Raw genomic sequence first — 143,200 nt, 5'->3', positions numbered from 1 at the left:
AATAAATCAGAATTTCTGAAGCTCGTTTCTTCCCTCTTGCTGCAGACATGTTCTTTGCAATAGAACCGCTCACATATTTTGATTGTGCAGGGATGGGGATGAGGGGTAGATAAATTGTGTCGACCCGTGGGTGAGTCAACTATCTCAGTTGCAGGAAACGGGTGTTACGAAAAGGGCAGCTAAGGTTTGGATTCATGTAAACAGGGTATTTCTATTGGATCCTACAATGGCTGCATTCAGTCCAAAATGTATTTGGTTCTGATGGAGAAGGTAATTCAAATGCATCCCCCGCTACCAGCTTCTTCTCTGCAAGTTCTTTCGATAAGAGATCCCAATTGTTCAATGAAATCATCGTGGATGGAAAAGAATCATCACCACACTTCTGAAAACAACAACAGAAAACACCATTGGTGAGGAAAAGAATCATCACCTCACTTCTGCAATAGTGACTTTGTACTCAAAGAAAAGGTGACTATGAGTCTCTTTCCCTTTGTAGCAGAGAACACAGGATTGCTCAGAGATCACCCCATGAACCCAACCTGTTCTTAGTGGAAAACCTGCCATGAACGATACAAAAGACCACCAGGGAAACCACAAAAAGTGAGCGCAAGGAAGAGTCGGTTTCCATGAATAGCCCATTGCAGGAAGTTTAACATTCTTTTCAAAGCTTTAGAAGTCTCAAGGAATGGCGAACATGAAACTTGCAACAAGAAGGACCTATGTAATTTCATGAGATGCGCCAAGGGCGAAACTAAAATCAAATTAGAAAATAACGATGCGCCCGGGGGACAATTCCAGTGCGCCTGAGGTGCATTACCTTAAAAGAGAAAATTTCAATGCGCCGAGGCGCACTCTATTTGCGCCTGAGGCGCATGTGATGCAGCAACTGTTTCTAATTCATTTTTTTTACTGAGTTTCTTAGTCCTAATTGGTTGGCGATTGTAAAATTCAAACCCTTGAGCATTACAAGGATTTTTCAAGGACAATAGAGGCACAAGCAGCCAGTACGTTGTGATTCAACTAGAGTGCCATCCGCGAAGATTTTATTGAAAAATTCGGATCTCCGAGCAAATTATCACATTGAGGATTTTGATATAGATTGTAAAATTAGCCATCATCAAATTATACAAGTAAATTATACAAGCAATCTAATCCAACGTCAAGCCCATCCAAGAAAACAACTAGTGACTCTAGCTAGTCTCCTCTGCACCCCTTGAAATTCAAACCTAAAATTCTTGTTCCCTGCTTGTTGATAGAGGGTGTCATTTGTGATATATTAAATCGTTTCCAAAGCCAGTTGCATGAAGCTTAACATTCTTTTGGAAGCAATGGCAAAAGTGAAGTGTCAATAGGCAGAACCCGCAAGAAAAATGAGCCAGGCAATTTCACTAAATGCGCTCAGGGCGCAACTACAATGTGCCTGAGGTGTGCGCAATACATCAAAAGAGAAAATAGGATGTGCTCAGGGAGCAATTTAAACGCACCCTAGGTGCATTACAAAAATAGAAAAAATCAGTGCGCCTGAGGCACACTCTATATGCGCCTAAGGCACAATTCAAGTGTGCCTGAGACGCATAACATAAAGATAGAAAATGGTGCGCCAAGGCGAACTCTATATGCGCCTGAGGCACAATTCAAGTACTGCACCTGAGATGCATTACCTAAAGATAGAAAATGGTGCGCCCAGGGCAAACTCTATATGCGCCTGAGGCGCATTCGATGCGCCAGGGGTGCTTTCTATATGCGCCTGAAGAGCATGTGATGCAACAACTATTTCTAATTCCTTTTTTTTATTGAGATTTTAGTCCTAATTTGTTGGAGATTGTAAAATGTCCATGCCCATAACATTATAAGGATTATTCAAGGATAATAGAGCCACAATCTGCGAAGAATTCATTGAAAAATTCCAATCTCCGACACAAATTAAATTATCTCATTGAGTATTTCATATACATTTAAAATTAGCCATCATCAATTTAATTGGGCTCCCAAAAAATGGGCGATAGGATTGCGCCCTCAGGGTTAGTCGAGGTTCGTGTAAGTCAGCTCGGATACCTGAGTTATCAAAAAATTAGCCATCACCAAATTATATCTTGTCAATTTGCAGAAGCAGCGAACTGGAGTTCATCCTGGAGGACAAACTAATGGACCTACTACGTTGTGGTACATATTACTTGGTCAATAAAAAAAAAAAAGTTCAAAAAGAAGAAAACTTGGCTAAATTTGCTCTTTTGGAGGAAAAAATATGTTGAAAAAATCATCGTCAGCGCATGGGGTTCTATAGTTATCTAAACTTACAAAAAGAAGAAATGTGGTATGAAAAAATTGTGGACTTTGTTGTCTATCATATCGAATTTGACCTTAACAGATTGTGATACGTTGGAGCCATTATACTATACAAAGGATGGTGAAGGTCTTATGAAAGTTTCCATGGATTGTTACGATCATGGTATAAGGGCATACACTCATGAAAACAGCAGCAGAAACACCAACATGAGCACTATACTGGGGTTAGATTCACCACACTTCTGACCATTGCTGAGGAAAAGAACCATCACCTCACTTCTGCAATGGTGACCCCAAACTGCAATGGATCGAGACTTGGTACTCAAGGAACAGGCGACTATGAGTCTCTTAATTTCCCTTTGTAGGAGAGAACACAGGAGTCCAGATCACCGGCCCGATGAAGCCAAGCTGTTCTTAGTGGAAAACCTGCCATGAAGGATACAAAAGACCACCAGGGAAACCACAAAAAGTGAGCCCAAGGAAGAGTCGGTTTCCATGAATAGCCGATTTCAGGAAGTTTAGCATTCTTTTCGAAGCTTTAGAAGTCTCAAGGAATGGAGAACATCAACTCACAATAAGCAAAACTTGCAACAAGAAGGACCTATGTAATTTCATGAGATGTGCCTAGGGCGAAACTAAAATCAAATGAGAAAATAACGATGCGCCCGGGGCACAATTCCAGTGCGCCTGAGGCGCATTACCTCAAAAGAGAAATTTTCAGTGCGCCGGGACGCACTCTAGGCGCATGTGGTGCAGCAACTATTTCAAATTCATTTTTTTACTGAGTTTCTTAGTCCTAATTGGTTGGAGATTGTAAAATGCAAACTCTTAGACATTATAAGGATTGTTCAAGGGAGGCAGAAGCAGCCCGTACAAGCTATCTTACACACCTCCTTATCTTGAACAACTAATGGCCCTGAGTTCTCATTACTCGGGCTACTTACTCTTCATTTTCCCTGGTTCTTCTCTTGGTAATGGTACTTTGCAAGCCCAGGTACTTTGCAAGCCCAGGTAAACCAACTAAATGCGCCCGGGGCGCAACTGATCATTATGCTTGAGTTGCACCGGATACATCAAAAGAGAAAATAGGATGCGACCGGAGCGCAATTCAAATGAGGCTCATTACAAAAACTGAGAAAATAGGATACGCCTGGGGCGCAACTACATCAAAACAGACACCATTGACATGCCAAGGGCACACTCGAACTGCGCCTGAGACCTATGTGATGCGGCAACTATTTCTAATCCCTTATTTAGTGAGTTTCCTATTCCTAATTGGTTGGAGTCTGTAAAATGCAAACCTTTAAACATTACAAGAATTGTTGAAGCATAATAGAAGCACAAGAAGTCAGTACAACGGGATTCAAAGAATTCCATTAAACAATTTGGATCTCTGTTCATATTATCTCATTGAGGATTTCATCAAAGTATTTCTTGTCAATGTCTGTGTTATGACAACCAAGAAGTAGAGAAAAACAAACCAACAAGCAATCGAAAAGAAGGATAAAAAGATTTACGTGGTTTCGCCTAAGCACTAAGCTTAAACGTAAAAGAGCAAGATAGGATTTACTTTGAAAACAAAGAGCCAGCTATATTAGTAAGCTTCCATGCGCCCCAGGCGCAACTCAATGAGCCCCAGGCACATCCTTCAAATTTTAAAATCGACCGAACTTTGCAGTTTTGTCATGAACACTCCTAAACTCCGATTTTTACGTGGTTTGAAACATTGAAAAGCTTTTCAAACCAAATTATTTTGGCCCAAACACAAAGTTTTTCACTTCCTAAAAACTTCTACTGACATGTCACCACCCAAAAAGACCACCTGGGAAACCACACAAAGTGAGCCAAGGAAGAGTCGGTTTTCCATGAATAGCCGATTGAAGGAAATTTAACATTCTTTCGAAGCTTAGAAGTCTCAAGGAAATGGCGAACATGAACTCACAATAAGCAAAACTTGCAACAAGAAGGACCTACGTAATTTCATGAGATGCACCCGGGGCGAAACTAAAATCAAATGAGAAAATAACGATGCACCAGAGGGACAATTCTGGTGTGCCTGAGGCGCATTACCTCAAAAGAGAAAATTTAAATGCGCCTAGGGTGCACTCTATTTGCGCCTTAGGCGCATGTGATGCAGCAACTCTTTCCCAGGCATTCTATTTGCTCCTGAGGCGCATGTGATGCACCAACTGTTTCTAATTCTTTTTTTTTTTTTACTGAGTTTCTTAGTCCTAATTGGTTGGCTATTGTAAAATGCCAATCCTTGAGCATTATAAGAATTGTTCATGGACAATAGAGGCACAAGCAGCCAGTACGTTGGAACTCAACTAGAGTACCATCCGCGAAGATTTCATTGAAAATTTCTTATCTCCGAGCAAATTATCTCATTGAGGATTTCATAGTAGATTGTAAAATTAGCCATCATCAAATTATACAAGGAAATTATACTAGCAATCAAATCCAACGTCAAGCCCATCCAAGAAAACAACCAATGACTCTAGTCTCCTCTGCACCACTTGAACTTCAAACATGTGTATCTAAGGTAGCACATCATATTAACGGACCAGCCAAACGGACCTATTTTGTATATCTAACAAGAATCACCTACAAAGTTTCATTAGATGCGCCCGGAGAGCAAATGAAATGCGCAATATATCAAAAGAGAAAATCAAGATGCGCCCAGGGCACAATTCAAGTGCGCCTGAGGCGTACAACGTAACAAGAGAACATCAGGATGCGCCCGGGGCGCAACTTAAATGTGCCTGAGGCGCACTACATCAGAAGAAAAAATTCCGATGCGCCCAGGGCGAGATCCATTTGCGCCTAAGGTGCATGTGATGCAGCAACTTTTTCTAATTCATTTTTTACTGAATTTCTTAGTCCTAATTGGTACGAAGGGATTCAAGAGTTCCTGATCCGAGAAGATTTCATTGAAAATTTTGGATCTCATTGAGGATTTCATATTTATTTTTCATTTCAACTTCAAACCTAAATTTCAGCACTATCCCACCTCATTCTACGTCTTCTTTCATTTCTCAAAAGAATGAAATTCCCACTGGAACGGTTTTGAAAACTTAGGAAATTTACCGACATCAAAGAGGTAGGCAGGGAAAACATTCATGCTCGAAAAAACAATGACAGTGACATTGCTTATTTCTCTTAGCTCTATGTCTAATGGTCCAAGTGAAACCAATTTGAATAGTTTCTGCTTCTAATGGTCTTCTTCTTCTTTTTTCATTTTGATCCGCTGCTCCTAATGGTCAGATTACTGGAATTAATGATAGTTTCCACTTCCTTACCTGTGCAAACTCCTCCTCAATTAGCAGAAGCAGAGCAATGGAGTGTATCCTACAGGAAGAACTAATGGACCTAAGACCATGCTGATAAGCATCGGAATGCACACATCTAGAACATCCAAAATGCATTTGTTTTGTCTCTAACCATTGTTATTTATGATACATTAAGTCATTTTCCATAGTTGTACGTTTGCAAAGCCAGATGCACGAAGTTGAGAAGTCTCTAGCAATGGCAAAAATGAAGTGTCAATAAGCAAAACTTGCAAGAAAAATGAGCTAGGTAATTCCCTAAATGCGCCCAGGGAGCAACTACCATGCGCCTGAGGTGTGCGCAATACATCAAAAGAGAAAATAAGATGCAATCGGGAGCAATTTATAAAAATGTGCCGTAGGCGCATGACATAAAGAGAGAATATCATAATGGGCCGGGACAGCAACTTAAATGTACCTGAGGCAGAGGCGCAGTACATAAAGAGAAAAATCAAGATGCGCCCGGGGCGCACTATATTTGCGCCTGAGGCGCATATGGTGCAACAAATATTTCTAATTCATTTTTTTACTAAGTTTTTTAGTCCCAATTGGTTGGAGATTGTAAAATGCAAACCCTTAAACATTATAAGGACTGGTCAAGGATAATAGAGGCACAAGAAGCCAGTGTGAAACGGATTCAAAAGTTCCATCCACATAGAATTCCTTGAAAATTCCGATCTCAGAGCAAAATTATCTCATTGAGGATTTCATATATATTGTCAAATTAGCCATCATCAATCTAATTGGGCTCTCAATAGGTGGGTAGTGGGATTGAACCCCCAGAATTAATCGATGGAGGTTCGTGTAAGCTAGCCCGAATACGTGAGTTATCAAAAAAATTAGCCACCACCAAATTATTTCTAGTCAATTAGTAGAAGCAGAGAAGTGGAGTTCATCCTAGAGGACAAACTAATGGACATACCACGTTGTGGTACAACCTTACGGGTGAGGGTGAGGTGACCCTTACCATTGGTATTTGTGATATATTAAGTTGTTTCCATAGTTGTAGGTTTCCAAAACCGATTGCAGGAAGTTTAACATTTTTTTCAAAGTTAGAAGTCTCTAGGAATGGCGAACATGAACTCATAATAAGCAGAACTTCCAAAAAGAATGACCTACGTAATTTCATTAGTTGCCTCCGAGCCACAACTATATGCGCCTGAGATGCAATACATCAAGAGAGAATATTCTGGATGCAATAAGCAGTAGTGAAGTGTTTGTGCTCAAGGCGGTGGCGACAGATCTAGTGCAACGAGGGTAATCAAACGGTGGTAGTGGTAGTGTGGTTGATGTCCTTGTCAAGTGATAGTGGTCGTGTAGAAACCCAAATTTGCTCAATGTATAAGCCCAGCCTTGATCACCTTGGACGAATCCCGTTGGTGAAACAGTTTTTGTGTGCTTTGAAAAAGTGTGGAAAGCCTTTTGAATTTTGTCGACCTCTTAAGGAATGAGTGAATCCCCTAGAACTAATTTTGATTCAATCCACTTGATTTATAAAGTATACTCAACAAGCTTTTCAATAATAATAAAAAAAGCCAATACAAATTGAACAGTGATAACGGAGTGAAAGGAGAGTTACTAATTATTATGAGATACAGGATACAAGGTACGTCGTAACAATTTAAGCTAAATGATTATGATCATTGTGGTAGGCTTGAGGTGGGGCGTAAGGCTAGAACATGGTTTGGAGGGATATGGAAAGATGGGTTGAATATAAATAAACCATTTTTATTGAACAAACCATATTTAGAGTGGCTTGAATATAAATAGGATCTGTTCATAATGGTTGTAAGTTGTAACCTAAAGGTAGACAAGGATGTGATACTCTTTTCAAACTTGGGCACTAATTAATCACTTCATTTGATTGCCGGACAAAGTTCATTTTCTGATTCCATAGCTGCAAAAGTGATACTGTATGAAGGGGTGCAGCTAGAGCCTTCCGACGAGAAAGAAACTCTTGAGACAAGCGTAGCATCGTTGGTCTAGACCTGGGCTCAGGACGTAAACATGCGAATGCTATCGTAGCAACTAGAACAATGTTCCCGGCAACCATTGGATTTGTTGGAGGTGGAAGGCGCGGATCTAAGACATCTGTTATCATCATGTTTTGGATTGGAGGTGACCCCAAGGATGTTATGAGGTCGCCTGGATGCCTTCCCATGATTGTTTCGAGCGCCACCACTCCAAAGCTATAAACATCGCACTTTTCTGTCACAACCATTGTATAGGCAAGTTCTGAAGAAAACAAAAAGAGGACTTAAGATAAATAAATAACAATAGATGTTGCTTCAATTACAAAAGTATTATTGCTACCTGGTGCAATATATCCGTAAGTGCCTGCAATAACAGTTTGATTTGATGAGTGAGGATGCAACAGTCTAGCAATGCCAAAGTCAGAGACAAAAGCCTCCAACCAAGAGTTCAACAAAATGTTTTTGCTCGATATGTCTCGGTGAACAATAGGTAGTGCGCAATCATGATGCAAGTAGGATAAAGCATGTGCTATTGCTTCAACGATGTTTGCCCTATGAATCCATCCTATTTCAACAGCTCTGGCGTTACTTTTGAGGGCACGAAATAAGTTTCCCCTTTTCATGTACTAGTCTACCAGGAACATGCACCTATTGTGCACACAAAACCCGTAAAGCTTCACGATGTTCCTATGTCGTACATTAGTTAAAATTTGGATCTCATTCCTGAAAGACTTGTCGAAAGCTGGCTCCCCTGCTTCCAAACGATGAAGTTTCTTCAAGGCAACAACTTTCCCACTTGGCAACTGGGCTTTGTACACTCTTCCGTATCCACCAGTTCCGACACAGTACTTGATGTTGAAGTCGTTGGTTGCTTTGATGATGTCTTCATATGCAATTCTCCCATTGTAATTCCATATGGAACAAAAATCCCCATTGCTCGTTGCTCTTGCCTCAGGTTCGATTTTTTTGGTCTTACAACAACAAAAACATGCAATTGCAAGGATTATGGAAATGAAAACTGTGATGAGAAAAGAAATGATGGGAGTAAGCAACGCCAAAACGGGTGTCATGTTTCACATAATTCTAAGTCAAGTTCTGCTATTAAAGATTGCCATACTGATTATTTAACCCCAAAAACACCGAGTCAAGCCAGAGTCATCGGTCTTTTTTTCTTTGTACTGATTCTTTAACCCAAAAACACCGAGTCAAGCCAGAGTCTACCCTTCTTTATAATTGTAATCAAATGACTAAGTCATCTCAATACAAGTCTCTCTCTTTAAATAATGTGTACTGGGGTACAATACGTAATCCAACTCAATAATTTTTTGCACATATTCACAGTCCACCGGCATGCCATCTAGGGAGGGCAGTCAGTGGTGATACAATAAACAGTCATTCAAAACGCGTCTACAAAAACAACTTGTTTACGCACCTATCTTTGTCCCGGTCAAAATAATTTTCTGAAGACATATTCTTCTCTTCGGGTTCTACTGAACGTTATCATGATTGTAGGCTCCCATTGATCGATTCCTAATCGTAATTCACTATTTGTCAAATAATAGCCACATGGTGGCCATTTTTCCAGATCACTTTTGAGCTAATTACCGTCTTAACCCATCAAAATAAATCAAAGACAAGCCTAAACTGGTAAGATAAGTTGAAAGCCTCATTGTAGTAACATAATCTGTTCGATTCCAACATATGTTACTCGCTGTCGAATTCCATCATCGATTATCAGTGCTCGCAAAGGTTTTGAGCGCAAAACTTCAGCATGTTTCAGAAAAGAAAAAAAAAAACCAACAATGCTAGATATGAATTACAAATGCAGAACCAAAAATACTTATAGTTAGGGGTGTGCAAAAACCCGCGGACCCGACCCGACCCGACGGGTCTCGGGCGGTGTCGAACATGTGGTTCGGACGGGTGCGGGTTTACTTTCTGTTAAAAATTAGATTTTGGTTCAGGGTTCGGATTGGTGCGTTAATCCTTACCCGTGGGGTTGGACCCGACCCGACCTGAAGTAAAGAATCGGGCTCATGGACGGTTCTTACCACCTGTGTTGTTCGGTTTGTGGGCCTAAATATTATTACCCGACATGGTCGGGTCGGGTTTTGGGTCAAAACCAACCCGCCCGACCCGTGCACACCCCTACTTATAGTCATGGAAAGATCCTGGCGGAGATCCCTGCTGCAAAACAGAAAGATTCATTTGTAAAAGAAATTGATTTGAAGAATATGCAAAGTATAGCCGAGATGATTGGGCCTGTAACAGAGAGTTCATTGCAAAGTTTAATCCGATTTTCCCTAGTCTTGGATTTGGTCAGGTTTTGATCGGAAAGAGTCAAGTTGAAGATCAAATCTAGACCAAAAAGGTTGTCAATAGGATGGGCAATGGTTCCAACTATGCACCAAGTTAATAACTTAATATAATCAAACAGTTCAGATCATCGAAATGAGACCAGTAGCGGCCCAACAAAATGTTCATCCAGCAGAAAACCAAACTAGAGAGGAGCAAGATCCCTCCTAAAATGTCTAGCTTCTTTTAAAACAGAAGAATAACTTCTCAAAAGGACGAGTACTACCGTAAGATATAGACCGATAAGCACTAAACATTTCCTTACGTAAATGTAAGGTATACCATCATACCCGAGGAGAATCGATCAAATGAATGCTCGCATACATTGTGTTGAACATTCCTCTTTTACATAATAGGATGAAATGGAACGTCCGCTAAACAGTAAAAGAAAAAATCCTCGATTAGTTTAGAATAAGACATCCCTTGAATACAATCATGCTAGTGTACATCACAATATCATTGTTCCAAAATTTACGTCTTTCTTGTCTTGGGAATCCCTCATAATAAGTCATAACATAAGAACTACTTCGGTTCTTGGATACAGATAAATTCAAGTAAAGATATGAAAGCAAAAAAAGTAAGAAGCGAAACAACGTACCTATCAAAAGCGAAAACCCTACGTGATTGTGTCACTCCTCAGTATGTCAAGTACCTCCTCATTCGATATATTTTTTGTCAAATGAAACCAAGCTTCATTTTTGTAGTCCCCTTGGGCAATCGGTCTTCCCGAGGAAGTCTCCCCCAAGGACACAGAGGCCAAGGACCATGCGTCCTAGCTCCATAATGCAAGTTTCTGGTTTTACACCCACTTTAGCTTGCTCCAAACCCTCTGAGAATCATCACATGGAAAACTCACCACAAAAGATGGCTCAACTCTGCAAGGACTCCCACATTTAGATGAATGTGGGACGAAAGCCAACCACAAAGCAATTAAATTAGACATTATCCCTGGGAAGAAATAAAGGGACACCTTTAAGAAGAGCAATAGTGCAGAGAAAACTAAATAAGGTTCCCTCATCAAGATCTCCTTTGCGCAGATCCCTTTCCGAGGGTGAAGTAATACAAGCCTAGTGTATTCAGAGGAAAACAAATGAAGAGCCAAAAGTGAACATCCAACTGAAAATGAGACCATAATTATATTCTTTGTCCTGTCGTTGCCTCGACCAACAAAAATTGCCCCCGATAACATAAGCAAAACAGATACAAAGAAGAACGTGATTTGAACCATTATAATTCACGAGAAGATTTGTTGATGTTTTGATACTAACAAGTTCAACAACATAGCTCAAAAAGTACTACTTCTGATGAGGATTAATCGCCTCTTTTTTAGAAGTACAATATCCAACATATTGAGATTTCGTATTGAGGAAACTATGCAAGTGCAAGAAAAGGAAGTGCAAAATATTCAATACCCTCACAAATTACGTGGAATTCAGATTCAGCAGCTGTAATTAAGCAAGTAATGGTGATAAGTAAACCCAAGTGAAGCATCTCATCATTTCACTAAGGAAAGGTATAAAACAAGAAATCAGAACACTATTGAAAGCATGACAGGACAGCTGTAACAAAAAAGAACAATAGCGAAAAGCCATAATTGGGGGATGGTTATCTATCGACACAAGATAAGTATACTTTTTCCTGTCGACAAGGTAGTTGCAATGGGTGTTCCATAATAATTCTGACGTATTGGAAGTAACAAAGAAATTAGTTGCGTACTAATCGAACGAATGATAAACTCGAGTCTACGAGAGAAAAAGACAATGTCTGAATATTATTGATAAAAAGTTGCATAAACATTAGGTTACAACCCCTTTTATAGGAAAAATGCGTAACTCTAGCAAAACTCTAACTCAAAAACGAAAAATTCCCAAAATTTGAGGAAAATAATAAAATTGATAAAAAGAAAGAAAAACATGACTTTCTCAAAAAGAATCAACTTTTATGAAATTATATGCTAAAAGTTATTAATGAAACAAATATTTTCTAAAATGGCAAAAACGTCCAATTGGAGGCCTAATCGAAGGAATTAGGCCGAAAACCACCATTGATCATCAACCTAGGGTAGTGTGCCAAATCGGAGCTCGTCCAAAATGTGCTAAATCGGGTAATTTGCAATTAAACAACGTTTGGGCTTCCGAGGTTTCGACCGGTCCAATTGATCATGAAATTGGGCCTCCACATGTTCTACATCAAATTCTCAAACCAAAAAGGTTGATCTGTTATCATGGTTTACAAAGTTTATATGACAATCAGTTCTCATATATTTGCCTTAACATACACTTGCCGCAGATTAGAGAATAGAAAGGAAACATGTTTAAATAACATGTTGAGGCAAATGATGGAAAGGAAACATGTTTAAACATGTTGAGGCAAATGACGTACTTAATGATTTTGATACTTCTGACTGGGGTCACTGAACCAGGTTGGCCCCATACCGATGCATGTGTCTTAATGATTTTGATTTAAGTGCCTTACAAATACAAACTGAGAGTGTTATTCTATTCAATCAATGGTGCAAAAAAATAAGATACGTACATAATTAACAGTCATAACAACCAAGGCCTCAAAAAGAATCGAGACTCTTTTCAAACTTGGGCACTGATCACTTCATTCAATAGTTGGACGTAGTTCATGTTCCGATTCCAAAGCTGTAGTAGTGAAACTGTACGAAGGGGTGAAGCTAGAGCCTTCCTATGAGAAAGAAACTCTTGAGACAGGCGTAGCATTGTTGGTCGAGATTTGGGCTCAGGACGTATACATGCAAGTGCCATTGTAGCAATTAGAACAATGTCCCCGGCAACCATAGGGTTTGTAGGCACCGGAAGGCGTGGATCCAAGACATCAATTATATATTTTCGCTAGGAGGCGACGTCAAGGACGATAGGAGGTCTCCTGGATGCCTTCCCATGATTGTTTCTAGTGCCACCACTCCAAAACTATAAACATTGCACTTTTCAGTCACAACCATGGTATATGCTAGTTCTGCACAGACACAAAGATGGATTTAAAAATAAACAGACATTTGCTTCGATAAAACGAAGGTGATAATTAAACTGTACCTGGTGCAATATATCCGTAAGTCCCTGCAATAACGATTTGATTGGATGAATTGGGATACAACAATCTTGCAGTTCCGAAGTCAGAGACAAAAGCCTGCAGTTTAGAGTTCAATAGAATGTTGTTGCTCTATATGTCTCGATGAACAATTGGCAGTGTGCAATCATGATGCAAGTAGGATAAAGCATGTGCCATATCTCCAACTATGTTTACCCTTTGAGTCCATCCAATTTCAGAAGCTTTGGCATCGAATCTCAGGGCGCAAAATAAGCTTCCTTTTTCCATGTACTTGTACACCAAGAACATGCATCTCTTGTGCAAACAAAATCCATAAAGCTTCACGATGTTCTTGTGTCGTACATAAGTCAACATTTGGACCTCATTCCTGAAAGAATGGTCGAATGTAGTGTCCTATGCTTCCAACTGATGAAGTTTCTTCAAGGCAACTACTTTGCCGCTTGGCAATTGAGCTTTGTACACGCTGCCATATCCACCTGTGCCAATGCAATATCTAATGTCGAAGTCATTTGTTGCTTTGATAATGTCCTCATATGCAATTCTTCCATGGTAATTCCATATGGTGCAAATGTTCCCATGATTCATTACTCTTGCCTCACTTTGGATATTTTGGTTCTTACGGAAACAAAAGCACGCAACGAACCCTAGGAAGGAAAGGAAAACTGTGCTTAGCATAGAAACTACAAGAGTAAATATCATTGTTCTCTTTCCTTTATTGTCCATGGAGGGAAAACTACAAGAGTAATATTTGGCTTGATAGCAAACCTCATAACACTCATTTCGAGATCTATGTCGGATCTGACCCTCAAGATGATTGTATGTGAAGTTGAGAGTTACTAGTAAAAAAAGATAATTTGGGACTTTCCCAAACAGATTATTGTTAGAGTTACTAGCAAATATGGAAGTCCGCTGTGTATGGTTCGAATTGAGTGATTTCCAACCAACCCCAAATACTCCAAATTGTAGAGTAATCCAACTTCAAGTTCTTCCATTAGCAAATACTATATGGGATACAAAAAGAGAGAATTATTAAGGTTCAAGTTAGTCAAACATGCCAAATTCCCTTTTTCTTGACTCTCGAGGAGTTAGACCACGAAGGTTGGTATGGCCCCCATCACATCCACCTCAACCATAGTCTTTAGCTTACCTATTTCACGAGGGAATGGGCCGTTGAGTTTTTCCCCTTTCTAAATTTTTTCTTTTAAAATCAAATGATAGGATCAGATTATATAAATAATAGCAATGAAAAACCTCAGAATGGGCATCCGTCCCCATGGAAGGGAGATAGAAGCCACAAAGAGGACTACACTCCCAAGTCCTATAAAAGCCACTCCTCTTCACAAAATCCACCTCGACCGCATCAAACCCTCCAATAGAACAGAGGAATAGAGACCAGTCTAAGAAATGGTAGAAGATATCCTAAGGAGAAACAACAGCCAACACCCACAAGGGATGAGAGAGTCCCATGCAAGGGATAGAGTCACACAAAAGGGAAAAACGAAAAGCAAAAGAAATCAAATTACATAAATGGGTTCACTATTTTTGGAGAGATGTAGCCACTGGGTTTATTTGGAATGAAGAGACAAATAGGCAAGAGCAGTTGAATTTATAATAGATGGAGGGATTGGACCATCAAGGTTGTTGAAATTCATATCCACCTTAACCAAATTCTTTAGCTTACCTACTTAATGAGGGATGGAACCTTTGAGTTGATTCGAATGGAGAGACAAATGGGTAAGAGCACTTCGATTTTCAATAGACGGAGAGATTGGATCATCAAGGGTGTTGAGATACAAATTCAACTCAACCAAATTCTTTAGCTTACCTATTTCATGAGGGATGGGGACGTTGAGTAGATTTGTATAAATATACTTTCTTTTTTTTGGCAAATGTGAGAAGTTGTATTCAACTGTGATGCAAAAACCTACACAATAGAGAGGAACCCCATGGGAACAAATGGGCATCCACAGACTGGATAAACCATTAGAGAGGACAATCAGAGCACATGCAGTATGTGCAGCCCTATTATAAACTTGCCTAGTGAGATCAGGAAAATAAAAAGAAAGAAAGTATGAACTGAGAATTGTAATTGACTTGGGCTTCACATTATGAACTAAGAATTGTGCAATCATCGCATTAAACTTCTATCACAAAATAAAAGAAATACAAGAAAGTAAGATCGAACAGTAATTGACTTGGGCTTCACATTTACTCTTATTGGAGCTTATTTGGACATGGCTAACAGCAGAGATGATGAAAAAACTTTTGCTTCTTGAATTTCTTCTCCTTTTTCTCTCCACGCTTTTTGTTCTTCCTTTTTTTCCTCTTCTCCCTTGGAGAATTCTTTTTTTCTTGTCTACATTCTCCTATGTTTTTGTATCCAATAGAGTAGTATATATAAGTACTTTTCCAACTTATTTTGCCAACTCCAATTTAAAAAAAAAAAAAAAAACTTATTTTGCCGACTTAAAACATCTAACTTGTTAGAACTGTTGTAACACCCCCCCACATCGGAAGTCTATATGGATGATCTTGGGCATATAACAAACCTTGTGGGCTACTACTAGTACCTTGTGCTTAAGCTTTTGAGCCATGTGGTGTGGCTTGTGGATCAAAATCAGGGTACTGAGCCAGTTGTCTACCTGGGGCGTTACAGGTGGTATCAGAGCCATCCATGTACACGACCATGTGGGCATTGGAGTTTGGTTTGATTTGGTTGTTGGTTTGATTTGTATTGGTGATTATAGTGCTCAACCCCTCGCGAGGGCGCGAGGCTATAAAATTGGGGAGATTGTAACACCCGCCCACATCGGAAGTCTACATGGATGATCTTGGGCATATAACAAACCTTGTGGGCTACTACTAGTACCTTGTGCTTAAGCTTTTGGGCTATGTGGTGTGGCTTGTGGATCAAAATCAGGGTACTGGGCCAGTTGTCTACCTGAGGCGTTACAACTGTGGCTCATACGTTAAGTATGAAGAAATACTAAAGAGTTCTAGAAAGAATGCTAAATGCCAGAGCGTAGCGGAGCGGAATGAGTGGAGCGAAGCGCAACGAATGGGGGTCAACGCCCCCCACTCGTAATTGGGGTGTGCGGGGTGTTGGGAAACCGAATCCCCAAGACCCAGTAATGACGCGTACAGATTAGACAACAATAATTGTAAAACCCTACAAGGTGAAATTATGGTTCTACCTCAACTCCCTGCGACATGAACGCTGGTTGAACTTGTTATAGCACGCTTTGCTATAAACCACAAATACTGTTCAACCGTACCTTATGATCTTCTATCGTATTCCCTGCACGTCTAGAACACGAACAGAGTGTGGACTCTTTCGTGATCTGTTTGCTCTCTCTAAGTCTGTCTCTATTTCATGAATAATAGAAAACGTGTCTATGACCTAAAGAGCATAACGTGTATATATAGGGCTACAATATAGGAACCTAAGCAGTAATAAGTCTGGGCTCCCAGTGTAAATCAGAAAACCTAATCCCGTCAGGATTCTATTTCTTATTTCACTAATTATAATTCACTCCACTACAGAATTATAATTGCACTCTCGTCTTTATCTCAATTATATTACGAGCTCTATGATATTAAATACTTATTAATCTCCCCACGTTAAGATTACAGATACCCGTTGATTAAAATAAATTACTAACACGTTGCCCCCCACGGTACGGTATGGTATCGTACAAGGGTATTTTTGGGATACAGGTCAAATTCGTTTAGGGTTAGAATAGAGTAGTTATAAATACTCTATGTTGTAAACCCTAATTCATACTGCTGTGATAATAAAGAACAATAGCCGCTCTTGCTCCCGTGGACGTATCCGGTTTTGGGAAACCACGTATATCTCTGTGTTGATTCTTTACTTTTTATATTCGTAAATCGTGTGCGTGTGTGTGACGATCCTAACATAACTTCTCTTAAATTTTGTCTCCCAATAATTCAAAGTTGACAAATCCAGTTAGTTTCACTCCTCCATTATCTTCTTCCAATGTTTACTCAAACACGAGACACCACATGATCATGATCTCTACTAAATGTTTAAAAAGTCTTTATTACCTACCAGATACAAATAATCTATAATAATATAGGTGTTGAAACTTTATGTCAAACTTAAAGCCTATTAGCAATGAGAGAAAAGGTTACAAAATTATATTAAGTGGCCTTCCAATCCCAAGCAACGTGTGACTATATTCCTTAACATCCCCCTTATGTACAGCCATATTTGAGGTCTGCCACGTGTAATCTTTTTGCTGGTCTGTCATTATGAGGTGTGGATTGTAAATTTTTTTTTTTTAGAAAATGTGGGATGGAATGAGCCTGGCTTTGATACCATGTGAAAACTTTATATCCAACTCAAAGTCAATTGGCAATGAGTACAAAGGACTCAACATTATATTAAGTGATCACATATTTCACTTCTAAGTAATGTGAGACTATATTTCTTTAACATCAAGAAATAGTAATATAAAATAAAGACTAATTGCATAAAAGAGTAATACAGATAAATAATATCATATTTACCATGAATGTTGGATCTCTCATCGACATAAGGGATCAAAAAATTTCCAACAGCGGCAGGAGCAAAACAGCCGATAGCCACCATAAGTACAATAAGGAAAATATCGAGAGTCTTTTTCGACTTTTGAGTTGGGCTCGGTATTGTGGGGTCCAGAAGATCCGTGTTTCGGGTTGCGTCAACCGAAACATATGGAGGGAAGACTGGAATCAATCCACAGAGCATATTATTGGAAGAGTAGTGCTATTGGTACCGACGGTACCATAGGGAAAATGTACCGACGGCCACCGGACGGCCGTCTCCAGCCACCGGACGGCCGATCCGAGCCGTCCAAAAATTTTAAAAAATAAAACCGAGTGGGCCTACGCGGGAATCAATGGCATCCGAGGTGTGTAGAGTACTTGATCCGAGCACCCCTTTTTCGTGTATATACACGTATAAACAAATATACACGAAAAATGGGTGCTCGGATCAAGTACCCTACACACCTCGGATGCCATTGATTCTCGCGTAGGCCCACTCGATTTTATTTTTTAAAATTTTTGGACGGCTCGGATCGGCCGTCCGGTGGCCGGAGACGGCCGTCCGGCGGCCGTCGGTACATTTTCCCTATGGTACCCGTCGGTACCAATAGGATTTCTGTTATTGGAAAGCATCAACAGTGCCAAGTTTCTCATATTAACAAGGGAGTCTGGAATTTTCCCAGAAAGTCTGTTGTTGGATAGATCCAGCACTTCCAATCCGTTCAACCGCGACAGAGTTTCTGGTATCAGGCCTTCAAATTGATTGCTGCTTAAATTTAGAGCAATCTGCAAACTCTGAGGCATCAAAGGAATTTCCCCGCCCAATTTGTTACTCCCCAATTGGAGTTCTATGAGAGAATTCAAATTACCAATGGACAATGGTATTGAACCACTGAGATTGTTTCCTCTTAAATCCAAGCTATTAAGACTCTGGAGCCTAGAAATTTGTGAAGGAATCGTACCGTTGAGCAAATTTCAGCTGATATTCAACTTCCTCAACCATTTGTTTACACCCATTTTTGGCCAAAAATCAGGAAATAGATTTACGGGTTAAAAGGTAGCCTCAAGGGTCGAGGCCCTAGCCTTGAAAGACCTTACGACTAGTTGCCCACGAATTAAAGCCGGTTCTTAAGAAATGATGGGCCTTCCATATAGGCCTAAATCAGTCAAAGGCCTAAGGCTTGAATCAGTCCACCAGGCCTGAGTATTTCGTCCAGGCCTAACCCAAATTCCTAGAAGTAACAAAGGCCTAAGAAATGGGCCCAAATTGGTAGAAGCCTTGGTTTTCTCACCAGGCTTGGGCTCAGAAGGCTTACATTGAGCAAAGGCCCATGATTTACCAACAAGTTCAGGCCCAATTGATGAAAGGCCCACTGCTTTAAAAGCATCGTTAAAGCCTTTAATGAGCAATTAGGGGGCCTTAAGCTACTCACAAGTAGCTCAAAGGCCTTAAGCTGCTCACAAGCAGCTCACAAGCAGCTCAAAGGCCTTACGCTGCTCACAAGCAGCTCAAAGGCCTTAAGCTGCTCACAAGCAGCTCAAGGTCTGAACTAGTGGGACCCCATTCTTCAGCATGAAGCAAGGCTAGAGACAGGTGGCGCACATGCAGCCCTTGGAGCTGTTGGTGACTGATTCATGCAGACCTAAGCAAGCTACTCACAAGCAGCTCATCCAGGTCTGGTTAGTCCTTTGTTTCTGGATCCTTCTTCCGTGAAAGATGAACCTCAGAGGATTTAGAGGGCCCACAAGTATGCAAGGTCCAATAAAATGATAAGAAAGGCCTGGTGAAGTATTGGTCTGCAGCTGTGGTAGGCCCGGAATGGCCTGGATACTGCAGAAACTGAAATTTTCTTTGCCCTTTTTCAAATTTATATGCAGAAAAGAAGGATTTTTCAGGCCTTTGCCCTTTTCTTGGAGTAAAAGGCACGTTTTGTTCAAAGAGTAGCCCCTCATTGGAGCATTTCGAAGCTGCTCAAGCTCAAGCCTCTGATAGAAGGCCATGTGGCAGCCATGCATTGGAGCATTTTGAAGCAGCTCAAGGCCTGTAGCTCCTATAAATCACAGTTCTGAAGGCCTTGGCCAAGGTCCACGACCATCAAAGCCCATGGCTTATCCAAATTACATTTCAATTATCTTTTAACTATTTTTATCTTTCGGTCCCCGATCAAACAAGCCCACGGCTTATCGTTCAATTACCTTTACTTTCTAGAATAGTTTGTTCTCAATCTAGCCAAGCCTAGATTTTATTTCATTTCCTTGTAATCAGACTTTGTTAAACCGTTAATAAAGTCCATTTATTTCTGTTTTAGGCCTTGCTTTACATTTCTTTCCATTTTTCACACGATTAGGAAATTTTAAGTCCTTAGCCCGCAAAGGCAAACCACGAACCTCCTCATGGTCTCCACCCTTAGGCCGTGCACTTTCGTCCAGTTAGAAGTCAGATTAAGGCTTCCAGGCCTTGATACGAATTTGGGCAGCAACCCTGCCCTGGCACGCCCGCATCAGGCCTAGAACTGCCCTACTCGCTGTTCCTAGGCCAATTGTTACTTTTTCGGAAACAATCACCATTGCAATTGGGTAATTTCATTTGGGATTTCCCCAACCAAATTGTTGGCTTGAAGTTTCAGTTCCTGAAGTTTGGTGAGATTACCCAATTCAACTGGGAAAACACCAGTGAGTTGATTCTTAGCGAGATTCAACAGTGCTAAATTCTTACAGAAACCCAATTCAGGAGGTATTGAACCTCTCAAACTATTGTTGTCCAATTCCAAATAGGTCAACTTTTGAAGGCTCACAAAAGATGAAGATGGTATAGTCCCATTCAAACGGTTGTTTCCCAATCTGAGTCTTACCGAACTTGATGATATGTTTTCGGGTAGTGACCCTTCTACTGAATTATCTGACAAATCCACGATCTGCAAATTTGATTGGGACAAAAGGTCACTAGGAATGGATTCATTTAATTGGTTATAACTGATGTCAAGATTCTCGACAAAATTTGTAATCCCAGTTGGAATGCACCAGAAATGGAATTCTGGTTTGCAGCAAAGCGTGATAGTGTATGGAAACTTGAAAGGAATTGTGGGATTCCACCACTCAAACTATTAGAAGATAGAATTCAAACTTGCAGATTGGGAAGCTCTCTGAATCTATCAGGGATAGACCCAGAGAGACCATTAACACTAAGATCAATCGCAGTCAATTTTGAATAATTTGCGATTTCTTCTGGGATTTTACCTACAAATTGATTGCCACAAAGCCCAAGTTGTTCCAAAATCATGGATTTTCCCAAGTGGGTAGGAACAGAACCAGTGAATTTGTTGTACCCAAACTCAAATTTTTCAGACTAACCAACCCATCCATCTGTAAACTAATCGTTCCACTCAAAGAATTGAGACAAGTCCAAAAATTCCAATTTCAAGAACCCATCAAAATTAGGTAAAGAACCAGACAATCTGTTCCTACTGAAATCCAATGCTCTCAAACCACTAACATTTCCACAACTAGTCATGAATCCACTTGGGATTGAGCTCAAGCGATTGTTGGAGAGGTCAATAGACTCTAGTGTATCAATCTGGCAAAGAACAGGGTTCTTTTCGAAGCTTTAGAAGTCTCAAGGAATGGAGAACATCAACTCACAATAAGCAAAACTTCCAACAAAAAGGACCTATGTAATTTCATGAGATGTGCCTAGGGCGAAACTAAAATCAAATGAGAAAATAACGACGCGCCCGGGGCAAAATTCCAGTGCGCCTGAGGCGCATTACCTCAAAAGAGAAATTTTCAGTGCGCCGGGGCGCACTCTAGGCGCATGTGGTGCAGCAAGTATTTCAAATTCATTTTTTTACTGAGTTTCTTAGTCCTAATTGGTTGGAGATTGTAAAATGAAAACTCTTAGACATTATAAGGATTGTTCAAGGGAGGCAGAAGCAGCCCGTACAAGCTATCTTACACACCTCCTTATCTTGAACAACTAATGGCCCTGAGTTCTCATTACTCGGGCTACTTCCTCTTCATTTTCCCAGGTTCTTCTCTTGGTAATGGTACTTTGCAAGCCCAGGTAAACCAATTAATTTGAACCGTTTGGGCTCTTAAAGGTCCCATGAACCCAACCTGTTCTTAGTGGAAAACCTGCCATGAACGATACAAAAGACCACCAAGGAAACCACAAAAAGTGAGCGCAAGGAAGAGTCGGTTTCCATGAATAGCCCATTGCAGGAAGTTTAACATTCTTTTCGAAGCTTTAGAAGTCTCAAGGAATGGCGAACATGAAACTTGCAACAAGAAGGACCTATGTAATTTCATGAGATGCGCCAGGGGTGAAACTAAAATCAAATTAGAAAATAACGATGCGCCCGGGGGACAATTCCAGTGCGCCTGAGGTGCATAACCTTAAAAGAGAAAATTTCAATGCGCCGAGGCGCACTCTATTTGCTCCTGAGGCGCATGTGATGCAGCAACTGTTTCTAATTCATTTTTTTTACTGAGTTTCTTAGTCCTAGTTGGTTGGAGATTGTAAAATTCAAACCCTTGAGCATTACAAGGATTGTTCAAGGACAATAGAGGCACAAGCAGCCAGTACGTTGTGATTCAACCAGAGTGCCATCCGCGAAGATTTTATTGAAAAATTCGGATCTCCGAGCAAATTATCTCATTGAGGATTTTGATATAGATTGTAAAATTAGCCATCATCAAATTATACAAGTAAATTATACAAGCAATCTGATCCAACGTCAAGCCCATCCAAGAAAACAACCAGTGACTCTAGCTAGTCTCCTCTGCACCCCTTGAAATTCAAACCTAAAATTCTTGTTCCCTGCTTGTTGATAGAGGGTGTTATTTGTGATATATTAAATCGTTTCCAATGCTTGTTGATAGAGGGTGTTATTTGTGATATATTAAGTCATTTCCAAAGCCAGTTGCACAAAGTTTAACATTCTTTTGGAAGCAATGGCAAAAGTGAAGTGTCAATGGCAGAACCTGCAAGAAAAATGAGCCAGGCAATTTCACTAAATGCGCTCAGGGCGCAACTACAATGTGCCTGAGGTGCGCGCAATACATCAAAAGAGAAAATAGGATGTGCTCAGGGAGCAATTTAAACGCACCCTAGGCGCATTACAAAAATAGAAAAAATCAGTGCGCCCGGGGCACACTCTATATGCGCCAAAGGCACAATTCAAGTGTGCCTGAGATGCATAACATAAAGATAGAAAATGGTGCGCCAGGGTGAACTCTATATGCGCCTGAGGCACAATTCAAGTACTGCACCTGAGATGCATTACCTAAAGATAGAAAATGGTGCGCCCAGGGCAAACTCTATATGCGCCTGAGGCGCATTCGATGCGCCGGGGTCCTAATTTGCTGGAGATTGTAAAATGTCCGTGCCCATAACATTATAAGGATTATTCAAGGATAATAGAGCCACAATCTGCGAAGAATTCATTGAAAAATTCCAATCTCCGACACAAATTAAGTTATCTCATTGAGTATTTCATATACATTTAAAATTAGCCATCATCAATTTAATTGGGCTCCCAACAAATGGGCGATAAGATTGCGCCCCCAGGATTACTCGAGGTTCGTGTAAGTCAACCCGGATACCTGAGTTATCAAAAAATTAGCCATCACCAAATTATTTCTTGTCAATTAGCAGAAGCAGCGAACTGGAGTTCATCCTAGAGGACAAACTAATGGACCTACTACGTTGTGGTACATATTACTTGGTCGATAAAAAAAAAAAAGTTCAAAAAGAAGAAAACTTGGCTAAATTTGCTCTTTTGGAGGAAAAAATATGTTGAAAAAATCATCGTCAACGCACGGGGTTCTATAGTTATCTAAACTTACAAAAAGAAGGAATATGGTATGAAAAAATCGTGGACTTTGTTGTTTATCATATCGAATTTGACCTTAACAGATTGTGATACGTTGGAGCCATTATACTATACAAAGGATGGTGAAGCTCTTATGAAAGTTTCCATGGATTGTTACGGTCATGGTGTAAAGGCATACACTCCTGAAAACAGCAGCAGAAAACACCAACATGAGCACTATACTGGGGTTAGATTCACCACACTTCTGACCATTGCTGAGGAAAAGAACCATCACCTCACTTCTGCAATGGTGACCCCAAACTGCAATGGATCGAGACTTGGTACTCAAGGAACAGGCGACTATGAGTCTCTTAATTTCCCTTTGTAGGAGAGAACACAGGAGTCCTCAGAGATCACCCGATGAAGCCAAGCTGTTCTTAGTGGAAAACCTGCCATGAAGGATACAAAAGACCACCAGGGAAACCACAAAAAGTGAGCCCAAGGAAGAGTCGGTTTCCATGAATAGCCGATTGCAGGAAGTTTAACATTCTTTTCGAAGCTTTAGAAGTCTCAAGGAATGGAGAACATCAACTCACAATAAGCAAAACTTGCAACAAGAAGGACCTCTGTAATTTCATGAGATGTGCCTATGGCGAAACTAAAATCAAATGAGAAAATAACGATGCGCCCGGGGCACAATTCCAGTGCCCCTGAGGCGCATTACCTCAAAATAGAAATTTTCAGTGCGCCGGGGCGCACTCTAGGCGCATTTGGTGCAGCAACTATTTCAAATTCATTTTTTTACTGAGTTTATTAGTCCTAATTGGTTGGAGATTGTAAAATGCAAACTCTTAGACATTATAAGGATTGTTCAAGGGAGGCAGAAGCAGCCCGTACAAGCTATCTTACACACCTCCTTATCTTGAACAACTAATGGCTCTGAGTTCTCATTACTCGGGCTGCTTCCTCTTCATTTTCCCTGGTTCTTCTCTTGCTAATCGTACTTTGCAAGCCCAGGTAAACCAATTAATTTGAATCGTTTCGGCTCTTAAAGGTCCCCTTATCGGGATAAACTCCACCTTAATTTGCAGAAGCCAAGAAGTAATGGACATAAGAGCATGTTGATAAGTGTCGGAATGCACACATTTAGACATCCAAAATGCATTTGTTATGTTTCTTTCCCTTTTAATTCCTGATATATTAAGTCGTTTTCCATAGTTGCATAGGTTTCAAAACTTGATTGCACGAAGTTTAAATGTTCTTTTGGAAGCTTAAAAGTCTCAACCAATGGCTAAAATGAAGTCTCAATAAGCAAAACTTGCAAGAAAAATGACCTTGGTAATTTCACTAAATGCGACCGGGGCGCAACTGATCATTATGCTTGAGTTGCACCGGATACATCAAAAGAGAAAATAGGATGCGCCCAGAGGACAATTCAAATGAGGCTCATTACAAAAACTGAGAAAATAGGATATGCCTGGGGCGCAACTACATCAAAACAGACACCTTTGACGCGCCAAGGGCGCACTCAAACTGCGCCTGAGGCCTATGTGATGCGGCAACTATTTCTAATCCCTTATTTAGTGAGTTTCCTATTCCTAATTGGTAGGAGTCTGTAAAATGCAAACCTTTAAACATTACAAGAATTGTTGAAGCATAATAGAGGCACAAGAAGTCGGTACAACGGGATTCCAAGAATTCCATTGAACAATTTGGATCTCCGTTCATATTATTTCATGTCAATGTCTGTGTTATGACAACCAAGAAGTAGAGAAAAACAAACCAACAAGCAATCGAAAAGAAGGATAAAAAGATTTACATGGTTCCGCCAAAGCACAAAGCTTAAACGTACTCCACGAGCAAAGAGCGAGATAGGATTTACTATGAAAACAAAGAGCAAGCCATATCAGTAAGTTTCCATGCGCCCCGGGCACATCCTTCAAATTTTAAAATCAACCAAACTTTGCAGTCTTGTCATGAACACTCTTAAACTCCGATTTTTACGTGGTTTGAACCATTGAAAAGCATTTCAAACCAAATTATTTTGGCTCAAAATTTATTTACTCAAAGTTTTTCACTTCCTACAAACTTCTACTGACATGTCACCACCCAAAAAGACCACCTGGGAAACCACACAAAGTGAGCCCAAGGAAGAGTCGGTTTTCCATGAATAGCCGATTGAAGGAAATTTAACATTCCTTTCAAAGCTTAGAAGTCTCAAGGAAATGGCGAACATGAACTCACAATAAGCAAAACTTGCAACAAGAAGGACCAACGTAATTTCATGAGATGCGCCCGGGGCGAAACTAAAATCAAATGAGAAAATAACGATGCGCCAGGGGGACAATTCCAGTGCGCCTGAGGCGCATTACCTCAAAAGAGAAAATTTGAATGCGCCCGGGGCGCACTCTATTTGCGCCTGAGGGGCATGTGATGCAGCAACTATTTCCCGGACATTCTATTTGCGCCTGAGATGCATGTGATGCACCAACTGTTACTAATTCATTTTTTTTTTTTTACTGAGTTTCTTAGTCCTAATTGGTTGGCTATTGTAAAATGCAAACCCTTGAGCATTATAAGAATTGTTCAAGGACAATAGAGGCACAAGCAGCCAGTACGTTGGGATTCAACTGGAGTTCCATCAGCAAAGATTTCATTGAAAAATTCGGATCTCCAACCAAAATATCTCATTGAGGATTTCATACCAGATTGTAAAATTAGCCATCATCAAATTACACAAGGAAATTATACTAGCAATCTAATCCAACGTCAAGCCCATCCAAGAAAACAACCAATGACTCTAGTCTCCTCTGCAACACTTGAACTTCAAACGTGTGTATCTAAGGTAGCACATCATATTAACGGACCAGCCAAAAGGACCTATTTTGTATATCTAACAAGAATCACCTACAAAGTTTCATTAGATGCGTCGGGAAGCAAATGAAATACGCCGATAAGGCACAACATATCAAAAGAGAAAATCAAGATGCGCCCAGGGCACAATTCAAGTGCGCCTGAGGCGTATAACGTAACAAGAGAACATCAGGATGCACCCATGCCACAACTTAATTGTGCCTGAGGCGCTCTACGTCAGAATAAAAAATTCCGATGCACCCAGGGCGCAATCTATTTGCGCCTAAGGTGCATGTGATGCAGCAACTTTTTCTAATTCATTTTTTACTGAGTTTCTTAGTCCTAATTGATACAAAGGGATTCAAGAGTTCCTAATCCGAGAAAATTTTATTGAAAAATTTGGATCTCATTGAGGATTTCATATATATTGTTCATTTCAACTTCAAACCTAAATTTCGGCACCATCCCACCTCATTCTACGTCTTCTTTCCTTTCTCAGAAGAATGAAATTCCCACTGGAACGGTTTTGAAAACTTAGGAAATTTACCGACATCAAAGAGGTAGGCAGGGAAAACATTCATGCTCGAAAAAACAATGACAGTGACATTGCTTATTTCTCTTAGCTCTATGTCTAATGGTCCAAGTAAAACCAATTTGAATAGTTTCTGCTCCTAATGGTCTTCTTCTTTTTTTTCTTTTTGATCCGCTGCTCCTAATGGTCACATTACTGGAATTAATGATATAGTTTCCACTTCCTTACCTTGACAAACTCCTCCTCAATTAGCAGAAGCAGAGCAATGGAGTGTATCCTACAGGAAGAACTAATGGACCTAAGAGCATGCTGATAAGCGTCAGAATGCACACATCTAGAACATCCAAAATGCGTTTGTTTTGTCTCTAACCATTGTTATTTATGATACATTAAGTCGTTTTCCATAGTTGTACATTTGCAAAGCCAGATGCACGAAGTTGAGAAGTCTCTAGCAATGGCAAAAATGAAGTGTCAATGAGCAAAACTTGCAAGAAAAATGAGCTAGGTAATTCCCTAAATGCTCCCAGGGAGCAACTACCATGCGCCTGAGGTGTGCGCAATACATCAAAAGAGAAAATAAGATGCAATCGGGAAGCAATTTATAAAAATGTGCTGTAGGCGCATGACATATATAAAGAGAGAATATCATAATGCGCCGGGACAGCAACTTAAATGTACCTGAGGCAGAGGCAGAGTACATAAAGAGAAAAATCAAGATGCGCCCGGGGCGCACTATATTTGCGCCTGAGGCGCATATGGTGCAACAAATATTTCTAATTCATTTTTTTACTAAGTTTTTTAGTTCCAATTGGTTGGAGATTGTAAAATGCAAACCCTTAAACATTATAAGGACTGTTCAAGGATAATAGAGGCACAAGAAGCCAATGTGAAGGGATTCAAAAGTTCCATTCACATAGAATTCCTTGAAAAATTCCAATCTCAGAGCAAAATTATCTCATTGAGGATTTCATATATATTGTCAAATTAGACATCAATCTAATTGGGCTCCCAATAGGTGGGCAGTGAGATTGAACCCCCAGAATTAGTCGATGGAGGTTCGTGTAAGCTAGCCCGAATACGTGAGTTATCAAAAAAATTAGCCACCACCAAATTATTTCTAGTCAATTAGTAGAAGCAGAGAAGTGGAGTTCATCCTAGAGGACAAACTAATGGACCTACCACGTTGTGGTACAACCTTACGGGTGAGGGTGAGGTGGCCCTTACCATTGGTATTTGTGATATATTAAGTTGTTTCCATAGTTGTAGGTTTCCAAAACCGATTGCAGGAAGTTTAACATTTTTTTCAAAGTTAGAAGTCTCTAGGAATGGCGAACATGAACTCATAATAAGCAGAACTTCCAAAAAGAATGACCTACGTAATTTCATTAGTTGCCTCCGAGGCACAACTATATGCGCCTGAGATGCAATACGTCAAGAGAGAATATTCGGGATGCAATAAGCAGTAGTGAAGTGTTTGTGCTCAAGGTGGTGGCGACAGATCTAATCAAACGGTGGTAGTGGTAGTGTGGTTGATGTCCTTGTCAAGTGATAGTGTTGGTGTTGAAACCCAAATTTGCTCAATGTATAAGCCCGGCCTTGAGCACCTTGGACGAATCCCGTTGGTGAAACAGTTTTTGTGTGCTTTGAAAAAGTGTGGAAAGCCTTTTGAATGTTGTCGACCTCTTAAGGAATGAGCGAATCCCCTAGAACTAATTTTGATTCAATCCACTTGATTTATAAAGTATACTCAACAAGCTTTTCAACGGTACAAACCACGTGCAAATCTTAGTTTGGAGTGTTCGTGGCCAGTGCGGGAAGTTTGACTCGTTGTGTAGTTCGAATGCGCCTCAGGCGCAATGTTATGCGCCTCAGGTGCAGTTCAATTCTCCTCAGGCGCTTCTTTGAATTAATTCCATCACAAACCAAACTTTGCGAGCTTGCTCCATTCACTCCCGAACTCCAATTTTTGTGTGGTTTAAACCATTAAAAATCTTGTTGAATGTATTTTATAATCGAAGTTTTTTGAATTGAAAATTATTTTTACATAAAAAAAATGTGCCATTTTTATCCTCAGTGGGTCAAAAAAAAAATTTCGGTAAGATGCACGCTAACATCTCGCTCACTCATTTTAAACTGGATCAAGGTCTATTATATGTTGTCAAAAAGTTTTTTCCATGTACTAAAAAATTATGTAATCAAACTAAACAAATAACAGCGGATCAAAAAAAAAACTATACAAATAATAATATTTCGCTTATAAAAAGTGGGTAAAGAGCCATCATCAACAACAAAGATCTTCGGAGCACAACCACCCTTCCACCACCAACACTACCACCCTTCCACCACCAACACTACCTCCCCTCCACCACCATTACTTCACCCTATAGACATCTTTCGCATACCGGCAACTACCACCATATTTCAATTTTATCACCACCGAAGGGATTTAAGTACATAATGAAACTTACAATGAGTAAAAGGGCGCAGAAACGTATTTTAGTCTTAGTGATTTCGACAAAAAAAAAATTCTTTTATGGTTTGACTCCACAACATTTTGTTATGTTTAATATCCTCTTTATTTTGATCCAATTTAAAATGAGAGTGATGCGATAATTTTTCCTATTTTCCACCAGTTAAAGGCAAATTTGTCATGTCTTTTAATTGATAAATAAATTTGGATTTGAACCACCTGAGTTATAAAGTATACTCTACAAGTTTTTCAATGGTTCAAACCATGCGTAAATTGGAGTTGGGGAGTATTCGTGGCAAGCTCGCAAAATTTGGCTTGTTGTGTAGTTCAAATGCGCCTCAGTAGGTCAAAAAAAATTGTATGTAAATTAAAATAGATGCCATTTTTACCCTCAATAGGTCAAAAAAAATAATTTCCGGTAAGATGCTAACATCTCGCTCATGTTAAACTGGATCAAGGTCTATTATATGTTGTCAAAAAGGTTTTTCCAAGTACTAGATGATGGACTCTGAGTATACAAATAATAAAATTTCACTAATGAAAAGTGGGTAGAGAGCCGTCGTTAACCACAAAAATCTTCGGAGCACTACCATATATCCTTCCACCACCAACGCTACCACCGTAACACCTCCACTCCACCACCATTACTTCCCCCCGTGACATCTTTCGTTCACCCCACAACTAGCACCATATTTGAACTTTATCACCAACATAGGGATTTAAGTAAATAATGAAACGTACAATAAATAAAAGGGCACAAAAATGTATTTTTTTAGTCTTAGTGGTTCCAACGATATTTGAATTGGTTTGGTTTCAATCAACTTTTCAAAACGAAATTTTATTTATTTTATGGTTTGACTCCACAACATTTTGTTATGTTTGATACCCTCTTTATTTTTATCCGATTTAAAATGAGAGTGATGTGATGATTTTTCCAAAATGATTTTTTTTTCGACTTGTTAAAGGCCAAATTGTCATGTTTTTTAATTGATAAATAATTTATTCAAACCACTTGAGTTATAAAGTAGACTCAACAAGTTTTTCAATGATTCAAGCCATGTGCAAATCGGAGTTCACAGGTGTTCTTGGCAAGCCCGTGAAGTTTGAGTACTTGTTGTGTAGTTCAAATGCGCCTCAGGCGCAATGTTATGAGCCCCGGGCGCAGCTCAATGCTCCTTGGTGCATCGTAACCAAACATTGCGAACTTGCTTCAATTACTCCCGAACTCAAATTTTGTGTAAACTAGTAGCATTAATTAGGGATCCATACAAGCTTGTGAGGAATATGTCTACGAGGACGAAGATGGACAAAAGTGTTTTTGCCATTATATTTTGGGTTACTGATCGAATCCCTAAGCCTCAGAGGAAATGGTTCAATTTGAGATCTATTTTCCAGCCTTTGATGACAGATTGGTGGTAGGGCATGGCCAATCTGTGTGGTTAGGCTTGATATGATTGGCACGATTTGGGACCTTAATATTATAAGTTTCCATCCGCCAGGGGAGCATCTCAGTGAGAATTCAAGATAACTCCATGAATTCTGCCCTTGCTAATCAAAACCGCGGTCACATGGTGATCTTCAAGCTGATCTAGCAGCGGCAGTGATGCGATTTTTATTTGATGCTAAACTAGCGGGCAATTACTGTAGATTCCAACAAAATTAATTTTAGAGGGCAATTATTCAAATTGTATTGTGTGGTACAGGAGATTCGGTATAGGAGGTGGTAAAATCACAGTGGATGTTGGTGGAGTGATGGCGAGGTGGGTGTGGAGGCAATAGTTTGAAACGATGGGGGTGGTGGTGGAGGAGCAGTAGTGAAGTGTTTGTGCTCAAGGTGGTGGTGACAGAACTAGTGCAAGGAGGGTGATCAAACGGTGGTGGTGATGGTGGTGGTGTGGTTGATGTCCTTGTCAAGTGATAGTGTTGGTGTAGAAACCCAAATTTGCTCAATGTATAAGCCCCACCTTGAGCGCCTTGGACGAATCCCGATGGTGAAATAGTTTCTGTGTGCTTTGATGAAGTGTGGAAAGCCTTTTGAATTTTGTCGACCTCTTAAGGAATGAGTGAATCCCCTAGAACTAATTTTGATTCAAACCACTTGATCTATAAAGTATACTCAACAAGCTTTTCAACCGTTTAAACCACATGCAAATCGGTGTTTGGGCGTAGCTCAATGCTCCCCAGGTGCATCTTTTAAATTCCACCACAAACCAAACTTTGCGAGGTTGCTCCGATCACTACCAAACTCTAAATTGTTTGTTGTTTTAACCATTAAAAAACTTGTTGAATGTATTTTATAACCTAAGTTGTTTGGATTTAAAATTACACGCAAGTAAAAAAGATGCCATTTTTACTTTCAGTGGGTCAAAAAAAAAATTTCCCACTAAGATGCTAACATTTCGCTCATTTTAAACTGGATCAAATTCTATTATATGTTGTCAAAAAGGTTTTTCCAAGTACTACAAGATTGTGGACTCTGAGTACAAAAATAATAAAATTTCACTAATGAAAAGTGAGTAGAGCCACATTGTTAATTACAAAAATCTTCGGAGCACTACCATATATCCTTCCACCACCAACGCTACTACCGTGATACCTCAACTCCACCACTATTACTTCACCCCGTAGACATCTTTCGTTTACCCCGCAACTTGCACCATATTTCAACTTTATCACCAATGTAGGGATTTAAGTAAATAATGAAACATACAATGAGTAAGACCCTTGACTTGTTAAGGGCAAAATTGTCATGTTTTTTAATTGATAAATAATTTATTCAAACCACTTGAGTTATAAAGTAGACTCAACAAGTTTTTCAATGATTTAAACCACGTGCAAATCGGAGTTCACAAGTGTTCTTGGTAAGCCCGTGAAGTTTGAGTACTTGTTGTGTAGTTTGCATGCGCCTCAGGCGCAATGTTATGCGCCCCGGACGCAGCTCAATGCTCCTCAGGCGCATCTTAACCAAACATTGCGTGCTTGCTCCGATTACTCCCGGACTCCAATTTTGTGTAAACTAGTAGCATTAATTAGGGATCCATACAAGCTTGTGAGGAATACATCTACGAGGACGAAGATGGACAAAAGTGTTGGCCATATATATTTTGGGTTACTGATCGAATCCCTTGGCCTGTGAAGAAATGGTTCGATTTGAGATCTATTTTCCAGCCCTTGATGACAGATTGGTGGTAGGGCATGGCCAATCTGTGTGGTTAGGCTTGATGATTGGCATGATTTGGGACCTTAATATTATAAGTTTCCATGCGCCCGGGAAGCTTCTCTGTGCGCCAGGGCGCATACTCCAAAACTAGAACCTTGTGTGAGAATTCAAGACAACTCCATGAATTCCGCCCCTGCTAATCAAAACCGCGGTCACATGGTGATCTTCAAGCTGATCTAGCAGCAGCAGTGATGCGATTTTGATTTGTTGCTAAACTAGAAAGCAATTACAGTAGATTCCAACAAAATTAATTTTAGAGGCCAAATATTCAAATTGTATATATGGGAGATTTGGTGTGGGCAGTGGTAAAATCACGGTGGATGTTGGTGGAATGATGGCAAGGTGATTGTGGTGGCGATAGTTTGAAATGATGGGGGTGGTGATGGAGGAGCAATAGTGAAGTGTTTGTTCTCAAGGTAGTGGCGACAGAACTAGTGCAAGGAAGGTGATCAAACGGTGGTGGAGGTGGTGTGGTTGATGTCCTTGTCAAATGATAGTGTTGGTGAAAAAACCCAAATTTGCTCAATGTATAATCCCCGCCTTGAGCGCCTTCGACGAATCCCAATGTGAAACAGTTTTTGTGTGTTTTGATGAAGTGTGGAAAGCCTTTTGAATTTTGTCGACCACTTAAGGAATGAACAAATCCCATAGAACTAATTTTGATTCAAACCACAAGATTTATAAAGTATACTCAACAAACTTTTCAACGGTTCAAACCACATGCAAATCAATGTTTGGTGTTTGTGGCCAGTGCGGGAAGTTTGATTCGTTGTGTAGTTCGAATGCGCCTCAGGCGCAATGTTATGCGCCCTGGGTGCAGTTCAATGCTCCTCGGGCGCATCTTTGAATTAATTCCGTTAGAAACCAAACTTTGCGAGCTTGCTCCGTTCACTCCCGATTTTCAATTTGTGTGTGGTTTGAACCGTTAAAAATCTTGTTTAATGTATTTTATAATCTAAGATGTTTAAATTGAAAATTATTTTTACATAAAAAAATATACCATTTTTATCCTAAGTGGGTAAAAAAAAATATTTCGGTAAGATGCGCGCTAACATCTCGCTTGCTCATTTTAAACTGGATCAAGATCTATTATACGTTGTCGAAAACTTTTTTCCATGTACTACAAGATGTTGTAATCTAACTATAACGTTTAATACCCTCTTTATTTTTATCAGATTTAAAATGACAGAATGTGATGATTTTTCCAAAATTATTTGTTTTTCGACTTGTTAAGGGCAAAATTGTCATATTTTTTAATTGATAAATAATTTATTCAAACCACTTGAGTTATAAAGTAGACTCAACAAGTTTTTCAATGATTCAAACCACGTGCAAATCGGAGTTCGCAAGTGTTCTTGGCAAGCCCGTGAAGTTTGAGTACTTGTTGTGTAGTTCGAATGCGCCCCAGGCGCAATGTTATGCGCCCTGGGCGCAGCTCATTGCTCCTCGGGCGCATCTTAACCAAACATTGCGAGCGTGCTCCGATTACTCCCGAACTCCATTTTTGTGTAAACTAGTAGCATTAATTAGGGATCCATACAAGCTTGTGAGGAATATGTCTGCGTGTACGAAGATGGACAAAAGTGTTGGCCATTATATTTTGGGTTACTGATCGAATCCCTTGGCCTGTGAGGAAATGGTTCAATTTGAGATCTATTTTCCAGCCTTCGATGACAGATGGGTGGTAGTGAAGTGTTTGTGCTCAAGGTGGTGGCAACAGAACTAGTGCAAGGAGGGGGATCAAACGGTGGTGGTGGTGGTGTGGTCGATGTCCTTGTCAAGTGATAGTGTTGGTGTGGAAACCCAAATTTGCTCAATGTATAAGCCCCACCTTGAGCGCCTTGCACGAATCCCGATGGTGAAACAGTTTTTGTGTGCTTTGATGAAGTGTGGAAAGCCTTTTACTCAATTATGATGATCACGTTTGTGGTTTTATGATTTGGTCGATATCTCCTATTACAAAGGGTATATATTTTGGATAGATATTTTACTCGTAGTGTTCCACGTCGTTTTGTTTTATTTTTATCACTACTAATCCATTTTTTCTTATCCAATTCACGGTGTTAGTTAGTTCATTTCATTACAGATTGTCGTTAAGAAGAGTTTTAGATCGAAGAGTACTTTACAAATGGAGAAATATTTTTGGCTAGGGTCTCATTTCTATAGGAAAAAGACATTTTATGAATGGAGCGTGGCAAAGATGAAGTTGCAAAGGCTGAAGGAATTCCCGAGGAGAAGTCGGTTGAGGGGGACACATTGGAATTGCCGCCTCCACCAGAACCAGACACAACATTTTGGACAGAATGCGACCATTGCAAAGTACAGTATGAATACACAACTATTTTCATGAACCGGGGCCTTCGTTGCATGTAAGTGTTCATCTACTCCTAGTCCCTCATCCTTGCAAAAGCAAAATGTAAGTGTTTCTATTGCAAACAACATGTTTGCTGCTAGACGAGGAAGAAAACTGAGGACTTCAGGAGTTCAAATCTTGGAGAAAAGTTGTGAGGAATCAATGTCACAAGGGACTACAAAGATTTGACATCTCAAGTCTTGAAGGAGTCAAATTAGTTTCAAGGATTTTTCCACACCAAATTGAAAGCGGATGTACCACCCTTGTGGCTGTGACTCTTCATACCATTTCTCCAAAATAAATCAGAATTTCTGAAGCTCATTTCTTCCCTCTTGCTGCAGACATGTTCTTTGCAATAGAACCGCTCACATATTTTGATTGTGCAGGGATGGGGATGAGGGGTAGATAAATTGTGTCGACCCGTGGGTGAGTCAACTATCTCAGTTGCATGAAACGGGTGTTTATGAAAAGAGCAGCTAAGGTTTGGATTCATGTAAACAGGGTATTTCTATTGGATCCTACAATGGCTGCATTCAGTCCAAAATGTATTTGGTTCTGATGGAGAAGGTAATTCAAATGCATCCCCCTCTACCAGCTTCTTCTCTGCAAGTTCTTTCGATAAGAGATCCCAATCGTTCAATGAAATCATCGTGGATGGAAAAGAATCATCACCACACTTCTGAAAACAACAACAGAAAACACCATTGGTGATGAAAAGAATCATCACCTCACTTCTGCAATAGTGACTTTGTACTCAAAGAACAGGTGACTATGAGTCTCTTTCCCTTTATAGCAGAGAACACAGGATTGCTCAGAGATCACCCCATGAACCCAACCTGTTCTTAGTGGAAAACCTGCCATGAACGATACAAAAGACCACCAGGGAAACCACAAAAAGTGAGCGCAAGGAAGAGTTGGTTTCCATGAATAGCCCATTGCAGGAAGTTAACGTTTAACATTCTTTTCAAAGCTTTAGAAGTCTCAAGGAATGGCGAACATGAAACTTGCAACAAGAAGGACCTATGTAATTTCATGAGATGCGCCAGGGGCGAAACTAAAATCAAATGAGAAAATAACGATGCGCCCGGGGGACAATTCCAGTGCGCCTGAGGTGCATTACCTCAAAAGAAAAAATTTCAATGCGCCGTGGCGCACTCTATTTGCGCCCGAGGTGCATGTGATGCAGCAACTGTTTCTAATTCATTTTTTTTACTGAGTTTCTTAGTCCTAATTGGTTGGAGATTGTAAAATGCAAACCCTTGAGCATTACAAGGATTGTTCAAGGACAATAGAGGCACAAGCAGCCAGTACGTTGTGATTCAACTAGAGTACCATCCACGAAGATTTTATTGAAAAATTTGGATCTCCGAGCAAATTATCTCATTGAGGATTTTGATATAGATTGTAAAATTAGCCATCATCAAATTATACAAGGAAATTATACAAAGCAATCTATTCCAACGTCAAGCCCATCCAAGAAAACAACCAGTGACTCTAGCTAGTCTCCTCTGCATCCCTTGAAATTCAAACCTAAAATTCTTGTTCCCTGCTTGTTGATAGAGGGTGTTATTTGTGATATATTAAATCGTTTCCAATGCTTGTTGATAGAGGGTGTTATTTGTGATATATTAAGTCGCTTCCAAAGCCAGTTGCACGAAGTTTAACATTCTTTTGGAAGCAATGGCAAAAGTGAAGTGTCAATGGGCAGAACTTGCAAGAAAAATGAGCTAGGCAATTTCACTAAATGCGCAACTACAATGTGCCTGAGGTGCACGCAATACATCAAAAGAGAAAATAGGATGTGCTCAAGGAGCAATTTAAACACACCCTAGGCGCATTACAAAAATAGAAAAAATCAGTGCGCCCGGGGCACACTCTATATGCACCTATGGCACAATTCAAGTGTGCCTAAGACGCATAACATAAAGATAGAAAATGGTGCGCCCAGGGCGAACTCTAAATGTGCGTGAGGCACAATTCAAGTACTGCACCTGAGATGCATTACCTAAAGATAGAAAATGGTGCGCCCAGGGCAAACTCTATATGCGCCTGAGGCGCATTCGATGCGCCAGGGGTGCTTTCTATATGCGCCTGAAGAGCATGTGATGCAACAACTATTTCTAGTTCCTTTTTTTTATTGAGATTTTAGTCCTAATTTGTTGGAGATTGTAAAATGCGTGCCCATAACATTATAAGGATTATTCAAGGATAATAGAGCCACAATCCGCGAAGAATTCATTGAAAAATTCCAATCTCCGACACAAATTAAATTATCTCATTGAGTATTTCATATACATTTAAAATTAGCCATCATCAATTTAATTGGGCTCCCAACAAATGGGCGATAGGATTGCATCCCCAGGATTAGTCGAGGTTCGTGTAAGTCAGCCCGGATACCTGAGTTATCAAAAAATTAGCCATCACCAAATTATTTCTTGTCAATTAGCAAAAGCAGCGAACTGAAGTTCATCCTAGGGACAAACTAATGGACCTACTACGTTGTGGTACATATTACTTGGTCGATAAAAAAAAAAGTTCAAAAAGAAGAAAACTTGGCTAAATTTGCTCTTTTAGAGGAAAAAATATGTTGAAAAAATCATCATCAGCGCACAAGGTTCTATAGTTATGTAAACTTACAAAAAGAAGGAATACGGTATGAAAAAATCGTGGACTTTGTTGTTTATCATATCGAATTTGACCTTAACAGATTGTGATACGTTGGAGCCATTATACTATACAAAGGATGGTGAAGCTCTTATGAAAGTTTCCGCGGATCGTTACGATCATGGTATAAGGGCATACACTCCTGAAAACAGCAGCAGAAAACACCAACATGAGCACTATACTGGGGTTAGATTCACCACACTTCTGACCATTGCTGAGGAAAAGAACCATCACCTCACTTCTGCAATGGTGACCCCAAACTGCAATGGATTGAGACTTGGTACTCAAGGAATAGGCGACTATGAGTCTCTTAATTTCCCTTTGTAGGGGAGAACACAGGAGTCCTCAGAGATCACCCGATGAAGCCAAGCTGTTCTTAGTGGAAAACCTGCCATGAACGATACAAAAGACCACCAGGGAAACCACAAAAAGTGAGCCCAAGGAAGAGTCGGTTTCCATGAATAGCCGATTGCAGGAAGTTTAACATTCTTTTTGAAGCTTTAGAAGTCTCAAGGAATGGAGAACATCAACTCACAATAAGCAAAACTTGCAACAAGAAGGACCTATGTAATTTCATGAGATGTGCCTAGGGCGAAACTAAAATCAAATGAGAAAATAACGACGCGCCTCGGGCACAATTCCAGTGCGCCTGAGGCGCATTACCTCAAAAGAGAAATTTTTAGTGCGCCGGGGCGCACTCTAGGCGCATGTGGTGCAGCAACTATTTCAAATTCATTTTTTTACTGAGTTTCTTAGTCCTAATTGGTTGGAGATTGTAAAATGCAAACTCTTAGACATTATAAGGATTGTTCAAGGGAGGCAGAAGCAGCCCGTACAAGCTATCTTACACACCTCCTTATCTCGAAAAACTAATGGCCCTGAGTTCTCATTACTCGGGCTACTTCCTCTTCATTTTCCCTGGTTCTTCTCTTGCTAATCGTACTTTACAAGCCCAGGTAAACCAATTAATTTGAATCGTTTCAGCTCTTAAAGGTCCCCTTATCGTGATAAACTCCTCCTTAATTTGCAGAAGCCAAGAAGTAATGGACATAAGAGCATGTTGATAAGTGTCGGAATGCGCACATTTAGACATCCAAAATGCATTTGTTATGTTTCTTTCCCTTTTAATTCCTGATATATTAAGTCGTTTTCCATAGTTGCATAGGTTTCAAAACTTGATTGCACGAAGTTTAAATGTTCTTTTGGAAGCTTAAAAGTCTCAACCAATGGCTAAAATGAAGTCTCAATAAGCAGAACTTCCAAGAAAAATGACCTTGGTAATTTCACTAAATGCGCCCGGGGCGCAACTGATCATTATGCTTGAGTTGCACCGGATACATCAAAAGAGTAAATAGGATGGGCCCGGAGCGCAATTCAAATGAGGCTCATTACAAAAACTGAGAAAATAGGATACGCCTGGGGCGCAACTACATCAAAACAGACACCTTTGACGCGCCAAGGGCGCACGCAAACTGCGCCTGAGGCCTATGTGATGCGGCAACTTTTTCTAATCCCTTATTTAGTGAGTTTCCTATTCCTAATTGGTAGGAGTCTGTAAAATGCAAACCTTTAAACATTACAAGAATTGTTGAAGCATAATAGAGGCACAAGAAGTCAGTACAACGGGATTCCAAGAATTCCATTGAACAATTTGGATCTCCGTTCATATTATTTCTTGTCAAAGTCTGGGTTATGACAACCAAGAAGTAGAGAAAAACAAACCAACAAGCAATCGAAAAGAAGGATAAAAAGATTTACGTGGTTCCGCCAAAGCACAAAGCTTAAACGTACTCCACGAGCAAAGAGTGAGATAGGATTTACTATGAAAACAAAGAGCTAGCTATATCAGTAAGTTTCCATGCGCCCCAGGTGCAATTCAATGCGCCCCGGGCACATCCTTCAAATTTTAAAATCGACCAAACTTTGCAGTCTTATCATGAACACTCCTATACTCCGATTTTTACGTGGTTTGAACCATTGAAAAGCATTTCAAACCAAATTATTTTGGCCCAAAATTTATTTACACAAAGTTTTTCACTTCCTACAAACTTCTACTGACATGTCATCACCCAAAAAGACCACCTGGGAAACCACACAAAGTGAGCCCAAGGAAGAGTCCGTTTTCCATGAATAGCCGATTGAAGGAAATTTAACATTCCTTTCAAAGCTTAGAAGTCTCAAGGAAATGGCGAACATGAACTCACAATAAGCAAAACTTGCAACAAGAAGGACCTACGTAATTTCATGAGATGCGCCCGGGGCGAAACTAAAATCAAATGAGAAAATAACAATGCGCCAAGGGGACAATTCCAGTGCGCCTGAGGCGCATTACCTCAAAAGAGAAAATTTGAATGCGCCCGGGGCGCACTCTATTTGCGCCTGAGGCGAATGTGATGCAACTATTTCCCGGACATTCTATTTGCGCCTGAGATGCATGTGATGCACCAACTGTTTCTAATTCTTTTTTTTTTTTTTTACTGAGTTTCTTAGTTCTAATTGGTTGGCTATTGTAAAATGCGAACCCTTGAGCATTATAAGAATTGTTCAAGGACAATAGAGCACAAGCAGCCAGTACGTTGGGATTCAACTGGAGTTCCATCAGCAAAGATTTCATTGAAAAATTCGGATCTCCGACCAAAATATCTCATTGAGGATTTCATAGCAGATTGTAAAATTAGCCATCATCAAATTACCCAAGGAAATTATACTAGCAATCTAATCCAACGTCAAGCCCATCCAAGAAAACAACCAATGACTCTAGTCTCCTCTGCACCACTTGAACTTCAAACGTGTGTATCTAAGGTAGCACATCATATTAACGGACCACCAAACGGACCTATTTTGTATATCTAACAAGAATCACCTACAAAGTTTCATTAGATGCGTCGGGGAGCAAATGAAATGCGCCTATAAGGCACAATATATCAAAAGAGAAAATCAGGATGCGCCCAGGGCACAATTCAAGTGCGCCTGAGGCGTATAACGTAACAAGAGAACATCAGGATGCGCCCAGGGCGCAACATAAATGTGCCTGAGGCGCACTACATCAGAAGGAAAAATTCCGATGCGCCCAGGGCGCAATCTATTTGCGCCTAAGGTGCATGTGATGCAGCAACTTTTTCTAATTCATTTTTTACTGAGTTCCTGATCGGAGAAAATTTTATTGAAAAATTTGGATCTCATTGAGGATTTCATATATATTGTTCATTTCAACTTCAAACCTAAATTTCAGCACTATCCCACCTCATTCTACGTCTTCTTTCCTTTCTCAGAAGAATGAAATTCCCACTGGAACGGTTTTGAAAACTTAGGAAATTTACCGACATCAAAGAGGTAGGCAGGGAAAACATTCATGCTTGAAAAAACAATGACAGTGACATTGCTTATTTCTCTTAGCTCTATGTCTAATGGTCCAAGTGAAACCAATTTGAATAGTTTCTGCTCCTAATGGTCTTTTTTTTTTTTCTTTTTGATCCGCTGCTCCTAATGGTCACATTACTGGAATTAATGATAGTTTCCACTTCCTTACCTTGACAAACTCCACCTCAATTAGCAGAAGCAGAGCAATGGAGTGTATCCTGCAGGAAGAACTAATGGACCTAAGAGCATGCTGATAAGCGTCGGAATGCACACATCTAGAACATCCAAAATGCTTTTGTTTTGTCTCTAACCATTGTTATTTATGATACATTAAGTCGTTTTCCATAGTTGTACATTTGCAAAGCCAGATGCACGAAGTTGAGAAGTCTAGCTGAGAAGTCTCTAGCAATGGCAAAAATGAAGTGTCAATGAGCAAAACTTGCAAGAAAAATGAGCTAGGTAATTTCCCTAAATGCGCCCAGGGAGCAACTACCATGCGCCTGAGGTGTGCGCAATACATCAAAAGAGAAAATAAGATGCGATCGGGAAGCAATTTATAAAAATATGCCCTAGGCGCATGACATAAAGAGAGAATATCAGAATGCGCCAGGACAGCAACTTAAACGTACTTGAGGTAGAGGCGCAGTACATAAAGAGAAAAATCAAACTATATTTGCGCCTGGGGCGCATATGATGCAACAAATATTTCTAATTCATTTTTTACTAAGTTTTTTAGTCCCAATTGGTTGGAGATTGTAAAATGCAAACCCTTAAACATTATAAGGACTGTTCAAGGATAATAGAGGCACAAGAAGCCAGTGTGAAGGGATTCAAAAGTTCCATCCACATAGAATTCCTTGAAAAATTCCGATCTTAGAGCAAAATTATCTCATTGAGGATTTCATAAATATTGTCAAATTAGCCATCATCAATCTAATTGGGCTCCCAATAGATGGGCAGTGGAATTGAACCCCCAGAATTAGTCGATGGAGGTTCGTGTAAGCTAGCCCAAATACGTGAATTATCAAAAAAATTAGCCACCACCAAATTATTTCTAGTCAATTAGTAGAAGCAGAGAAGTGGAGTTCATCCTAGAGGACAAACTAATGGACCTACCACGTTGTGGTACAACCTTACGGGTGAGGGTGAGGTGGCCCTTACCATTGGTATTTGTGATATATTAAGTTGTTTCCATACGTTGTAGGTTTCCAAAACCGATTGCAGGAAGTTTAACATTTTTTTCAAAGTTAGAAGTCTCTAGGAATGGCGAACATGAACTCATAATAAGCAGAACTTCCAAAAAGAATGACCTAACTAATTTCATTAGTTGCCTCCGAGGCACAACTATATGAGCCTGAGATGCAATACATCAAGAGAGAATATTCGGGATGTGCCCGGGGCACAATCCAAGTGCGCCTGAGGCAGATTACATAAAGAGAAAATCAGGATGCGCCTGGGGCACAACTTAAGTGCGCCTCTACATGAAAATGGTAAAACTTCGATGCGCCTGGGGCGCACTCTATTTGCGCTTGAGGATGCAACAACTATTTTTAATACCTTTTTTACTGAGTTTTTTTAGTCCTAATCGGTTCCAGATTGGACTAAAGGAAAAAGACATTTTATGAATGGAGCGCGGTAAAATGAAGTTGAGAAGGCTGAGGGGGACACATCGGAATTACCTCCCCCATCAGAACCAGACACAACATTTTGGATAGAATGCGACCATTGCAAAGTACAGTATGGATACGCAACTATTTTCATGAACCAGAACCTTCGTTGCATGTTTTGTAAAGACCCGTTTCATTCAGTTCCGATAACCGACTCACCCACGAGTCAACAGAATATATCTTCTCCTAGTCCCTCATCCTTGCAGAAGCAAAATGTAAGTGTTTCTATTGCAAACAACATGTTTGCTGCTGGACGAGGAAGAAAACGGAGGACTTCAGGAGTTCAAATCTTGGAGAAAAGTTGTGAGGAATCAGTGTCACAAGGCGCTGCAGAGGGAAAGGATGTTGGGTTAGCTTCCAATGTGAAGTCCAGTTCCGGAAAGGGAAAGCGGCCTCTGAAAATGAGCCGGCTCAAGGCGAATGTTACTTCAAGAGAGGCGCGTAGTCAATTGGAGAGGGGAAGTGGGGGCATTGCGCATGGAAATCAGGGTGGGAGCTCGAGTACAGAAAGGGTTGTTAGATTTTCTCAAACTGTCAGGGGGAATAGGGGAAGGGAGTTGTCAAGGTTGGAAATACCAATCTGCTGGCCAACAGGTCTCGGATGGAAATCCGGGCCAAGTTTGAAATGGAAAAGCAGAAAGATGGAAATGCAAATGCTGCTGGTGGAAACTGAGAACTCAGCCCAGCCCAGGAAAAAAGTCCTTCCTTTTCCAATGTTGATTCTAGAAATCTTTAAGAGATTCAGTTGCGGGCGAAAATATTGATGAATTGATTTGCTGAAAGAAAAGATTGCAAAAATCTAAGTGAGATTATAAGATATGTTTGGACCATCTCCACATGCATTGAACTGTCATATTAGTTGAATAGAACTTAAGGAAGGAAATAAATTTCTATACTGTTCACAATTGCAAATCCAGATAGGACCCATTTCAGCAATCCATGCCAACAGTGACAGGAAATTTATACTAATAAATTTAGCATGGATTTTTCTCTGCTGTCTTTTTAAAGATTTAGGCAAATACAGACAAAATGGGAAACAAAATCTTAGAAAATCAGCTTTATACTATGCATTTATTAGTTCTTCCCCCTAAATTACAAAAGAAATTCATTGATGTAGGCTACACAAAGTTTAAGTCATTGTGAGAATTAAGATTAAATCAAGGGGAGTGATTTTGCCACTCCCCTTTTCTGTAATGACACTCCCCTTTGGGTCTCTATTAGGTGATTTGTTTTGTGAAAGAAGAAGGGGAGTGCCGTTAGAGAAAAGGGGAGTGGCAAAATCAATCATCTCCAAAAAAAAAGATTGACAGATGGTAATACTTAGCTTTCATACCCAAGATTTGAAAACCAAGCATCTGATAATTCAACATAAGGATTTCTTAGAAATAAGAAAACTAATTAATATTCAAAATTGATTTTGATTTCCAGGAGTGTTATTTATTTTTCCAACACTGACAAGAATATTAATGGTATTAAACTGGAAGATTTTCACCCTAACTCATTGCCCATATTTAGACAATGTGGTTCTTTAACTAGAGTAGAAAAGTTGACCATGCATGATTAGTCTCAACCCAACGCCAAGAAGGTTGATTCTGGGTAACAGTCTGCTATAAATACAAGGAGTCCATCCTACATTTTGTTCATGCTTGTGTTGAACAATTTTTTAGAACTAGTTTAGGCAAAACAATTTCAATAGTTGTGTTTTCTAAAAGATCCGAATTTGGCAATATTTCGAATCTTTGATATGGCTAGTCAGTAACGTTCCAAACAAATTTGGTTGAATTTCATCAATGGCCTCTGCTATTCGCACTTCCGAGACTTGGTAAGCAATCATATCTTTACATTTTTATACTATTAGCATCTTGTAAATGCATCTGTGATTATGTATCTATTGTGTACTGATGATAAGAGCTTTCTTTCTAGGATTTGGTGGGATCTACAGAATTTGGTAGCCAAAGATTTGACATCTCAAGTCTTGAAGGAGTCAAATTAGTTTCAAGGATTTTTCCACACCAAATTGGAAGCTGATCTACCACCCTTGTGGCTATGACTCTTCATACCTTTTCTCCAAAATAAATCAGAATTTCTGAAGCTCATTTTTTCCCTCTTGCAGCAGACATGTTCTCTGCAATAGAACCACTCACATATTTTGATTCTGCAGGGATGGGGATGAGGGGTTGATACATTGTGTCGACCCGTGGGTGAGTCAATTATCTCAGCTGCATGAAACGGGGGTTTACGAAAAGGATAGCTAAGGTTTTGATTCAAGTAAACAATGTATAGGGTATTTCTATTGGATTCTACAATGGCTGCATTTGGTCCAAAATGTATTTGGTTCTAATGGAGAAGGTAATTCAAATGTGTCCCCCTCTACCAACTTCTTCTCTGCAATTTCTTTTGCCTTAGCAGCCTCCCCTTTGCCGCACTCCATTTGTAAAATGTCTTTTTCCTTTCCGATGTGAGTCTAGCCTACTCTGGTGCCAAAATGAACTCAACTTACCTCCATCTGGACAGGCCCTAATTAACCAGAGGATGAACGAGAGTTCAAAAATTTAACTCAACTTCAGATGAAGGGAAATGAGTTCTTTTTGACACCGGAGTGGGCTGGAGTCGCACGGGAAGAGGAGAAAGACATTTTAGAAATGGAGTGCAACAAAGGTGAGGTTGTCAAGGCTAAAGGAATTACAGAGAATAAGTTGATAGAGGAGGACACATTGGAATCACCTCCTCCATCAAAACCAAACACATTTTGCACAAATGCAGCTCTTGAAGAATTCATTTTCAAAACTCTACTGTTTACATGAATCAAAACTTTCACTATCTGTTTCGTGAACACCCGTTTCATGCAGTTGAGATAGTTGACTCACCCACTCCCTCGTCCCTGCAGAATGAAACCGTGAGTGGTTCTATTGTAAACATGTGTGTTGCAAGAGGAAAAATGGGCTTCAGGAATTCAGATTTGGAGAAAAGGTGTGAGGAGTCACAAGGTGCGTCTGGTAAAGGAAGCCGAGCTGTGAAAATAAGCTGCATTGAGGTGGATGCTCCTGAAAGAGAGGCGCATAGTCAATGGGAGGGCGTTGTGTCTGGAAATCAAGGGGGAGTTTGGGGTACGGAAAGGTTAAGAGTTTCTCCTACCCAGCAAATCAGTGGAATGGAGTTGTCACCGACGTTAAATCCCTATTTGCTAGTGGACAAGTCCCAAATACAAATCTAGAAGAAGTTAATTGGAAGTGGCAAAACTGAAAGACGGAAACAGAAATGCTGCTTGTGGAATTGTTGATACTAAGGATTTAGTCCAGCCCAGAACAAAGTCCTTCCTTTTGGATTCTAATGTTGATTCCAATGAAAAGCTGTTGGAACATGTAGAAAAAGTGAAGACTTTGTTCCAACACCTTTTCATCGGAATCAATAATAGAATAGGAAGGACTTTGTTCTGGGCTGGACTGAATTCTTAGTATCAACAATTCCACAAGCAGCATTTATGTTTCCATCTTTCAGTTTCGCCACTTTCAACTTCTTCTAGATTTATATTATACATGTAGGAAAAGAGAAGACGATTCAATAAATGGAAATGTTTCGATTTTCTCATCAAGTTCCTTCTCACTGTTTTACTTGTCAAGAAGGTCAAAATGTTCCAAGGTTTGCTGGCAACTTGAAGCCGTTGAACTGGCTGAAACTGATCGAGCAGTTTTTTTTTGCTTTCGTTGTTTAGTTTTTCAGTCTTCACATTGAAATTCTTTCTGCTGGAGTATGTAAGATATGCTTTTACTTTTCTTCTGTATACTCAGGAAGAGTCAAAGGAATGACTTTTTTGAGTTGCTGATCTTTCCATATGCCTCATATTATTTTCCCATTGAGAGTTATATGTATAACCTTTAATTCTGCATATTATTATTTGTACCACATTTGAAGAACAGATTTTCGAAAAGAACATTTGAGATTGGCATAATTCGCACCGACAAAATATTTATGCACATTTCCACCTATTTTCCGCAGTTGTTGAGTGATTGGCTCACAGTTGTTGAGTGGTTGGCTCCATTTGGTGATCCTTCAGATGAGATGATAAGGGGAAATGACAATCGCAGCATTTTTGTTTCCATATTGCAGACTCCTAACACCATCTGAAATTATCAATTATCTAGAGGAGGTCGGATAATTTGAAGTCGAATATTCTTCGTCGTAAAAGATGCACTCTGAGAGGCAGATAATAGTTGTCTGAGACCAAACTGTTATACCATGAACATTTTTATTTCTTGAACGGCATTGTGCCATAAACTTAAGTTCTGCTATTAATTGTTAGAAAGTTCAGGTATTGGACACCATTCACAGACCATTCTCTCCTGTACCATGAACATTGTTAGGAAGGTCGCAGACTCGCAATTTATGCTTTTCGTTTTCCAACATCTTCGTTGGAATACTCTGGGGTTACTGGAGATTTACCCGGTCATTAAATTCAGTATTCCCAGGTTTCTATAGATTTGAGTAAGCTGGTCGGTACACTTGAGGTGGCAGGCCATTATTTACGCCGTTTATTTTGTGATCTCCAACATAACTTCGTTGATCGAGCTAATCACAAAATCAATCTCGAGTAACTTGAGATTTTTAACATTATAAGCCGAACGAGCAAATAAGTAGTTTGTTCGAGCTGGGTTCGAAAACTTAACGACCTTCAAGAAAATGTTCATGCTTGGTTTGCTTACATAATAAATCAATCTCAAACAAACTTTTAACAAGTGATCACGAGTTCGAACTCAAGCAATTTGTTTCGTACGTTCATCAGCCATATTTCCATGCACCAAACTCCTCAACCAACTAATCCTAAATAAACCAACACAGTTTGTCACCATCACCATCTACACAGACTACACTTCATACCGAACCACCACCACCTTTCTGGAACACCGCATACACCGTGAACCACCAAGCTCCTCCACTGAGCTCCACTATCATCAGCTGTTTAGATCCCGGAGGACCCCTGATGCAAAATGAAAAGATTATATATTATTTAAATATATATATATAAAGTTCCTTATTTTTGTTTTTATTTATTTTGTTAGGAATCTTGCAATTATAGAAATAAGTGTTTACATTATTTAGTTTTTCAATTTAGTTTATTTAGTTTCCTTTTAAGAATTATTTGATTAAGAAGACTCAATTCTAACTTTGGTAGTTTCCTTTTTCTTTATTTCCTAGTGTGTAGGGTTTCTCCTACTATAAATTAAGTTGTAAGCCTTAGGGCTATTCAGTTTTTTGATGATTAATAAAATTATAAAGAGTGTTCTCTTTTATGCCAAATTCTTTGGTATTCTACGGAATCAACAAAGTGTTTGATGCCTTTATTCTTGGGTATTCTTTGACTAAACAGGTTTAGAGAAGGATTTCGATCTCCGGGTATTCGTTACGAATCAACGGATTCGGACTCAATTTAGTAGTATTGTGTTTCAATTAGCTTCCGGCGAAGCTAATTGAAACACAATACTACTAAATTGAGTCCGAATCCGTTGATTCGTAACGAATACCCGGAGATCGAAATCCTTCTCTAAACCTGTTTAGTCAAAGAATACCCAAGAATAAAGGCATCAAACACTTTGTTGATTCCGTAGAATACCAAAGAATTTGGCATAAAAGAGAACACTCTTTATAATTTTATTAATCATCAAAAAACTGAATAGCCCTAAGGCTTACAACTTAATTTATAGTAGGAGAAACCCTACACACTAGGAAATAAAGAAAAAGGAAACTACCAAAGTTAGAATTGAGTCTTCTTAATCAAATAATTCTTAAAAGGAAACTAAATAAACTAAATTGAAAAACTAAATAATGTAAACACTTATTTCTATAATTGCAAGATTCCTAACAAAATAAATAAAAACAAAAATAAGGAACTTTATATATATATATTTAAATAATATATAATCTTTTCATTTTGCATCAACCCCCTTCGTCAGCCCGTACATCCACCGCCAGAGCTCCATAGCCACCGTTGCCATGCATCCCTCGCCATTTCTCCGACCAACTGCCGTTTGCACTTTGCACCGCTTAGTCTTCACGAGCAATGCCGGCCCAACCCAAGGTCGGGCATTCCAAAAATTTCAAATTTTAGGGGCATTCCAATAGTTTTACTACTTGGGTTTGAGTAGGACTGTTTTGATACTTTTACTTCTAAAAATACAATACGAGTAACATTTAAGTGATACTCATGCGCTCTTAAGATAATATGTATTTGCCTATTTAGAGACTTTATATTTTGTGTTCGTATGTAATGATTAGTAGATTTTATATTGGTTTTGTTTTTCTCGTATTATAATTGTTGATATTGTTGATGTAAAAATTGTTAAGTATTAACTATTTAGTACACACTTTTTTTATTAAGCCTCACGGGTGATGTAGCCACACCCCTATCCAGTCTCCTCCCTCTATTATACTATATGTTAGCATATTGATGGTTACGTGGTCGTTATATGCATGATTAATCGCGAAAAGAGAGTGGATCGTAGTGAAAACGAGCCAGAGAAGTCGAAACCCGGTGAGACCATGATGCCGCGAACATGAGCTCCATGGCTGCAAACTCGAATCATTTGGCCACAAACTTTGACACTCTGACCGCAAACTTCTACGTCATGGCTGCAAACTTTGACACAATAGCCGCGAACTTTTACGTCATGGCCGCAAACTTTGACACTAAGGTTCTGTTTGTTTTGATGTAAAATGTTTTTCTCGTTGTAAAATGTTTTTCCAGAAAACAAATTTCAAATTTTAATTTTATTTTCCAGTGTTTAGTTGGTATTTAAAAAATATTTTTTGAAATCGACGAAATAGTGTAGAGAGAGCGGCTTTAAACGATGGAGAGATCTAAGAATATTAAAATTTAACGTGGATCAGGACTAACGATCGAAGAAACTGAGCAGTTAGAATTGTAATGGAAGGCAGCGGATTCATTTCAGAAAATAACTTACGAAAGATTTAAAGGTATGTGATTTTCATCCAATTAATGAAAAATATTTCATATGTAAAATATTTTTCTTATTTTTTACACAATCAAACACTAAAAAATAGGTAAAATATTGTATACACAATCAAACGGAGCCTAAGGCTGTCATGGCCACAAACTTTGACACGGTAGGATGTAAACTTTTACTCCATGGCTGCAAACATTAACAGCATAGCCGCGACCTTAAACACCCTGGCCCCGCAAACTTTAACCATTTTTCCGTAAACTTAAACTCTATGGCCGCTAACTAGAACCATTTGACCGCGAACTTAGCCCCAACCAGGGAGTGCTCTCTATAGAACCAAGCAGTCCCACAACAAAGGCAGACACAAACCTAAAAACCATTTCCCTCACAAGATCGAAGTCCCGAAAATGGAACCCAACCCCCCACCACCCACGGCGGCGCCACCCCCGTACCCACCTCAACCGCCCTACCCCCACCAACTCCTCCAGCAACAACATCACCAACACCAACAAAACCAACTCAACACTTTCTGGACCCACCAACGCCAAGAGATCGAATCTGCCACCGACTTCAAGAACCACCAGCTCCCCCTAGCCCGGATCAAGAAAATCATGAAAGCCGACGAGGACGTCCGCATGATCTCCGCCGAGGCCCCCGTCCTCTTCGCCAAGGCCTGCGAGCTCTTCATCTTAGAGCTCACGATCCGTTCCTGGCTCCACGCCGAGGAGAACAAGCGCCGGACCCTCCAGAAGAACGACATCGCGGCCGCCATCACCCGGACTGATATCTTCGATTTCTTGGTGGATATTGTGCCTAGGGAGGAGATTATAGAGGAGGAGGGAGGCGGGTTTGGATTGGTGGGGGATAGTACAGTTGGTGGGGTGCCTTATTATTACCCGCCAATTGGGCAGCCGGCGGTGGGGCCGGGTATGTATATGCAGCCTCCGCCATCGCAGGCGTGGCAGTCGGTTTGGCAGACGGGGGCGGGGGATGATGGGGCGTACGGTGGTGGAGGGAGTGGTGGGCAGGGGAATCTTGATGGGCAAGGGTATGAATTTTGCACTCGCATTTCTTGTTAATTGCCATTGTTTGAATTTGCTTTCTTTACAGAAGCAGAAGAAACCGAAGCAGCAAAACACTGAAATGTACTCCAAAACTTTAGAAAACCTAAAAACTTGAATGGGAATGAGAGCAGTTACAGAAAACTTGACTGTGGAGGAAGTACTAAGAACGAGGTATTGTAATCCACCTAGAATCCAAAGTCCACTGGAGGTGGGGTTGGAGGAAATTTTGGGAGTTAGGTGGGCGGATCAGAGGTGGGCCTTGCTCCCAAATTTCCTCCAACCCCACCTCCAGTTGACCTCGATCTTAGTTCTTCCTCCACCGTCAAGTTTTCTGTTGCTGTTCTCATTCAAGTTTCTAGGTTTTTTCAAGTGTTGGAGTACATGTCAGTGTTTTGCTGCTTCGGTTTCTTCTACTTCTTATAGGTTTTGTGATTATGTGATGTTGATATGGTTTTTTCTTTAAAGGTCCTTTTTTTTTTTCAATTTTCTGTGGCTTATTTCGGTTCGTTGATATCTAAGGGTGTTATTGAACTGTGGTAGATTTCCTTCATGGGATTGGGTAGTGTAGAGAAAATGGTGTTCTTTGTGGCCTTTTTGCGTGAAGGATCAATTTTTCTTCAACTTGCGTAAAGGATCAATCTCCATTGTTCGTCTTTCTTGCTCTATATTATTTGCTGATTTTGGTTCTTATAGGTTTTGTGATTATGTGTTCTCCATATGGTCTTTTTCTTTAAAGATCTCTTTTTTCATTCTTCGGTGTTTTTATTTCGTTCTTTAATTCTAAGGGTATGAAGGACATGATTGATCTATTGAACTATGATGGTTATCCTTCACGGGATTGAGCAGTGTTGAGACTAACAACCCATTTGGATTGTGAGGAAGGGTGGGAAAAGAAAAGAGACAAATACTCCACTATCTTTTGTTTGGATATTTAAAAGATGTAAGAAATGTGACAAATGATGAGAATCAAAGGAAAGATGATATTTTTTATTCGTCTATATTTGTTCCTCACTAAATCTCTCCTTTTGGTTGGATTTGGTGAGATATCACTTGTTCTCTTCTCTCCCTTTCTCACAATCCAAAGGATCTGTAAAGTGTTATTTGTGTCCTTTTCGCTTAAAGCACGGTCTAGAATTTTGCTTAGGTCATCTTCAGATAGTTACTCGTGTTCTTGAAATCTCAAGTTGTTTTGATGTAATAGGTAAAACGTTGATTGTTAGAGGGGTTCTAGTTGCTCTTGGTTTTTGAAGTTGCTGTCTTTGAAGCATTTTCTACTGAAGATTGTTTTCATGTGTGCAATAATCAGTTTGCGGTCGATTGCAGTTTTGTTCTTATATGGCTGGCCAGTTATGTTAGTAGCGTAGAGATTGATGTGTTCTAATGAAGTTTTTGCTTAAAGGACCAAATTTGTAAACAGTTGGGTTTTTTCTTAAAAAATGGTTGTTTGGCCTACTTATGCACACCTCAACTAATCCCCGAAGCCTTGAAGTTAAAGACCACTCAAATCTCCAATGGCCCCAACACTTTTTTGCTAGTGATGGGAGTTGAACCTGCTAGCTTGGGATAAGCCCTTGTTGCCATGCTTCCGCTTGACCATGGGTTGCTCACACTTGGCCCTTGGATGCTTTTGGCTCCAGAATTTTCTTTGTTTGTTAGTGGGTTCTAGTGGAGCTCTTGGTTTTTTAGGTTTGTCATATTTCAAGTAGTTTCTGTTGAAGACTTTTTGCATGTGCAAACTAGGAATTGTGTAGTTGAGTGTATACAGGTATTGTGGCAGGCCATAAAGTTAGCATGATAGAGGCCTCAGACGATTTCAATAATTGGTCTTTAGTATTGAGTCAAATGAAAACTATGAATTTGATTACTACATGGTACTGGATCTCGGAAGGGACTTGTGGTTAGCAATGAGGGCTTTCCAATCACCCATTCCTATAGACAACAAGCTACTCTCCCCAAATCTCTTCCCTCTTCCTCCACCTTCAAGGGTTGTAATAGTTGTTTAGTTTGCAGCATCATTTGTTTCATGTTATTTTCTGCACCCTTCTACTTTAGTTTTGTGGTGAAGATTCTCGGTGCGACAGTTGTACAATTGGGACAAGGGATGTACTGAGTTTGTGATGGCTTGTGGTAGGCTGGTGTTTTGAGGCCAAAGTATGTTATTAATCTTGGTTGTAGGGTCATCTTCAATTGGTGTCATTGTAGATAGACACAATGTGGGCAAACTTGGGTATCGGCCTTGGTGGTAGGGTGGTGACTGGTTATCCAATTGGTTGTAGTTGTATATGTACTTTCTTTTCCTTCTTTTCAAAATTTTTCTCTTTCTTTCAACCATTTTCAGGATCTCTCTTGGTTAATCACCTAGCAGATGGAAAGTTTTGAAGCAAGTACCATAATTTAGCAAATTACATTATATCCCCTTCAACTATGACTGGTTTTCTCTTAACATCCCTAATGTTTAAAACTTAACACTTAACATTCATCTTATGAGTTATGACAATAAACTCCTTCCGTTAGCAAACCGTTAGGATTTTGAATGGAACTTGTCATGTGAGCAAAATATGACATGAGAAATAAGATTTTATGATGATCCGTAGAGTGTTGTTTGTGTCCGTTTTGCTTCAAGGATGGTCTAGAATTTTGATTCAGTATCTTTGAGATTGTTCCTCGTGTTCTTGAAATCTTAGGTTGTTTTCATGGGTTAGGTAAAAGGTTGATAGTGGGTTCTACTCGAGCTCCCAGCTTTTGAATTTTGCTGTGTTTGAAGCTTTTCCTAATTAGGAGATTGTTGGCCACTTTATACCAGCAAGCTTGAGATGCTTATTGATATTCCTAGCCATGTCCATGATACACTAGATTCACTGTTACGTTGGCTTATAACACCTATCCTCCCTTAACTTCTTCAATCTTCATAAGCTTTGGTCAATCATTGCCGAACGCTGACATGGATGAGATACTTGTTGATTTCTTGAATGCTGCAAGATTTTAATTAGCCAACATCTCTACGCCACATTGGTTTGCATTGAGCAAGGTATGCTCATTCTGTATGTGTCCAAACACATGCACTATGTGAGGAGCATGCTTTTCTTTCTATCTAATAGTTAAGTCAGTAATTTGGAGATAAGAAAAGGAAAAGAAAGGAAAAGCATGCTTGAGATATTGTTTCTTTCAATTACTTGTGACCATTCAAATGCATTTGTGTCACCTGAGGCCAACAAGCTTGAGATACCGAGTCATAGCCCTCGCTATTTGCATTTGGTAATAGATTGCCTAAAGTCCTTACAAGTAGTCCTATTACATCAATCTGCTCAGGAGTCATAGCCCTCGCTATTTGCTTTTTGGTAACAAATTGTAAAGTCCTAACTAGTAGTCCTATTACATCAATTTGTGTACATGCATTTTTGTTTCTTAGTCGACTTTGGTCAATTGCTGTCTACATGTGACGCCAAACGGCCGGTGTGCTTGAAACCACACTATAAAAGAAAGGAAGACAAAAGAAAAGAAAACCCTAATCTCAATAATCTTTATTCTCAATCTTTATTGTGCATACCGATGCTCTGGACTATCAATGAAGGAAGCATGGTAATGTGCACATAAATTGATTTGAGTCTCTAGGCCTGTCCTCTCTGATGTCATTTGGCTTTGATTTGGGGGCATGGTTTTACAACAAAACGCCCTTGTAGCTCCTCGGTTCTTGGAGGTTTAGGGGGGCCACTGTTTTAGTGGTATTCTGAGAGCAGCCACTTTGTGCATATATTGTCAAAGGTTAGGTCTGTCTCCAATCATCCTCCGCCCATACCCCCAACGACTGGGGACTAGATGGGTTATGTTATGTTGTTGTTGTTGTTGTTGTATTCAAAAGTATCTTATGAATGTAACAAGCCTAGTATTCATAGGCTAGTCACAATGTTTCCAAAGTTGAATTAAACATGTTCCAAAAATAATATAAGCAATGGAATCCTAAATAACATATTCATTTCCTAAAATGAAATAAATCAAAGACTAATAAATATTAATGTTTCCGTCCACGCCTCATGTAAGTGCGAGTGATCTTGGGCCTTATGTGATCCCCGTCAACATGCTTGCGATACCTGTTGATATTTTTGTGAATGCTATTATGCAACAAAAATATGTTTGCCAAACCTGCTATTACATTGGTTTAGTGTGGGCAAAGTATTAGTGTTCGCATGTTTCAACAGTCTGCATTTACACAAGGTGTGAGGAGTTTTTTTTGGTTTTTTTGTATGTAGTATTTGTGTATGAACTATGAAGTTACTGTTCTACTGTTAAGGTGCTATGCATACAGCTTGACTCCATCATCCCCTTCAAATACAGTAGTGAGAACTTGAGATAACACAAAAGTATGCCTTACGAACCTGGGCCTAGCTCAAGTGATAAAGAGCACTAATGTCTTAGGTTCATTTCGGGAGTTCGACTCCCTTTAACCCCCTAATTCCCACTAGGCCACTAGTATATATCATGGGATGTTCTTGCCTTTTCAAAGGAAAAAAGGTATGCATTACTAGACACGATAGCAATGTGTTGTTTTTTCATGAATGCTGCTGCTGCATTTTCTGTGATCAGATGGCTTCTTTACTTCACCATATTTCTCTCGTGTTGCGTTCCTGTTCATTTTTTTGTGTCTTGCAGTGCCTCGCACTCCCTTATTGTGGTTTATTCCAATGTTTCCAGAGTTTTCATTGCGATTTCAATGTTTTGGGCCTTTTGGCAGATATTGCTCCATGATTTTTGCTATGATTTGCACACAATATTAGGATTGTATCTCTGTGTTTTGTGGCCCTCTCGAAGTGGGTAATGCAAAATTGTTGCCAAGGGGCAAAAGTGTATCTGTATCTGTACCTCCCTTGTAATGCCTCAGTCAATAGTAGTAGAACATAAATAATTATCTGTTGTGTGTATCACTATTGTTGAGCCCGGAGTGCCCCCATGGATTGGGTTACACAATGCCACTCATTGCGATTGCTTTTAAAACATACTTGCATGTGCGACATTGAATGTCATGACAATACTTCATTGAAACCCTCCATAACACCAACTGGTTTTTAGCCTTTTAGGAGACATGGTGGAATAGCAGTCTGACAACTATTCAAAATTCCTTTGCAAATGTTCAAATCTGAAATATGTCTATCATAACCTAATGACCTTGTTTCTCTTTTCTTTTCGTTTTTTTTTTGTTTTTCAGGTAACTTCACTCAGTTGCAGGTAGTAGGATGCTAAGTGGCCACAATGGAAGACTGAAGACTCTACTTGATGATTTCTTGAATTTTCTTATTTTCCAATCATAAATTACTTGGATGCTATTTATGTTGCTGGCACAAGTAATGACCCAAGTACATGTTAGAAAACCTTTTTAACACTTCGATCATGTGCAGTTGGAGAAATGCTTCTGTGAAGCTTTCTAGTTATCTATGTGCAGGATACCGTGACTTCTGCTATCGTTTTCTTTACCAAAAAGTCTGTGCGCGCAACTTTAAACAAGACTCCAAACATAACAATGTCCGAAACCGTCCGATGCATGTGGACCCATGTGCATTGAGCGGTCCTGGACACAGTTGTTTCCAGAGTTGTGTTTTAAAATTGTGTGCGTAGCATTGCTCTTTCTTTACTTGCAATTATTTGTGTGAGAGATTTTACGGCCTATTTGGCTGGGGGATTTGCCCCCGGATTTGCTTCGTGCCCAAAGTTGTTCTCCGTCCTCTCCTCTTCTCCGGTGTTTGGAAGCGAAAAACTCCACCCCGATTTGCCCCCTTATTTGGAGACTTCGGACTTGTAATCCACCTGCGCCCGGATTTGTGAACGACAAGGGTACCCTTGTCGTTGGTTATGCGGGGTTGGGGAATTACTTTGTTGCCCTTGAAATCTCTCTACCTTGTCTTCTACTCTAGACCTCTTCTTCTGCCGTACACCGCCATTCGATGGTTGCATGATTTCTCAAAGGAAAATGAGAGGAAATAAATAACACAATTAATTGAAAAATACAAGTGGTACCTCAGGGTGTTCCTCGCAGAGATCATCAGCGTCGAAGAAGAAGGTCGCAAATCGTCGGCGTTGGAGTAATCAGATCGAGAGTGGGCACACAAGGACAGTATGGCCTGACAGATTAGGGTTTTGGCGAATGAAAGCTGGAGGTGGGGGTTGGGGGGAGAGAGGGAGGCGGTGGTGGAGGTATTGGATTATGTATCTGTGTTGGGCACTGTATCTCACATCTCTCTCCTTTCTATGTGCTAATCAAGGGTGAAGAATTACTCCTTTTTTTTCCCCCTTTTTCTTTCTAATGAAAAGCAGAAGGAATTATTACCCTAATGAAATGAAAAGGAGCACACTCATACATACAAGTATATGGGATGGGTTGTATATATCTCACAATGTCTCACTTTTCAATTATGTTTTCTTAATTTTTTTTCGAAAAATAATATTTTTATAGTAAATAATATGTTTTAATTATTTGTTTAGTAAATAAATTTATTTTATTCCACAATTAATGATAAATATGTATTTATTCTAATTATAATGAAATTGATCTAATTTGTCCATTAAAATAATAAACTAGGGGGCAATTAAGTCATTTGACAACTTATCTCCTTATATCCACCTTCCATATCCTCATTCTAAAAAAATCATCCAAACACAGGATTACAAATCTACCATTATTATGAAGTGGGTCTACCATTCTTACATATCACCCCTCATTCTATATCCATCCTCAAATTCACTCTCCTTCTATATCCACCCAAAATCAAATCTTCCATCCAAACGGGCCGTTAAGGTAAGTGTTTGGATGGCTGGAATGATAGCGGGAAGAATGAAATGTTTGTTCATTAGCGTTCCAAATGAAAGGGCCATATACCCAAATGTTCGTTCATTCTAGACAACCAGCCTAATGATCATTTAGTGCTGTTAAAAACAGGTGTACGGCAGTTTTTTTTTGCTTTTTAGTTACCATTTTGTTGTGTCATTATTTGTGAATTGTTTGCTTCCCTTTTGAAGCTTCAAGTTTGAAGTTTGAACACCTGAAAAGTTTGACAAGCAAACGCTGCCTAATTATTTTGTTGTGTCATTATGTTTTCAATTATTTATGAATTTTTCACTTTGTGATTTAAGCTAAAAAGGAATTACACTAAAGTGATGACGGACCTCAGGAAGAGGTAGAGGGGTCAAGGTCCAGTCCGGTACAGTTTTGAGCCATTGTGGGTTCCTTCCGGGCCCACAACAACGATCGTAATCGTTCATTTTGCAAAGTTCGTCAAGTATGTTATCCAAGCAAAAAAAAAAAAAATTAGCTTGATAAAAAACCAATAGATACGTGAACAAAATATATTCAGAATGCATTTTTGTCTTGAGATAAATGGATGTAATACTAGTTCCAAGTTTAGTATTATTCTCCAATGTGTTCCAAAATTTCCAAACAACTGCTCGTATTGTTCGTCTTACTAATCGGAGTACAATTAGTGTTTTCACAAACTCTAGAATACGGACGGTTTCAACCATCTAGACCGGGAGGGTTCACGAACGGACTAAGGGTTTGTTCAAGTACTTATGTTTTGAATTAATAGTGATATATTGTAATAGAATAATTTATCTCGTAAAATAAAAAATAAGTACTTACAAAATAAGAACTTCAGCGGAACAAAACATGATCATAGGAAAGAGAGGAGCTGCCACCTGTCGACTGTCTGAATAGTTGTAAAGACGGAATCAATCCGAGCAGTTGTTGAAAACTTTCTACTCATAATTCAATTCGGACGCGTTCTCTCTCTCCTTCACATCACCTTATAATAATAAGTACCCGAACCGAAAACAGTTGGAAAAAGAAAAAACCCTCCTCTGCAGAACAACTCTCCTCTCAATTTCTCCCTCCAGATCTCCGCCTCAACCATGGTAACCTCTGTCTCTCTCTCTCTCTCGATCTCGATATAGATGCATATACCTTCGTACAAGTTTCGTTCTTTTTCTTTGAGAAATTGGCCCTTGTTTCATATCAATTGCGTAGTAACAGCTGATGGGTGCTGTTGTGTCGTATTCTTTTACTTGTTTTTATGTTGATTGTCGGTGTAGAAATCAGATCCGGTTCTTTAGATCGTATTTCGGGCTTGATTAATTAGATCCGTGGAACCGTTTCGTTCTTTTTTTTTTTGATCCGCACTTAAATCGGTGGAATTGGTTGTTTTTGGACCGAGTTTTTGTTTGCATGTTGGAATAGTGATGAAAAATATAGCATAATGAGAAGCAATAATTGGGGGGATGTGGTAAAGAATTTTTCTGGGAGATTGACGTTTCATCTGTGAATCTTGGCTGGATATTGGTGATTTTCCCTTTGAATAAAAGAGGATATTATGATGTTTAAGCAAGTTTTCATGACGTGAAGAAGAACATTAGGTTCAATTCCAACTGGCCAAGTTTCCAAATGTTTCACAATCCGATTTTTGGAAACTTGAACTTGAAACCACTGAAAGTTGTATGTCGAATTTGTCTTTGTGCGAATATAGTTTTCCAGAATTTTAAGTACTCCTTTCCAAAAAAGATTGTTTGGTTTGCAAATCTAGAACTTAAAATAATTCATTTTGTCAAAGAACATTGAGCTTTTTTCCATAAATTGAAAGAAATCATGGTTATCTACTATCTAGTAATGTGCAGGAAAAAAATTTGGAATTTTTTTGGGCAAAAATGCTTCATTTTTTAGTTCTTGTTTTGCAGACTTGATAATCTTTTTGAGACAGAGGTAGTATCTCTTTGGTGCTCTTGTAAAAGTTTTGAAATTCATTGAGTTAAAAAATTTTCTACGAAACGGGTTGACATAATAAAGAAAGACATGTTGGCTAGGGGCTTAAATGGCAGAACATATAACCATCTGTGTATGATAGGTAACTATTCTTGAGATATCAGTGATTGAGGAGGGGTGAGGTTTTGGACTTTGTGATACACTCGGATTTTACGTTGTAAATGTTAATCCAAACCCGTTTGGAATTCTTCCATAGTTTTTAATTAGGTCAATTGATGCCGCTTTTCTTCTTTGTGATGAGTTTGTTTCCTGTCTTCCACTGCATTTCAGACTACCTCAAGGCGACTTGCTGATAGGAAGGTGGAGAAATTCGAAAAGAACATCAAGAAGAGAGGTGCTGTGCCTGAAACAGCAACGAAGAAAGGAAGTTCCTATCCAGTGGGGCCTATCTTGCTTGGTTTCTTCATTTTTGTTGTCATTGGATCCTGTGAGTTTCTTTCTTTCTACTCTACGGTTGTTTCTTTAATGTAACTTGCAATTTTCTAGCCTTTCTTTTGTGAAGTACTTTACAAACAAAGCACTTAGGAGGTGCCAGCCATTGGGGATGGAATGCAAACGAAGCACGTAAAATCCATTTGCATCTCTATATTCCTTGACACCGATGTACCAAAAATCTGGAAATTCCTTGATGAGGTTGTGTTTAGACCAAGGATTTGTGAAAGGCTTAGAAAATGAAAGGGAGTAGGGAAAACTTAGTTCTTTACTTCGTAAGCTTAGTTCTTCAGAGGTTTAGGGGTTCCTTTCTTTCAAATGCTCAAAAGAAAAATAAAAAGGGGAAGCATGGGCAGGCTCTTGAGGAAATTTTACTTGAGAGTAGTTATGATCTCCCACTATGTCAAACGAAGATTATTCTACATTTAACTTTGTAAGCACAGTTTATGTACTTGTGCCTCCAAGATGAATAGAGATTGACAGACTAGAAATTTCGCTATCAAGTTCTTGGTCAAGGGGACTGCTAGGAAAACTGGATTGGTTTACTACAGATTCTGCTTTATTTTGCATTCCACCTAATATCTCTTAAATAACATATTAAATTCGATCTGTGCATGGAATGTTCAATAATATCCGTCTGATTAGTTGATCTGAATGTGGAACTTTGTTCAACTAAATACACTGAGATTGCTTCATGTGGCAAGCATCTACAGTAGATTAATTTCAGTTTCCTTTGTGCCAGCTTTGTTTCAGATTATCCGTACAGCATCCAGCGGAGGCATGGCTTGAGTGATGACGAGTTTACGTTTCCCCCTTTTGAGTTCCGGCAGCTGTAGGGTTTTGTGATACTACTTACCTCTGTTGCCTTGGTTAGGATCAACTTTTCTTGTTACTTCGACTTGCCCTTACGGGCTGTATCTAGGGAATCGATCATGTACTCCGAGTATGGATGTGGTTTTTTTTTTTTTCTTTCTGTTCTGTAATTTAAGAAACCTAAAATGACTTTCTTTCTTTTTTTATCTGGGACCTAAAATAACTTGTCTCCCTTATTTCTGGTTCCCTTTTGAACTTTTTGCAATCTACACTATTTGTGTTCGCCCACTTCTGAATTGTGCTTACTCTCTCAGTAGAGAATGGACTGTTGCACTGATCTAGGATGGTTCGAGGATACCAATGAAAAAATCCAACCCGAACCAGACTGTCCTATTTTGTCAGGTGCGGTTATGGTTCCGGAAAAGTTGGAAGAACAAATAGTTTTGGTTTAATTACTACTAGTTCTCTACTTACAGAATCGCGGATAAAACCAGATTCTCCCTCCTGTTTTATTTTCTGTCATTTCTATTTGTTTGATACAAATTTACCTGCAACAGCTTAAAGATTTGGAAAAAAAGAAAAAACAATGATCCTAATTTTTTGTTTCCAAATCAAAAAATAAAATGTATATATTATTTGGAATTAAAAAAAAGGAGGTATTTTAGAATACCTCTTTGTTTGCTTCAACAGCAGAGCAGCACATCTCTCTCTCATCTCTCTCCCCACCAACTCTCGAACCTGAGACCTGAAGGTTGGAAATATGGTTCCAAACCAACAGGCAACAAGAAGAGTTGGTGACAATTTGAGAATTAGCAAATATTTTATAAGAAAGTCAACCACAAAGAATCTGATGATTTTAAAGGATTAATTCCTCAGCGTACCCATCGCAGATGAAAAAATTAAGTAGCTGAATTTAGAAGCCCACCATCCGCAACCCAGAATCTTCTTCCGGATTTACACTCCTTTCCCGCGAATTCTCCAAAGAACCACTCTCCGTTGCCTTCCTCACATCTTCCCAAGAAACCGACGGGGGGTCGATAGAGCATGTACATGTCAAACGCAAAAGACATGCCTCGAATTTTGAAACCAAGCATTCTACTCCAATAAAAAAAACATTCTATTTACCTGTGCCGATTGATATTTGTCAGACGCAAAAGACATGCCTCGAATTTTGTAACCAAGCATTCTACTCCAATAAAAAAGCATTCTTTCTACTGTGCCGATTGAAATTCCAAATGATATTCTCTTGATAAGCGGAAGGCCGAGCCAGTTTGTACCGTTGGATGCGCACCGACTACTGACGTTAACGAAACGAAATTAACGACCGGATAAACATCAAGTATTGTGAAATGTTTGACCTTTGAACTAGTGACCACTCCGACCTACTTGGCCAAACCCCTGAATAACTGAGTCGTAGTTCAAGAACTAATGAGAGATCCCACACGCCTTTAACACCTTTCCTTCACACACGAATCAGACCAACCAACTCAGCTTTTAAAAGGAATCAACAATTAGTGAATAACAGTAATGCTAACCACAGCTTTTAAAAGGAATCAACAATTCGATAGTGTAGTACTGTCTCCACCCAACCCAGTTGGGCTTGAGAGATTAATTTAAAAACCTGAAGTTACCGACCGGATAAATCTGTAATAATCTTGAGGGGAATCAAACAAGCCTGCAATCCTTTGAAACGCAAATTTAGGGCTTTTACCCGCTGAGCTACCTCAAGAACAGATGAGCCCCAAACAGCACAACTGACAAGAAAATTGACAAGGCTATATTAGCATTCAGCAAGTAAATTATTTATATCCGTGCTGAATTCATGCAGTTAGTAATCCATGATCCATAGTTAAAATCTAAAACAGTTACATTTGGCTGCATAACGTGTCTGTACAACAAGAGAGCCACCCCTAACCACCATCTGGAAAAATCATCCTTATCAGAAAACACCGATAAAAATAAAAATAAAAATGGAGGGAAAACCCTAGCTATTAAGTATGTTACAAAGCCACAGGAAGAGACCGGTCGCCACAAGAGTTGTTACTCTTGAGATGGTTTTCGAAAAGCCGATGCCCGTTATTGGAAAACAAAGCATGTATATAAGGAAGCCTGCAGGCATGTTATGTCCAAATCTTGCAAGCATACACTGCCGGCCGCTGCTCTGTCTCTCTTATGCCTATTAGCATATAGAATATTGTTGCTATGCTGATCTCTCAAATTAACTCTTGTTTTTGGATGGTGATCATCCCATTGAGAAGAAGCTCTGATCTGTAAACTAGAGTACTGTTGGCTAGCATGATCGATTTTAGTAGTCATAATAAATCATGATATATTATTTGTAAAATAAAGGACATAACTGGATTAAGAATGAACACATCGATCTACTGGGATTATTTCATTTGTCATTGCAGCTACCGTATTAATTATATTTATCGACTTCCTGGTACTTCCGGCCTATTGACAAGCTAGTTGGTTATTGCACGTTGGAACACTTTTGAACGAGGAAAGAAAGACTTTCAAATTTTTATTTTTATTTTTTAATTAATTACTCCTAGAAAGAACATGCATGGCCGGGGCTCTCTCTAGAGAATTGTGTTGGGCAGAAGACTTGTCAAACGGAACATGCATGGAGTGGTTGGTGTTGTTTTGACGGACCTACTACTCCTTGTCACGTAATTAAGATGCATGAATATATATGATCTCATACGGCATCCTAGCTAGCTTCTTTTGCCATGTTAACTGTTGATTTGTTTTCCGTTTGATCATCAACCCTGGCGAGCGGTTCGACATTCAAGAATTTGTCTTTATTTTCCGATCGGACCGATCGATTTATATTTGGATTAGTATTCTCATTATCCAATAAACAAATAAAAACTAAACAAGTAGAGATACTGTATATAGCTAGCTAGTAACGATCTCTATATCTAATTACGATTTTTTTTCCCTCAGTTGTGTTGATCTTATATATTTCAACCTTGAGTTTGTTATAATCCTATCTTATCTCTCTCTTTTTTTGTCCTATTTTTCGGATTCTCATACAATCTTAATTATTTAGCTTATTTGCTTTAAAAAAAAAAAAAAAGGTTAATGAAGGGTGTTTGTTACCCAATTATGAATAATCACTTAGTATTTGGCTATTCTAGCTTATTTGACCCAAAAAAGTTAGATTATTTTAAACTCCAATTGGGGGGGGGGGGGGGGGTGGGGTTTGTTTATTTTAAGTTGCTACAACATGAATGGACTTAAAAAAAAATGCTAAAATGGGTAAGTTGTTTTTACTCAAGTTTTAAAAACAATCTAGATATTTCGTTTATAAAAAGACAGTGTAGCAAACAAGCTATTTGTATAACTTATTTTAATTTGTTAAGCATATAGGTCGAAAAAATTATACTCTAAAAAGCTAAATTTAGTGTGAGCAAACGGAGCCACGTGAGGCATTCTCACTAATCATCTATTCACCCCACTTGTTTAATATATAGTATCTAGTATATAGATTAATCCTAGTCTGAGGAACAATTTTCATGTGTTAAGGTAGCCTTGTCTTTCTTTCTCAGCCAGTTCCAAGACCGGATAAAGGAGGAGGGTTGTGTGTTAGGTAGCTGACAGCCAACACATAAAAAGCCCGTCAGATCTTTATGACATGAATCCAAACATGATTACGCGAAATGCTAGGGCGTTTATGAGTCTAATGGGTTTGAGTGAACAAATAGCCATTGACATAACTCAATGGAGATAAAGAATTCATGTAACCAACTCCAATTGATTGGGAAACATAAAGCTCAGTTTGGTTTGATTTGGTACTTTGAAAAATCCGATGCAACTTTTTAGTTGTTATCCATTTATGATTTACCTCACTTAAGCCTATAAAAGGTGATCACAGACCTTCATTCTATCACCACAACTTAGAGCATTCTATCACCACAACTTAGAGAGAGAGAAAGATTTGAGTCAAGATGAAGGGAGGTTCAGCTACCATTGTTTTTATGTTAGTTTGCATTGGTATGTGCATGACCAATGCCTTAGCCACCGAGCAACCCAAGTCCCTGCCACTGACTTGGTCACCACCGGCCACTCCAAAGCAGCCATCAACTCCGTCGCTAGCACCGGTCGATCAAAAGCTGCCACCAACCGTACCGCCAGTACTGGCCCGTCAGAACCTGCCGTCTACTGCATACTTGGATCCAATGGAATGTGATGAACTTACTGACGGTGCGGTTGAGTGCATTAGGGAGTATTGGGTTCGTGACTTTGACAAGGAATACTGTTGCAGTATTTTCCAACAAGTGATCCAATGTCCTGGGGGTAGGTATTTGATTTTTGGTATATATCCCCAGCAATGTAGTACTGTTTAGAAGGAAAGGAGAAAAAAATAAAAAAAAATGGTATAAATAAGTCTCCGATACGAGGATCAAATTAAAGGAGGATCAAATTAAAGGTGTACGTTTTAGAATTATGGATGGATATACAAGGAAGTGAACCTTTTTTCATTGACATCCCAAAACATGCTTAAAACAAACAAACTTCATTGTGCACAAGGACAGGGCCGGCTCTGGGGTAAGCCCAACAAGCCCCCGGGCTAGCTGCCACTGCTCAAGGATGAAACCTTTTTATGCTGTTTAATTCTATATATCGTCATCCAAGTTGTTGCCGAACAAGACACGAACGAGTACATTTGCCATGTCTCCTCGGCGTCTCAGATCTTTTGATTTTTTTTTCCATAAAAATGGTAAGTCCTTCAATTGTAGACGACTTCTACGTACGAATCTTCAATACTTTCTTCCATTCTTTCCAGCAGCAGGAAGGAAAAAGGTCAAGATTATGTGGATTGAGCATTTTTTTTTTTTCTACTAATATATTCCACTCCAGCTCCAGCATATAGATAAAGAAAGGAAAAATTGATAGTTTTGGTGACAAAGACAGGCGAAGAATTGCCACAAAAAAAAAAAAAAAAAAGAACCATACAAGCACGGACAAATAAGATCGACCTGAATTAAATGATTGAATCCATATCCGAATTAAAAACCATCCGAGCTCAAGGAAGTGCTACGAGGCACCATTCACCTAAAGGAAGACAGGAAGAGAGCTAGGCGCGGCGCTACCAGCTCCAAGGTAGCAAATAGATTGGTGTCCATTGCTCCTGGATGAAGTGAATTTGCAAGTTATCTCCACACCATCGTCGTTTACAGGGACACTAGCATGCATTAATATTCTACTGTACTTGAGCACCAATTACCTCTACATTACAGCATCAGCAAAACACAGAAGTACTACTGCATCAAATATCTATACTTACAGCCAGTGAGGAATGAGGATGAGAGCACGTTATGCATTCATGTTTAGCAGGAAGGCAATAAAAAGGAAAACAAAATAGTAAAAGAACGTTGAATCGGATACGGGCATTGCACCATAGATGACTTGTGTAGAGAGAGAGAGAGAGAGAGAGAGAGAGATTACACTCTTGGGGAGGGGTGGGGGGTTCGATTTGGAGACGAGGACTGGCATCCAAACAAACTCGCGTGCAAAGCAAAGACGCAAGGTTTTACAAATCGATGTCGACTTGGTTTCATTGGCTCCTCGCATCTTAAACCCGGGAGGCCCAGGTTTCATTTATACTTCGCATTTTCAACAGGCAAAGTCATTTAAAACGACATCGTAATATTCCAAAGCACCGGCCATTGGTAAATTGTGAACTCATCCCGGGTTTATTTCTTGATCGTAACTTTTCAAATGGTAGAGCTTTTCAAGAATATGAATTGTATCAAAGATAACATTAATCGAATTCCGATCGGCACATAATCGGAGATGATATGAGTGAATTTATTTATATAAAAATAGATTTGGCCACACTGTATCAAACTCATTGGGACTTCGCATTAAAACGACATCGCAACCAATCGAAGCTCCAGCCTTCAAGTCTGCAACTTGTAATTGGCAAATTGTGAACTCATCCCGGGTTTGTTTCTTGATCGAAGCTGTTCAAATTGTAGATCTTGTCAAGAAGATAAATTTCGTGAAAATTTGTTTTAATCGAATGTTGATCAGTACATTATCGAAGATAATTGGAGTGCATTTACTTTTATGAAAAGAGATTCAGCCATACTGGATCAAACCCCTGTTTCTATCACTCACGGGTCATGAAATATCTGCTACATTGCCTGTTTAAGTTGAGGTACGTAATTAAGCTTTGTCACATGTAGTATTTTGTTTACCACTGTACACGAGCTGTTGCAGAGCTTAGTGACATAATCCTTCATTAGTACCCTTCGCACTAGCTCTCAATCCTCGCTTTATACTTGTCCTTACGCAATTTTATTTTATTTTTTTTGGTATCAAAGGAACAGTCCTACAACCAGGGCATTAAATGGACCTGACTGTGCAACCCAAACCTCCGGGAGAGTCACCGCGGCAACACCAGTCACGGCCCCCCACTTACTTCAGGATATTCACCCGGTGGAGAATCGAATCTCATACCTTAACGAGTACTCCCAAAGTCTGGGCATCCGCCCGAACCACTGGGACAACTCCTGGGTGTGTCGCTCTCACAAATTGTTATAGTTGGGAATGTTTTTTGAAAGACTCTTTCACGCTCATACTTTCGCTCACGCATGATGTGACTTGGGTAGCGAGCACTGGTTTTTCCTAGAGTTTCGGGATCTTAGAAAGCAAAAGATTGCTTTCAGATTCGAATGATTCCTAGGTTATACCTCTTGGTCTGACTTCCAGTTTTCCTTCAACATAATTGAGTAATATAGAACACTGCAGAAGGAAAAAGGGAGAGTAAGGCCTTCATGTGGTAAAATGCATGAACATTGAACCATTCAATATAGAATTATGTCTTGATTATGACTTACCAGAAAAAGGGAGGAATATCCTGATGTCTTGATTCAATATAGAATTATATGTCTATGCTCGCCTGCTCGGACTTGAGAAAATTTTCCTGTTCTCTCTCAATTAGCCAGAAGTATGCATTCATAAGTATATGATGGTACCTGAATTTCCAGCATACACAACATATGTACATAAATCGATTTGCAATCAACATCTTGTTTTTTGTGTACTATTCTCTTCCAGTGGTAGATGGGATAAGCAGGGAAACCTTGGGGAAGATTTGAACCCAGGTACCATCACACATCCAAAGGTCCTGTCATACTTTACTCAAGGATCTTGCTAACTTGGAAACTGTTACAGATATTGAATTATACGACTTGACACCTGCGGTTCATCATGAAGCAATTAACCAGAAAAGTATTTTGATTCCTTTTGAGAAAATAATAAGCCCTAAGAAACTCAAAATACTTGCATCTAATAATAATTATTATTATTATTATAATAAATCACAAACTAACCACTCTCTCATAACTTCTAAGGAAAAAACTATGTTCACACCTTAAGAACAACCAGCAACTTAACAAGCATTTAGCCCAATACAGTCTAAAATTGTTCCTAAACCAAATAAGAGGCATGGTTTTAATTTCTCATGATGTGTAATATGACATCACTAGAGAGACGTTTTATGAATCACACGAATTCTACCATTAGCGGTATTCAAACAAAAGAAAGGACACTGGTTCACCTGTATCAAATTTGCTACTTTTGTTCTTTTATTTTATTTAGTTGGTCCACAGGGATGATGCCTTACCTTAGCTTTCCAACATAGGCGTTACTTCCTTGGGAGAGGGCATCTGCATCAAAGGAAATAATGCACTCGGTATGAGCATTATGTCTACACCTTCGTGCAGCTAGGAGAAACTTTCCCTGGTCTGTAAATGCTGCAACAAATATGTCACAATCTTAGTAGTCGGGAGCTTCAGACGATCAAATGACTCGATATGCTGCAAATTTTTATTTTGCTAGCTAAATGCGGACCTCAAAGTTTGGAGTCTTCCGAGTCATATTTTGATGATCCAAACCGTTCAACTTGTTTAAAACATGCTTTTAAGGGTACCCGCGAGAAATTGGCTCATAATATAACCGGAAAGTGCTTGATCCAAACATTGTTTACATAGAACAGTTTCTGTCAAGCTTTATGAAAAATTGTTTGAATCAAGCATTTTCCGGTCAAGTTGAACGGTTTGAATCATCATACTATGACCCCGAAATGGGAAGTCCATATTTTAACAAAATGAGAGATCCCTTAATACACACACACGAGAAACTGCATCTCTGTACATGTCATAATGAAAGGCAGCCTATCAGCGTTACCAGAGGACATTTCCTATCAAAGATGCACTTCAAGCATAAACAAATCCATCCATTAATAACCACAAGAGGGTCTATATCATGTTTCCCAATTTGGTAAATATCAAAGAAAAATACACTTCATGACTGGAAAACAAAACAATTGGCACCTCAAATTTCGTAGGAGGTTTGTTCTTCGCAAAACACACCTTTCTAACAAATTCATACACCCTTGACCAAAAACTCTTAAATGTCTTGCATAAAAAACGTCAAAATAATATTTGGCTAATATGGAGGATCTCTAGAGGTTTTACACAGCAATAATGCTTAAAGAAAGTCTACAAACATGAAACAAACCAAACCTACCACATATCACTTCGAATTGTGAAACAGCCAACATTATCATGCAAGACATCGAAGTAGTAAATCCCATGTTAAACATGTAAATGAATCATTTTGCATACTCAGTCGGTAGACTGTCAAATTCAGATACTTCAACTAAGAAAACATCCATGGTTGTGTCCTCAAAGAAAATTAAGGATTTTGATTTGGGACCGTGGATGATCTGAACAGCAAATCGACTGCGGTGGAGAACAAAAAGTACTAAAGGAGTCCAGAACTATACTAGCAACAGTTTTAACAAAAACTACTGGCAAGTGCAGCCACTGAGTTGTGAGAGGGGTGAGTTTTTTTCCGGGGAACTAATCACACATGCAAGTTGTTGGTCGCAGTCTAGCATTCTGCCTACGCGGGTCGAACCATGATGTTTGGGACCTGCTACGCTTTAATATAAGGAAATAGAGTTGCACATTTACCACTACCTGCGGGTTTTGGTAAGATGGTAAGTGCTTAATCCTAACACAAGTAAAACTGTTCATGATAGAAATACGGGTAAAAGAATATGAACGAACTCCTATTTGCAATTTAGCAATACTCAACTTGCCAATGGAGACAAATAGCTATTCTAATGTAGATTGAGAGCACAAGTCATAATCTCGAAATCAAGCATTAGGAAAACGGTGAGAAATGGAATGCCATCGTGTAAATGTTGGTGCGTAACAGCATCCATTAGGTGCTGGAAAGAAGGAATTGGAGCCATCATTGATGCTATAAGTAATCAGAATAGTGCTGCTTTATGTTCTCTGCTGAAGGAAATGAAAAAAAAACTAGTACAAAACCCAAAACAGCCCATTACTGATGTTTAGAACATTATCGATCGAACTCTATCCGTACCAGCTATACTAACCAAGTCAAACAAATCCTACCCAATCAAGGTTTTCGCAAAAAAAAATGTTCACATATCTACATGGGAATCAAAATGTTCACCATCGCGGTTTGTATTTGAAAAATGCCACCGTCACACCAATCAGTCTGAATTTAGTGTATGCAAACTATGTACAATTGCCATTTTCCCCAAGTCATGACTCATGCTGGAAACACTCTCAAAATAAACCTTCAAATTTCTTCATACATTCCGAAAATGAATCAAATAAAACAATACTCAGAAATATAAAGAGGCAGAGACAACAAAGAGACTGTTCGTACCAAAAAGATGTACCACCATGCACAAATAAGAGAGACAACTAACTGTAGTGCCGAATGCAAAATTACCAGCCAGAGGCAATTGCTACTACTCGTATCGAAATTGACTAGCAGATACAGAACTGAGTGAGGAAGACTCCTTAATTGGCTAGCCCTCCGTTAGGCAGCCACCGACCTCTTCGCCATTAATTGTAATGGCCTTCCTGTCGGGTTATTGTCCCTGGTTGGCACCTGACGAAAAAATTCAAGTCAAATGATAAAACAAGCACATTGAAAAGGCATAATTGGGCTGTATAATGAACAAAATGAAAAGGAAAGGGAGAGTTTAATCCAATTTGATATAGCAGAACACGTTCCGATTTGAGCAGAAATATCGTTGAAAACTCGGGAAAGATCGAGAATGCAGGGGCAGGTGAAAATCAGAAGTCTAGTAATGTGGACGGTAGTTGAAGCAAACTCGATCTCCCTGACGAACAATAACCAAAATTCCTGATGTATGCACAGAAATCATTAGTAAGGTTATACTCTATAGTCTATTCCAATGTTTTTTTTTCAAGATCACCCAACTGAGAAAAACTATCCATAATCACATGTAACTGAACTGTTTCAACACAAAACAGTTTTTTTTTTAGGGGTTGACAGATTTTTGATGAGTTTTGGTTCCCAGAACTTAACCCACCATTAATCCAAGATATCCGGACCTAAGAGGGTATCATAAGGAGTTAAGGCCACGCTCATCTTGAATATCCAAAGGTCTTCTTTCCTTGAACAATTTATCACGTGCCTAACTTTTTGGATTTCACTCGTCCAAACCAATCAATAATTCACAAAAGTTTAGTGCGAAACTAATAAATGCGATTTTTTTTAAATATAAACAAAACTCAAAAAGCCCCTAAAGCTCTTAGAGGAACAAGACTGGCCGCAAAGAATTACTCTTGGCCGCCAAGAATTACTCTTGGCCGCAATTCAAAAGTAATTTTTGGCAGCCAAGAGTAAGTTTTTTGCGGCCAACAGTAATAATTTGCGGCCAAGGGTAATTCTTTGCGGCCAACAGTAATTCTTTCCAGCCAAGAGTAATTTTTCGCGGCCAAGAGTAATTCTTTGCAGCCAGCCTTGTTCCTCCAAGAGCTTTAGAGGCTTTTTGGACTTTTTTAGTTTTGTTTTTTATTCAATTTTTTTTCGCAATTATTAGTTTCACACTAAAACTTTTTTCTTGATTTTCATCGTAATTTTTTACTTTTAGTCTCATCGAGTTCCAACTTGAGTATAAAATGTTTTTTTTCTCCAACTGATGGCGAATTACGAAGCACAACAAGCCAAAGCCATGGGAAAACACAAGCATTGAAGCATCTATCACTTCATATATATAGCTTTCATTGTTCTTCCAATGTTGTCTGATAATTGCATGAGCTGTGGTTTGTTCTTGTAAAAGTCTGAGATAGAAATTTCCTAGGTCAATCAATTTTCTGTTTCAGGGAAGTTATCAAAGGGAAGCTCCGGTCTCAACATCGCCCTCATTCATCCTGATCTATCCTTACTTCTCTGGTGTCAGTGTGTGTGCGCGCTTGTCTGTCATGTTGGAAATCAGCCCATCTGTGAAAAGGAAACAAGTTGGCAGCCTTGTTTGACTCAAGAAGCCACGCCCAAATCTGGAAAATCTCAGGCATGATTACCCCATTAATGGCTGTCTTGTTTTTTCCTCTTTCATTTCGTGTATGTGTGTGTGAATGAATGGGAGAGGAAAATCAGTGTAGACTGTGTAGTGTAGAGATGGAGATTTAGAGAGATGGGGCAGCACCCTTTGGCGCTGTGGGGATACATTGTGAGGGTAAAGAAAAAATACCAATGAGCGGGTACCCTTGAGATTTGGGGCTCGTGGACACCGGGTGAGCGGGGAAGTGTGTATAACTTCAGGGCTCCGGTATTGGTGTTGCGAAGCTCTGTATTGTTCATATAGTGGAGTGTCTCTCTCCTGTGGAGTAGGCCGGTTTTGGGTCGAACCACGTAAATCTCTCGTGTTCACTCCTGTTTTTCTTTGTGATAATACTTATTAAGTAATGGATCTCAAGATGTGTGTAGTGTGGGTATCACCAAACTTCCGCGAAATCCCAACATGTCATTCTATTTTTGTTTCGGTCATATTGTATAAAGACTCAAGAGGATGAATCTATAATTCTTACAACAACATTCCGTGAAGATGGTTTTTTTTCATCTTTGAAGTAATGAATAAATTCAAGTGTTCTGAGAATTGGTTATTTCATTCACTTTTGAAGAGATTCATTATCGAAATGGTGTTAAGATGACAAACTATCTGTTTAAAATTCTAATTTTAGTTTAGAGATCAATCCTTTTGGATGCTGCATCTGTGAAGAATTTGTTTGTTTGGAGTTGAATCGGGGTTGATGGGGAAGATCTCCGGGGGTTTTGGAGTATAATTTCATACACATGGGTTGTTTTTTTGATGAGATTTTTTTCCCATTAATGCCATTCACTTTCTTGAGGTTTCTTGATTGTATTTTTCTGTCATTCTATTGTTGTTTCTGTTTGAATGTATCAAGACTCAAGAAGATGAATCTATAATTCTTACGATTCTGGGAAGATGGTTTTTTAAGAGGAATACATGAAATTCGCTTTTGAATTAATCATTACATTCCCTTTTGAAGAGTTTCATTGACAAAATGGTCTTAAGAAGACAAATTTTCTATTTAAAAAAGTCTGTTTTTAGTTTATAAATCAACCCACCTTTTGGAAGCTGCATTTGTGAAGAAATTGTTGAGTTGGATTTGAATAGGGGTTGATGGGGAAGATCTCCGGAGGTTTAGAGTTTAATTTTATTACATCGGTTGATCTTTGGATGAGACGTTTTTCGGGGGATTATTGCTTAATTCAATTTCATGAGGTTTCTTGATAATGGGTAGCACTGAGTTTTTAGACCTTATCAGTTAATGTGCAGCTATGAGTTTAGTACTTCGGATATAATAGACATTTTACTTTTCAATCTTTTTACTTGTATGATTTTGGCTCCAGAAATTGATGATGGAGGTGAAAGGTGATGGCTTCAGTCTAGGTGGAATGGAGTTATTTGGGCTGATGATAAGAGTGTACCCTCATAATTAACAACAAATTTTTCCACAAAACAAATTTCAGATAGAGATGAGGACTTACTGTGTCTTGCCTTTCAAGCAGGAAAAAAAAAGAAAAGAAAATGGATTCATGCAAAAATATTAGTACCTTGCAAGCGATGCAAAAATAAAAGGAAAATGCTACTGGGCTCTAAGATACGTAGGACTAAATGCAAATTTGCTAAAACCCCTGACTAAACCATGGCTGATGTTATGTATAGGGGGGAGCTGAAAGATTAATTGTTGATGCTGCCGCAGAACTTGCATCCCATGGTCACAAGGTTCATATTTTTACAGCTCACCACGACAGAACTTGATGTTTTGAGGAGACTCTTGCCGGTGAGGAATTCGTATTGTTTTTATCTAATATGTTGTTCGATGGGGCTGCTCTATCAATTAGTATTGTTTGGTTGAACTTGCGTGCGTTTTTCATATTAAAAAAACTGTCGTATGTTTTTTGAGATGTTTTTCTTGACTTGGTCTGGTTACATGTATAATGTTTATCTCACTTACATTTGTATCATATCTTGGAGAGTTGCATAAGGTTGCCACATTTCCCTGTCTAAGCCAAGGAAAAAAGGTTTCCCTTAAACTTGCTACTTTTGTTGATGGATTCTAAATCCCCCCCATAAAATTACTTCCATGTTTGGAAATGCCTTAGATTTTAACAGTGACATTTATAGACCAGGTTCTGGTTTATTTTACTTGCACTAGAACAATTTTAATTCCAGGTAATATAGGCCGTAACACAATCTGAAGAAAATTTGTGTAACCATGCTGTTTCACTGCATAAATGGTTAGTTAAAAGCATTTTCACATGAGGACATGGCAAAATAAAAGTGAGTTTTGGTGATGATTGGTAATTTCCAAGATGATGGACTGGTTGAATACTAAATTTAACGTTTGCCGTCCTTATGAAACAAAAGGAGAAGTGGCGACTTAGTAATTTGTGGAAGCCTTGAAAAAGAACTTCTTTGTACCTATGGATGTTTTTTTTTCTCCTTCAAACAATTTTGTTTTGGCACTCTGCATCTATTCTTCCTTCTAATATATCAATATGTGACATTAACGTAAACACAATGTGCAGGAACCTTTCGAGTAACTGTATATGGTGCTTTCCTACCCCGGCATATTTTCTACCGTCTACATGCTGTATGTGCCTATCTCAGGTGCATTTTTGTCACCGCCTGTGTCTTGTTCATGTTGCCATCATTTGATGTTGTGCTCGCTGATCAAGTCTCTGTAGTCATTCCTTTGATGAAACTAAAGAAATCAACTAAGGTGATTCTTTTCTTTATTTTAGAAAAAAAATTCATCGTAAGCGGTTTATGGATAGCTCACATTGTCTGCTTCCTGTCCAGGTTGAATTCTATTGCCACTTTCCGGATTTGTTTCTGGCTCAACACACAACCATTCTTCGGCAGATATATCGGAAATCCATAGACTTTATAGAAGAAGTAACGACTGGTACCTCTCTGGATCCTGGCTTTGTGATTGTCCATTAAATTGTCTTCCATATCTTTTCTTTTCCATCACATCACAGGAAATTCTACTCTAAAAATGAGCCAACAAGAAAGGAGGACACACGTCCACTTAAATAAAGTGCCAAGGAGAAGGTTACTCAGAGACAAACTACAAATCACACATTGCTCTCAAATTTCTGAGGGAAAAAGAAAGAAAGAGAGGACTCCCTAAATGGAAGAGAACATGAGGCCAAAGATGACAAACGGCACAATTTATGCTAATAATGAACGATGTTGTCGAACTTGTCCTCTAGCAGCCACTTCCAAACCAAATAGCCCAAGAAAGTGAAAATAAGATACAGTACTACAATCATTTCTCTTTTTTGTTGCAAAAAAATGATAGTATCTATCAAAAGCAATTTTGCAAAAGAAGGCTATGCCACCCAACAAATATCCTATGATCTGAATAGGTGATGCCAAATGACAATGTAAGAACAAGTAATCCAATCATCCTCCATACCTCTTTTTGAATTAATGTAATGTGCTTTTCACAAGCTTAATGGATTGACCTATATATTTACAGGTATGGCGGATTTGATTATGGTTAACAGCAGATTTACGGCATCTACTTTTGCGGGTACATTTAAGCATCTTCATGCGAGAGGAATCAAGCCAGCCATGCTTTACCCTGCAGTGAATGTAGAGCAGTTTGCTAAACCCCATGCTTTTAAGTAACAAACATCCTTATTCTTGGCATCTTTCTAGTTTTGGGCATGGTTTAAAATTTTTGTGTTTAAACATATGCTTGGCAGTTTTGATCCCTTGCCCTTTCCCGCACTGACGTTAAGAATTTATTTGGTGAATCTATTGCAAGTTTAATTTTCTCTCTGTCAACCATTTTGAAAGGAAAAAGAATGTTGAATTAGCAATATGTGCTTTTTCCTTGCTGCAAACCCTTGGAGGTGATGTCCAAGGTCTTAATGTTCCTGACGCTACGTTGACAGTCATAGGCAAGTCTATCTACTTCCAGCTTGAGTACAGACATACAGTCATGGATTCATCTTGGTTTTAGATATATCCTTTCTAGTTCTTAATTGTGTATCATTACCCCGTCTGTCACTTGTACAAAATGCATATTCCTTCATCAGTTGGGTGCCATATTTCTTGCATTGGCGTACAGTGTTAGCGTTGGAATCGTCTATTACACAAGTTCAAGGGACTCTAGGGTACAGATGGAAGTTCATTTTTCATCTATTTTTGTTTCTTTTTTCCTGGGATAAAAGACATTCATAAGCATCAATCTTGGAACTTACGAAAAAACAAGGAAAGAATCAAAAGCGTCAACGGTGGTGTTTTTTACATGTGCAATTATGTGGTAAATTTGGAGTACTAGACAGCTTGATGGTACTAGGCCAACTAGATATGTAGAGTGAATACACACACTTGACAGATTTAAAAGAGTCCATGCAACATAAATAGCAGTTTGATGAGCAATCAGGAGCATGCAGTATGCACTATTATCTTGGTTCAATTTGTATCCTGCATTGTTAGTGTGAATGGTGATTATTATTCTTCCTTTGACATTATTGTTTGATGCAGCATAAAAGGGCTGCTTGTGCCTCTTTTTTTAACTTTTCTAATTTGGGAGTAATTGCCATCTGCAAAGTATAATTTTGACTCTTTCTGCAAATTGTCTGTAGTTGGTGGATTTGGCAATCTGAGAAAGCATTTGCCCCCACCTATTTACACAAGGAACCAATGCTAGATGGTGCTTAATCACACTTTTCATAAATAATTCAGCTTATGTTTCAGAGCGATGGGGGAACAATTTTTGCTACACGTGCAAGATATGTTTTTGCCCATTCGGATGTAGAATTTGGTACATGTTTTCAGTAATTTGACCACCTTATGTATTTTCTTCAGGTGGCTTTGATAAACGACTAAGAGAGAATGTCGAATATTTGGAGGAATTGAAAAGCTTAGCAGACAGGAAAGGGGTATCTCACAAGGTTACTTAAGTTCATGAACTCTTGCTCAACAGCTGAAAGAAATATGCTACTTTCGCAATGCCTCTGCGTTCTTTATACACCAAAGGTGTGTGAAAGTCCAATATCATCCTCAGATCCATTCTGTACGACTGACAAGAAGTCTCCTACTTATCAAAATTGTAATTTTGAAACAAAGTCGCCTAATAATGCTTAATGATTGTAGGATGAACATTTCGGAATCGTTCCATTGGAGGCAATGGCAGCCTACAAACCTGTAATTGCATGCAACAGTGGGGGTCCTGTGGAGACAATTAAGAATGGTGTGACAGGGTTTCTTTGTGATCCTAGCCCTCAAGAGTTCTCTTCAGCGATGGAAAAGTTCACAAGGGACCCCCAATTGGCAGAAAGAATGGGTTATGAAGCTCGACAACATGTCGTTGAGTCATTTTCTACTAAGATTTTTGGCCAGCATCTGAACCAAATTCTTCTTGATATAGCCCGGGGAAAGGAGGATTGAGACATCGAAAACTACATGGAAAATATGTATTTTGTAGACATGGTTATGGCAAAACGGAATGTAAGGTTCTACTCTATTGCTAGTAGATTGTTGCAGTGGGCCTCTCTTCGACCGAGTGTCTAGCATTTTCTGGGTGGTAATGTTTGGATGAAAGTTTGGAACCAATTCAGCACTTAGGTTTAGAACGCTGAATTGCTCCTCATTTTCCTTGGTATCCTGAAATCTTCTTTATTAAGCTAGTGAACAGATAGAGAATTACCAACCTAACCACTTGAATCGAGAAGTGGCTTTGTGAACTCAAACTCAACTAGTCTACATGTAATTTCAAGTTCATATATCAGTTACGAACCTAACCACTTGAATCGAGAAGTGGCTTTGGGAACCCAACCAGTTTACATGTAATTTTAAGTTCATATATCAGTTATGAACCTAACCACTTGAATCGAGATTTAAGAAGTGGCTTTGTGAACTCAACTAGTTTACATGTAATTCCAAGTTCGTATATCAATTCTACCGGTTTCAGTTGCTCAAATCTAAAAAACATATTGCTTTTTCTCTCCTTTTTAACTCCACCAATGGCATATGTGCCCAACAACAGAAACATATTTCATGTTAAAGCAGAGAGAGTAAAAACTGTGTGATTGTAGAAGAGCTGCACAAACCATCACCAGCCAACCCAATACAAAGATCCCAGAACTTTTGGGGGAGAGAATACAACTAGTATATGAGAAAGAGGATCATCGTATAAATCAAAGGTGATGAAAATTATTCAGTTCAAAGGCTTCAATACGTGCCAACAGGTTGCAAAATAAATAAACAAGTAAAATGCCAGATATTTCTTCTACTGATACAACAAAAAATATACCTAGTTCATCATGTCTAATTTATATATTGGCTACATAAAATACAACATGGGCAGTAATTTTCATGTTCTCAATATAAAAATAAATCGTTTTGATGAGAATCCATTTTGGGCTCTACACCATGGCGGCATTCGTCCACCAGAGCTAATGTCAACATTTCTGTGCAGAACTGATCATTTGGTTTCAGTCATAAAGCCTGATAAATAGAAAGGATAACTGGACATCAACAAATAATAGGGTGCTTTGATGTTTGGATGTCTTTTGAGATTGGAAAGTAAGGAAAAGAAACCTTCATGCAAAATGCTAATGTGTTTGCTAATGCTGACTGCTGAGAAAACTTATTGCACTTTACAAACTTGAACTTTCCAAAAAGCCCTTCAATTCAAGTTGGATTTGTCAGTTCAATTGAAGGGTCAAGAGAGGAGGGGAAGATGGGAAAACCATATAATTCTTTTTTTCGAAAAAAGGACACAAAAATGGGACTGAGAGAATGTTGTAATATGTGATGTCTTTCATTCCAGCTCTCAAGTTAGGACTAACATACCTTGTGATGGTAGGTAATTGCTGCAGTAAAATTATCCTGCAGAAGCACAGAAATCATCAGCAAGATAAATTCATCCCAAAAGGCAAGCGGAGACAAAGCCGGGACTCTAATATAGAGGTGGCGGGCCATAATAGTTTGGTCGCTTTCTCACATGAAACCTTAGCATTCCCTTAAATGCTCGTTTACCCAACCATACAAGTTACTTAGAGCTGAATTATTCAATGCATTAAGAGACAGCAAACCAAGTTAGTCCAAGACTAAAAAGTCTGGGAATAACCTTTCTTTTTTTTTCATTTGGTAATTGAAACATCATATTTATTTCAGGCCATATGATTTTTATCACTTCACTCTGGTGCAGATTATCCTGGAAACAAACTAAGTATTATCCTCTTTGAGCACTGCAATATAAAATGCAGATTCACAACATGCCAAAAATAACATTTTGTTCTAGTTAACAACGAAACGGGTGATTCTCAGTTCCCATAGAAAGAAAAGGGTACTTTCCTGTTGAAAAACACTAGTTTCCTTGATGCAATTGATCAAGTTGATTGCAGAAGATCACAAGGATATATTTATGTAGAACTTCCTCTTCAGTATCATATTAACACCAGATGCGAAAAATAATTAAAATCTGCGCAAATAATATGTACCTGCAAATGGTAAGGTTAGGCAATACCTGCATAGGTGCTCAAACTTCTGGTTGATAGTGCAAGTGCTTTCTCATAGTATGTAATCGCCTCATGGTACCTCCTGAAATACAGTAGTACTATGTAAGCGAACTTGGAAGAAGACATCAAAAGCATGATCGTCGCGAAGAGGCCACGTTACAAAGAGAAGTCAAGGAATGATCTGAACATGGTGTTCTCAGCATCCTCAACATCTTCAGACTCCTACAAACTCCAAATTTTGAAACAATTTCGCTTGTAAGTACTTTTTTCTTTTTTCCTCAGCAAAGTAGAAAGTTCTTTGCCGATGCAATTTTGTCTCTCATTGTCACCAATGTAACCACCATCACACTAGAGTTTGCAGGCATTCAGTAAACTCCCTCCACTCTCACTACCTTTTCGGTTGTGAAACCAAGACGACAATGTGCACAACCATCACACATATTTGGACTTGGTCTAAAAAAAGCATGGCAAGGCAAATACTAAATAGGAACGGAGTTGCCAAAACCTAACCAGAATGTAATCTATAGCCAGCTAAACTTTTGATTATAAGATGCTACTACAAAACAAGTCGGGTGAATTGTGTCATGGACCAACATCACACAATAAAAGTTAAGGAGAAAATGCTGGCTGGTATTGCTACCAATCCAACACCCTATTAGTGTCAAAGAGTAAGCATAAGGAAACCACAATGGAATACTGTTTCTGATAAGTATTGGAAGCCAATTAAACGTACTTTAATTTTCTCAATGAATGGGCCAGATTAACCACAGTTGGTTCCCACATTTCCCTTAAAGATGACGGAATTTGAGCCAAAGTCTTCTCAAACCACCGCACGGCTTTTTTTATACCTGCAATAGCATTAAATGACAATTATGATAATGAAAGCAGCTGCTTAAATTTCGACAAAACAAATGTAGAGGAGATTTTGTGAAGAGCTACCCAAGATATGCATCACATTCCACGACAAAAACTAACAGAAGAAAAATGTTCATATTATACTAGCAATAGGAATATCTCCAGCAGTATAACAAGTTCAACTGAGAATGCTACTTAGATGCACATTGTATTTTGGTAACTAAAACACACTGATTGAAGCAGCACCAGCAGGTGTGAAAGGACAGAAACAGCAGAGAACCGAGAGAGAGAGAGAGGAGAGGAGAGTTTGATGATTTTATCTGATTCTCCCAGAACATTAGTGGTTAATCACACTTATCATTGCTGTATATTAGGATCTACTGACAAAACAAATGATGGAACATGAAAAAATACCAGTTCAGACCGCCTGAGTCATTTGTTTTGACAATACTTCAGCAACTATAAATGGCTCTTTTGATACATGCATCCGACCAACTATACTCCTTCATATGATGAGTAACAACTCCAAGTTTGTTATACACATGTGGATCCGAGGGACATATTGTCTTTGCCTGCATGAAAAACTGAAACAAAATACTATCACAAAACTGAACATACAAAAGGCCACCAGAACGTCAACGTAAAGCAGCGAAAAAGATAAGCACACAGAGAAAATGGAGTAATACAAGTAGTTTACGTAAAACAAAAATAGAATACATCTATTTCTGACAAATTTTCTGTCACTGTATAAACCAGCCTAGGTATAACATGAAATGCAAGAATAATAATTGAAAAAGACAGTGCCATTAATAATTTTATCCTCCGTTGACATGCTGACCCTATCATTTTGTACGCTATATGAGCTGCTAGTATAAAAATTTATTAATTTAATTTATTTATCAGAATAATGTGATGGAAGATGCCACAAGAAGGGTTCTAAAACTCCACCTATGAGAAGAAAATAGCATTTAGCTAAACTGACAGAACAAAAGAGTCAACAATTCATTGCACTCTTAACATTACTAGAATTGTGGTGATAAAATTGGTTAGCAAATTAATATAGTTTGGTAATTGGTCTGAGATGCTTTTCTAAAATGCTCATGAACTTTATACCATTCAATACAAAATAGCACTTCGCGATACCCTAAGAGCCCACTCGTTTTACTTCAGCTAAGATGGCCCATGCTTTTGCAGCGGGGCGACGTACCTCCAAGCTCCAAATCAGGATGTTTTTTATTTTTATCGGCAAAGTCAGGACGGTATGTTGTTTCATTTGTTTGTTATCAAAAAATGCAGAATGAAGTCATACAACTCTACACTCGAAAACAACCTAACAGGATGCTTAAACAATTATCAAGATTGTTTGGATGCGTGAGTGGGTGAGAAACCACAACCCTTTCTTCTCTTTTCTCACTAATAAGGGAGACCACTCCCCTCTCTTTTCTTTTCTCACCTCCATTGCCAAAGGGGTTGTAAATGTTTATGTTGGTTAGTCTCACCTAATAATTTCAGCAAACAATTAGGGTCATTCTAACCATAAGTAGCATCACAAGGCGGTCACCAAGCATAATTCCACAACTTCATCGCAAAATTTTTCACATTCAACCGCTTCCGTCATTCTCATTAGATTTACATTACCTAAACATCATCGAAACATTCAACGTTTGAAGTTACGCTTTTGTAGCATCACAAGGCAGTCACCAAGCAAAATTCCACAACTTCATTGCAAAATTCTTCACATTCAATCGCTTCCCTCATTCTCATTAGATTTACATTACCTAAACCTCATCGAAACATCCAAATGCACAAACTAACTTCCCCCGACCCTCATAAACATTTTGAAAATTTGAGCAAATATAAATACATATGCGCATTGAAAAGCCAGACTTTTTTTTTTTTTTTTTGATCAGTATAAATCACAAAAAAAAGTCAGCAGACTTTAGTTGCATTGGATCACGATGAAATGTCTACAAAAAAAACTACTAAGTATTTCAATCTCCAAATACAAATTTCTGCAGCAAAGAGGCCACTGAATCATCATGTATGAATTACTCACTGAGCTTTGATGGAACCCTAAAACACAAGACGATTGATTATCATTCGACTGCATTCTGTATCGCATTGGACCGCTTCTCCGGTAATTGAAAGGACTTCCGTTGAATATCTCTCCACTTGTTGATCGCCGCCGTGCATATGACTGAAACAAAATCGCCCAAAAGAGTTTCTAATTACAACAATGCTGAATTGATCGCTAGTAGAGGCATAAGGGAGAAGAAGAGGAAGAGATCATAACATCCAGCGCCGACGAAGTAGAGCAGGCGAACGTGCTTTGGGAGCGTGTCAAGAAGACAAGTTGCGAATTCATTCTGATTTATTTTCAAGATCTAAATTGTACAAGTTGTAGAGCGTGTCGAGAAGACAAACCATGTCAAACATCATATTAATCAAATGCTGATCAGTTCATAATCGGAGATGATTTGTGTGAAATTATTTTTACGAAAATAGATTTGGACACAGAGGATCAAACCCAATATTGTTATCCACGCGCCGCCGTCTCGCATCTTGGGAACACGACTTAACTACCGGTTCTTTTTTTTAAATTGGCCACAGCCACAGCCATAAACTGATTGATTGATCGTAGGAGAGAAAGAATTAAATACTCTTCTGAGAGAGAGAGAGAGAGAGAGAGAGAGAGAGAGAGAAGAGGCGACAAAGGGATGGAGAAGACGGGAAGCTCCGGTCTCAACATCGCCCTCATTCATCCTGATCTCGGAATCGGTAACTACTTTTTAATACTTACCTCTCTTGTGTCAGTGTGTGTGCGCTTGTCTGTCATGTTCGAAATCAGCCCATCTGTGAAAAGGAAAAAACTTGGCAGCCTTGTTTGTCCCAAGAAGCTACGCCCAAATCTGGAAAATCTCAGGCATGATTACCATTAATGGTTGTCTTGTTTTTTCCCCTTCCATTTCGTGTATTTGTAGTGTAGAGATGGATATTTAGAGAGATGGGGCAGCACCCTTTGGTACTGTGGGGATACACTGTGAGTCAAATGTTCTAAATAGCGCTTGGCGGTAGTTGGGCGGAGACCCACCTCCAAGCGCCAAGCCGCCTAGGCAGTGCCAAGCAATTCGGTGGATTTTTTTATTTTTTATGTTTTTTAACAAATTATTATCCAATCAAACTATATTCCATGTATGCATAATGCTAGTTCAAACTTCAAAATACAAACCCAAATGAAATTAAGTAGTAACAACTAGCAAATAAGTTGAATAAGACAATAAGTAGTAGGGCTTCGCTCACCTCCCTCGTATTATTTTTTATATATACTTTTTTTAGGACGCCGACGACACCGCCAAGACCACCAAGGCCGCCTAGGCGGCCGCCAAACCTCTCTGGGGGCCAAATCAAATGCCAAGGGCTATTGGCGTGGCGGCAGGATACCTCCAAGCACCTAGGCGGCCTGGGCGGCCGCCATTTAGAACACTATTATTACTGTGAGGGTAAAGAAATAATACTAATGAGCGGGTAACCCATGAGATTTGGGGCTCATGGACACTGGGTGAGCGGGGAAGTGTGTATAACTTCAGGGCTCCGGTATTGGTATTGTAAAGCTCTGTATTGTTCATATAGTGGAGTATCTATCTCTGGTGGAGCAGGCTGGTTTTGGGTCGAACCACTTAAATCTCTCGTGTCACTCTTGTTTTCCTTTGCGACAAAACTTATTAAGTATTGGATCTCAATATGAATGTGTTGTGGGCATCACCAAACTTCCGCGAAATCCCAACTTGTCATTCTATTTTTGTTTCGGTCATATTGTATCAAGACTCAAGAGGATGAATCTATGATTTTTACAACATTCCGTGAAGATGGTTTTTTTTTTTCCTTTGAAGGAATGAATAAAATTCAAGTGCTCTGAGAATTAGTTGTTGCATTCACTTTTGAAGAGTTTCATTGTCGAAATGGTGTTAAGATGACAAATTATTTGTTTAAAAGTCTAATTTTATTTTAGAGATCAACCCTTTTGGATTCTGCATCTGTGAAGAATTTGTTTGCTTGGATTCGAATCGGGGTTGATGGGGAAGATCTCCAAAGATTTGGAGTGTAATTTCGTACATATGGGTTGTTTTTTTGAAGAGATTTTTTTTCCATTAACGCCATTCACTTTCTTGAGGTTTCTTGATTGTACTTTTCCATCATTCTATTGTTGCTTTTGTTTGAATGTATCAAGACTCAAGATGGTGAATCTTACTACAATCCGAGAAGATGGTTTTTTATAAGGAATACATGAAATTCAAGTGCTCTGGAATTAATCATTACATTCGCTTTTGAAGAGTTTCATTGCACAAAATGGTCTTAAGAAGACAAGTTTTCTATTTTAAAAGAGTCTGCTTTTAGTTTAGAAATCAACCCACCTTTTGGAAGCTGCATTTGTGAAGAAATTGTTGAGTTGGATTTGAATAGGGGTTGATGGGGAAGATCTTTGGAGGTTTGGAGTGTAATTTTATACATCGGTTGATCTTTGAATGAGACATTTTTTGGGTGATTAGTGCATATTGAATTTCATGAGGTTTCTTGATAATGGGTGGCACTGAGTTTGTAAACCTTTTGTTAAACCATCCAACTCTAAATCAATTAGCAAAGAGTAGAGAGGCCTCCCAGGCTCATATACTAGTTTAAAACTCCAACACTTCCCCGGCACGTAAGGATCCGGAACACACAGATCACAACGAAAGATATTGCAACTATGGCACAAACAAAGGGGAAAAGCCTCCGAAACCTACCTTAGCGGTTTATGGATAGCTCATGTTGTCTGCTTCCTGTCCAGGTTGGATTCTATTGCCGCTTTCCGGATTTGTTGCTGGCTCAACACACAACCATTCTTCGGCAGATATTTTGGAAACCCATAGACTTAATAGAAGAAGTAACGACTGGTACCTCTCTGGATCCTGGCTTTGTGATTGTCCAATAAACTGTCTTCCATATCTTTTCTTTTCCATCACACCACAAGAAATTCTACTCTAAAAATGAGCCAAATATAAGAAAGGAGGACACTTGTCCACTTAAACAAAGTGCCAAGGAGAAGGTTAATCAAAGACAAACTACAAATCACACATTGCTCTCAAATTTATGAGGGAAAAAGAAAGAACGAGAGGACTCCCGAAACGGAAGAGAACGTGAGGCCCGAAGATGGCAAACGGCACACTTTATGCTAATAATGAGCGATGTTGTCAAACTTGTCCTCTAGCAGCCACTTCCAAACCAAGTAGCCCAACAAAGTAAAAATATGATACAGTACTATAATCGATTCTCTTTTTTGTTGCAAAAAAAATGATAGTATCAACCAAAAGCAATTTTGCGAAAGAAGGCAATGCCACGCAACAAATATCCTATGATCTGAATAGGTGATGCCAAACGACAATGTAAGAACATGTGATCCAATGATCCTCCATACCCCTTTTCAGGATAACAAAGAAGAAAATGGGACTACAAAACGGGATTGAAGGGAGAAACAGAGGGTGCAAATAAGAAACACAAAGGAGTTACTCAAAAGAAGACGTTTAAAAAGAACAATGTCGGCAGAGGAACAAAACAGAAATCGTCAGACAGTGAACAAGACGTTCCAGCTAATACGTCTCAGAGGGGAATGCAAAGATCATGTCGGAGGGAGAGAGAACATGGAAAGAGATGCTCTAGTGGGTCGTCACTCGAAAAAGGGATTGGATCCAGACAGCGAAGGCTTTGTAATATATGAACCATAGAAGGACTCAAGTATTGCTTGAGGACAGGATAACCAGAGATGGCATTCGATGCGACTGCTGCAAAGAAACTCTTGCTCTCGCAGAATTTGAGTCTCTCATGCTGGAAGTAAAGTCAACAAACATTTGAGAATATTTTTCTCGAGTCCGAAAGTTTCCTTTTCCAGTGTCTAGTAGACTCGTGGAGCAAACATAATGGGTCTGAATGTGCTCAAGCCCATCCTGTCGAAGTTGATGGCGGTGATCCAAATGATGACGCCGATCAAAAAAAGAAGAAGAAGATCCAAATGATGATACATGCAACAAATTCGTGTCTTTGTGTTCTACGCGGTATGGTTGGTGGGAATACATGTCAGAGTGGTTATGCAACTGGCTCTGTATTGCTAAGTTGCCGGTTGTGCAAGGAAAAATGTAGGTACTACACTTATCACAGTGCTATGATTTTTTTGGGATTTTTTCACTTCTGTATTTCACTATTTGATTCCAGGAGATGGCCAGTTTGTCTTAAATAGCGATTATGTTACCTTTTGCAGACCACCTACTCTGCATTCAGGCAAACGATGCTGGGCATGTTGTCATGTTGATTCGGATCGTCCGTCTTTTGGTTTTACTCGACACAAAACATCTTCTGTCTTATTTTATCTGCATCGCTTGCCCTTGCTGGAAATCTTCTCTTCTTTTTTCTTTTTTTTTGACCTTTGGATTCCATTTCTTTCATCTGTTTCTCCAAAGGTCTTCTTCTCATAGAGGTCTCCTTGTACTTGATTATTCAAAATTATAAGCAAAAAGCATCTAAATGGAGCACCTCGAAAATAAGCTTTTTCGGCTCTTTAAGTTGTTTCCTGTGTATAGACAGAAACCAAAAGTTGTTCTAGACCAAACGACAAAGAGGGAGTCATGAGTTGCGGCTTAATTCATCCATACATTTTATTCTTGGCATTGTGGTTTCAAATAGGTTCTCCCTTCCATTGCAATTTTGAGTAGCACCCAAATACGTCGATCAATTCTTTTTAGTTCGAGACCGAACATTCTGTATGAGGATGTGAAATCATTCTCATGTGAAAATGTGCAAGTGCTGTGGTCATTACTGGTGGAGTCGGGCGCAGCTTTGTTTTCAAAACAATGACGTCTCTTCATCTAGCTCCATGGAAATTACCCAAAGAGAGGAGGGATTTATGAAAAAAGGACTGCAAGTGTACATATTTACTCACATTGCACTCATGGGGAAGCCATTTTTCATGGTCTTGTCTTTCCTCTGGTATATGAAGCCATGTCTTAGTTGTATGGAAATCTCGTAATACTCGTATTTTTCTGCTCAATACATATATGTTCCTGGTATGCATTACATTCCCAAAGAATCTCTCTTTAATCCAGACTCGCATTTGAGAACGGCCAGCTAACCGTGCACGTTCACGCATGCTCACACAATCATGCACTACACTATACGTACACATTTAGGAGTCCACGTATAAAATTTTATATTGGCCCACAAGAACATAACTCTAGCACACATCATATCTACAAGGGCAACAGAAAAATGATCCATTTCCCTATTCAACCGAAAGGATATCAATCATCGCATGAACTAACTCAGGCACTTTCCCACCCGTGCCCAAAACATAGCTTTGGTGGGCTTCCCCAGAGTGACACCGGAGGTCTTGGAATCACTTCCACCTCAAACCTAAGTGACAAATGAGTCTAACCCAAGCTCCAGAAGAACAAAAGACCCTAGCGGAGAGCACATCTATGTTTGTTAGAATGATCAAGATTATGTAGTCTAAGGCTTGTTCTGATAAATGTGGATTTCAACTGAAGGGATTTGACATTATGAATAGCTCAAAATGACAATTAGAGATTGAGTTTTGGAGCTTTATCGCTCTGGAATTTGGATTTGAAATGACCACCAAATAGGAGCGAATTAAAAACGTTCATGCTAAGGATTGCAGTGATGTTGAGAACGAAACAAAAACAAGGATCGCAGTTACATAAGATTTCGATAAAATACGCCACTTCTACCTCCAGTCCATCTTCCCACTGTTTCTCACAAGCCACCTATAGGTCCACAATTCCACATCCATCCATGATCCATCAAAACGAAGCCTATATGTTTATTTTGGTTAGTCTCATCTAATAATTTCGCCAAATAATTAGGGTCATTCTAACCATAGGTAGCATTGCAAGGCGGTCACCAAGCATAATTCCACAACTTCGTTGCAAAATTCTTCACATTCAACCGCTTCCCTCGTTCTCATTAGATTTACATTACCTAAACATCATCGAAGCATTCAAAATCCAAATCCACACCAACTAAACTAACTTCCCCCCGACCCTCATCAACATTTTGAAAATTTGAGCAAATATATTTACATATGCGCATTGAAAAGGCCAGACTTTTTTTCTTTTCTTTTTTTGATAACTATAAATCACAAAAAAGGTCCAGACCTTTTTTTTTTTGATAAGTGCACAAAATTTTATTAGGCTCAAACCAAGAAACAAAGTACAAGGGATAGAATCTCCTTACAAGAAACAACAATACAAGCAGCCATACTTAACAACTCTAAACAAGAAAACAAAATCAAAGAACACACTGTAAAAAAAAAACTATACAGATTGCATGATCCTATGAGGCAGGACCCATATCTCACAAATACTCCGAATTACATTCCTTCTAGAGCTAAGGAAAGCACGAATCCCATTGGCTATATCTGTTGCCACCTATGTATGATCCTTCATCTTTGCACAGAAAATACGAGAGTTTCTTTCCTGCCAAAGACCATAAGCAATAGCTGCCAATGTACACTTCAAACTAACGAATCTGAAACTATCCCAAGATACATTGCCCTGCAACCAATCAAGGACATCTCCCATATTATTTGGAATGCCAACCACTCTATTCTTTGACACCATGTACTACCAAACACGTGTAAAATATGAACAATCAAAGAACAAGTGATGATGTGATTCCTCCTCATCTTGGCAAAGGCAACAAAGAGCATCCACAACCATACCCCAGTTTCTCAATCTGTCCTTAGTACTCAATCTACGAAGAGCTGCCAACCAAAGTATAAGACCATCTAGGGACATTATGACTACCGCAAATAACCTTGAACCGAGGCTGAATAGGGAATTTCTCCTGAATAGCTTCCCAAGCAGACTTTAATAGTGAAAATACCCCTACGATGAGGCACCCAAATTACTCAGGGTGTGTAACCAAATTCTGAGAAGTGTGAGAGATGATGGTCTGAATAAGGGGGTTTCTTAATCTGGGCCATCTCCAAGCCCCATTTTCCACTATTGAAGCCACCTTAGCCCTTAAAGATCTGCCAGCATTATGCACCACTCTATCCCCAAATCGATCATATAAGGGACCAAGAGGGTGCCAATTATCCCACCACAAGAAGGTCCTTTCTCCATTACCAATCTGATATTTAATGAGGGATTGACCGAACCTTCCAAGACCAAGCAGCTTTCTCATAGTCCAAGAGGCATCACACGGAACCTCCATAGCCCAAAGACACTGATCTTTAATGATGTATGTGTGCAAGGTCCAGACTTTAGTTGCATTGGATCACGAATTGTCTACAAAAAAAAGTACTGGGTATTTCAATCTCCAAATACAAATTTCTGCAGCAAAGAGGCCACTGAATCATCATGTATGAATTACTCACTGAGCTTTGATGGAACCCTAAAACACGAGGCGATTGATTATCCTTCGACTGCTTTCTGTACCGCATTGGACGGTTTCTCCGGTAATTGAACGGACTTACGTTGAATATATCTCCACTTGTTGATTGCCGCCGTGCATATGACTGAAACAAAATCGCCCAAAAGGGTTTCTAATTACAACAATGCTGAATACTATGAGCATAATCCAACCACACACACAAAAATCAATACGAATTGATCGATAGTAGTGGCTAAAGAAGAAGAAGATTATTACATCCGCCGCCGACGAAGTAGAGCAGGCGAACGACCTTTGGGCCAGCGAGGCCCACCACCTCTTCTCCGGTCATCTCTCTCTCTCTCCTCGCTATTTTTTGGGAAATGAAACAGAAGATAATTAAGGCCTGCATTTTTTGAAGGACAAGGAAGTCAACACGAGCTCGCGTTTATCAGACGCGAGGTCCTTCAAAAACGACGTCGCCCGGGTTAATTAAGACTTCTCAAGTTGAACATGAGAAGTATGTTGAAACTTTGTAATTAGTAAATTGTGAATTCAATCTGGTTTTTTTACATAATCGAACTGTTCAAATTGTAGATCTTGTCAATAAGATATATCTTGTTAAATATTACGTTAATCGAATATTGATTAGTTTACAATCGGAGATGATTTGTATGAATTTATTTTTAATAAAATAGATTTGGCCACACTAGAGCAAATCTAATATCACTATGTTTCTCTTGTAATGTGTAATTTGTAAATTGTGAACTCATTCCGGTTTATTTTTATGATCTAAATTGTTGAAGTTGTTGATCGTGTCAAGAAGATGTACCATGTTGATTATCATATTATTCAAATTCTGATTAGTTTGTAATCAGAGATGATTTGTGTGAAATTATTTTCACGAAAATAGATTTGATCACAGAGGATCAAACCCAATATTGTTACCCACGCGCCGCTGTCTCCCATCCTGGGACCACGACTTAACTCCCAGGTTTTGCTCCGCTTTTTCATAACTTCACATAAGAAAGGAATACCAGTGTAGACAGCCTTGTGTTTTCCCAAAACTTCTGTGATGCTCCCAAGTGGTATGGGAGCATCATACTCCCAATGAATTACAGCCTTTGGATTGAAAATAGATAAATCACAGCCCTTAGATCAAAACCAAAAACTAAAAATAGGGTGGTTTTGTTAAAAATGAGGCGGTTTTGATCTAAAAAACGGAAGATTACTTACCACAGAACAGACAATACTTACCATTCACTAAGGCAACACTTACCATTGTATAAGGCAGAACTTACCATACAATGGTAAGTGTTGCCTTAGTGAATGGTAAGTATTGCCTATAATTCATTGGGAGTATGATGCTCCCATACCACTTGGGAGCATCATAGCCTTTGCCGTGTTTTCCTCTTTCATTTCGTGTATGTATATGTGAACGAATGAGAGAGGAATACCAGTGTAGACAGTGTAGTATAGAGATGGAGATTTAGAGAGATGGGGCAGCACCCTTTGGTGCTGTGGTGATACACTGTGAGGGTAAAGAAAAAAGTAGGGCAAAGTCCACTTTCACTCTCTGTGATTATCGCCATGTGCGGATACCCCTCATGGTTCAAAACTGACCACATAGCCTACATGTGGTTTTGAAAATATGCAGCTAGACCCATGCCGTCATGTTTTCCATCCATATTAACAGAGGTGTATCTCACACGTCTCTAGAATGTAATCTGAGTCGTTCATAATGTATTAAATAAAGAATAGAGTATCACTGTAAAAAATCATCTCGATTAGGCATCAATAACCAAGTGATCTAACTTTTAGTAAATTCAAATTTGAAATTTTAATTTCATAACAAAATCGATTCGACCATGAGCTTTTCATTTTTTTATTTACTTAAATTTTGGCATAAATGTAGTACTCGTCAAAATTTACAATATCAACGGTTTGGATTCAATTTTTGGTATAGGGGATGGTGTGGTTAGATTTAAAAAAGAAGAAGAATCAAGGGACATGATGAGGGTGTATCGGTCTTTTAATATTGTGTCCGTTAATATGGATGGAAAACATGACGGCAGGAGGTCTATCCGCACATTTTTAAAACCACAGGTAGGTTATGTGGTCAGTTTTGAACCATGAGGGGATATCCGCACATGGCGATAACCACAGGTAGTCAAAGTGAACTTTGCCCTTATTTTTAACAGCAGCAATGAACCAAATGAGACTAGCCCTTTCGGGTAAGTTATTCAAAATCTTGGGCCAACTATACTATGTTCTGCACAAGTAGGTGCGCAAATGGCCAATGTTTGTTTATCTTTACAGTCATGGTTGTTACAATTCTCTGTGGCTTGATAAACTTTGTGTTCTGTTTGAAGAAAACCTGGCTTTAACCACCAAATGACATTGCCTTTAACTAGCCCTTTCAGGTAAGTTATCTGAAATCCTGGGCCAACTTTACTGTGTTCTGCAGTCTGCACAAGTAGGTGCACAAATGGCCAATGTTTGTTTATCTTTACCGTCATGGTTGTTACAATTCTCAGTGGATTGAGAAACTTTGTGTTCTGTTTGAAGAAAACCTGCATAGGCCAAAGATGGTCTAATCTCAAGTCAGTTTTGTGGTTCTATCAACTTGCAGGAAAGAGAATCAAGTACCACATTCATTACCATAGAAGATTTATGAACTTGTGACAGCAATTGATATTTCTGGCGATGCTATCAATCTGGGATTTTGGAAAGATTAACCGTTCAATGAGCTGTTTGAAATGACAGCCGTTCCCACTCTGAGCTTCATCGGGCAGAAGTGCATAAAATTTTCTCTACTATTTCACAGATCTTATAAGGTGAAAATGCTCAAAAAAGTCCACTCCAATAAGGTGAAAAAGTGCATTGGTATATGTGATGAAGGTATAGAACTACACATGGGGAAGTGCATTGAGGTTGTGAGATGTGTATTAAAATTCCATCACCTTATTTACAGTCCAGTGGGCTGCTTATAGCAAAATCTTATATAATAGCATACAAGCATGTTACTCATATCCCTGAGCTGAAACAGGTGTATCAAAGGATTTTCTTCTGACCAGAAGGCAGGTGATCGTTGAATGATCAGCACGATTATTATCAGGACTGCACAACACAAAGTCAGGCCGATGAAGCGCGAGGTTCAACCGGTCCTCTCCCACAACCAATGTGGTCGCATCAAGCAAAACATGCCATGAGTTCCTATGAGCTTCCGATACCCAATGCATCGAATAACGTGTCCCATTCACATCGACTGGGTAAGAAAACAGTCCTTTAGGACTATGCTTACATTTCCGCCTAAAATACTGACTGAGTTGCGATCCCTTGATCCTCAAATCCAGCCAAGTTTCTGGTGCTACAATCACTTTCGATTCCTTATAACTCGCAAACTCTCTTATGTAATCGGATTCTTCACCAATAACAGTCATGTAGAAGTTTCCCCTGAAAAAAGGGTAACTCTCCCCTACTAACATCATTGCATCTTTGTACGTTGAAGTAAAGAGAACAAGGTACTCTTCATCCGGTAATCCGCAGTGCTTCAAAACTTTGTTTCTCGCTTGGATTTCTGGAATGGAAATAAAACTCCCTGGAAATGAGGATTTCTTAGTTAGAATGTCAAGCAACCTTGATGCCTCCAACTGGGTTTTGTCTAAATCAGGGAGATTGCTTCCAAATGAGGGTGTCGACGATGAGTCTCTGGAACTAACACGTGGCGATTTCCGCTTGTCATCTAATGGGGAATCTGATGGCTCTTCTTTGATGCAGAGATTGTAGAGATCAGTCTTTTCTCCTCCTTCAACTAGCGCATTGGAGTATTCTGGGTATTTCGCAAGGACGTATTGTTCAACATATTGCCTTTCAGTTGGCGTGATCGGGCCTGACCATCTCAGATCAAGACCGTGGAGTGTTGATATGGCTTCGGCTATTATGTGAGCAGGTATCACCGTATTGGCTTTCTGTTTTTTCCACCAAGTTTTGTTTTCATTATCAGGTATCAAGACTTGATTAGGAATCCATGAATAACACAGATGAGTTGGGATTTCAGTTTTACCTTGATGACCATGCTGCTGCTTGGTCTGTTATGTTGGATTGGTGGCTTGGGAATAGAAGCAAACGCGCACTTCCTTAAATCACCTTCCACTGGTGCCTGATTTGTTGTCAATTATCATTAGAATTTAGGATTATTGCAAAGCTTTAGGCATGGAAACTTTTAAACTGTGTTTGGATCTTTCGTTTATGAAGGGAGTTATGGAATATAAGCACAAGCATAGGAAAATGAGATTAATTTTAGGCTCTTCAGTTCATTATCTTCGTAGGGTTTCCTTTACCTTCATGTATCCCTCCACAAATCCATGATCCAAACACAGCTTCAAGAACATTACTTAACTGGACAAAAACAGACTTTTGCCTTGAAATATGAGTTCTTACCTTAGAACTGGTATGCAAGGTGATATGTTCCTCACGGTTCCTCCCCATCATGTCTTTTTGCTCTTCTTCTAATCTGCGAACCAAGGAAGAACTAAGGGAAGAACGAAACAAAAGGAGGGATAAAGAATTAGGTGTATTTGAAATGGAAAGCTGTGGAAGATGAAGTGAATCGAATATATAGGATATCTGAAGGAGTCAACTAAGATGAAGGAAGAGAGACAGAATTAGAGAGCTAATTTCATTGAACTTTCGTGTTAAAGGGAAGACCGAGCCAAACTTCACAAGAACATTTCTTGGTGCAGAATGAATCTAAACTGTGACTTCACTCACATACTGTACTCAATTGTTTAAATTATGTTCCTTGAGTGTACTCTTGGGTCTTTGACTTTTGAATGGGCAAGGGAATATAAAGCTCACTAGTTTATTTTATTGAACCAGGCTTATCATGGCACGGCTCTGCCTCAGAAATCCATGTTCCCTTGTCCTAACTCACTCTCAGTTACCGATCATACCCTGATATTTGTGTTTGAAGATTCTGAGCATAGTATATGGTTCCAACTTCGAAGTATATTAAGAGAGTAGGAGAGGAATTTCTAAGGATCAAGGATTAGCGAAGAAGGTAAAGAAGGTAGGAGAATAAGCATTGGTAGACGGAGTCATCACTTGTACCGAAAACTACTTTTTTCTCATATCATGTGACAGAAAAATGCCACATCGGTCACGCGACTGAGCAATAGCTGAGATGACATAGGGTTCAAGGAGTTTCGAGGAACCTTGGCGGTTGATCCAATGAAATGTCAACTCTGTTATGTAGGTTCTTGATTCTTGAACGAATGAGTCAGCCCTTCAATTCAAGAAGTCACGCGCACACCTAGTCTCCTTTGGGATCGGGGGTTAAGCTAAACCGTTGACTATAAGCCTTAATATTTTGGGTTTTAAACGGACTATATAATATCGGTTAGAGACATATATGTTGTAGAGATCTGTGGGAAGAGTCTGTCAAATTATTGAATTTCCTTGAAACAAAGTGTAAGAATAAACCAGAAATGATAGTTTACTTGGAGATCAACACGATATTGTGAATATAAAACTTTTGATAGAAAATGACTCACAGGGAATCCAAGAAGGGAGTTGGATTGGGACCAATTGGAGGTGCTTGATACATGTGAGAAATTGGTTTGGTGGGTCTTAAAAGAGAACTAAGCTGGATTGGGACCTATTGGAGGTGCTTGATACATGTGAGAAATTGGTTTGGTGGGTCTTAAAAGAGAACTAAGCTTGGAGTGAATTTGATAAAATCTTGAATAAGGACTTTGTTATCATTGTTAAACGGCTGAGCACTCCAGAAGGCTAAGCACAGCTCTTATAGTTGTTGTCTATACAGTACGGACAATTCGCCGGGCATCATGTGCCAGTATCGGACACTTGGCGGAAACCGACACTCTTGGGACACGTGTTCCATACCATACTTAACAGTGTGTCAATGTCCTATACTTTTCTAGCTTTTCCATTTGGACACTTCAGAGGCACTTTAGGAGCGCGTTAGAGTTAGGACAATCATGGGGGTCTACTTTTTGTATGATAGATGGTCTAAGAAGCACGTGTACAAGTACGTCAATATGGCAAAACCTGAACAAAGTAAGGTAGGGGTACACCTGTAGTATGACAATAAAAGAATAATTTTTTGTAATTTAGAGCAATGTATTAAAAATAATAATTACATTTTAACTAAAAGAAATAACTAAATCACTTGGGCAATAAGAAATCCAACATCAAATAGCAGTTCAAAAACAAACTTAAGGTAAACATAAGTGTTGAATGCCGTTATACTAAAGAACATAGCGACCAAAATCTTTATTCTACAATCATGCTACACATTGAAAAAGGAAGTCTTATGAACTTAGATGAGTAGGGCATGACATATTAGGGTACTTTTGGGGTATGGAAAAAGTGGTGAAAATTTTCTGACACTACATATTTAGAGTACCATGCAAAGCACCCGTGCCCAGTACAACGTTACGGGTACGACATGATTTTAGAAGTACTCATACTTCGTAGATGATGGTTGGTTGAATATAAAGACACGTGCGGGTGATTAAAGGTTTGTGGTGAAACAGTTTTATGACACAGATAAACGTGAAGAACAATATAGTATATGGTATTATATCATAAAACACACATCACATATTTTTCCTGAGCGTATTGCCGTGTCCTGTGTCCCTTAATTTTCGGAGATTTGACTGCCAAATGGTTCCTGTCATCCCCTATCTTGTTGCGTCGCATGTCCACGTCAGTGCTGCCTTCTTATACTTGTTTTTTCTAAAGAGGTATTTAGACGAAATAAAAAACTTCATTGACGCAGTCCTTTTTTTCCTTCTCTTTTTCATTTTGTTTGTTTGAAGACGCAGTCCTAATAGTAATTAGTTTTTGAGGTATCATGGCTTTTAGAATCTGTGAGGAATGCGTATGAAGTCATTGTTGAGTTTAACCACTGAACAAGTTATTAATCTAGAATAAATCTTAATGTTCTTGCAAGTTTTTTAAAGTTTAGAGCAGCATCTAGGGAGAGAGGTGATCAGATAGTAGTCATTAATAATTCCTCTGTTGGATGTAGACGAGAGAGAGAGAGCGCTTATATATATTGGATTGAGCTCTGGTCCAGTTTTGACTTTTGAGTGATTATGAACTTGCTTGGGATCCAAACTAATCATTGGAACCCTTCATTTCCTAGCTTATGCATAAGCTTTTCCGCACTAAACGTTACGTTAATCGAACATCGATATTCATATATATGAAACTAAATCAAATTTGTGTAACAAACTAAACTAAACGATTTAATTAACCGTTAAAAGTAGTGCGTTTTGTGTTCCGCTAATGTGATGTTTAAGCAGTTATCGAAGTTTATAATTAAGCTAAGTTTTGGCGTGAATGAACTTTTCTGATACAATTCATCTTGGAATCTAGCAGATCTAAACTGAAACTGGACTGTAATCCTCAGAACTCAGAAGAGAGGTTAGATAAGGTCAAGGTTATGAGAAGTATACTTCTAATTTGAGCAAAGAGACGTTTAAAAAAATACAACTGGGAAATGTTGACCAACTGCTTGGTCGTCACTGTAAGCTTGTCAATACATCATTAGTGAATTCAATAACCCATATCAACCAATGGTATATATTTCATTCAATATGACTCGAATCAAAGAGTAGCTTGACTTTTTCGCCGACGAGTCCGAGACTGACCCACACAAAGCGCTCTCTCTCTCCCTCCTGCTGCTACTGTAACTTAGTTGGATGATCTCCTCATCAAGCAAAAGTATGGGCTTGGGAAAGCTTTGAGGTTCCATGATGTTTCGAATGAGAATGTTTTGGGGGTTCTGATGAATCCTCGTACCAAGTTGAGCAAATCTGTATCCCATAACGGATGAAGGGAAGGGTATGAGGGAGTATCCATATCCGGCACGAAATTAGAGGGTAACGGATTTGGACAATATCGGTACGTACCGGCTGATACAGTACGAGATTCATAACTTTGGTCTCATGTACTAGGCTGGACATAACTTATGCCATTGGAGGCTGTTGTCGAGCCATCCCGGAAAAGAGCATTGGGATGGTAGCTACAAAGAAACCAGTGGTGGAAGAGGTTAATATTGATAAAGGATGTTGATAATGGATATTGCCGATCAAAAAAATATATTGATAATGGATGAGATTAGTAATAGAGAAAATCGACAGCGCTAATAAAAATAATTGAGTAACTAAAACATGTGAGAGGGTATTAAGAAAAAAAAAAGTGAAATCATTATGGGAGCGACCAGCTATGGTTGTTAATAATGGAGTATTTGACAATTTCAATACGCGGAGATTTAACAAAATTGACAATTTCAATACGCGGAGATTTAACAATATTGACAATTTCAATACGCGGAGTTGGTGCATATCAACGACGATGATTTACGACCAATGGTAATTTACCACAGCATAGAAATTGCAGGCACTGTTATTATATACTGTAAATTATTTCTATCTTTATCTCTCTTCGGTATAAATGTCAATAATGAAAGCAACGATGGAGAGGATGACGGAAATTATGGTTATTATTACACATTCTTGTAATAATATTCTTTGCAGATGCTCTGGTGATAACGATGGAGATGACGACGAAAATTACAGTTATGATGACGAAAATTACAGTTATGATTACATAATCTCGTAATAATCTTCTTTCAACATGCTCGGGTGTAAAATATTTATCTCAAAACCACAAAAAAAAAAAAAAAAATTACTTACATTTAGGAGCATCTGATGACCGATAGGCACATTCCCAACATTAGTCAATTTCAAAACCACATGTATCAATAATTCTTGTCAAGCAGTTCCAGCAAGGTTCCATGGGGGTCTTCTTGTTGCATAGCTCAGGTCGGAGCAAGGTGCCTCGGACATCCAACAAGCAGTCTCATAATCGGGCATGAGCCCCTGGAAGTTGTCATTATATACTCCTGCGGGTAAAGTTGTCATCATACACTCCGGAGTGTCAGAAGGCAGCACAAAGTGGCAGAGGGCTTGTTAAGGAACGTGGCAAGGGCCATTTATGTTCTTTATATTTCCACCTGTTGAGCAATGCCTTGAGGAAATTCATTCTGCACCAAATGAGCCTTTTCATTTTCGGCATCCACAGGAAAATCCCAAAAGGCACCCAAAAACTGAAACAAGAGCAAACCATTGTACTTTCCTCACTCAGATTCCTTAGATTTGGGGAAAAAACAGAAAGGGATCTCAGCTTTTCTCAACTGCGCTAATTTCAAAGTCAGATGAACATATACACTCGTGTATCACCAAATGAACTCCATTGGCAATGACTAAAGGCAACCGAGTTGATGCATTCCAGGTGAATCCGTCCATTACCTTCCTATTCATAACAAAATCTTTGCCCCCACTGTATCTCCAATTCGAAGCTTGTCAAGTATCATTGCTCCACCTCTGTTCGCTGCAATAGGAGAAGGATTCATGTCAGCTTTACGCACTCCATTCACTCTGAAAAACAGTCTCTCACATGGAAAACATCCTTATTGTGAAGAAAATTGCACAATTGTACCACATTGATGTTTATCATACCATAACAGAAATTATGAATTCCCATTATCTAGCCTCAGAAAACAAAATGAAAGCCTTCAAAAGTAATCAGAGTTTTTTCAACAGTGACAGAAAAAATGCCAGTCTTACCTTTCGTTTGCTAACATAAGGCTGTATCTCGATCAATGTCTCTGACTGAGTTTCACCCTTTGGGGAGTTTTTGTTCTCCACCTGAAATTCTTTTCTAGATTCCTTTCGGCTACCAGATTGCCAAACTCGGCCGAAATTAGGTAGCCAGTTAACGTCAAAATTATCAGTGGCAATCTCCCCTCGCTTCTCCATCTCCAGCTCAATCTTTCTCTTTTCAGCCCAAGCAGCTCCCACTCGCTTTGGATTCAATTTCTGGGACTTCCCCGACTTTTTGAGAGAAGAAGCAAGGTTATTCTTTCCTAGTCCGTCTGTTAGTTTACTGTTTCTTAGATTTTCTTCAGTTGCATCAAACCAGGGAGGAGGTGCCCCAGAATGCACATTTCCTTTAGCTCCTTCTTGAACTGCCGCAGAGATCTGAGTGAGATTATGCAACCCTGTAGAGTTTAATGCAACAAGAGGAGAATTGAGCAATGCATGTAAAAAGAAACTCCACCACATCTATCTCCTTCTGCAAAAGGTGACCTACACGAGTTCTACTTCATACACTGTCCCACCCAGAAAATACAGAGCAGAATGATGCATAAGTATAGATTTTATTTTGAACTAAGCCTCAAAAAAAATACTAACCCTGAGAACTGCTCTCTCCATTAACCATTCTTTCATCTGGATGTGCCTGGTACATCTAAATCAACATCATCAAATGTTTGCCAATAGATTGATAACCCAAATATGAGAACTTCAGCACAAGCTTACTAAAAACCCCATGATCAGAAACAGGCAATCAACCATGAAAAAAGCAAGATCGAAAATACACATAAAGCAGTCCCAGGATCCAGGTATGCAGTGTGAAAATGTAAAGGAATTGAGTACTAAATGACAGGACATCAAAAAATCAACATAATCCACACATTTGTAATGGTAAATCTAAGTATATGAGGTCACATGGCTACAAGACCCCAAAAAAGAATACCAACAATACATTACATTATGATGTCCAATACTCTCTTTGATTCTGCCACAAACGAGTATTGCAAGTTCCAATTGAGGGAGGTTATGTCAATTCCCAACTATAAAAACCTGGATGGACAATTTCTTGATTGATTGGCAAATAATGGTGTGTACCGAAAAGTACATTAAAACAAACACAATGGCCTGTGTGAACTATTTCCAGTTAAAGGGGGGCATTCTGTTCTTCACCACCTGAGTTCATACAATAAAATATTAAATCAAAAGAGACAGATTTACCAAAAGTGTAGCAAACAGTGTCTATCACACGTAAACTAGTACCAATTCTGGATTCTACAATTAAATTCTTTCTGGTCATCTCCAGGTTCTCATGTCAATTTGGGTCGGGTTACTCTCAACGTCATAAAATAACCCCTCAACTATCCTCAATTGTGGCACCTCAAAGTTCTTCCAAACTTCATTTTTATTTCTCCCATGCTTTCCTTTCTGATAGTATCCCATCTAAACGTCCTCATTTCAAAAGTACGCGAATTGCACAATGACAACTTTCAGTATTCTCTTCTCATTTCCACCAACACTCTAGTTTTCATTTTCTGTTTTACTATTTCCCCTACTCTAAAAATAACAACATGCCATGTGCCTCATTTTAGAAGAACTGAACTTTTTGAAGTAGCTCACATTGGTGGAATTTTAACCAAAACAATCATCAACACCCCTAACATGTCTCACCTGTGGTAGGACAACCATTTTGGGGCTCATGAGGTGAGAATAAGGTAAGGAAGTACGTTCTCCTACCTCGTATATTAAACTTTATTCACTCGCCTCAAATGATAATTACAACTACAATAGCAGCAGCGGCGGTAGTAGTAGTAAATCTCTTATGTGGTGTGGGTAGGGGTAAGGGAAGAAAGGGGGCCAAATTCTAAGCTTCTTTTCTTTCTCTGTCTGGTTTGCATCATATGGACAGGATATCTACTGAAATTTTCCAACCAAGCCATCCACAAATGTGGGGAGACTCAGAAGGGAAGCTTTTCCAGTAAAATACAGAGAAGACAAGGTTAGTAAATCTGAAATCTGTGCCAGGAAATTAAAATTCCATCCACAACACAAAAAGTTCATAACTAAAACGCGGATAAGAGATACAGGATCCCTAGAGAGGGAGGAGAGGTTGTTACAATATCGACACCCATACTTACCCATTCACTACTGGGATAAAAATTGGCTGCGAAATTCCCGCCATTAAAAACCATAGGTTGTTGGCTATCCATGTAACCTGAGTCACAATAAAAGGACAAAGAAATAACCATTAGCATTCTCAGCCAACATGGGAGCACTGCTAGAGTCTTAAAACAGGTAACGATCAGATTGAATCGCATCAAATATCCGGAATTCAAACTACGGATACCTGTTAAATACTTCGGAGCCCATGAATGTGTATCATATTGTGTGCCCGCAGGCAAATATGCATTAGCATCATGGGGAAGAGGGCCAACCTTCTTGACATCAGATATTTCTGAATGGGAAACCTGACATCTCTCATTCGTATAGCTTTGTAAAGGCATAACACTATTTGAAAATTTTGATCCAAGAAAGTGGTTAGTATTTTCTTGAAAACTATCTATACATTCAGAGTTCAGTTCATTGTGGATATCATTTGAAGGCCCAATTAAAGGTGCACGCGATCCTTCACTAGCAGCTTCACTCAACAGTGACGTGCACTTTTTGTCCCACTGCAACAACATAAAGATCAGAAGTAATGATTACTGTGATGAAGCTAAAGAGAAAAAGCCATAGTTTTGTGGATGAAGTGGACAAAATCATCAGCTATCCTAGTTCCTATACTTTTTTTTTTTTAAATGTACAACAACGAAAAGCCAAGACAGAACCGAAACTAATATAATAAGACTACAATAGCATTATCAAACAGACAATCTCCTCGTGAGTATATTCATATAAGGAAACCACATATGTCGGAAGTTGGTAAGAAGAATCGCAACAAGCCTATCATATAATACTTCATATCTAGGACAACGTACAACTCTGACAAGCGAAGAGAAGGCATCGTCATGCAAAACAGTAGAAGGTGAACTGCCAACTTGTACTTTATGCAGGAATTTTGCTTTTGAGAAACAATAACGCAGGTCCGTAACAATCCAGATAACTCCCTTGCTCTAGTTTACAATAGTTATCAGCAAGTTATCCAACACAAAGACGTGAACTAAAACCTAAATACATCAACAGTTGCAGCTGACATGACTTAAGGAATAAGTTAGGTAATGAAGAATGATTATAAGAGAATGCAAACCCATGCCTGCAGTTTTTCTCCGAGATTCTTAGCATATAATCATAAATAAATAAAAACATCTACTTTGCCGTGGCTGCATCTAACAACCAGCCAGCCAAGAATAACACAATCATGGGATGTGGAACATGTAACAAACAAGTATACAGAACAAAACAAATCCCTAAACAGCAATTGACATTCTATAGGAAAATATGCACCTTTGCTAAATCTGTCTCAGAAAGCCTGAAGGAATCCAGTTTCTCCATCCCACCTCCGTGCTTCCACATAAAACTCTTTAACTTCTTCAAATGCTCGGCACTTGCCAGATGATTGATTGCATTACCACTAACAGCACAACAATCGAAAACAAATAAGAGAACATTAATGGATTGCAAACCCGATGCCCTATTGCATTACTTCACTCTTCATTCTAAAGTCATTCGTGATTAGAATTCTAAATCCCACATAAAACCTTCATTAAGAGCATCTCTAATAGTCAGCCATTTCTCTTGCCAAAGCCAATCTTTGGCTTTAGATTCGGCTTTGAAAATCTTCACTGGCTTGCCAAATCTTTAGACAAAAAAATGCTTTGCCAAGTATGGAACCAAGTTTGCACAACATTTAGAAAAGCTACGGCCTACGGAGTACATGTTTGCCACATTACCTAGGATGGTACTGATTGAAACATTAACGTTCATAATCAAACAGCTAAAATAGCAGATGTCACAAAAATTGTCTTAACAGGAGCAACATTGTCAAATACATGGCTAACACGACCGGAGATGCTCTAAAAGTATGTTAAATTGATGCTACGCAGGAACCAAATTGAGCTTCAACCCGTCTCTTGCACAGAAAAACAGCCCCAAACAAACACAATTTCTCCAAGTCTCAACAAAGAAAGCATTATAACTGCATTAATATCAAAATTCTCAATAATCGAGAATTCTTCTCTTCTCACTACGATTTCGAGCCACAAAATGGAAGGATTAGCGGAGAATGACGTACCATGCGAAAGAGCTGCCGGCCTCAACGACGTCGGAATCGCAGAACACGCACCAGAGACGGTTGCGGGAGGCGTGCTCGGGGCGGAGAGGGCTGGGGTTTTTTAGGAAGAAGCGGACGTCGGAGAGCTTTTCCTGGAAGCGAGAGAGGAGGGAGGAGAGAGACTTGGCGTGGTTGGGGAAGTACTTGTGGCGACGGCCTTGGTCGTGGTTCAGCCTGCAGACTCTGCAGAACTCGAACTGGCCGTCGGTTTTCTTCTTCTTCTTCTCCGGATTGTTGTTGACGTTGCTTCGATTCTCGGCTTCGTCTCTCATGGCGGGGTTAGGGTTTGGGTCCTTTGGGGGTTTCTTAATATAGGAAAGTTGGGAGTACTAATTTCGTTGGAGCGCTGTGCCATTTGTTGCGGGAAGAAGGAATAAGGAAAGCGTGAACGGCAAACACGGTTTCAACTTGAGTTGTGCCCGCGAACATTTGCTTATGGCCGCACGTTTTTTATCCTGGCCGTGGAATTTTTCTCATGGCCGCCAACGTTTGCAGTGTTCGGGTTTCCCAGTCACGCTTATACAGGAACGGGCCTACGTATCACGCTTTCTCCACGCGTCAAAGGAAAACGTGAACGGCAAACACGGTTTCTATAGTAGTTGTGCCCGCGGACATTTGCTCCAAGGCGCACGTTTTTGATAATGGACGCGTAATTTTGCTCATGGCCGCAACTTTTTGCAATGTTCGGGTTTCCCAGTCACGCTTACACGGGAAAGCGCCAACGTATCACGCTTTGTCTGCTTTCCCACCCACGCGTCACTTTATTGGAAACGTGATACTACCAGCCAATTTTTTTTATTGTACAAATATTTTTCATTCATGTATCTACTGATGTTCGATCAAGCTAATTTTTTGAGAGGATGAATTATTCAAGGACCTCTACAAAATGAACGATTCAGATCTTTGCTATAGTCTGGCAGGGGCACACGAAGACTCAAAATTGAAACAACTGGACACTGAAAAAAAATTGGACCGGACCTCAGTCCACATTTAATGGGCTTTTTAGCTTTGCTAGTGCCGCTGCCACCCCTACGGCCTGTTTGCAATTCAGGGGGAAAAAAGGAAAGGGACAAAAGTAATTAAAGTAAAGTTTCCGTTTGACCCAAAAAAAAATTTAATTAAAAGTCATTGCGAAAAATTCTGGGAGCAGATTTTGAATTTAAAAATTCTCGTAGTACTTTTTTTAAGTACACTATATATAATAGTACTGACATTAAATTGGGTCACGGCTGTGGGATTAGTTTTCCGGTTTAGTCAATTCGTTGGATTGAGTACACAGTTGTAAAAATTAGATATTACCGACAACTAACCGAAATGTCTGTGGACATGGCTCCCTACCATTCCTCGAGAAAATTTGATGAAGACATGAGATTTGTCCGTTATAAGAACAGATGATTGTGAAAAGTTTATCTTTTAAAAAGGATTCAAAATGTTTTTTTGGCCTAATTCATGTAAGTCTCTAGTAGTACACAAGAATTCAACATATCAACCTCATACTCTAATAATAATGAGAACCCTTTTTATCAAGATAATTCTCTACAGTACCGTGACATGAGGACAATGTGAAAGGACAAATGTTTAAGGATTTGTCAAAATGAATTCTGTTGATTATTGCAAGCCAAACAGGTCCTAGATTGCTACGTTTCAGTGCCGGGTGGGTGCCACGTGATTCCCACTCGACGCATCCATTTCTCGAGAAAATTTGATGAAGACATGAGATTTGTCCATTATATATAAGAACAGGTGACTGTGAAAAGTTTATCTTTTAAAAATGATTCAAAATGTTTTTTTGGCCTAATTCATGTAAGTCTCTAGTAGTATCCAAGAATTCAACATATCAACCTCATGAGACAATAATGAGAACCCTTTTTATCAAGATAATTCTCTACAGTACCATGACATGAGGACAAATGTTTAAGGATTTGTCAAAATGAATTCCGTTGATTATTGCACGCCAAACAGGTCCTAGATTGCTACGTTTCAGTTCTGGGTGGGTACCACGTGGGCCCCACTCGGCGCATCCGGGCCGTCCATTTCGGTTTCAGACGGCTCGGATTTGGAGAGAAAAAAGAGAGAGGGTTTCAATATGGGCCATCCAACACACTTTTGAACGGTTCGGATGGGCTGCTCGGGCACCAATGGGCACGGCCACGTGGTACCCACCCGGCACCCAAAAATATCTCCTATTCCACCGTCCACCTTTTGTAGAAATGATATAGCTCTCTTGTAGTACTTCTCTGAATGTATCCGAATGGATGAATCGATGATCAACAAGAAGGAATCTAGCCCCTTCACCCCGCTAATATTGGAACCTTGAAGTTAACAACGGTACTACAAACCTCAAGAACTCCAAGAGATTTTTGTTTGGCGATGGGAATCAAACATGCTGCGAGCTCGGAAGTGTAGACTCCTTAATTACTTTTTGTCATGCTCTCACTTGACTAGCTCCTTGGTGTTACACGAAAGGGACTCTTCTGTCGCACTCGATTGTCACACATTGGTCACCCCGGCCTTACCATTTTTGCCTTTCAAATATACAAGTAATACTGAACATATAAATAGTTTGAATTTTCGCTCTTATTAGTAAGCCTAGTTGAAGCTCGATCAATCGAAATTTTCCCAAATAAATGTTGTCCTAAGTATTAATTAATTTCCTCCGCAGTTCTTGATGGGGGCTTTGCAATTACCGTAACTTTCCAAGGACTTCATCTCTCATGGAGTACTTTTCTGATCCCTTGCAGCACCCCACTGGATTAGGTCATGACCTCCATGATTAAGAAGAACCTTATCAGTGCATTATTGAAGCCACCCTTTAATTAGTCAGATTATCTGTACATGATAACGTGTTCGGAGATTGTTGCCACACCGCTATGTCGCCGAAAGGACCTTGAGCTCGCGTGCGTCCACCTCGACTATTCTTTAGGTCCTGAAGCTAACAATTAAGCAGTACTCCAAGAACTTTAATTTTTACAACCTAGCAATAAGAGTTGAAGTTGCGAGCTTGGAAGAATGCTTCTTAATATTCCATCTTGAATGGAATTCAATTTTGAAAAAGTCCACAAACACAACCGCGTTCGGAGTTCTGTTTCACTGCTCTGACAAAAATGCTTTAAGAAAGGCTCGAACCTTTACGAAAATTGTTTCACCTTTTCTGTTGGATCCCAGACATGGCTAGTGGGAAGTTTAATTGGGTTTTTTGATGAACTAAATTTTAAGTTTAAAAGAAGTTTGGTGTACAAATTGTTTAGTTCCACCTCGTCTAGTTCTTGATGAATTGGCTTGCTTTTGTCCTGATTAATTCATCGTCTTTAATCTCAAGGCTATTGACTCGTTTCTACAGTCGTCACAGTTGTATAATACGTTTCAAACTTTGAGGCCACTAAAGTTTGTCCGGTCTTTAACTTCAAGCCTCTTAGAATTCGTCGATGTGCTCACAAGCTGTTATCAAAACAAAATCGTCAAGTTTGTACAGGACCTTGAATATTTTGTGAAGTGACATGAAACATCGAATGAAAAGAAAATTAAAAGTTAATCTCTTAGATCACCCGAGCTGATCAGGAGCTTATATCACAGCACGACTTATTAATAGATCGACGCCGTTTGAATTGATTTTCATCATTGTTATACACATTAGTATTGCAACGTACAGTTATATGGTGTTGTCGAGGACAGACTCCGTAACGGATACGGCCACGTCGAGTATCCATCTGATCTAGCTAGCTTTAATTTGCATCAAAATCAGTGAAGTGCTATCATGTTATTTCGATCTAGCTAGACACTTTTGCAGATAGATAGGAATATATACATACAATTGTGGGGATGGGAACTGTACGTACTCGAACCAGATGGACATGGATGTTTCATTTCTAAAGTTTGAACAGTACTAAACTGAGAAGATCTTCAGTTTTTTTATCCCATTGGAGTTTTGGTGAATGGTTTGTTTTCTTGTGCACATGATGAATGTTCTCAGATCAGATCGATGGACATGCATTTTTTAACTGTCAGATTTGGCTCGTGATAAAATTGCCATATATGCATGCCCCGACTAGCTAGTGTTGTTCTCAGGGAAAAGAAAAAAAAAAAGAGAGAGAGAGATAACATGAGATTAATTCCATATCAATCGAGAAATTTTGGGGTGTCAGTACCACACACGTGGTACCCGTCGGTGATCTAGACCGTACAAAAATGTTTTTGACGGTCCGAATTTTAGAGAAACACAAAGAGGAGAGAGAGTGGTGGGATGAGGAGAGACAGAGGAAATAGATCTGGGAAGAATAAGATCCATAAATTTACTTGAAAGTACACCGCAGACGATAGAATGATCTCACGCATGGATTCTGAATTTCGTACCACACACGCCGGTGCATATTGTGTCTGAGCAAATTCCCTAGAATTGTAACACCATTTTGACTCAAATACCGATCAGTACCGATTGCTACCAGACTATTGTTCAAATTTTTTTTTAAAATAGATGAAAAAATTTCGATGTAGGAACATTACAATGTCAACAATAAATCTAAAACAGTTAAACCTAATATATCACCAATACTAGTACATAACGTAGAAAAAAAAATCGGCAGTCTAGTCGGTACGATATATATTGACAACCTTAGTCTCAATTATTAGACTACTGAATTTTCACCAAAGTAGTGATGAAATTCTCTTGTCCACTCAAAATTAATTCCGATGATCATAACATAGTTTTTAGTTTCTCACCATCCATCTCGTTATTAATCTTCTGTTTTTTAATTGAAAATTCCACCACAAATGGATGATAACGATGCTAAAGCACCCATAATTCTTCCTTTCTCTTCCCATATATTTTGAAATAGAGAATTGATTTTTACACTTCACGTACATAGTTGTTTTTTTTATCTTTTAGGAAGTGAAGTTACATAAAAGTCCAATTTTTAATGCTTGCACTCTTTATCTAAGAGTTTTTTTGTAATTTATAAAAGATTAAGGTTTTGTTTGGAATATAGTATGAAAAAAGAAAAGAAAAGAAAAGAAAAGAAAAGAAAAGAAAAGAAAATTCTCTTCTAATGTTTGATTTGGAGAGAAAAATAGAGAAATATTAAATTCAAATTTGGCGTACAATAAAAAAATCCCCATGTTTTTGTCCATTTTCTTTTCCTTTCTTGTTTCGCAGTTTCCTCAAATTTCAAACACAGCGTTAAAAAAAAAAAAAAAAGAGCATTCGCTAAATAGTTGGGTGTGAAAATTATTTCCTTCGAGATTTCCTGATTAATTCCAAATCAGTCCCTAACTTACACATTTCATCAACTCAAACGCTATGAACATTAATTATTCATTTAATTAGGACGAAACTTTTGGCTACAAGAGTGGCAAGTGATCTCCATGCACGTTGAAGAACCATCCACCCTTTGAATCGCCCTCTCCTTCATCCTCTCAGCCCTTTCAACTTCCTCTCGGGCACTCTCCCAAACGTGCCTTGCACGCGCGAACTCCGACTGAGCCAGCTCCATCTCCCTCCTCGTCATCTCCCTCACTCGCTCCGCGTACGCCTTCTCCACCCCCGCCATCCGGATCTGCTCTGCCGCCTGCCACCTCGTCGCCTCCACACCACTGTCACACTCCGCCGCTTGGTACCTCGATTGACCGCGATCCGATGGTGGCCTAATTGGCCTCGAACTCATTGACAATTGAAGGTCTACTGGTGGTGGCCGATCGAACGAGCGACTTCGATGGGCCCCGGTAGATCTGGATTTGAGAGATGATGAAGATGTGGGAAGTAGTTGCAATTCCTTCTGATCATTTTCCATTGAAGGGGGAAAAATATTGGTGGTGACTGGTGAGGGGAGGGATATTGGGGTGGCAGAACTTTGGCTCTTTTATACACAGAATCCATCGAAAGCCCAAGAGCCCCAAAAAATACCTTCCAATGGACAAAACCCAAAAATACCCATCGTTTCATGCAAAACGAAGGCTGTGTTTGGCTTTTCCGCTTAGACCATCCCAAGAAAAGTTACTCCGTTGTTTGTCTACTAGTAAGTTCAACCTCCTGTTAAATGACCAATAGACCCACATGTGAGTTCAACCTATACTTGTACGCTAGGTATATATCTTTGTCGTGCGAAGGAGTGTTTACTGTGTTTTGGTCAAGAGGACAATTCCATTCCAGGGGACTTCGGGTTGGTACTGTGCAGTGGTGTACGCAGCATCGTGTTGCACACCTCTGAGCTGTCGGATTGTGCATTTGACGGCTCAGATCTTATCTCGGCAACCAACGATCAAGAGCCGTTCATTGCCGAGATGAGATCCGAGTCATCGAATGTACGATCCGACGTCTCGGAGGTACACAGCACCATCCGAGATTGTAGACCCAAATATAGGAGAGGAAAAGAAAATAATCCAGTTACTAATTGATAACGAAAGGGAGGAATTCTGGAAAAGATAGAAACACATCTATCTTTGAGACTGTTTCCATTGATAAGAAAACAAATCAAGTTCTAAGTCTTAGACATTGAGGTCGACTAAATGAATACGTTTTTTTCATTGAGCTTTGTTGTCGGGAGAAGTTATTATATATCCATCGGTGCTTACGGTGATCTTTGCTTTAAATTTATGCCTTCCCTGGCTAGCTAGGAGACTTGGGTGTTTTTATCTCAGCCTCCACTATTGCCGAACTTGTTTTGATCTAAATTTTTACAACATGAGAAGAGAGTTCGAGACTCTTGTTTACATATTAGACATAAGTTTTTTTTTTTTGTATGCAATTTGTTTATCTTTCGTTTGATGGATGTGTCATGATTTCGTAGCCTCTTAATTTCGGATGAAAATCACTGCAAGTGCCGGCAGACTTTTCATGAAAGCCACTTGGCTTAATTCTCTTATATTAAAAAATTAAAACAAAACAAAACACGAAAGTATGGGAGACATATATAATTACATTGACACGTGTGTTGGGAGGTGTTTGGGGTGGGCTTTTTATGGTAGGCCCATGCTGTCGGCCCTCCATTATCACTATAGAGAATTATCTCAAACTTTCTCTGTCTAAAGCCCACGCTGCGGGCCAGGCAACTCACCATGTGGGACAGGTATGAGTTAGGCTAAGTTCTACTAAGGGCTTTTTCGGAAATTTTTGCTTTTTTTTGTTTTGTTCTTATATAATTTTTTTTGAGTTTATTAGTTTTGCGCCTAAATTTTTTAGATTATTGATTCCTCTCGTCAAGATAAATCGAAAAAGTAAGAAATTTTGGCTTTTACATGAACATTTTTTGAAATATCTATGTAAAAATTATGGCGTATCATTTTCATAATGGCATAACATTTATCACTAAAAAGCATAACATTTTTTATTTTTTTTATGTTCATTTTTTTTTATCAGACAATGGGGCATTACTGTCTCTCCCTAGACAATGGGTAATATCTTAGTCATTCCCGTGATTTTAAGACTTGAGATGGAATGAAAACATTTGAACCAGAAACTCTCTTGAAATTTAGAATAAAATATAATGGTCCGCAGCCATAGAACTAAGGGGATCATGATCTTTTAGTAAGTCTAAACATTAATACTAAGTACCCAAAAAAATTTACTCATAAAGTATCTTGAAAAGGAAAATCTCTTTTTAAGGGTTCAGATCATCTTTTAAGTGAATTTGAACTCTTAATTATGAGACCGTAGCACTGCTATGAAAGAGTACACTCACTAAGACTAAAAACGATGATATAAATAATTTAATCTCTCGACTAGAGATAGAAATGCACTTTTAACTTACCGAAAGGGGTGATGTGTTGGGTTGGCAAAGTTCAACCTTAGACCACTGTCGTACGGTTGAATGATGAGTTTAGCATTATGGGTTTTGGTTACTCCACATGTCTGGTGTTGATTAACTAAATTGAGCCAAATCATTTGAAGGGTTGTGTGTTCAGGTTGAATGATGAGTACTTCTTTAGGGACTTCCACCAATTTTGACTCTTCGTATCATGTCCTGTACTATTAAAGCCCAGGTACACAACTTCGGACACAATTCAATTTGAAGTCTCACGATGCTGAAAAGGGAAAGTCTACAATACATACCCTTTAAAAGGATGTACCATATGCACCTATTTTATGGTTCATTCATAACATTTTAGCATGTTTCGTAACTTTTGTTCTAGAATTCATAACTTTTTAGCAATACGATTCGTAACATTTTCATTATGATTCATAACATTTTGGTGTATATTGTAACCTTTATACGATTCATAACTTTTTAACAATACGATTCGTAACATTTTCTCTATAATTCATAACATTTTGGGGGGTGCATATGATACACACCCAAATAAGGGGTGTGTATTGTAGTCATTCCCGACTGAAAATATCTTTAGTGGGTATTAATTATCGGAGCTATCATTTTCCCTCTCAAAAATGCCAAATTTTAAGGGCACTCTACTAATTTTTTTATTTGGATTTGAGTAGAAGTCTTTTTTAGCCCGATAGAAAGGAAAAAAATAGCTCATTCCAAGTTAAAATAAGGCCCACACGAATCCTATGAAAGAATGGCCCAAAAAAAACTTGGTGGCACTTTTGTAAATAGGAAATCTAGATGGTCCATTTAATTTTCGGAACAAACAAAATCATCTCTCAGTCTCTCACGTTTTTGCCCAAAATGTGGAAAAAAAATTGAATGAAGAACAAAGAAGGGTTTTCTACGAAGGGCCCTGGAATTGAACGAAACTAAGAAGGGTTTTCTTCTCTTTTCCTAAATCGGCTCACCATCACCGCACCGAACACCACAGGCCACTGGCCACTGGCCACGCCACCAGTGCACCAGCAGAACCACCAGTCGCCCAATCCATGTTCACCATTGGAAGAACAAGGGTTTACTTTGTTGTATTGGTTTTTTGAGAGATTAGGTCATTGGTCTTAAGAACAACCTCCGGCCAGATTGTGTAACTGACTAACCGCACCGAACACCACAGGCCACTGGCCACTGGCCACGCCACCAGTGCACCAGCAGAACCACCAGTCGCCCAATCCATGTTCACCATTGGAAGAACAAGGGTTTACTTTGTTGTATTGGTTTTTTGAGAGATTAGGTCATTGGTCTTAAGAACAACCTCCGGCCAGATTGTGTAACTGACTAACTGTGCAAGTCTCTCTTCATTTTTAATTTTTTAAGCTTCTGAGATTTTTATTTTTTATTTTTATCGGAGCTTCCGAATTCTTAAACTTCCATTTTTTTTTCTAAGGGCACACTTTTTTTATTAGGCCTTGGGCACTAAAAACCCTTGGGCCGGCCTTAGTTGTGATCGGTATTGTGTTTTAAAATTGTACTCCTAGCATTGCTCTATGACTTTCGCTTTTTGTTTTCTATTCCACGTGCTCAAATAATTCAGGAAAATTGCCAACGCATAAAAAAAACTATCATAATGCATAAAATTTGTTCGGTGAACGCTTTTCTAAACCTGTTTGGCTGTTTCCCGAAGAGAAATTAAGAAGGTGATTTTAAATTCTTGAACTAATTTCAGCTTATATAAGTAGATAATAAATATGACCAGGAAAAGTATTTTTTCCTCTTTTCTAGAAAAGTATTCTCCAACACAAAATTGTTTTTCGTAGACTAAAAGCATGATGAATCTTTGGGTGTTTTAGGGAAATTGCCACGAAATTCTGTTATTGTAAGTTGTGACTTATCTAAATAAACAAGAGGCAAAATCAAATTAAAGAATATTCTACCTTTCATAATACTCTACATAACTCCATACATAAACGCGAAGGAGATTCTAGCATTTAAGCCGATTCAATGGCAATGGAAGTAGTAACTGACATCACATAAAGTGGCCATGGAAGATAAGTCTTGTGATCAGTTAGATGTGGCATCCTGTTCTGTAATGTCTTTTCTTAAATTTTTTTTTAATTTGTCTTCATAGTAATATATCACGGATTCAATGTCCAATAAAGAAATTACGTGCCAAGTTGCACCCAAGTGGAGCATGAGATTTTCTGCTGGAATGTTTCGCAAAAATAAAATTCCTGCTATATATTTTTGCTCGAGCTAACGTTGAAGAACTAGGTAAAAAAAGGAACTGTTGACAGTGGGATTTGAACCCACGCCCTTTCGGACCAGAACCTTAATCTGGCGCCTTAGACCAACTCGGCCATATCAACGTTTGATGCAATGTTTTGCCTAATTAAAACTTTGTCTTTACAGAATCACATGTCCAACCGTGATCATTCCATAGTTCGCAAGAACATTCTTCTCAGAATTTATACTCCCTTCGTCCCAATTTAATTGTCAATCTTGGAAATTTATATTACTTTTTAATTAATTATATCTTGTAATTTATAATGTTTTAAGTAATTTCGAAAACATTGAATTATAGAATAAATTAAAATTTATCAAACAAAATCCATATTGAATATAAAATTCATTATCACTTTAAAGATATAACTAATTTTTTAATTCAATTATAATAAAATTGAGACAAGTAAATTGGGACGAAAGGGATATCTCGGATAATTTACGAACCAGTTCAAAAACTGTTCCTTAGAGCATCTCCATTCTTGATCTGAATTTGGGTCAATTTATTTGGATTAGACCCACTCCAATAACAAAATAATCCCTTACCCATATATATATTATATGCTTTTAAGACTATTTCCCAACATTTTTGTTTCCCTCTGTTTTTTTCCCAACATCTTCTATTTTATTTCCCTCTAATTTTTCCCCTTTGGCAAACAAATCTCCCTCTCAATTTTTTCTTATTCTAAGCAAATCTAGATAGAAAAGTATGAGCCTCTCTTTAATAGTAATACATTTTTAAATTGGGTTGGAGGGACTAACCCATAATTTATCTAATTAACCAATAGATTGGTATAAAAACATATTTACCAGTTCTTATGTCTTCTTTTTTTCTCTCTATTTAAAGGGCCAACACACTTTTAAAGCACCCGGATAAACTGCTCAAACAACACGTGGTACTCACCGAATACCTAAAAATTTATCAAAGCAAACATAGTAAATAGAAATAGAGGAATCTTATCTCAGCCATGACTACCCTTGCAAATTCCCTTGTGGATCTACAGATGAAAAACAAGACAGGAAATCAAAGGCCACACATTCTGAATCCTAAAAATTTTCTTTTCCATTACCATTATACCACATGAAAGTAAACCCCTCATCAAACAACATGAATTACACACATAAAAAAACCCTAAATTTGAAAGAAAGAAAAACAAAAAGAACAGGATTAGTAGAACAAAGAGGAGGATTTAGAAATCCTCATCAAGCTTAAACACATGAATCCCACCACCATTCCCATTCAAGCTGTTCATAACCGAAGCCTTCTGGTACTCCCCAACCCTCTTCTCAAAGAAATTCGTCTTCCCCTGCAAACTAATCAGCTCCATCCAATCGAACGGGTTCTTCGCGTCGTACATCTTCCCATACCCGAGCGCGGCCAGCAGCCGATCCGCCACGAACTCGATGTACTCGCTCATCAAGTCCCCGTTCATCCCCACCAGCGCGCACGGCAGCGCGTCGCACACGAACTCCCGCTCAATCTCCACCGCGTCCGCCACGATCCCCCTCACCCGCTCCTCGCTCAGCTTGTTGTTCAGCAACTCGTACAGCAGGCAAGCGAAATCGCAGTGCAAGCCCTCGTCCCGCGATATCAGTTCGTTGGAGAAAGTCAGCCCGGGCATCAGCCCGCGCTTCTTGAGCCAGAATATCGCGCAGAAGCTTCCGGAGAAGAAGATCCCCTCGACGCAGGCAAAGGCGACTATTCGCTCGGCAAAGGACTCGCCGCCGTCGATCCACTTGAGGGCCCAGTTGGCCTTCTTCTCCACGCAGGGGATCGTCTCGATCGCGTGGAAGAGCCGGTCCTTCTCGTTGGAATCCTTGATGTAAGATTCGAGCAGCAGAGAGTACATTTCGGAATGGATGTTCTCGATGGCGATCTGGAAGCCGTAGAAGGCGCGGGCCTCGGCGACCTGGACCTCCTTCATGAAGCGGCCGGCGAGGTTCTCCAGGACGATCCCGTCGGAGGCGGCGAAGAAGGCGAGGACGTGGGTGATGAAGTGCTTCTCGTCGGCGGTGAGGGCTTCGTCCCAGTGGCGGATGTCGTCAGAGAGGTCGACTTCCTCGGCCGTCCAGAAGGAGGCCTCGGCCTTCTTGTACATCTCCCATATTTGTGGGTACTTGATTGGGAACATGCAGAAGCGATCTGGGTTTGGGGTCAGGAGGGGCTCCTGTGGGATTGAAGGCATTTTCGAATGGATTTGGTGCGAATTGCAGAGGGATTTGAGGGATTAGGGTCTGGAATTGAACTGGGTTTGGATTGAGGAGGAGGAATTGAGGGGATTTTTATAGGGGAGATTTGGGGGGATTTGAATTGAGGGGAGGGAAATTGGAAATTTTGGGGGAAAGAAGCTTGCGGGGGAATGAACTGGATTTAGGGGAATTTGGTGGGTTTTTTTTTTTTTGTGAAGTGACGATAATGGGCTTGATTAGGATTGTGTTATGTACGGTGTTGGGGAGATGGTGGTGGGTGTGTTTGGGTAAATCAGGTTTGAAATTTTTTGAAATTAGGGGAGGGTGAAGCTTGCGAGAGAAGATGAGTTTTTGGGTTTTGTTTGTTTGAATGAATAGTGTGGCGGGAGGTGGGTGGTGGGTTTGGCGCTTGTGGAGCGTGTGCGGCGCACGTGGAAGCGATAGGACCACACACCAACTAATACGGGATAACAGTATTGATTAATAAGGAGTAGTTGCTTTTTTTTACTCCATGTTTTGGATTGAAGGTGACCCAGGGATGCTGAAATGCACCCGCTGCCAAGTAGGGATAGTCATTTCGGCCGATCTGTCTGTATCCGATTCGTTATTCGTTTCGAATAGATCGGATTTTTTTGGAATTTTTCAGATATCGGGCCGTATTTGATTTTTTTTTTTTTTTAATTTCAGAGAATGGATTGGATTCGGAAGTAAGTCTGTTCCCGCCTCGATCTATCCCCGAATAACCAAATTATTATTTTTTTAAATCAAAAATCAGCCTCCGATCTATCCCTGAATACTCTTTTTGATCAAAAATCGAGGGGGGGAGGTTTCAAATTCGGATATCTGAATTTCCGATCGGATCTCCATTCTCCGTTTGGGGCGGATTCGGGGGTGAGAAAAATATATCCAATCAGGAATCGGGGCGGATTCGGAGGTCAGGCGGAGCATTCAGATTCGGATATGTCAATATTCACCTCCGCTCTTTCCCGTTGCCATCCCTACTACCAAGCGGGGTGCCGAGCAGCATTCGACCATTCATCTCAGCACGAACGATTTGGATTGAATGAACCATTCATTGCTTAATCAAGATTTAAGCCGTCGATTCTGAAATAAACGGTCGGATCAACCGCTCAGCATAACTGTCAAGTGGAGGCGTTTGACAACATCTCTCAATCTAAAGGGTGCTAAGGGTGGTTTTGGAATAAAAAATAAATTTGACTCTTTTTTTTGTTTTTATTCAATATTTTTGGTATTTGTTAATTTGGTGTCAAATTTTCACGGATTATTAGTTCATCTTGGAAAAAAAAGAAACCATAAAAGTAAAAATTATGACCAAAATTCGTAATTTTTAAATAAAGACAAAAATAAGTGAAAACTATAGTTTGACTCAGTAATACACAACAATACACAATCTTCTAAACTATAGGTCATAATTTTTTAATTCTTCTCATCGAGACAAATCAACTATATAAAATCAAAAATTCTACAACCACACCCAAAATCACACACCCAAATATACACTCTCTCGCAAAACACAAGGGTCCCACACACACTATGTGTGCAGTGTGTGTGGGACCCTTGTGTTTTGTGAGAGAGTGTATATTTGGGTGTGTAAATTTGGGTGTGGTTGTAGCATATCTCATATAAAATTGTTTGATGCAAAACTAAGGCTACGTTCTTATAAACTTAACTTAAATCAACAATACACATTATTTGATTTAGGAGTAGTTGCATTTTTTTACTCCTCCGTGTTTTGGATTGAAGGTGATCTGGGGATGCTGCCAAGCACCCCTGTCAAACGAGATGCTAAGTGGCATTCAATCATTCATCTTGACACATATGGTTCAAATTGAATCTGAGCACGTACACATTTGAATCGTTCATTACTCAGTTAAGATTTAAGCCGTTGAATCTGAGATGAACGGTTGGATCGACTATTTTTGTTATGATGTGATTAGACTATGTTTAATCCAATTTGGGACTTCGGGGAATGACACTGGTTATAATTTCATTGAACACAAATTCGTTTCATCCGCATATGTAATTGATCTATTTAACTCATTTTTTGTTTAGCTTAATTTTACAGTCATTTTGATTGATGGGGCGATTTGGTGTCTAACTCTTCGTTTGATTTTAGCGGGTATGAAGGTCTATAGGCCCTGTTTGATAATCAGCTCCAGCCATGGGATTGGACTATTAATGGGATTGAACTGCTAATTCTTTGTTTGCTTTCACTTTCAATGGCCGGCCTAACTTACCCATGGGACTATGAGTCCTGGAATTAAGATGGATTACTAATACCTCATGGGACATGGTATTATCAATCCAGTCCGGAGTCCCTCCAATACAATGATGAAAGTACCCATGACTTTTTCAACTAATTATTCTTTGTTTGGTTCTATGACTATCTTATGGCTCGTATATGAGGGTTTTAGAATCAAAAATAAATTATGACCCTTTTAGAATAAAATGATAAAAAAAATAAAATCTTCGCACTGGTTTAAGCGGATTGAAAATTGGAGCACTTAATTTTTTTAGACTGTTTATATATTTAAAAATATGGTTAAAAAAATTAAGTGCTCCAATTTTTAAACCGTTTGAACCGGTGCAAATATTTTATTTTTTGATTATTTTTTCCTAAAGAGTCATAATTAAATTTTGGCTATAGAACTCTCATGTACAAGCCTTTAGATAGACATAGAACCAAGCCCTACAGACAAAATTTAATTACGACCTTTTAAAATAGTATAATTAACAAAATAACATCTTTACACTAGTTTAAACGAATTGATAATTAAAACACTTAATTTTTTTTAATCATATATTATCCTTCAGTTTTGCATAAGGGTAAAAATGGAAATGTTTACTATCAATCCAATCCTATCCCATGTGAAACAAACATGATATTAATAATCCCATCATCTAATCCCATCCCAAATAAACATACTCATTATCAATCCATTCTTATAACCAATCACTTTTCATTACCAATCTCAATTCTAATTCCATCTCCTCACGAATCTCACCCCTTTAATACTTTTATCAAACGAGGCCAAAATATCTACAAGATGTATAAAGTTGGAATACGTATTTATGGATGTAGAGAGAGATGGGTTTTGACTTTGGAATTTTGTGTTTTTGTTATGTTTGAAAATATCTATAGGTAGAGAAAATGTGTCAGGTGATAAAAGAAGAAAAAAACAGGAAAAGAAAATGAGGGCAAAGTTTGTATTTCGAAAATTGTTTTGTTGAAAATGTGGGTCCAAATTTTACGCACAATTTTCACAAAAATAAGGAGGTGCACTGTGAATTTAGAGAATAAAGGGGCATGCAATATGATCTGAGTGAAATATGGGGGTGCTAGAGCAGTATTGTCTTGAACCCGCGAGGTTGCTCTTAAACGCCAATTAAATTGGATTTGATTCAATGTATCCTAACTCATAATTATAAACGTAAAATCCTCATTTTACTGCTTGATAAGATATCGATTCGCATTCGATTTCTTTGATTTTCCCTACGATTAATGGTCAAGAAGATTGCTTCAATATGAACCATTTCGATATATAAATAAACTTAAAAGAATTCCCTATTCGATTATTACTGTAGCCCGTGCTATTTAAACAGACTTCGCAGGTTCAACCTCTGAAGTTGAATGAACTAAAACTCGCGCTTTACAAAGGCGACTTTACTTTGGTGGCATATTACCTTTCGGCCCCAGCACCCACCACACTCTGCACTCAACGCCTCTCATCTACTTCGATTTCCAAACATTTCCCCAGCGAAATCCATTGCAAATCGTTCAAACTTTCTCTTCAAAGCCCGACCCAGTCCATTCCATTTAGGGATTTCTCTTCTGCAGCCAAACGTAAGTCTCTCTCTTTGTTCTTTGTTTTTCAATTTGCGCGTTCAGGATTTAGAATTGGTGAATTTCCCAGTTGGGTTTAGTCATTGTGTTGGAATTTCAATGGAGAATTTTGATTTTCAAGCATTTCAACTCTACATTTTTATTGGGTATTCATTTGCACTATGTAGTTTGTCGTTGCAGCAGATGAAATGCCAGCACACGTTGGCTTTCTAGGTCTTGGAATTATGGTTCCACCAATGGCTCAAAATCTCATAAATGCTGGGTCTGAAGTCAAATTTATTTACTTGGTTTCAGCTTAATATACTGTGTCACACTGACTTCAATATTATTTGGAAACTTCAAAGTTGCTTTCTCTTACTTTTTGTCATGCCTCATTGGGTGTTAGAACTTAGAATTATATGTCCATCGTTTTAGTTTTATCATGATTGGACTGATAATTGAAATGCATTGTGTTTGTGTAAGTTTTTTTTTTTATATCAGTAACTCTACTATGATTATGCTTCGGAGTTGGGAATGATATGTACTCAATGCAAAGCACTTGTGATATTTCCCACCAGAGTTTCTATAGAAACGATGAAACATGTTTTTTGTTTTTTTTTTAATTCAGCAAACAAAACTGAAAATTAATCATAAAGACAAAAGATGAAATCATTACAATAGAAAAATAAATGCACGCAGAGAGCTTCGAATAGTGACGAAAGACTCTCTTAGTGCTGTACTCGCAAAATGAAGAAAGAATTTTGGGCAACTACATTTCCTTGTATTCAAATCAATATTGATGAATGAGGTTTATTGATGATTGGCATATTTGTAGATGCCATGTGAATGTTTGGAAGAGCAAATGTGAACTCCTTTTCCCACTCCTTCATGTCTGAATGAATATTGTTTAAAGATGGCTGTTCCAATAGACTAAAGGTGGCTGTAAAGAATGACGAACTAGGTATAACCCTGACAATATTTCATTGGGCCATGCATCCTCATTTTTGGTCCTATAAACATACAGCAACATCTGTGCCGGATTTTGGCTTGGGGGATCATTCTGATGAAGTTATTGAAGGATGGCAGTCTTGTGAGGATACATATTCAGGGTGTAAGTCAGAGACATCTCTACATATTGGAAGAAGGAAGAAAGAGGAAACTATGGAATTGGGCAATTCTGCGGCATATTCACTTGGAAATCACTCTGGGTTTGGGGCGGAGGATGAGTTTAACAGGGGTATATGCAACGATGTGTTCGAGATATTTTAGTTGAACCAGCAGAGTTCAGCAGATGGAATCAGGAAGCTCTATGGGGAATGTACCTGGATTTTCTATAGATCATAGCCCGTTGGTTTTGGACACAGCTTGAAGTTATTTGAATTCGAGGTCACAAATTCATTTTGAAGCTGCTTGGCTGCATAGCCCAGACTCACAAACAATCATTGCGCAAAGCTTGCCAGGTTGAATTTGCGGGTTCGCATATGTTCTCTCTCATGCGTAAACAGGAGGTGATGTTGGGACGCCTTCAAAATTGGAGTAAATTGACTGATGGATGTATGCAAAGCCAGATTGACCATCTTCAATGGGCTCTTAGCGATGTGCAGAACAATTTGAGAAGATCGAGAGAGTTTGACAGAGAACAAGATATGAGTAGAGAGTTGGGTGAACTTCTCATGAAGCAAGAAACATATTGGGCTCAACGGTCAAAACTGAACTGGTTAATGATGGGAGATCACAACACCAGGCATTTGCATATGGTGGCTACTCTATGGTGTCGGAGGAAGCGGATTGCGTTTTTTTGTCAAGGAAAATGGGGAGTCTATTTTTCGGCCACAGGAGATCTCTACTCACCTTCTTCAACACTTTCAGCCCTTTTCAATGGTGTAGGGGTGGGTCAGAATGGGATTGTGCCGGATGGGGAGTGTGCTACTCATATTGAATTTCTTTCCATATTGGATCAGCGTCTCACCGAAGATCAAATTGCTTGCTGAATCAACTTTTCACTGTTTTGGATGTTAAAATGGCTTTGGATCAAATGGTGGGTTGGAAATCTCCGGGTCCTGATGGTGCTGCGTTTTACCAACAAGAGTGGTCGGTGGTGGGGGAGGAGCTGACCTCATCTGTATTGTATTTCCTTCAGACTTAATTTATGCTTAAGGAGGTAAATAGAACTTTCATTGCCCTTATTCCCAAGTAGAAATCCCCGCAATCTATTCATGATTATCGACCCATTAGCTTATGTAATGTTGCCTATAAGTTAATTTCAAAAACTCTTGCCAATTTCTTGAGGTTGTGTCTGGGTACTTCAGTCTCTCAAACTCAAAGTGCCTTTGTTCCAAATTGTTCGATTGTGGAAAAAATCTTATTGGCCCATGAAGTTCTTGATTTTGTTCGAAAAAGAAAAAAAAGGAAAAAATTCCCCTCTAGCCTTGAAATTAAACTTGAATAAAGCTTAGGATTGAGTCAATTGGGCTTTTCTTCATCGGGTTCTTCAGGTTACGGGTTTTAGTTCAATGTGGGTCACTCTTATCATGGAATGTGTTGGCTCTGTTTTGTTTTCAGCTTTAGTCAACAATCAACCCACTGAGTTTTTCACTCCTTGATGTGGTCTCCGTCAAGGGATCTGCTCTCCCCTTTTCTGTTTATTCTAGTTGCCCAAGCCAATGTTCTAAATGGCGCTTGGCGCTAGTAGGGCGGAGACCCACCTCCAAGCGCCAAGCCGCCTAGGCTGGGCCAAGCAATTTGGCTTCTTTTTTTTTTTTTTTAACAAACCATTATCCAATCAAACTATATTCTATGTATCCATAATGCAAGTTCAAAGTTCTACATAACCATAATGCAAAATTTAATGTACAAACCCAAATGAAATTAAGTAGTAGCAACTAGCAAATAAGTTGAATAAGACAATAAGTAGAAATAAACGAGATCGGAGATCGCTAATGCCAAGTTCAAAGTTCATCTCCTTCCTCTAACTCTTCTCCTCCATACCCTTCCAAAACTTGATCTCCATTAGTTTAATACTATACATTTTATGCCGTCAAAGGCCTCCAAAGACGCCGCCGCCGCCGCCAAGGCCCCCCAAGACCGCTAAGACCGCCGAGACCACCATGGCCGCCAAGACCGCCAAGGCCGCCTAGGCGGCCGCCGAACACCACCAAACCTCCGTGGGCGCCAAATCAAACGCCAAGGGGTATTGGCGTGGCGGCAGGGCACCTCCAAGCGCCTCGGCGGCCGCCATTTAGAACATTGGCCCAAGCTCTCTCCTCATCTTTAGCGTCCAACCAGATTAGTTGGGCTGGTGGGGTATTTCCATTTCTTCTCAGGCTTCACCTGTTTCACACCTTTTGTTTGGCAGTGATAGTTATGCGGAACCTTTGGGGTGCTTCAAGTGGGTTTTGGACACCTATTGTTTTCAGTCGGGACAAGGTACTACTTCCCAAAAAGTCTAAAATATTTGTTAGCCCAAATATGTCCTCTGTTGACAGAGCTTTGTTAACTCAACTATTCAATCTGGTATCTATCTTGGTGCTAGCTTCATTGATCTAAGGAAAAAAGGTGAACTTTTTCGGGGTATTTTGGACAGATTTTCGAGTCATTTACGAGGTGAAAAACCCTGATGTTGGCCTTACCCAGTCGTCGTGTTGTTGCTAAACTTACTTTATCGGTAATTCCTATTTATCTTCTCTCAGTATTTCGGGCTCCGGCTTATTTTGTCCATAAAATTCGGAGTATTGTGGGTTAGTTCATGTGGTATAAAGGGTGTTATTCTGGCATGTATTGGCATAGTTGGGACAATTTGCATAAACCGATCATGGCAGGAGGGATGGGCTTTCAAGATTTGGGTTTGTTTAACCAAGCGTTGTTGGCTAGACTTTATCTAGAAGTCTTGTTTTTGTTGCCATCCTTAAATAAAAGGCTCACTTTCGTTAGTTCTCCCTCTTACGTCTTCTCGCAGTGGTAATGTGTTATCATCCAGTGTTGGAAATCATTTTCCCTTTATTATCCATAGAAGGATTTGCATTTCTATTATTCCGTGCATATAAGAATTCTAAGCTCATTGAACGAGGTTGGTAATCCTGGAGGTGAAAAAAGAAAAGAAAAGACCCAACAATTCGATATCATAGATCTGTACTTCTGTAGAAAGCATCATGCAGTCAAAAAGTCATCATTTTGTAGTCAGGGACCTTGTAAATTCCTTCTTTTTGGATGAAAGAAAGTATTTAACTCAAAATTTCCTGGTAGTGAAACACTGCTAAATATTTTTCGACATAATCAGGGTTTTCTGGACAGTAAGGCGTAAAGGCTGTGCTTCATTTCCAATGGACTGGTTGATAGAAGGCAAATGAGGATTCCTTGAAACTGACCCATCAACCTCTCCAGAACATACTTTTATTGCACCCGATGGAAGTCATGCTAGCTTGAGTTACTCATCGACCAGGGACATATCAATCTTCAGAGAAGTTTTCTCCGAAGTTGCTTTTGCGGCTGAGGTAAAGCACCAATCTTGAATCAGAAAAGTAATCTCAAGTTTCTGCGTGTTTTTTTTTTTTTTGGTTACCTGCTCTTTTTTACCTTTCAAGATGAAACTTCATAATTGGAATTACTTGCGAACAAGCATCGGGTAAAAGTGGTGATGATCTGGTTGAAAGAGTCCGTAAAGCTCAATCTCTACTTTATTCAACAAAGATTGCTCGGGATGGTTCCACTATGGAACGGGTATGTGAAGAGTTTGTATGTTAACTTTCCCAGTTTCTGTGCTTAGTTATTGAATAAGTTTGTGATGTAGAACCAAATCTGTTTGTTTCGTTCTCCACTGATAAATAGTACTACATTGGTTTTTTTCCTTTTTTTCATGGCAGGCCCAAGATTTTGAGGACGCCGAGGTGCATCATCGGCATGTTTCACACCTATTGGCCTGTTTCCGGGGCTCTCAATCACTATTGAGAGAACTCCTGACCTCTGTAGAGCTGCAGACTGTACCCTGTACCAAAGAGGTCGTGTCTTAGAAAATCGGCATGTTTCACACCTAATGGTTGTGGTTTGATCCATTTATGTAATGGAATTTTCATAGTTGACCTATTTTAACTCAATTTTTGTTTGCCCTCATTTTACCGTCATTTTGATTGATGGAGTTGTTTAGGTGTCTAGTTCTTGGTTTGATTTTAGCGGGTATGAAGGCCGGTAATACATCGATATCAATTAGTATAAACAAAGAGGGATGGGCTTTGACTTTGAGTGTTTTTGTTTTTTGTGGGAATATCTATAGGTAGAGAAAATGAGTGCGGTGATTAGAGGGAGAGGGGTAAAGTTAATTAACTGGGGCTAGCTCAGTTAGTCAGAACTCTTGAAGGTTAGAAGTTCGAGTCTTCCCACCTTTGTATTGGTGTTTTTCCTTTTCGATTATTTCTCATTTTAATAAGGTCTTGTAGTTGGGTTGGGTTTATATAGTGGTTGAGATGTTGGGCTTTGTTATCTCATGGATTTTCACACAATTGATCTAGTGTTCCGTAGTTTGTAGTTTGTAATTGATTCTTGATGTGATGTTCTCTCCTATCGATTGACAAAAAAATTGAGGCAAAGTTGTTATTTTGAAAATTATTTCGTTGACAATGTGAGTCCAATCGGAATTTGGATTTTATCCTAGCAGTGGTGAAATGTATTCTAAAATAATAAAAAGATGCATTATAATATTAATAGTCATCGACTCTACAAAAAATTAAAATAACATAACAAAAACTATAATAAATGATATTTGTCATTTGCACAAGGAGTACGAAAAAAAAATTAACTTTAATTTTTATGTTAAGTTATTTTAGGGTTAAAGTGTGGATCCTCCCCCCCCCCCCCCTCCCCCTCCCCCTCCCCCTCCCCCTCCTTAATTACATCTCATCCCATGTATTATTTTACTTTGGCCCATTAAATTTAGTTTTGAAATACTTTTTTGGATCTCCTTTCTTGAAAAGAAATACTACTAGAAGAGTTAGGACTAGTATATAACAACAAAAAATATGAAAAAAAATTTAACAATGGCGAGATTAAAATAGTTGGAGATAATATTTTTTTTATATATGATTATTACAATTTCTAAAATTCTTGTCGTGACCCTGATTCCATCCTTAGTTCCAAAGTTTAGCACAATTTCAAAAAAATAAGAAGGCACAACGCGATTTTGGAGAAGAGAGAGAAGGGCATGCATTACGATTTGAGTGAAATCTAAGGGGTGCTAGTGAAGGTTTTTTTTACCCAATTGACGTCCCGTCTCGGAGAGGTTCCCTCGGCTGGCGACTTTTTTTGGCTTTGATTCAATGAAGCCATGCCCAAAATTATCAATGCAAAAACTTCATTTTACTTCTCGATGAGATGTCTAATTGTATTCCGTTAGCACGAATTTTTCTGGGTTTAGTATCATTGATGATTTATACAATATGAATGATTCAGATCTGTGAAATAAATCCGATCTAAGTTCATATTTGATTACTAATGGAGCACGGCTGTGTTGAATAGACTTCGCACGTTGAAGTTGAGAAGTCTGAATCGACCAAAACTCGCGCTATGCGAACGCGACTTCATTCTGCAACTTTTTTATATTTCCCGCTTTATTTTTTATTTTAATTTTAATTTTGTCTTGTCCTTTTCCCGCGGCCAAGGTCTCATCCTCAGGCGGTGGCACTTTGGCCGAAGCCGAAATACAGAGAAAACTCTCTCTCTCTCTCTCTCTCTCTCTCTCTCTCTCTCTCCTGTGTACTCAATACTGGAACAGGGCGACAATGAATTTGAGGGAGGTAGCTTCGATCTCAACGGCCGCTCTCTTCGGCGCCGCAGTCTCTGCTATCGCCGTCCGTTTCTTCTTCATGAGCCCTAGCAATACTACCAGTCGGAAGCACTTCTCCTCCATCGACAAGAAAATTGGGCCTCAGTGCCCCTTCGATCCTTCCAAACGCAAAGGGTAAGGTTTGTTACCGAATAATTTCAAGACGAGGAAGAAAAGAAAAATGAAATTCCAAGTAATTAACAAGTGCTTGTTATGTACGCTCGGTTGTGTATGCAGGTACTTGTCATGGGACGATTATTTCATGGCAATTGCGTTTCTATCTGCTGAGCGTTCCAAGGATCCTAATAGGCAGGTCATTTATACATATCCTTGCCCTAATTCTTTTGATTTTGTATTGTACACTACATCGTGATTGGGAATATTAAAGTGGTACCTTATTATGATTGTGGTTCTGATTGGAATTGGAGTTCGTAAAATAAAAGTTTTGTTTGTTGCACCAACGTAAGTGAAATTGTGATAGTTACTGAGTTGTAGTGTAAATGATGACCTGTGCATGCGTGCAACGCAATTCCAGTACCGTGGTATAGTTTTGATTCCCTTTTGCATTGCAGTTGGTAGTAACCAGCTCTTGTCAAGGAATCAAACTTTCATACGATACGATAAAGAATAGTGAATCTTGCTTTGCATTGAAACACGTCTGCATATGAATATATAAGTTGCATGTGAGGACCCATCACACATTGCCTGGTCATGGTTTTGTGCAGTGCTAATTGGGATATTAGACCTTCTTACTACAGGGACTTTTCCCCCAGGAAACTAGGAAAGAACAAAGTCGTGCGCGGGCCATGTGGACGTGCATGTACATTAATTACCCGTGGCGGGCAACGCCAACAAGGCAACAACATTGGGCTAGGTGGGGCACCTCTTTTGTCACAAAGGGTAAAGATGGTGCTTATAGATGCACATGCGTATAGAATTTGTAGAATTTTTGTGATTATTAAAAGACTGGGAGTTCTTGATCAAAAAGACCTTGGTGATTGCTTTCTGATGCTAAGATACGCTTAGGTTGGGTTTAGTTTCAGAAAAGCAAAGTTCCATTCCCTATGTCCCACCACGTTGATCAATGCAATGGTAAATGTAGACGTCCTATTATGCATGTTTGTTTACTTTTCTTGTCCTTCTAATTTTTTTGAATCTCCATAGGTTTTATAGCTGCCTTTAAGATTTGTAAACGATAGATTTTGGAATTCCCAAAGAGACAGAAACCATAAACTCATTGACAAAATTAGGTTTTGGTTCATGTTTTTTTTGGGTCCATTATCCAATTATTCATGATAAGGACCATAAGACCTTTTCTTTGGCATCAATAGGCCCTCTTGATTTGATTTTATAAGTTTGCATGTTAAGTAAAATGTTTAGATTCCTTCTGAGTTCTGACATGTGCTAATTCTATCCCATGATTGCAAACGGAATGATCTATGTAGTTCTGTGGAGCCCTGTATCTTATGCCCTTTATAAGAAGCTATTTGCACTGATTCTGATATGGTTTCCGTCACGGTCTAATTTGTAAACTTGACCTAAAGTTCTGAATTCTGATGGGTTTGCTTTTGTAGGTTGGTGCATGCTTGGTGAGTCAAAGTGGTATTATACTTGGTAAGACCTCCCAGTTGAACTTTCATTACCAAGTATCTCATTGCAATAGATGTAAAACATCTAACATTGTGAGAAGGGAAGCAATTTTAAATGGAAAACATCTACATTGTGAGAAGAGAAGCAATTTTAAATGGAAAACATTGCTTTGATCCAAAAGATGGTTTCTAACTTTCTATACACCTCAAAGCATCTTTGGATTGGTTTCTAACTTTCTATAGCTTGTTCACTTGGTGGTCAAGGCATTATTTACTTCTAGGACTCAATTACGAGCTGAAAAATCCCTCTATGACAAGAGCACCCATTTTGCGATTATCTGAATCCATTTGCCAAAGTTTGGTTTGTCAGTTGAAATTTCATGTCCTTTAGGAAGTCTCCCTCTCTAGAATATGTATATTTTATGCCATGGTTTGATTTCGAATGGAGTTTGAGTTTCTTCACAAGGCATGGTGGTTCTGATGGATGTATCATGTGCCTGTTTTCTACTATTTTGGTACTCTACTGTTGTTCACTTTATTTGCTATATGCTCAGACACTTGCTCTTGCATGTCCTAGCTTGGGGATTTTGTGGGTTCTCATGCCTTTTATTTGCTTATCTAAGTAAAAGTTCTGGAGCCAAGGGCATAAAAGAGGCTAAGTGTAGGTTCTTAAGTTTTGCTTCATTATATTTGATATAGTAGCTTACTGAATACTAGTTGGACCCTGTGTAAATTTCTTGTCATACGTGTGTCAAATTATGTTGTAAATCTATTATCATGCAATGTTCTAAATGGCGCTTGGCACTAGTAGGGTGGAGACCCACCTCCAAGCGCCAAGCCGCCTAGGCGGCGCCAAGCAATTCGGCGTTTTTTTTTTTTTTTTAACAGACCATTATCCAATCAAACTATATTCTATTTATCCATAATGCAAGTTCAAAGTTCTACATCACCATAATGCAAAGTTTAATGTACAAACCCAAATGAAATTAAGTAGTAGCAACTAGCAAATAAGTTGAATAAGACAATAAGTAGAAATAAACGAAATCGGAGATCCCTAATGCCAAGTTCAAAGTTCATCTCCTTCCTCTAACTCTTCTCCTCCATACCCTTCCAAAACTTGATCTCCATTAGTTTAATACTATACATTTTAGGCCGCCAAAGGCCTCCAAAGACGCCGACGCCAAGGCCGCCAAGACTGCTAAGACCGCTGAGACCGTCAAGGCCACCTAAGCGGCCGCCAAGACCGCCAAGGCAGCCTAGGCGGCCGCCAAACACCGCCAAACCTCCCTGGGCTCCAAATCAAACGCCAAGGGGTATTGGCGTGGCGGCAGGGCACCTCCAAGCGCCTAGGCGGCCGCCATTTAGAACATTGTTATCATGTACCATAATACAGACAAATCCTGGGTTATTATAGCATTTATGTCTAATTTTTGACCTTGATTTTCATGGCCGTTTTGTTTTAAATACTGCAAGTTTCAATGATAGAATTCAAGTCCTTTGCAAGGAAACGTAGTTGTAATATTTAAGCTAATTTATATCTGGCCAGGCATTGGCTACAACGGTTTCCCTCGTGGTTGTTCAGATGACACACTTCCTTGGTCAAAGGTTGGTGGTAGTCTTAAATTTGAAAGTAGCAATTTCTTAATAGTTTGTGATTAACTAATGACATTCATCCCCTTGCAATTCAGAAATCCAAGACTGGGAATCCCTTGGACACTAAGTATCCGTAAGTGTCCTAGTGATAATTTGCGTGTACTATATTATTTATTTGCAATTTGTTTGCGGATCTAAGAATAGTGGTTCTGCTTCCATTGAGTTCCATTCAGGGAATTGTATCTATGCAGTTATTTCACTAGGCTTCACAAATCCTTTATCTCCACTCCTTATTCTAAAATATATGATTTCTATTCAATCTGAGCTGTTGTTATGCCATTTTATTTTTCTTGAAGTTATGTTTGTCATGCGGAAGTCAATGCCATCCTGAACACTAACCATGCATCTGCTGTGGGACAGGTTAACTCTCTCTCTCTCTCTCTCTCTCTCTGAGTGTGTTGTGTGCGTGCGTCTCATTCTTGGCAACCATCTGCATGTTTTGTGTCTGCGAACTTGCTACATTTTTCTCCGCAAGGAGCATTAAAGCAAAAACCTAGACTGTATGTTTCTCAATAACATTTGCCTATCTTTTACAGCTGATTTTGCTACTTCAGCATGTCCTTGAATATATCCTGTTAGAATATAATATTGGTATTAGTCCCACATTGGTTAATGTAGTCTTATGTTATGATTTCCCATTATATAAATAAGAGTTGATTCTGTTAGGGTTAGTTAACACAACACCCTATACACTTTTTCTTATTTCTCTCATAACATGGTATCAGAGCGGATTCACCATCCACCTTCGATATACAAAACCCTAGCCGCCACCCTCTACTGCCATCATCATCTCACCACGAAACCCTAAATCTATTGCCAACATCATCTCTACTGTAGCGTCGTGAACAGTGTACAATACTTACTAGTTTCTCTCTCGCGCGACCTCTGTTTTCTCTAGGCGATCATTGTACCCTTCAGCGACTATTTTTCTGGCCCGTCAGCCCCACAAACTCCAAGCCCAGTCGATTTTCAGCCCTCGAACAACCTAGAATTCCCTCATCCAGTGCTTGAAAATCCTTAAAACCCCAACCCAGCTCTTCTTCACTTTGAACAGCCCCAAATCAGGACCAAAGTGCCTGAATAGTGTTCGAAAGTACCAGTTTGTGTTCACAATCCATACATTAGGTTTGAACTTACCTTAAAACCCTAGTCGGCTTTGTTTTTTGGATCTGTTGATGCTTAGGCTGTTAAGTATCATCCTCTGGTTGATCTATTTCTCGTTCTTCCACTGCTCGGTATGCTGTTCTTCGATCAAAATCAAGTTCGCAATTGTATTTGAGACTCAGAAGTTGTGCTCTTCATTCGGTGAGTTCTTATTGGCCATAGTTCACATCTGTATGTCGCTTAATCCGTTGGTTGCCTCTCATTGCACGGTGACATGTTTGCAATGAAATCCTGATTCTGCTTCAGCTGTCTCTGGTGGGTTCGGTTCTTCATTCAGCCATGGTCATGGTCGTAGCCGTGATTCTGGGTATCATGGTCGGGTTTTTTGGCCATGCTTTTGGTGAGCGTGGTAACATATATTGTTTTGTCGTCTATTTCGTTGACGTTGGTAGTTGGTTGATGGTGTTGGTAGTTAAAGTTGGTTGTTGTTGGTCGTTGAAATTGTTCGTTAGTCGTTGAAGTTGTTTGTTGATCGTTGAATTCGTTCGTTGGTCGTTGAATTCATTTGTTGTTCGTTGGTTGTTGAATTCGTTCGTTGATTCGTTGGTCGTTGAAATTATTTCGTTGAAGTCGTTTCGTTGGTTGAAGTCGTTCGTTGGTCGTTGCTATTGAAAGTTGTTCCATTGTTTTAACAAGTTGGTTGTTTTTCGTTATTGCTGTTAGTAGTTGAGGTAATTGTTTAGTTGGTTGATATGTAACAAGCTGGAGAGTCTCTAGCTTGAGGGGGAGTGTTAGAATATAATATTGGTATTAGTCCTACATTGGTTAATGTAGTCTTATATTATGATTTCCCATTATATAAATAAGAGTTGCTTGTGTTAGGGTTAGTTAACACAACACCCTATACACTTTTCCTTATTTCTCTCACAACATATCCTAGTGTCTGAATTAATCTCTCTCCATTCACACTCTGCAGAGGCTCTATGTCACAATGTTCCCATGCAATGAATGTGCCAAGATTATCATTCAGGTAAAGTATCTACACTTGCGAGATGCTGGGAACACTTAAGTGTAGTAGTTACAAACTTTGTTGATTGATAGTTTTTATTGTTACTCCTATCTTCTGCAGCAAATGAGGTTTCTTTACAGATATGTTGCTTAACTTAATTTGCCATGGACTCATAGTCCATGTCAGGTCTTAAGTTACCATAATGTGTTGCGGAAGAAAGATTGAAACCATAAGAGCATCAATTCTCAAAGTTATTGAATTCAATGAGAGTAATTATTTTCTGTTTAAAAATGATCATATACTGGGATTATACTTCACCAGTTCGATGTTTGAAACCCCAAATTAATTAATCATGGCTCCGGCAATTACACTCTTCCTCTGGTCTGCCACCAATAGGTTCCTAAGGCTATTACTTTTCTTCATAGTCAACCTCTGTGCCACTGACATGTTTCTGTTGACCAGCTCAGTAGTGAGATTTGTTTACTTCGGTTTTTTATGCAACTCTTCGCTCTTTGTTAAAGTTTTTTCAATTTATGATTGGTTGCCATATCAATGTTTTTTTCTTTGTAATCAGCAGTCAGGGGTCTCTGAAGTTATATATTTTGTGGAGAAGAGGTTGAAAACTTCAGACACTGCCTACGTTGCTTCTCACAAACTTCTAACATTGGCAGGTGTCAAAGTAAGTTCTGCTTATTGCCGAAACTTCTCTCTTGAACACAATCTTTTACCGATTTTGATAAGCTATTTAAGCCCTTGGGAACATAAGTTTCTCGTTTTTGGTTAACATTTACTTCAATTTTTTAGATTTCTTTTTGAAAATTGAACTACAGGTCAGGAAACTTCAACCACAGATGGACAAGATTTTGATAGATTTTGAAGAGCCTAGTAATTCTCTCATGACACAATCATGAGAAGTTGCAAGGTATGATTACTCTTGGTTCTCTCTCTCTCTCTCTCTCTCTCTCTCTCTACACTTGTATTAGTATGAACTGAGATTAGTTCGGGGGGTGGTGTTTTTGCCAGGGCATTTTGCAGAGGTAAAATGTTGAGGTCATCAGGGCTGAAAATTGGATCATACAAGAAAGAGTGTCTGGTAATGTGCAAGATTTGAAAATTGCGAAGGCTAAGTGTTGAGGTCATCAGTGCTGAAAATTGGATCATGTGATTGTTGTAAAATGTGTCCTTTAAGGCAAAATGTTAGGACTCCCTTTTCAACTGAACAAAACCAGAGGCCCAAGAAATGAGCAAAGCCAATCAAACTTAACTACGAAGTTAATATGAACTGGACGGTCTCTCCTGTTATTATGATCTCTTTGTATTCTGCATGCATCTATTTCAGAGGCTAAGGCTCATTATGAACCCCTTTGTATCCTTTTGTTTTAAATAACTTATATTTCACGGGTTCCCTTTAATAGAGAAAGCATGCTAAGTACGTAATTTTCTATTCAAAATTCTCAAGTTTTGGTCTGGGAAATGCAGTGTATTAAGGTATCTTTGGTGGGATGGAACTGCTAAGAATATCTCCATTCGTTCTGACCATTTTTCAAAAGCTGAAGGTTTTTTGGCATGTTATAGTGTATTAGTGTTATTTGATCAAAATTTGGGAAAAGTGCTCTAATGGCGTTGAAGCCATTATTTGCCTGCTTCTACTTGTAGCCGTTGGGCCAGACCCATATATCACAACCATTGGATTGCTAAGTCATTAGATCACAACCCTTACAAGAAAGGGCCAAGCCATTTTTTGGCTCCCAAATTAGCTTTTCCCATTAGAAGAAAGAATTTTGGTCTTGAAGCCAAAACATGGCTTTGGCTCTCAAAATGGTTGTCCGTTGGAAATGCTTTGGATGAAAAGATCATAAGGGATGCCAATAGCTCAGCAGGAGATGCACATAAATTATTAGTAATATGTATCACCTTATATACGATCAACTTGATGGGAAAAGATTGAAAAGAAAAAAGAGAAATGTATGATAATGCCATAAAAATGCAAGCAGAACTCGACTTCCAACCAAGTAATTTGTAAGAGGGTTATTGAAGTGCAGAAATATTATACAATCCAATTAAGTTAAAATAAACCAACATAGCTAGTGCGATCCAACAGATGTTCGGAGTACAAACTACAAACTGTGAATTCTTGTATGTGAAACCAATGTCATGTATGCATGTATTCTGAAATTTAAGAATTAAACTAGGAAAAAATGCCCCAAAAAATGACACAATATGATACATTAAAATGTTACAAAACAACAGCACAACTTCATGCGCTTTTTCTAACTTACAACGATGTCACTTGTCAGGTATTAAGGGACGAAAATCTGGAGTATGATAGATTATGTTTAAAGACTTGCGTCTCGGTAGGAGATCTTGTAGAGGACAGTCAATCAGCATTAAGTGCTTCCAGTTGTTTCCGCAGTTCATCAAGGTCATCCACAGAGTCGATCATCTCTTGAGGATCACAGGGCTTTTGAAACTCATCTGCAGTAGGGAGCTCGCGAACGAGACCCTCGGGCAGTGTATCTGCGAGAAACAACTACGTGAGATATGACACAAATTGCTGAGAGGAATGGAGGAGAAGAATGTGATGTTTGAAATATTGGCAACTAAATTGGGTGCAATGATTGCAACTTTCCGGTAATTATGAGACCGATCACTTGAGAGAATCACTTGTTAACTTAACAAGCGTGTTGACTAAAACAGAATCCATGGCAGATATTATCTACTTTTTGATCAACTAAAAGAAACTGTTCAAGGCAATAAATTTGGCCATCGTGCACTAAAAACAATATTTGTTTTCTCATCCTCTTCAGCAGAAGAAAATAAATCAAAATTCAGAGTGAGAAAGATCACCTGAACTACTGGCATCTGCTGTAATGGGCTCACTATCATCAACAACACTGAAAACACAAACAAAAAGAAAGAGAAATATACTCAGCAGTCTAAGCATTATACTAAAAAGTAAATACCCACTGATGAGCAAGCAACTAGTAACTATATTTTAGGTGCACATGACTGTCAGTACTTGAAAGTTGTGCAATGTTTATTTTTACACACGTCTTTTTTTAGGAAGTCTACAGCCATTATGTGGCATAGGGATTACATCCCGTATGCAAGTTACTCGTATACCGTTTTTACGAATAGTTCGTAATGCTGCGTCTCTTCCTCGACCGAGCCTTTTTATCATGACTTTTGCTGGTTTCAGACCTTGATCCACCACTGGACGAATAGCATTTACCACTGTGGTTTGATCCACTATGGAAATGGCCAAGGGATGGACCACTGTAATTGATTGTCATATGAAAATAACTCTCTCTCTCTCTCTCTCTCACACACACACAGAGTCACACGCGCGCATACGTTTTGCAAAGGTCACATTGAGTCACTGGAATCAAAACCAGCCATTCATCTTCAATAAATTCACCTTATATTCCACTCATTATCATCATGAACAGGGCACTCTGGTACTGATACTTTGTCCTTCTTTGCTTTAGCTGCAGCAGCATCCCTGGCTGGCTTTGCAAGAATATATTCTTTCTGCAGAGTGCACATTACTTTGACAATCAGAGAAATCCAAACAACCTCAATGGTTTATAATCAGTATAATGTTACCTGTCGATCTAGACAAGCTGTGTTTGAACATTGAGGGTTTGGCTTCATTTCCATAGTTGGGAAGTAGTCTTTCAGCGCATTATATCCCTAGGATCAAGCAAAAAAGCCAAAACGACATCATCATTGGCGTTCAAATATTGATTACTCCCATGTAATAAAAGTTGGATTCGAAAACAAATAGTTGCTCCAATTTAGTAAATGAAGCCAGATGCAAGAATGCATTTCCCATAACGCGTAGTGATTGAGTAGAAATGTGGTACAGTTTCACACACACAGAGAGAGAGAGAGAGAGAGAGAGAGAGAGAGAGAGTACTTACCAAGTAGGGGGAAACCTGTCCAAACTTTAGCAAGTACTTAAGTGTGTTTTGAACTAAAAGCCCAGCAACAACCCCCTATAAGAGCCAATTGAAACCACCATGCCACAATTAGCATCAAGGCAAAAGGATGAAGGATAAATCTACAAGAGCCATCAGCAACTCAATCAACCATCAAAAATCAACTTTGCTGTACTGACATGTATGAAGAACTTAAGATTCAAAGGCAAACCCTAAACAAACTGCTCGAGTCTACAGGTGTAAAGAAAAAAAAAATCATAAATGAAAACAAAAAACTGCAAAATAAGAAGTTTCCTTTGCACGGTACTGAGGAATGCAAGTCTTTTCCATATGAGAGAAAAATTCCGTGCTGAGAAAGTGACAGATAGCAGTCAAAAAGATTTTGAAATGGAGATTGTATTACCATTGTCGTAGGTAAAGATGCAGCACAGACCCCTTCACGCTTGAGCGTCCTTTCATCTACTCCAGATGCTACAACCTAAAAGAAGTAGAAATCAAACTTTCTATTCCATTTGCCAGTTTACATTGGTGTGATTTGTGATAAACATTGTATAACCATTAAGCCAAGTGACCCAAAAAACCAATCTTTCTAGCACGTACGTACCATTTCAACTAACTAAACATAGTCACACTGGCTGTTTAGCTTTCCATAATAATTACTAAAATCGCCCAACCACATTAACATTCGAGTTGTAGTTTATTAGCTATTAGAAAGTCATGCACACTTGGAATATTGAAAGAACCTACCAATGGTGGTGCACATGCAAAACAGGCAGTTTCTCCAGGAACTAGCAATTGTATGTGACCTGAAACAGCATCCTCAGACACCCCTGTCCAGAATACCCATTGTTTCAGATAGTTAACAAGCCATGGGTCGAAATGAAAAAAATTATCTAAGTGACATTTCAAGAAGTAAATCATGCGAGCTACAACGAAGAAAATACTGGCATCCTCCAATTCTCTTGGAAACTCCCACACATTGCAGGTGCAAATGCATTCAGTACAGCAGAAAGAAATTATGCATGTTATGAGGAAGAAGAGTGCCCTCTGCTTGATGTGAAGAACTTATCCCAGGGCCATCAATCATGGAAGCTGTGGTTTAGTCCTAGCTATGACAATAGAGAAAGCAATTAACCAGGAGCCTTCGCTACGTTTTTGTAATTATCCCTCTAAGATGTACTTGTACAACTTTCTGGCTAAAGCTGGAATAATTATTTTTTTTGACAAGTGGAATAAGTTGACCTCAACTCGACACATTATGTGTCTGGTTCAACCCAAAATTTTCTCTGCCATGTAATTCCACCTCAGGTCTTATCCAGTCTGGCATCTTCGTCCATAACCAATGAAGCAAAGAAAAATCTCAAGCATTCAGACACTGCAGCAATTTGCTTGAGCTAATAGTATCCAGAGTGCAAGAGTCGTGCCACAAATATACACTAGAAGGATAGTCAAAGGAAAAAATAATTATCCATTCTAACATACCCAAGTAAAGGAAACAATACAAACATGCTCACATTATCACCACATCATGCCAGCATATGCACAACAAGTTCAAACAAGTTCCCTCGAGGATTGGGGGGGAAAAAATGTTTCTTACCAGACTCCATCCATGTCTGGTTCATTTCGTTGCAAGCCTGTAAAACCACAACCAATTCATCTGTATATTATTAGTTAACATCCAAACAAGCTAGCAAGACTAGTTCTCACATTAATATGATCATATTGTTACAAAAAGAACAAAAATTCCGCCTATATTAATAAATCATAGCTATTAGATACTCCTAAATGGAAATGGCAATTCCTTCTTCTCACAACAGTCACTCTTACCTGATTTACAACCATCCTTGCTTCATAATTATCTACGCAGCTTAATACAAGATCCACTCCACTTCCTTCTTTACTTGGGCAAAATGTATTGTTTTTAAGACTTGACGTAAAAGTTTCAAAGCCTTGCAGTGTTGTAATGTTCAGCGTATAGCTCTGGACCATAAAATAATTATAAATGATTAAAAGATCAGTGAATGACAATGACTAGAAAATAAAAGAATGGTTAAACAACACATCATCCATCTGATGATCTTTCACAAGGGAAGAATAAGGGTCACATGAGCAACCATACACTACCACAAAATCAAATGGAAGAATGAGCACTCTCAGAACTAAGATGCTACGATGCAATAGATTTCCAGTTATGTAATACCAGATAGAGAGTCGTATTGAAAATATGGACGATTGCAGTGTTTCTCGTTATCAATGGGAACTCAACTAAATTGTCCCTGAATTGCTAATTGACAAATGATAACCATCTTTGCTATTACATAGCAAACGTCATGAGATCATCTAAAGCCACCATGGTAGCACTAAAACAACATTCTCATTTACTGGTCCAACAAAGGGGTAGAGTTGCCTGTAGGACAAGATTGGATAAGTGTTCACATATATATGAACCCATAAAGGGGAAAGAGAAAACACTAAAAACTTGCCTCAAGCACAACATCTGGATTAATGTCTGAAAGAGTTTGAACAGCAGCATCAGTCTTCGTCATACCAACCTGAAAAAGCAAATCACATTGCTACCAGTTAATAGAAGTAGATGCTTTTCTTACGAAATTTATTCAAAAACATCATTTCAAGATCCTAAAGGTCTTATGGTAAGTCTCTGGTCCACAAATGAGGGTAGAGTTGCATTAGGTTACTTCAGAAAAATGGGCTCTTGAACTTATTAAACAACCAAAGAGAACTGCCACAAGGATATTAAGGATATTGTATGCAGAATTGGAATTAAAGAAAAACAGATAGATAATGGCAAAGAAAACCTGCTCTGGACGAAAGAATAACCTATTCATGTTTGCCAACTCCACTTTGTCATAATCATACAGTAAAAGACGGCCTATCCCACACCTTGTTAGCATCTCCGCTGCAACACTGCCAACTCCTCCTATGCCCTGTAGTATAATTATAGTAAACGCATTATACTTATCAAAGTCATTAATGTAATAGCTGAAGCTGCTCAATCTGAGCACAGTAACTCAATGCAGTTCAGAAGATAAGGGGAAGTCCTAACCTACAAATGCTTCAAAAAGCCATATTGGAGTTCAAAAACACTATCCAAAGAGGGTAGTCCAGGAAATATTTTTGCCCCCAATCTAAGAGCGTATATGGAAAATCTTATCTTGATTACGTCAAATGGAATGTCTTTGTAGGTTCCACACAGGGTTTGCATAGAGCCAGAGGACGTTCGGTGAAGGAAATAGAAATTCAAATAACTACACATGCGAGTCATGCGACCTATTTTTGTGAGCGCCTATATCTGGATGCTTCAATTGAAAAATCTGTTAAAGTAGAAAAATTGAAAAAGCAAGCATGCAACAGAGCATGATGAAGTCTTACAAAAGGAGGAGGCAATGGTACTCGTTACCTATAATATTATCCATGGAGTTAAAATATTCTGAATATACTCATGACCAACAAGTGCACGACCAGGGGTTTAAAAAATGCACATAGCCTTTTGGAAGGGCACTGGGGGAAGCGGGAACAAGATAGAGAAGCTAACTCTAGCGCAAGAAAAAGACTATAGAAAGGGATTAATACATACAACTATGGCAACTGAGAATTCCCGTATTCTTTCATAATTCTCCACAATACCCATCCTCTGAAGTGCCATCAGCCTACTGTAAGGATTGCTATCCACCACCTCAGCACTCATATCCTGCCACCACCAGACACATGCATTCTCAGCTAAGATCACGATTAAAAACTAAGTGAAAACACTCAAGAGAGACACGGACCTTAACTTTTGAACGCCGGGCAGGTGCACACTTCGCAAGGTCAGTGAGATGCTCCACTCGCGATTGCATCTAAACATAAAGCAGAACCAATGACATGATTGACTTAAACATTGGGTAAGCAGCGAAGGCAAAATATTAAAAACAATGTTTTTTAAAAATCTACATGAAAAATTCTGCTCGATTACAACAGAATACTAAATTACGCTCGTTGAGAGAGAATATATTAAGAAATTTGATACAATTTCACACTCATACCAAATCGGTGACCAAACAACGCCCAAGAGATTCTCAACTCTCGAGTTCTTCAATTTTTGATAACTCTGTATCTGGCCCAATGGACCGACCCCATGATCATCAATTCTTCAATGATTAGTTACATTATTATGCTCATCAAGAAAGATCATTGTAACCCCAAGGGGTTGGCCTAGTGGTCAAGGGACTTGGGGGTTCGCTCCTTTTAAAGTCTCAAGTTCAAAATAAGGTGCTATAACTCTTTTGGGGCCAATCCATACTGAGCTTTAATTGGGCTTCCCGCAAGTGGGCGGTGGGATTGGGCCCGCGCATTAGTCAAGGTGCGCATAAGATGACCGGACACCTGAGTTACCAAAAAAGAAAGGTCATTGTGAAAGCTTAGATTCAATTTCACACTTGAACTTAATAGGAAACCAAACAAGAGGCCCAAGTAATTCTCAAGTTCTTGAATTTTTTATAACTCATTATCGGGCCTATCGGCCCAATGAACCGACCTATCGTATCAGAACTTAACTCAGTATGAGAAACCGATTCAATCACTATGTACAGTACCAAATTCTATGCTAAATCTATTTAACGGACTCACGCATTGTGTTGTTCTCGCTACTTCGATCAAATCGAGTCATGAAAAATATTCAGTTGGGGCTACAAAACCACAATCCGAAGAGCGAAACCTAAGAATTATACGAAAGACGGATAGCAAAAAGAAGGCGAATGAGACAATTGAGAGAGAGAGAGAGAGAGAGAGAGAGAGAGAGAGAGAGAGTACCTTATCGATCGAAGCGAGAAGAGAGGGATCAGGTAAGGATCGTTTGAGTGTGTCGAGATCAATTAACATCTCTTTCAGCTCCGACTCCATTGCCTCTACAATTCTCTCCCTCTCTCTCTCTCTCTCTCTCTCTCTGAGTGTATGTGTTCGTTCTGTAAAAGGTGCTTCAAAACGGAGAAGAAAGGAATCCAGTGGGCAGGTAAATTTTGGACCTGGTACCTTGGGCCGGACCGAGCCTATCTTGGGCGCCGTGCTTGTACCCAGCCCGATATCAGGTTTTGTATCTATTGGGTAGAAATTGGGCCAAGATGTTTAAGCTGTCGGCACGACCAAACCGAGCCCTAAGTCCAAGTCAATTAGGGTCAAATTAGGGTCGGCTAAGCTGTCAGCACGACCCAACTCTTTAATGCTGAATTTGTTGTAAATATTCTACACAGGAGATTTTGTGCGATTAATATTTTTGGAGGAATTTTAAACTAGAAAAAATATATTTTTCGCCAGATGTGTTTTACATTCTATGAAAATACTCCGTGAGTAATTTTTAATCTTCTAAAATATATTTTTCTCTTTTGGCTCATTTAAGGTACAATATTTTGGTCACATTGAATCGAGCTCAAAAGAGCTTGCTGTCACTCGAGAAGTAGTGCAAGAAAGATTGAGAATGCTATTCGATTGTCAAGCCCTTCTCGTGGCCAGGAAAGGGGTGGCGGTGGCGGAAGGTTACAATAGTACGATCTTCTAAAACTTCATATTTATGTGACCAATTTTTATATAACCATATATTTACGCAAACACTTTACACATACTCACAACTTTTGGTAGGGTCCACACATACTGGAGATTTAGTATGTGTCGGTCCCAACGTAAATGTGAGTAGGCTTTTATAAATATTTGTAGTTGCAAAATGATTGTTTTATGTGACTCATGATGCCACCTGCCATATGCCACTAGGATTAATCAGAGTTGGCGGCTCTGCCGTTAACAATAGTTTACGGAGTATATTTGTCAAATTTAATAGAAACATGATTGCTTTCTTGTTTTATTTTGGTCAGTCTTGTATTCGGAGGTTAAAATGGTCAACCCTCATTCTTTTGCTATGGGGCTTCCTCTCACTTTCCAGTTCAATATTTACACATTTTATTAGTTATCTGAAAAAGATTAAATGCGGAATGTTATGGAATTGCCTTAAGCATCTGTTACTATTTTCTTTTTATCCCCATTTGTTTTTTGAAGGTTACTGAAAGATATTATGAGATTGAGCTCTTGCTTTTTTATCCCCATTTGTATTAGAAAAACGCCAGCATATGATGTCACGTTAACGTGCGGTGTTACGTTAACGTATGAGGAGGCAGGAGGGGCCATATTCGAACAAGAAAAATGACACCAGGAGGAGGCAACGCGTTGCCAGGAGTCGAGGTAAGCAACAGCTTGGAGTAATTGTACTAGCTGGAGTCAGGTTAGCGACAGGCTCATATTTCCAAGAATTTCAGATCAATTTAAAAATGCACCATCAATGAGAGGCCCACATTTTCTTACCTAGACTTACAAATAAATAAAAATAGGTCGTACTCCTCAATGTTGAATCAGGCCTCTTTGATTCTCTGGCTATCCAATGCAAATAAATCACATCAGATTTTCTACGCTCTAATTAGGCTATTTTCATCTGAGTTTATTTTGGAGTATTGTGTACGTTTGTCAGACTATTTGCATTCATTGTGTTAGATTTAATGTAGCGTCCGCGAAGAACAAAATGCGAAGGATGTTGAAAAATCAATCCGACAAAGAGCTTGAGAGGCTGGGAACGTTGCTGGAGGTCAAGTTAACAAAGACAAAGAAAATTGGTGGAACTTGGACCATAATCTCCTTTGGAAAAATTCAATTTTTAAAACTTCTTTTGTTCTTCGCACGGATGTCAAAAATGGACTACCAATCAGGATTTTGACTTTTTCTTGAGTATTTCCAAATTACTTGTATAATAGTCGTACTAATTTTTTACCTTTTAGATTCCGATCCTCTTGTCTAGAATAAAAACAAAACGAAAAAATTGTAGTTTACAACTTTTAGTTTAGCAAAAATGAGGCCAAAATATATTCAAGTTTGTTTTGTTTATCTTAAAAGCCGATCTCAAAAGAGTTTTGGTCAAGCTAGTCGCAAACCGATATCGATTAGATTGAATCTTTTAACCATTAGAAGTTGAATGAAAAGATCAAACTTTTAATGAGCAAATATGAACTCAAACTCAAGTAGCTGGATTCGTTTATCAACCCTAACTATGACCACTGCAAGATGCGAATTCTTTTCCTGTACTTTGATTTCTACGAATGCAAAGTGGTTGATTGATATGCAAAGTACTTTGATTTCTACGAATGTAATTAGGATTATAGGGAAGCCACGTATCGCATAGCTAGATAGGCGAGCCCCAAGGATTAGTCTGGTTGGTTGGTAGATTTGTTTCTCGCATAATTGATCAGAGTTTTGTTCTCGGAATTAGACCACAAGAAAGAAAAATTCTTGTGAAATACCTAGTTCCGGCATGGTTCATCATCGGA

General features: G+C 39.1%; 9 protein-coding genes, 3 long non-coding RNA genes, 2 other non-coding genes and 3 pseudogenes across 20 annotated transcripts; 7 read left to right on the top strand and 10 right to left on the bottom strand.

The window, feature by feature from the left end:
- Positions 1-7,282: 7,282 nt before the first annotated feature.
- LOC131311145 (MDIS1-interacting receptor like kinase 2-like) lies at positions 7,283-8,929 on the bottom strand (annotated as a pseudogene).
- A 3,863-nt stretch (positions 8,930-12,792) lies between these two features.
- Positions 12,793-17,748, bottom strand: LOC131311146 (uncharacterized). The gene is made up of 3 exons (XR_009195417.1): positions 17,549-17,748; positions 13,000-13,659; positions 12,793-12,922 (listed from the first exon to the last, which is right to left on the bottom strand). It is a non-coding gene; the product is annotated as an uncharacterized LOC131311146 (long non-coding RNA).
- Positions 17,749-49,787: 32,039 nt separating this feature from the next.
- On the top strand, positions 49,788-55,938 carry LOC131311144 (nuclear transcription factor Y subunit C-1-like). The gene is made up of 2 exons (XM_058338480.1): positions 49,788-50,499; positions 55,716-55,938. The coding sequence occupies exons 1-2, from the start codon at positions 49,859-49,861 to the stop codon at positions 55,717-55,719; spliced, it is 645 nt and encodes a 214-aa protein (XP_058194463.1). The 5' UTR covers positions 49,788-49,858; the 3' UTR covers positions 55,720-55,938.
- On the top strand, positions 54,079-54,186 carry LOC131312253 (small nucleolar RNA snoR100). Its single transcript, XR_009195820.1, has one exon. It is a non-coding gene; the product is annotated as a small nucleolar RNA snoR100 (small nucleolar RNA).
- Positions 55,939-58,249: 2,311 nt separating the features above from the next.
- LOC131311143 (uncharacterized) lies at positions 58,250-60,845 on the top strand. Its single transcript, XM_058338479.1, has 3 exons — positions 58,250-58,411; positions 59,583-59,739; positions 60,487-60,845. The coding sequence occupies exons 1-3, from the start codon at positions 58,409-58,411 to the stop codon at positions 60,531-60,533; spliced, it is 207 nt and encodes a 68-aa protein (XP_058194462.1). The 5' UTR covers positions 58,250-58,408; the 3' UTR covers positions 60,534-60,845.
- Positions 60,846-66,658: 5,813 nt separating this feature from the next.
- On the bottom strand, positions 66,659-68,273 carry LOC131311142 (uncharacterized). Its single transcript, XR_009195416.1, has 3 exons — positions 68,131-68,273; positions 67,409-67,769; positions 66,659-67,313 (listed from the first exon to the last, which is right to left on the bottom strand). It is a non-coding gene; the product is annotated as an uncharacterized LOC131311142 (long non-coding RNA).
- A 1,488-nt stretch (positions 68,274-69,761) lies between these two features.
- On the top strand, positions 69,762-77,647 carry LOC131309662 (uncharacterized; annotated as a pseudogene).
- Positions 77,648-78,092: 445 nt separating this feature from the next.
- On the bottom strand, positions 78,093-90,186 carry LOC131311140 (anaphase-promoting complex subunit 6-like; annotated as a pseudogene).
- On the top strand, positions 82,964-95,280 carry LOC131311141 (uncharacterized). 4 transcript variants are annotated; one of them, XR_009195413.1, is made up of 5 exons: positions 82,964-83,075; positions 92,347-92,615; positions 92,764-92,986; positions 93,495-93,666; positions 94,596-95,280. It is a non-coding gene; the product is annotated as an uncharacterized LOC131311141 (long non-coding RNA). The 4 variants fall into 4 exon arrangements; XR_009195415.1 differs by lacking the exon at positions 94,596-95,280 and adding an exon at positions 93,775-94,148; XR_009195414.1 differs by lacking the exon at positions 94,596-95,280 and adding an exon at positions 93,758-94,148.
- Positions 92,639-94,587, bottom strand: LOC131311139 (uncharacterized). The gene is made up of 3 exons (XM_058338477.1): positions 94,158-94,587; positions 93,781-93,876; positions 92,639-93,685 (listed from the first exon to the last, which is right to left on the bottom strand). The coding sequence occupies exons 1-3, from the start codon at positions 94,206-94,208 to the stop codon at positions 92,738-92,740; spliced, it is 1,095 nt and encodes a 364-aa protein (XP_058194460.1). The 5' UTR covers positions 94,209-94,587; the 3' UTR covers positions 92,639-92,737.
- Positions 95,281-97,102: 1,822 nt separating the features above from the next.
- Positions 97,103-104,012, bottom strand: LOC131311138 (TITAN-like protein). Of its 3 annotated transcripts, XR_009195411.1 has the most exons (8): positions 103,632-104,011; positions 102,845-102,971; positions 101,748-102,072; positions 101,539-101,615; positions 100,004-100,058; positions 99,377-99,810; positions 98,444-99,140; positions 97,103-97,770 (listed from the first exon to the last, which is right to left on the bottom strand). XR_009195411.1 is itself a non-coding variant. In XM_058338476.1 (7 exons), the coding sequence occupies exons 1-7, from the start codon at positions 103,940-103,942 to the stop codon at positions 99,120-99,122; spliced, it is 1,341 nt and encodes a 446-aa protein (XP_058194459.1). In that variant the 5' UTR covers positions 103,943-104,012; the 3' UTR covers positions 98,233-99,119. The 3 variants fall into 3 exon arrangements, 2 of the variants coding, with proteins under 2 accessions (XP_058194459.1, XP_058194458.1); XM_058338476.1 differs by lacking the exon at positions 97,103-97,770 and having other exon boundaries at positions 98,233-99,140; positions 100,004-100,049; positions 103,632-104,012; XM_058338475.1 differs by lacking the exon at positions 97,103-97,770 and having other exon boundaries at positions 98,233-99,140.
- Positions 104,013-108,882: 4,870 nt separating this feature from the next.
- Positions 108,883-109,556, bottom strand: LOC131311137 (zinc finger protein SHOOT GRAVITROPISM 5-like). The gene has a single exon (XM_058338473.1). It carries the CDS (start codon positions 109,451-109,453, stop codon positions 108,983-108,985), a length of 471 nt encoding a protein of 156 aa, XP_058194456.1. The 5' UTR covers positions 109,454-109,556; the 3' UTR covers positions 108,883-108,982.
- Positions 109,557-113,706: 4,150 nt separating this feature from the next.
- On the bottom strand, positions 113,707-113,787 carry TRNAL-AAG (transfer RNA leucine (anticodon AAG)). Its single transcript has one exon. It is a non-coding gene; the product is annotated as a tRNA-Leu (tRNA).
- Positions 113,788-114,742: 955 nt separating this feature from the next.
- On the bottom strand, positions 114,743-116,262 carry LOC131311136 (ribonucleoside-diphosphate reductase small chain). Its single transcript, XM_058338472.1, has one exon. It carries the CDS (start codon positions 115,885-115,887, stop codon positions 114,892-114,894), a length of 996 nt encoding a protein of 331 aa, XP_058194455.1. The 5' UTR covers positions 115,888-116,262; the 3' UTR covers positions 114,743-114,891.
- A 1,771-nt stretch (positions 116,263-118,033) lies between these two features.
- LOC131309661 (uncharacterized) lies at positions 118,034-121,372 on the top strand. Its single transcript, XM_058336264.1, has 4 exons — positions 118,034-118,039; positions 119,055-119,072; positions 119,516-119,756; positions 120,760-121,372. Exons 1-4 carry the CDS (start codon positions 118,034-118,036, stop codon positions 121,002-121,004), a joined length of 510 nt encoding a protein of 169 aa, XP_058192247.1. The 3' UTR covers positions 121,005-121,372.
- A 5,031-nt stretch (positions 121,373-126,403) lies between these two features.
- On the top strand, positions 126,404-133,352 carry LOC131311135 (uncharacterized). Its single transcript, XM_058338471.1, has 10 exons — positions 126,404-126,681; positions 126,784-126,859; positions 128,121-128,160; positions 129,682-129,740; positions 129,824-129,861; positions 130,085-130,148; positions 131,869-131,922; positions 132,479-132,580; positions 132,732-132,823; positions 132,925-133,352. Exons 1-9 carry the CDS (start codon positions 126,503-126,505, stop codon positions 132,810-132,812), a joined length of 693 nt encoding a protein of 230 aa, XP_058194454.1. The 5' UTR covers positions 126,404-126,502; the 3' UTR covers positions 132,813-132,823; positions 132,925-133,352.
- A 577-nt stretch (positions 133,353-133,929) lies between these two features.
- LOC131311133 (ubiquitin-like modifier-activating enzyme 5) lies at positions 133,930-140,820 on the bottom strand. Of its 2 annotated transcripts, XM_058338469.1 has the most exons (14): positions 140,652-140,819; positions 139,631-139,699; positions 139,438-139,551; positions 138,659-138,787; positions 138,326-138,394; positions 137,670-137,822; positions 137,440-137,476; positions 136,590-136,672; positions 136,246-136,320; positions 135,825-135,899; positions 135,508-135,594; positions 135,320-135,432; positions 134,749-134,795; positions 133,930-134,418 (listed from the first exon to the last, which is right to left on the bottom strand). In XM_058338469.1, the coding sequence occupies exons 1-14, from the start codon at positions 140,739-140,741 to the stop codon at positions 134,279-134,281; spliced, it is 1,281 nt and encodes a 426-aa protein (XP_058194452.1). In that variant the 5' UTR covers positions 140,742-140,819; the 3' UTR covers positions 133,930-134,278. The 2 variants fall into 2 exon arrangements, with proteins under 2 accessions (XP_058194452.1, XP_058194453.1); XM_058338470.1 differs by lacking the exon at positions 137,670-137,822 and having other exon boundaries at positions 140,652-140,820.
- Positions 140,821-143,200: the final 2,380 nt, after the last annotated feature.

This window comes from Rhododendron vialii, chromosome 12a (genome assembly GCF_030253575.1).
Source record: "Rhododendron vialii isolate Sample 1 chromosome 12a, ASM3025357v1".
NCBI lineage: Eukaryota > Viridiplantae > Streptophyta > Magnoliopsida > Ericales > Ericaceae > Rhododendron > Rhododendron vialii.
The sequence above is the reverse complement of the archived record's forward strand: the minus strand, read 5'-3'. Positions and strand labels throughout refer to the sequence as shown.

Bases quoted from the DNA above. Each gene is read 5' to 3' on its own strand.
- LOC131311144 (XM_058338480.1), top strand. From the start codon at position 49,859: ATGGAACCCAACCCCCCACCACCCACGGCGGCGCCACCCCCGTACCCA.
- LOC131311143 (XM_058338479.1), top strand. The intron at 59,740-60,486 runs GTGAGTTTCTTT...CCTTTGTGCCAG, and splicing joins TTTTGTTGTCATTGGATCCT to CTTTGTTTCAGATTATCCGT.
- LOC131311139 (XM_058338477.1), bottom strand. From the start codon at position 94,208: ATGATGGGGAGGAACCGTGAGGAACATATCACCTTGCATACCAGTTCT. The intron at 93,877-94,157 runs GTAAGAACTCAT...ACAACAAATCAG, and splicing joins CCTTGCATACCAGTTCTAAG to GCACCAGTGGAAGGTGATTT. The intron at 93,686-93,780 runs GTAAAACTGAAA...TGGAAAAAACAG, and splicing joins GCAGCAGCATGGTCATCAAG to AAAGCCAATACGGTGATACC.
- LOC131311138 (XM_058338475.1), bottom strand. From the start codon at position 103,942: ATGAGAGACGAAGCCGAGAATCGAAGCAACGTCAACAACAATCCGGAG. The intron at 102,073-102,844 runs GTGCATATTTTC...ATGTTGTTGCAG, and splicing joins CTGAGACAGATTTAGCAAAG to TGGGACAAAAAGTGCACGTC. The intron at 101,616-101,747 runs GTATCCGTAGTT...ATTGTGACTCAG, and splicing joins GGCTCCGAAGTATTTAACAG to GTTACATGGATAGCCAACAA.
- LOC131311137 (XM_058338473.1), bottom strand. From the start codon at position 109,453: ATGGAAAATGATCAGAAGGAATTGCAACTACTTCCCACATCTTCATCA.
- LOC131311136 (XM_058338472.1), bottom strand. From the start codon at position 115,887: ATGCCTTCAATCCCACAGGAGCCCCTCCTGACCCCAAACCCAGATCGC.
- LOC131309661 (XM_058336264.1), top strand. The intron at 119,757-120,759 runs GTAAGTCTCTCT...ATAAACATACAG, and splicing joins TTTCTCTTCTGCAGCCAAAC to CAACATCTGTGCCGGATTTT.
- LOC131311135 (XM_058338471.1), top strand. From the start codon at position 126,503: ATGAATTTGAGGGAGGTAGCTTCGATCTCAACGGCCGCTCTCTTCGGC. The intron at 128,161-129,681 runs GTAAGACCTCCC...ATATCTGGCCAG, and splicing joins TCAAAGTGGTATTATACTTG to GCATTGGCTACAACGGTTTC. The intron at 132,581-132,731 runs GTAAGTTCTGCT...ATTGAACTACAG, and splicing joins TAACATTGGCAGGTGTCAAA to GTCAGGAAACTTCAACCACA.
- LOC131311133 (XM_058338469.1), bottom strand. From the start codon at position 140,741: ATGGAGTCGGAGCTGAAAGAGATGTTAATTGATCTCGACACACTCAAA. The intron at 139,700-140,651 runs GTACTCTCTCTC...CTTTATGTTTAG, and splicing joins TTCTCGCTTCGATCGATAAG to ATGCAATCGCGAGTGGAGCA. The intron at 134,419-134,748 runs GTGATCTTTCTC...TGTTTCTCGCAG, and splicing joins AGCAGATGCCAGTAGTTCAG to ATACACTGCCCGAGGGTCTC.